The sequence below is a fragment of the Nuphar pumila genome, chromosome 15 (assembly GCF_984573655.1).
Source record: "Nuphar pumila chromosome 15, dmNupPumi1.hap1.1, whole genome shotgun sequence".
In the NCBI taxonomy this organism is placed as follows: Eukaryota; Viridiplantae; Streptophyta; class Magnoliopsida; order Nymphaeales; family Nymphaeaceae; genus Nuphar; species Nuphar pumila.
Window position 1 is genome coordinate 10,239,928 of NC_143263.1, and position 144,179 is coordinate 10,384,106.

The window sequence follows — 144,179 nt, forward strand, 5'->3', positions numbered from 1 at the left end:
TCAACACTTGTGTTTTTAGCATCATATATAATAATAAAACTGATTTTTTTCAAATGAAATGCAATCATATCATAGTGCAAATGGGATAAATCACCAATATAGTTGCATTGAAACACCACAATAAAATGCCCTTGTCGAATGCAAACACAAAGACCTCCTCAATATTAATATTGTTCGTGCACTTAGATTTCAAGCCAACTTAACCATACATTTTTGGGGAGAACATGTTCTTATGTTTACCTATTTTATAAATCGCCTTTCCTCCAAACCGTTATCCAAAAAAACTCTCTTCAAGGTTTTCTACAACAAAAAAAACTCAGTACAGTCATATGAAGGTATTTGAGTGTCTTTGAAATGCTCATAGTATGCATCATTTGCATAACTTTGATAGCAAGGTTTGAAAATGTATTTTCATTGGTTACCACCATGGTTAAGCCACATATAAAGCTCTTGACATTGAAAAACAAGATTTTTTTAGTAGAGATGTGCATTTTTATGAAAATCAATTTCATTTTCAATGTCAATGTGACAAGCGCAATATGAGAATAGTGTTATTTCCATGGGCATCTCTGAATCAGTTAAAACAGATCCAAATATGAAATTAATCCAAAACTTTATCCCAAAACTTGAGAATAAACACATATCGAATATTCCAAATCTTAAAAATCAGGAACACACTAGTGGGTAAAATATTCAGCATGGACATAGATGAGAGGGACAGGCGGGGGATCTCCAACAAGGGTGAGAGAGGGAGGTGATGAGGCTCCCTTCGGCCGGTGGTGGTCGATCTTCCTCTAACGATCTGATGTGGGCTCCAACAACATGCAGCGTGAGAGAGAAAGAGGGAGTAGGGTACTGATCAATCACAGAACACGTATTGAGCGATGACAAGGGGTTTCCTAGGGCGGGAACGTCCATGGTGATTTTGACCTTTCATTGCATGGACTGTCTAATCAAGTTAATCGAAGGTTTACGAGAGACTGGTTCAATGGGCCCAAGACAGGGAACAGTTGAACACATTTCTTATATATATATATATATATATTCACTAGAACACGAGAACTAATGTGTGAACCACGAATTTCATAGATTTTTGTTTTTTTCTCTTGAATCTAATTGTGCTAATGTGATTTACACACTTGGTTTTATAAGAACTTGTTCTTTAAACATTCCATTTTGATGCATAAATGCGATTTTTTTAAGACTTTAAAATCAATGACTCATAATCTTCATAAATATTCAAGCATTCAACAATCACATTTTTTTCTTTAAAAATATAAGATCCAATGGTTGATTCTTAGTAAATTCACCATGCTAAGCACATCCACATCGTTGGATTTACGAAAAAGTGCTAAAAATACTCATATTTCTAGTTCTCATATTCTAGTGACTATATATACGAGGAATGCGTAAAACAGGATGACACGGTGTTGACCGAATCAAAGTTGGTCGACCCTATGTCGAGCCTCTTAGGAACAATTCTTGAGCACTATTGAAACTAGAGTTGTCAATCGAAAAAGCGGGAGAAGGAAGTAAGGCACTTACAAAATTTTAAGAAGCAAAAAACACAGAGCAACTTAGAAGCGAACTAAAAATCGTCTCAGAAAAGAAAAGAGAAATGAACTAGAAGCGAACAAGAATTCAAAGGAAAATCAAGTAGAAATTGAAAGAGAAGCGAAAAATCATATAAATAAGACTTAAAGTCCCCCAAAAATATAACTCATAAACAATTAACCAAATATAAGTTATATAATTCAGAACTAGTCAACTAGAAATATAACGCAGAAACAGACAACCATAAATATAAGTATATAACTCATAAACAATCAACTAGAAATATAAATTATATAATTCATAAACAATCAAATCGATTATATATGAATTACACACACATATATATATATATTATAATAACTCAAATACAAAATATATAATATAATTAAAAAACATAAACTATAGCAAAAAGAGAAAGACCTGGAGAAACAAGAATAAGAAGAAAAAAACAGGAAGATGAAAAAAAGGCAGAAGAAAAAAAAAGAAAAAATAGGAAGAAGAAGAAAAAAGAAAGGAAGGAAAGTCGCTTTCCATTTAATTATGGCACCACTTTTCCCGCTTCCGAAATGCAGTCGTACAAGGCTTTCATGTAACCATGATTGAAAATCAAAATTTGTTGCTCTGCTTTTATAGCTTTTTCTTTAAATTTTTTAAATGTTTAATCATTTAGTTATGCAACCATTATTGGAACGTTTTAAAGCAACGTTACGATGTTTGCATTTTACATTTTTCACACCTTTGATTATAATTTCATTGAAATCATCCCATAAAAAAATAAATTTTTTATCTCTTTCTCTTTAACTGCATCTTCTTGCTCTCTTTAACACCTTTTTCTTTCGATTGAAACCCCTTCACCCTTGTCCCCCTCTCATCTCTCTTACGGATCTCCTGAGTCTCTGCTCACTACTACAATGAGGCGGTGATGAAGATCACCAGCCCTTTGGCTGGTCATGGCATTACGACACGGAGGTGGGTCTCTCTCTTTCTGGCGAATGACGGAAAAAAGAGAGGAGGCTTGCTTCAAGTCTCTTTTTCCTTATTTATCAATCTCTTTGTCTCTCTCCCTCTCTCTTTCTGAATGACCGAGAAGGGGGGAGAACTGAGGAGGAGGGTTGGGTCCTTCAAAAGTAAAACAAAAAACCCTGGTTTTGGGTAGGTTTTGATGGGCTTTTTGATTATCTAATGCACAATCTAAATGGGATATTTTGATTTTTTTATATGCTTCAAAAATCAGGAAAACCATAATTTTAGCTTGGTTTTTGTTTTTTTCAGAGTTTGTTTGGGGTTGTGAATGGTGATCGTATGATGGGGCTTTCCAAATATCTATTCAATTTGTGTTTATAACGTAGACGGTGGCTTCTCCTGCGTCGATCATTCCTTGGGCATTTACAGGCCTTGACTCGCATGTAACCACCATGATGACGATGACGATGATGTTTTTCATTTGTGTTTAAAAAAGAATTAAGTGTTGTATGCATTGTATTCTTTCCTCAACATACTCGGTATATATAGAGTTTACAAATTACCAAAAAAATAAAACTACAAGATAACTGGTCTATACCGAACTCTTAGAGATAAGACTTCTAATTAGCATAGATATTTAATTAGCATAACAAAAAAAACGTTGTAATAGGTCGGCCGACCTTGAGCCTTATCCTAATCTTAACCGCTCCATCCAACTATTCAAGTGTATATATATCCATAATCGTTTTATATCGACAAAAAAAAAAAATACATGTCGATCAGAGGTCGGTTGGCCGATGATGCACCAGTTAGAAGGATGAAGAAATGGGAAAATATATTAGTTAAAAGAGGTCAAGGAAGACTTGGATGGAGATGATAGGAAAGGATATGAATGCTTTGAACCTCACCGAGGATATGGCATTGAATATAAATGATTAGAGGAGAAGGATTCATGTGGAAGACCTAGAATGATTTTATTTGTTGGTTCATATTGCCGACCCTAATTGTTTTGGGATGAAGGCGTAGTTGTTGTTATTGTTGTACATGTCAACACATGACACATGTTAAAACAATTAATAAGATAATATTAAAATTTTTTTGGTAATTTTTAATATTTATTAAAAATAGCCTATTCAAGGGTGAATCTTATTGATTTTTTGGCGATACAATACATATAAGAAAATCGTGCAGGCTATGAATAGGTGTTTAGCACATAAAAAAATTAAAAAAGAGTTTGGGCCTGTTTGGGATCGGTAAATGGGATGGGTGTTTATGGAGTTTATGCATTTGAGGAAGTAGCATCTGCAAGCTACCACCTCTACCAAATCCATCCTTTAGTGTAAATACAAAGGAGAAACAGCCTCACTTCCCATCTCAAATGCATAAACTCCCATCCTAGCGCCAATTCAAACGGGACCACCATGGGCATTTGACCAAGATTTTGCCTCAAGAACACCAAATGGCGCATAAACACCCATCCCAGCACCGAGATTCCAAACAGAACCTTATTTACAAAAGCATACTTATAACATTTTACAATTCAAATCAATACCCAAATAATTTTAAACGTATATCTAACTTATTTTATGTGGGTAATCAAAAGCATACCTATGGTTAGTTCCTAAGTTGGCCTTTCTTATTTTCACACAAATTCATACACACACATATATATATATATTTATATGAATAAAGAGAAAAAAAATATTATTGGGGCTAAACTAGGCAAAGAGAAGCATATATAATGATGCAAAAACTGGTTAATTTTAAATTTATTAACTATTAACTATGGTTAAAAGGAGAATAATTGCCTGATGTATGAATTTGAATAAATGATTATATGATTTTGAGCAATAAGTGTTTTGAGGTACGTAGGAATAATCACTGTAGCATATTTGTAAGTACTCTAAGAAGAGGAATTAAGTGTTTAAAAAAGAATTAAAAACCAGGAAGGAAAACGCCCCGCAAATGAAAAAGGCCAAGAGGTTTTTCTTCTCCGTTGAATAGGGCATGTGGGCCCCACATAGAAATCGGAAGTTTTTTTCGTAGGATAAAAACTTTCCTGTGATATCAAACGCCCCTTGATTGTTCAAGAAAAAATAATTGATTACAGGAGTGACTGTGTTGATTTTTTTTTTAAATTACAGTACGTTACATGTATAAATTTCTTTTATGGTGAACTTTTACAGTGTGCTATTGAGTGACTATCGGCTGATTCGCTTTAATGGTTTTTAATTTTTTTTCATGTTTTTTAAAAAGGTTTAAATAAATTTGTAATATTTTTATTTTTATTATTGAATGACGTGTTGTCTGATAGCTAAAAATTTATTAATTCATTGGTTTGAATTTGAATTAGCTGATTCTGATCATTTTCAAAGAATCCCTATCAGGTCAGAGCCACCTCTAACAATATTACTGTCAAATTAACTTGGATGCCCGCACCCTAACACCACCATTTTCTTTGTTTTTCAGACATTCAGTTTTTGTGTTTTAGATGAGGTTCATCTAAGACATTGACTGAAAATTTTTGTGGAACCCATACTATAGTGTTTGGGCTGCCGTTCAAGCATCGAAGGCACTCCGTCGGAGGCCCGGCAATGTCATAGATAAGACTTTATATTAAATTATGTATTAAAAAAATGATAAAAATTTTGAGTTAAAATTTGGAGGGATCACAGAATGAGTATGAGAGACTAGGAATAAGATTCTTTAAAATACCATTATGTCTTGGAGAAAGACAGAATTTGTATCAGAGCTTAGGATAGATTTTTTTTGTTATGGTGCGACATCACAAGTTTCTTCAACTCAAGTATTTACAATTTTGGATATATTGTATTGATAATATTAAAGCAATGAGTCAGTGCTAAATGAAACTTGCTAAACTAGTTCTTTAGATTTTTTTTGTTTTATTTTTAAATTCTGACCATACAAATTTGATTTATATGATTGATTTTATTTGGATCAGCTATTGAATGTTCAATTCCGACACATGGGTGGGTTTTTATAATGTTTGAAAAATCAACGATCCAAAATCTTTGCAACTTTTTGAGGCTCCAAATATCATTTTTTCATCAAAAACATATGATCCTGGTGTGGATTCCTCATAAATCAATCATGCCCCAAAAAACTGTGAAAGACACCGAAAGAGCAGAAAAACTAGTTTAGCACATTTCATTTAGCAATAACCCATTTCTCTCTCTCTTTTCATATATATATAGTAAAGCGTTTGATGATACGTCGAACGAAGTGTTGTTGATCATGCACGATCAAACGGTGACTTCATCATTTTTTTTTGTGTGCTCACGGTTTTTAGCAGTGTTTTTGACCGTTGCTAAATCTCTGGGTAGAAAATAGCGAATTAGCGGCGGTCACTAATTCTTGTTTTTTCGAAAAAAAGAACACGCGATGTTACGCCGTGTGTTCAAACGAGTTCGAAGGAAAACTCTGTTCAAAGATATGACTTTTCATATATATATATATATATATATATATATATATATATATATATATATATATATATATAGAGAGAGAGAGAGAGAGAGAGAGAGAGAGAGAGAGAGAGTAATGGGTCCGTGCTAAACCAATTTGGTACTAAACCGCAAGATAAATAAGTTTTTTGGGCTTTTTTTATTTTATTTTTAAATTCTGACCGTTCAGATGCGATCTATGTACTTGATTTTAGAGGGATCAGCTCAAGTGTTTGATTCCAACACATTGGTGGGTTTTTATAAAGTTTAAAAAATCAACAGTCTAAAATCTTTGTAAATTTTGGAGGCTCCAAACATCACTTTTTTCATTGAAAACACATGATCCAGGTGTGGATTCTTAGTAAATCGACCATGCCCAACACATTTATGAGGCCGAAACCGCATAAAAGGTACCAGAGAAGCCTGAAACACCCCATTTAGCACGCGGTTTAGCACGGACCCATTTTCTTTTATATATATATATATATATATATATAGTGAGAGAGAGATGACTGATTAGACTGGATTTGGTTTGGAATATCCAACTTGCGTGCAATGAATCCTAATAAGACTAAACTTATTCCGACAATATTCTTTTATACCATCTGACCTGAACCCGACATCTAATGCCGATGTGGCATGGGGCTCATGCAAAAATCAGAGACTAAACTTATTGTATAGGATAGTTTTATATATTATATACATATATAATATATATTATACATATTTTATATATTATCAAGCTTTAAAAAAACACTTAAAAACAAGTTTTTCAGAAAACGAGGCAGTTTGTGATCGGCTCGTAACGAGCTTGGACTCGGCTTGGCTCTTGATGAGCTCACAGGCTGAGCCTGAACACCAAGCTCCATTATAACAGCCCTAGTTCCAACCATAGTGACAAAAGTTAAAAAACATCAAAATCTTGAGAGTCAAAAACTCTGGAGATTTTGAATTTTTTCATAAATCTCGCATTTTTTCTGGCAAAATCTTGGCAATAAAAAAAAATTTTATAGGAAAATATAAATAAAACACATTTAAAAATGAAAAGCTCACGATAAATATCTGCTAAAATGGTAAATATCGTGATATTTGTCACGGATTGAAAATCTCGTGAGAAATTGCCGTTTTAAACTTCCTGGCAATTTCTCGTGATATTATCGCGAGATTTTTTATAAATCTCGCGATATTTGTTACAGTTGTTCCAACACAGCCTTTGAGGATATTGAGATCCACTAACAATTCACAGGATTGACCATGCTCACAAAATCTGGGGATCCTGTCAACATACTTCATCAAGTAGGGAACAAATGGACAATAATAGAAGAAAAAAAGATACTTCTAATAATAGTCACGGACCATATGAGTATATGGTAATGGAAAGCAGTAGTATGGTTCCTCTGTGGCTGTCAATGTGTTGAGTTGGAATTTGTAGCAGAAGGGCAATAAGGAGAATGCTGGTCTTAATTCCATCTTGCCTCTGTTACTGAGCACCATAAGGTCTTTAACTAAATTACTTTTCTTTTCCAAGAAGACAAATCAGTTCTGCATCCGAATCAAACACAAAAGACGAGCCATGCTTCTGTTACTGAGACATCCTACTAAAAACATATGCAAATTTGCATAACATGTATATGCAGGTGGACAAATTGTGCCAGTCAAAGTTCCTGAACCAGCAAAGTGGAGCATTCATTTGCTGAATATATCAGTCGCAAAAAGTATACCTTTTTTGATAAGCAAGATGGGGGATAACCCGTGCCGGATTTGAACCAGAGCCCCCTTGGTTATGATAGAAATGATAAAACTAACTCCCCTTAAATGACAAAAGTCTGAAAACTGATAAAGATAAATAAATTACATTAACAGTAGCTAGTCCTTGTTCAATACTTTTGGAACTTTGATATATGGCTCATCATAGCTTGGAACAGATGATAACATTGCTTCTCTGTTGAGAAAACCAAATTGGAGAGTTCGTCAAATTAGCATAACGATGAATACTGCTTAAAATCTCATTAATGTACGACAAAATAGACAAATATTATCAAGGTAATATCCACTGCTCACCTGTTCGCAAAAATTTCAGCAGTATCTGGTCTTAAATTGTCAGAGACATCCATATCTGCACGAAAGATCTAATCACTGAATCATGCAGAAAAAGCACGAGACATATTGTGAACAAAAAGGCACAGAATAGTATCTTGATCATGAAATGGAGGAAACTAAAAGAATAAGTCGTGAATCAGGCTTCTCAATTTATGATGCTCCCCAGAAGCCCCATCTTGAAGCTGCCGAAGGATGTTTAGGTACATTAATGGAACTTGTAATAAGGAGTTGGTGTGTAAAATTCCCTTTATACCATCACTGGGGCACCAAAGATTGTTGCTTATTCAGATGCTAATTAGGCTAGAGAACAATACAGTTGCAGGTCCATATCGTGCTATTGTGTAAACCTTAGATCACATTTAGTTTCATGGAGCAATAACAAGTGATGCGCAGTCACAAGATCAAGCACTAAGAATGCATATATATTCATGGCATAAGAAATTGCAGAAATATCTTAGTTGAAACTTCTAACTCTTTTGCCAACCCAAGATACCCACTTTTATAATATGAAAACAAGAAGAGTGCAGTTGCAATTTTCATTAACCCAATTTAGCATAATAAGATGAAACAAAGTTAGATGAGCATTTTGTTTGAGAAAAAGTTCAAGAACAAGAGATAGAGACAATGTTCATTTTTGAGAAACATTAAGTAGCAGATTTATTTACCATGTCCTTAGCTACTTACAATATTGGCAGTAAAAAAAAGAAGAAAGAAAAAGAAAGAACTGTCCATAGTCATTATCCATGCACAGCTTGAGGGGGACTGTTAGGCATATATGTATTTTTGGTGGCCTACTGGCAATTTTGTAATACTGATGCATGCCCAGGGTTATTTCTTGAAACTCACCAAAAACTACCTAATATTCATTCCAAAAAATATAAATAATCCTGATGACCCCTACCGGCAAGTTGGTTTTGGGTCCTTATTGACGTTGTCCCAACCAAGGTTGTAAGTATCATATCGTTACCCATAACGATCGGGCTCCAAATAAGATACGTATCGTATAGTAAAAAGTCATAATTTTTTAATAAAAAATTTAAAAAAACATAACACATAAAACAATGATGAATTGCATAAAATACAACCATAAAATCACATATGAAGCATTTATGTCTCATTTCGTCATACACATCCTTCCAGGGCTGCACATACCTCATTTTTGCCTTTCATCTCTTTTTCTTGTCTTTTTTCTCTCAAACCAGTGAGTAATTGTTGGCATTGTCACTTCGTGACATCCGGCAAATTTCTTAACATGCATACCGCAACATTGAGATGTGTCTCGACTAAATGATGTTTCAATCGAGAGATACCACAAGAAAAAACATTATGGCAACAGTTGCACTCGATTTTCAATCGGTTTCCACTCATTACTTGAGTTCCCATTGACATGCCGGATGATCCGATGCCATCTTCTAAAAAAAACTCAATAAGAAATAAAGAATAAAGGTTTTTTACTTTAACCCACTTCTTTGAGTGAAAAAATTGTGAAAATACACTCTTACTTGAGCAAACCGCAAAATCTCTCTCTCTCTTGAGCACATATCTGTTAAAATGAGAAGACCTCCACGTTCACCTGTGCAGGAAAGAAGGAAACGAAAATTGAACAAGAGGCTGTAAAACACGTCAAATGGTTCCAGCGTGTTTTTCCATTGTATTAGAGATTGACTATATAACTAATACACAATTTTAGGGTACTAAACTACCCTTTAATAAAATACATAATTACAACAGACTCTCATCATTTGGATCTGGATCCGATCCAGTACAGAAATCGGGTCGGGTCATGCACAGACCCGACTTGGGTCCAAGAACCAGAAACGACTTCTTTTCGGTCTCCCTCAAGTTGTGCATGGTCCTGGACCATGAACAACTTGCCTTTTAGAAACCAGAATCTATCCTTTGTTAGTCCTTTGGTGAATATATCTGCAACTTGCTCTTCAGTTCGCACAAACATAGGCGCAATCTCCTTTTCTTCAACCTTTTTCCTGATGAAATGTTGATCTATCTCAATATACTTTGCTCGACTATGATAGATGTGGTTAAAGGACTTATTCATGGCACTTTGATTATCACACAACAGAAGTGATCGAACAATCGGTCTTGTCCTTGTTCTTGTGTGAATCCTTTGGCTACAAGTCTAGCTTTATACCTTTCAATGCTCCCATCTGGTTTATAATCATGTACACCCATCTTGACCCAACTACATTTCTATCTAGTGGTCTAGGCACAACTTCACATGTACCACATTCATGTAGAGCTTCCATCTCTTCATTCATTGCTTCGATCCATCTTTTAGAGTTTGCAGGTTGATGAAATGTGAGAGGCTCATCCTCTTTATTTATGGATGTTAGGAACAGTTGGAAATCCAATGAAATTTTTTTATAGCTTACCCACCTGTCAAGCGGATGTCGGGTTCGGGTGGATCTTCTGATGTCCAACATCTGTGGAGCCGAAGTAGAAGGACCAAAATCATTATCACAAGAATTGGATGAGAGCTCTTGCTCTTTCTCTCGTCGGGTGTATACAACACCCTTATACCATACTGGCTCCAAGTTTTGTGTGGTAACCTCTTCTGGTTGGGATACATTTGATAACTCCTGACATATCTCCTTTTGGCTGCAATATGTAGGACAATCTTCTCTAGGATTGGAGAAGAGTTCTGAATTTAACTATGGATCGTACACCTCAACACTGGGACTTGAATTACCAATATGAAAACTTGGATTAACGGGCTGATCGTCAAAGTTCATCTCGTCAAAAACGACATTCCTCGATATTTTGACGTGTTTGCTCAATGGATCATAACACCTATACCCCTTATAGTCTTCAGCATATCCCACAAACCTGCACTTCAATGCTTTGTCCTGAAACTTATTTCTCAATGAGTTGTCAACATGAACATAGCAAACACATCCAAATACACGTAATTCATGATATTCGGGGTGTATTCCAAATGGAGAGAAAAATGGTGACTTATTTTCTAAAATGGTCATGGGCAATCGATTTATCACATGGACGGTGGAGTGGAAAGCTCCTGTCCATAGAGTGATAGGTAAATTAGTCCCGTGCATCATGCTCATTGCACTCTCAACAATATGTCGATGCTTTCTCTCTGCAATTCCATTTTGTTAAGGTGTATGTGGGCAAGACACCCTTCTCTTTATCTCATTATGTTGAAGAAAACTAACAAAATCACTGGAAGATAACTCACCTCCTCCATCACATTGGAAATTGAGAATGTTGGTAGAGATATGATTTTTTACAAATGAATGAAAATTTTGAAACAATCCAAAAACTTCTGATTTGTGTTTCATGAAGAATATCCAAGTATAGCGTGAATAACTATCAATGAAAATGAGGTAATATCTGCTACCAGAAATAAAAGCAATTGGGGCAGGGCCCCAAACATCAGAACATATGATCTCAAAAGGCCTTGAAGCTCTCTTATTAATTGAATTGAAAGACAAAACATGACTTACATAAATGACAACTAGAACACTTTATTTCATTGGCTTCTGAACCCAGACTAGACTTAGGAATGAAATTGTTCGAAACAAGTTTTTCAATAAAATCACGACCACAATGACCCAAACGACTATGCCAAAGAGTTGGCTTATTACATTTAGAGATGGCAAACACATATTTAGGAGGGACAAAAGATGAATGTTGATGAGGCTTCAAGGGTGAATCAGCAGAATGAACAAAGAAGGTGAGATCTTCTTGGAAGATGTACATGTTGCCTCGTCTCTTTCCCTCAGCGAATGTCTCCCTCGTGCGAAGATCCTTGACATAAACAGAAGAGGGAGTAAATTCAACTGAGGCATTAACATCGTCAACAAGTTTTGAGACAGAAACAATATTCTTCTGGATATTAGGTGCATGAATGACATTTGAAAGATTAAAAGGGGACTTGGGCATGAGTATAATGGCATTTCCAATATGTGAGATGGAGTGATGAGAACCATCTCCTGTGACTATGCTACTCTTACCAACATAAGGAGTAAGATTCAAGAGTTTACCCGCATCACCTGAGACGTGTGTCGCTGCTCCGGAATCGACGTACCAAATGCCTTTATCATTTTGTTTCATATTTAAGCCTGCTAAGGCTGCCAATAACAACTCTTTTACTTCTCCATCCTTCTTAGCCTCTGCTTGTGGAGCTTTTCCCTTATTTTGAGGGTTGAACCAACAATTTGCCTTAATATGCCCTTTCTTATTGCATAAGAAGCAGGTAGGAATAGGCCTTTGTCCCTGTATATTGGGTGTTGGAAGTATACCACGACCACCAAAGACATTTCTCCCTTGTCCTCCCTTTCCTCGAAAAGAATTTCCTCCTCTGCCTCTACCATAAGTCAATCCTGTGGCCAACACATCTTGAGTTCCTGAATGAACATGGGTGTCCTCAGAGAACCCTTTCAGGGTCATTTCATACTGTAGTAGCTTTGCACGAAGATCTTCAAATTTTGGAAGCTCTGGGAGACAACAAAGATGTCGCCAGAACATGATAGTCCGACCACAATCTACTCAAGGTCTGCTGCACTTTGTCTTTATCACTGATGAAACATCCCACAATAGCCAGCTGATCTGTAATGCCTTTCATTTTATTCAGGTATTCCATAATAGACATCGAATCCTTCTTCAACATTTGAAATTCTCGCTTGAGAACACAATTCTTGCTTCAGAGATCTGCGAATATGTCTGAATTAATTTGTCCCACAGTTCTTTGGCTGAACAATCATTGGGAATGACAACAAGAACTTCCTGTGAGTGTTGAGGTGATGTATGCCACTAATGCTTGATCTCTTTTCATCCAAGCAACATAATATGGATTTTTGAGAAGAACAATGGATTGTGCCCCTTTATCGTCATCCATCTTTTCCTGCAAGGTATATTCTGGAGGGGTTGAGACTGATCCATCCAGATGATCAGAGAGATCCTGGCTCCTTATAAAAGGAACAATCTGCCTTTTCCAAGTCAAGAAGTTGGAATTATTCAGCTTTTCAGAGACCAATTGGCTAAGAAAGTTAGAGGAAAGGCCTGACTGTGGGAAGGATGAGTCCATTTGCAAAGATAGTGGAAAAGAAGAGCAACAAAAAAGGAAAAGGAAAAGTCTGAATCAAACAAAATTCAGTCACTCGAATATTCTGCCTTTTTTTTTTGCAAGGCAGATGTATTATATTAGGGTATGATCAGAAAGGTAACTAATTTAATAGTTTTCAAAACAAGACCTGAATATAAAAAATGAAATAGTGCCAATGTGAGAACATGAAACAGGATCTTGCAAACTGAGGCAACACAATATTTATCACAGAGTGTATAGTATTCAGACTTAAAAGGTTCAATAATAAATATCAAACACAAAAGTGGTTCCAGATCTGATAAATCATGAAACAAGGGTATTAATAATTCGAAAAACAGGAAATACCATAAGCATTAATCTCAATGACTGAATATATAGATCGAGGTATCCAAAAACCCCAAAACGAGTATCACCTCTGGGATCAGTTGACCGATTATGAGAGAATCAGATCTGAAGAAGATAAGAAGAACACGTTGACGTCAAAACGAGAAGAGAAGAAGATAAACAGAGAGGGGAGACGTTAGGGTTCTTACCTGAACCGAAAATAGAAAAGAAAAGAAGAGGTCGCACGCTGAGAGGGTTTTTACCAAATCCAAAAGAAAAGGAATTGAGGAAGGAGACGTACCCAGAGATTGGGTTCTTACCAGGGCCAAAAAAGAATAGAGAGAGAAAGGGAAGAAGACGCACACAGAGATCTCTATGGATAGAGATATTTTTTTTTACTTGAAGAACTCAGATTATCTCCTTGGTCATTCTTTCTGGAAAGCAATCTCAGGCCCAACTTTCAACACCACTCTGATACCATGTTAAAATGAGAAGACCTCCACGTTCACCTGTGCAGGAAAGAAGGAAACGAAAATTGAACAAGAGGCTGTAAAACACGTCAAATGGTTTCAGCGTGTTTTTCATTGTATTAGAGATTGACTATATAACTAATACACAATTTTAGGGTACTAAACTACCCTCTAATAAAATACATAATTACAACAGACTCTCATCATTTGGATCTGGATCCAATCCAGTACAGAAATTGGGTCGGGTCATGCACAAACCCGACTTGGGTCCAAGAACCAGAAACGACTTCTTTTCAATATCAATCCCCAAATCACTCGCACGACAACTAGGTGTTAGAAGAGTGTGAAGCCTAATTTGTACCTTCATATAAATTTTTAATTTTCACGGATCGAACTTCACGGTAAGTTGGCGGGGGGTTGCAGGGGGCAACGCCCCCCTGCCTGTAAGGTGGGGGTTTGGGGGGCGTGATCCTGAGATGAGAATTCATGAAGGGTAATTTTGTGATTTTACCAAAAATAGGTTGCCCTAGAATCCTTGTATTTAAAGAGGGTAATCCGTCTTTTATAAGGTGTGTTTGTATCTCAATCTTAATAGTGGATCTCAGTGTTGTTGTGGACGTAGGAAACTCTTGCCGAATCACATAAAATCCAGAAAGAAATAATGAAGAATTTGGTGTTGCAGTTGATAGTAATTCAATGTTGCGAAGGGGTCATACATTGGGCGTAAATAAATTGTTTGATCTTTCTCCCTTAACATGGCAACAAATCCATACTTACATTCTATTAAATCATGACTCTATACTACCATATCTTCATTTATTCAATTGTTTTTTATAATTTCTTTAAATAGGTTTCTAACGTTTGAACAAAATTTTGGACATATAGGCAACACTTAATATCGCTTTGGAGTCAGCGTTCAAGTGATCAACGTGAACTTGAGCTCATTCATAAGGCCAACTTTCAAACATGGTTTTAGGACCATGTAATAAACTACTGCCTTGTCTTCTAGTGCATTTTTTGTTATTACGTTCATGTAATAACATGTTTAGTCACTTTTGTAATGTAATAGATTCGTCAACTACGTGAAGGAGGTACCAACGATGACCTTCAACAAGAGTTAGTATGGATTGCACAGTATCCTCGAAAGGTTGCAAGGAGATACACGAGTTTTGTTGTAATGGATTCCGATTTCATACGAAACGATGAGAAGACAAAAAGAAATCCCAAAATAGTGGTATCGTTATCAGTGCCCAAACTTCAAGTTATTCAAGCGCAAGAGATAGAAACCCAACAATTGGTGGCATCATCTATTATGGATACATGAATTGTGTCTCTACACCCTGTAAATACCTGGAGCAAAATGTTAAACTTTCTTCAGCCAGGTATCTCTTAGCGATAGAACCTTTAAGCTGACTTCTGTTGCGCACATATGCTTTCAACTTATATAAGTACTTGAAATATATTTATAAATCAATTGTAATCAATGATAATGCATGATTAATTAATGAATCACAGTAATGTTGCATTTATAAAGTATTATTTTTTTACCTTTCGATGGGATACATCTATAGGTATTAAACTGGCCACCTAACCTAACCTCTCACGCTAGATGCATTGACAAATGCACTATGATATCAAAAAATGAGGTGGTGGGAGGGATCTTCTCTAGATTACACAATATCAAAACACTATGCTCTCTTCCAGTTGTTGTAGCTCATCCTTGTTCACAACCTTCGAACACAGTTCCTTGAAAAACTCACAGTACTCAATAAGCACTGCATTGACTTTCTTCGGTAATGTCCTTATTAGTGCCAAAGAAAAAAGTTGATGCATTAAAACATGGCAGTCATGATTTTTTAGGCCTAAAATCTTACGCTCTTTCATGCGTACACATTGAGACATGTTTGTTGAATAGTCATCTGAAACTTTTATACTCTTTAGCACTTTGCAGAATGTATTTTTCTCCCTCTTGCTCATAGAAAAGCATGTAATAGGTATGAAAACACTAGTAGAATTAGCATGCCTTCGTGGATGGAGTGCATGTCTTATGTTTATTGCCTGCAAATCGAGTCTAGCATTGAGATGATCTTTTGACTTCTTATCCATGTTCAATAACGTTCCAATTGAAAAGAAATATGTTCTTCCAAGAATATTCACCAAATCACCAAAGTGGACATTCAAAAGAGTTCACCAAAAATATCAAAATGAACACATAAAAGGCCATAAATGGGCTCACACACAAAACCCACTAAAAGAGGGTAAACACAAGGATAAAAAAACAATATTTTATTGATGTTGATCTATGCAAGAAGCGTAGAAAATGAAAGGGTTTTACCCCATATATATACACAATAGAGGAGCTCCAAGAGAGATGTTGGGGATACCCAACAACTCTTGATTTGACTAGTCAACAAGTGTTGACTAGTCCCAATATAAACAAAAAAAAACTAACCTAACTAAACTAACTAATCCTAATCCTAGTTACTATATATATATACATATGCATATAAGTGTGTATATTTACATTTTTAACACTTTTTTTCAAACTTATTGTTAGATAACTGAAAGTTTGCCTAAGAGAAAGTGAAATCTAGGGGCAGTGAGAGGTTTGGTGAAGAAATTAGTCAATTGATATTCTGAAGTAACATAGGAAAAATTGATAATGCTATGTAAATACTCCTCTCATAGATAGTGACAGTCCATCTCAATATATTTGGTTCGTTCGTGGAAGGTCCGATTGCTGAAAATGTAGATGAAACTTTTGTTGTCACAACATATTCGTGATGCTACTTTAATCTAAATGCCTATGTCCCAATAATCTTCTTAGCCAGACCACTTCCATAGTGGTTGTAGCCATGACTCAATATTCTACTTCAGTCGAGGAGAGAGAGACCTACTACTTCGTACATTACCTCAAGATCAACAAGTCACCTAAGAAAACATAAAAACCAGTAGTTGAGTGTCAGTTATTGGGATCACTTCCCCAGTCAACATCAATATAAGCAATTAAATTTAAAGAAGCGGATAAGAAAATGCCTTGATAAATGAAAAACTTGATATAACTAATAATGCGTAAAACTAGGCCTCCCATATAAACAAAGGTGGGAGCATGTTGAAACTGACTGTCTGTGTGAATTGCATGTGATATGTAAGGTCTTGTAATTGAAAGATAAGACAGTGTCCCTGTAATGCCCCAAAATTTCAACTTGTAATTATGAAAAATATTTAGCGAAATCTTTAAAAATTCAGAGTTTTTAAATTCAAAATTTAGCGGAAGCAGATTTTCTTTTAAAAGAAGAACAAGTTGACGCTTCTGGGCACATTAACACAAAAAAATTCAGCAAAATCATCTTTAGCAAAATGGTTAGTGAGCAAAAAGTATATTTTATTGATAAAATATCAGTCTATACAAAATTAGGGGTTTTCTTCCTCCGTGAGCAAAAGTACAAAAGCCAAAACAGGTAGTCAGGACGCTAGAGAGAGAGAGAGAGAGGTCTCGAACCATGTTGCATCATATCATCAATTATTTGAAAAACCTACTCGTCACCTGCACCCATAAAAACTGGTTAGTTTCGCGAAAAAACTGGTAGGAGCACAAAAGACGATGAAGAACAAAAAGCTAAAAATAAGCAGAATAAATAGTTATAATAGTACCATATCTAACCATGCATTCCATCAACTATCACAAGCAGTAAGTAAAGTAAAACAAGTAACTAAGCTCCAGAACAATTAATTATAGTAGCATCATCAAAGTGTACATCTAACTGTAGTGTGAGCAGGCTATATTTTGTTCTGATATTAACTGACCATGCAGGTACACACATTGCACGAAACGTATAAACAACCAAGATCAATCCAGGGGTCTATTATGCTATGTGATTTATGATACCCCAGATGACTAACTGAGTCCGCTCCTAAGGGGAAGACCAGTGACCAAGAGAGTAAATCCCCAAAGGCATAAATGGTCTATGGATGCATCCAACTTCTGCAGAAGTGCAAGGCAACTACCACCTAGGATAATTATGGTAACCCCTTTCCCCTAACTCTGATGACTGGAGAAGTCGAGTCATTTGCCCGTAGGGTGGTCGTTAATGACCTATCCATCAGAGTTTTTGTACCATCCATCCTCTCTCTTGATGAACCGTGTCGAACGGGTACGACGTGGTTTCTTAACCGCTGCTCCATTCTACATGCTCTGGTCCATTAGACCCACTCGAGCATCTTGCCTATGAAGGTGCATAGTCACCATTTTGTGAATTTCAACAATTGTGCCCATTGCACGCCATGAGGTTCATCAACCTCCCGTGCTACTCATCATAGTGTAATCTAACGTCACTGTCCAAAGACGTGACAAAGATGGTAGACAAGGGTTACTCAAAAGCACCCCCAATATGGAACAAGTCCAAGCATGTCTGCATTCTTGAGAAATCTAAGATCCATGTAGGACACATTTTCTCGAGATCAGAACATTGGTACTCAATTTTGCATTTTGTTGAAAAGAGCGAATATTGGTACACACGGTCACGTGCCTTACAAAGTTTTGCCCTGAAAGAATTGAAAAAGGGCAGAAACCTCTCATCCTGCATGACTGTTCAACACAAAAATAACTGAATGCAGAAACAAAATGACAATGCAGTGAGAGCTACAAGGCAGTGAACAAAGGCAGGAAAATAAATGTAAGCAGGAAAGTACTGAAAAGTAAAGCTTGGGCATATAAAGCGTGGCGGCAATAGAAAAAGAAAAGTGTAGAAAAGTAAAAGCAGGAAAAGAAAAGGCATTGGCACATAAAGCGCGGCAGCAACAGAAAAGAAAAGACAAAAAATAAAAGCCTAGGCACATAAAGCGCGGCGGCAACAGAAAGGAAAAGACATAAAAGTAAAAAGACAGAAAATGAAGGCCTGGGCACATAAAGTGCGACAACAGCAAAAAAAGGAAAGTGCAGAAAAATAAAGAGGACACGGATTGCGAACCGCGTCCTTGAGTTAAAAGACATACGTATATATTTTTATACGTATACATATATAATTGTCCTTTGCTTTCCAATTTTGATTATCTTTTCTTACTTTAGCTTTTGTTCGTTCATAGTCCTTTTTACGCAACTTTTCCCTACCTTGGGGGGTTGTGGTTCTGCATACGCTTGCAAGTGTAAGTAAGCACGGGCCACAGGGCGCGAGTGGGCTCCATTGCGAAATCTGCGAAAATACGATTATATTAGTATGTTCAACATAAAAAGGAACAAGAAAGAAAAAGGGGCAGCAGCAGGGAACAAACCGCTGCCGAACGGGGGAACAAAGAGGGCCCCTCAACTGCAGGCAAACCTAGGGCAGCAGGGCCCTTGCCCCTGTCTACTGAGAACCAGAGTGGGCAGAGGCCCTGCCCCCACCCGCGTGCTAAAAACGTCGAGGGTGGCAGGAGCCAAGCTTCTGCCGACCCGGCGGACAAGCAGAAAGTGGTAGGGGCCCGGCCCCTGCCGACCTGCAGGGAGGGAAGGAGGCAGCAGGGGCTTAGCCCCCTACCGACACTCAGAAAAAGAACAGACAGGGGCAGGGGCTCGGACCCTGACGTCCTGTCGGCAAAAGCAACATATAGCAGGGGCTCGGCCCCTGCCAGTGCCAACAAGCACAAGGGCTCGACCCCTGCCGAGGCCACGAAAGCCTAGGCGACAGGGGCTTGGGCCCTGCCAGGCCCGCACGGAGGTAGGGGGCCCCACCCCTACTCCTGACTTCCAGACAGAAGGACACAAAGGTAGGGGCCCTGCCTCCTGCCTGCCGGAAAAGACAGAAACAATTCGAGGCAGGGGGTGGGGGGGGGGGGGGGGGGCGCTCGACCCCCTGCCTGACGGAGAACGAAAACAGAGGCATGGGCTGAGGCCCTTGCCTGACGAAAAGGAAAAAACAGAGGCATGGGCTGAGGCCCTTGCCTGACGAAAAGGAAAAAACAGAGGTAGGGGCGGCATGGCTTAGCCCCTGTCGGCCCGCCTGAGCATGCAGACGGCAGAGCCTTGCCCTTGCCGTCTAGTCAGAAAGATCGCAGGCGGCAGGGGCTTGGCCCTTGCCGGTCTGCCTAACTCCAGAAAAGAAAGAAGAAAGGAAAAGGGAGAGGCTGGGCTCGGCCCCTGCCGGAGGAACCATAGGCGGCAGGGGATGGGTCCCTGCGGCCGGCCGAAAACTAACAGGGGATCGGCCCCCATCCGGTCCCAAAACACAGGGCAGGTGGCCACCCCGCCGCCTGCCAACAAAAGCTAAAGACGAGGAGGAAGAAGACAGACAAAGAGGACGAAGAAGAATAAGAAGAAGAAGAAGAAACTCGGGGGAGAGTTTACCTATAGTCCGGGGAGGTGAAGCCGGCGTCGGGGCTGCAGTAGCCGAAAACACAGACCAAGATAGAGAGGGCAACGCTGGGTGTTGTGTGAGGTTGTCAGAGAGGGGGAGAAGAAGTGGATGGTCGCCGACAAGATCGTCGGTGCACGGAGGTCACTGGCGGCTTCGATCGTCGGCTTCAGCAGAGAAGGGGACGGAGACGGGCGGGCAAGAGGAGAGAGAAAGGGGAGGTTTTTTTTGCCCTTGGCCTGTTCAGCCTGCATCTTTTAAAAGATGCAGATGAACGTTCCAGAACCCGGTTTGGGTCCGAGTTTGCCCTTGGCGTGTTCGACATGTGTCTGACACGTTTTTTTTAAAGTGGGCTTTACAATCCCGATAAGTTGTTTGTATGGTGCCAAGTTCTCAAGTGGTTCTCCATCATCAATTCTGATTTTGATATTAACAATTTCGAGAGTGTGAACCTTCTTATCATCTGAGATTTCAGACCTGACAACAATATCTAGAGCAAATTTAGATTGAGTAAATAGATACCCTTTAGAAGAACAAGTAACTTCAATACCAAAAAGATATTTTAAAAAACCCAAATCAGTCATTGCAAAATATATTTTGAAAAGTTTCTTAATGTATTCAACTCCCTTTTTGTCCCCTCTAGTGATAATCATGTCATCCACATAGAGGAGAATAATAATACCTTCATAAGAAATCTTAATAAACAGAGCTGTGTCAGTCAGGCAAGATCAAATCCAACATCAAGCATAACTTGACTAAACCGATCATATCAAGCCTTTGGTGCTTGCTTAAGACCATACAAGGCTTTATCTAAGTGAAAAGCCTTTCTTTTAGGAATAGTTATCCCAGGTGATGCTTCTATATAGACTTTTTCAACCAAATTCCCATTAAGAAATGCATTCTTAACATCCATCTGATATATTAGCCATATTCTCACAGAGGCTAGGACTACTAAGGTTCTAACAGTGGTCATCCTAGCGACTAGGACAAAAGTTTCTTCATACTCTTGAGAGTACTCCTTGGCGACTAATCTAACTTTGTATCGTTGAAGAGTCTCATTATATCTTATACACCCATCTACAACCTATAGGTTTCTTTCCTGTGAGATTATCTTAAATAGTTCAAGTATTTGCTCTTTCTAAAGCATCTAGCTCTACCCTCATGACTTCTACCAATTCAAAGTGTTCTTTTGCTTGATCATAGGTCAAGGGTTCTATATATGAATATATTAATGCAATATAGGCTTGGTATTTTGGTAAAAATGAGTCATAAGACACAAAATTTATAGGAGGTTTTGATACTCTAGATGATCTTCTAATTTGTGTCTCTATTTGGTTTTCATCAATATATCTTTCTAGTGCACATGGGGGTTCAAAATCACTATGTTTGGAATATTGTATACAATTTTGATTAGGTTGCTCTTCTCTAATCTCATTGTCACTAGATTGTTCTTCACTTACTATATCATCTCTAAGTTCTTGATGTTCATCAAGATCATCATTACAATTATCATACTTTGGAATTAGATCTAACAAAAATGGATACTCAGTTATTTCCTTAGACTTTTCACATTAAAAAACCTTTTTTTCTAAGAAAAACACATTTCTTGAAACATATAAATTTTTATTTCTAAAATCAAAACATCTATAACCTTTTTGATTATTTGCATACCCACAAAAAAACACAAAGAATAACACAGGGAGAAAGTTTATCATTTTTATCAGTAAAAATAAAACATTTATGCCCAAAAACTCTCAATCTAGAGTAATCAGGGATTTGTTTAAAAAGTTTTTTAATTGGTGACACATTTTTTAAAGAAGAGGATGGCATTCTGTTAATGAGATAAACTATAGTCAATGCGGCTTCAACCTAAAATTCTTTAGGTATTTGATTTATAATAAGCAAAGTTCTAGTTGTTTCTATAATATGCATATGCTTTCTTTCAGCTAAATCATTTTTTTTGTAGAGTATAAGGACAAGATTTTTTATGTGTAATACCCATTTAAAGATAGGTAGTCTTTAAATTCTCTTGACAAGAACTCTTCCCTTAAATCAATGCGAAAGATGGAAATATCATTTTAGAATTTATTTTTGACCAAATTGTGAAATATTTGAAAATGTAAAAAAACTTCAAATTTGTGTTTAAGAAAATATATCCAAGTATGTCTCGTAAAATCATCCACAAAAATCACATAAAACATAAACCACTCTTAGATATAACTAGTGTTGGGCCCCAAACATCCGAATGTATTAACTCAAGTAGTCGGGAAGAAACAAAGGTTCTTTCTTGAAATGATAATCTCTTCATTTTGTCAAAATACAATCTTCACATGTAAAATTTTCAAATTTATAAAAATGTTTCATTTTTTAAAAATATTGAATCTTAGATACATTAGGGTGGCCAAGCCATTTATGCCATAAACCCAAGTCTAATTTTTGAACATTACAACAAAATGTATTCTTACGTATTTCAAAAAAATTTATGTAGTACAAGCCTCCTTCTCTATGGGCTTCCCCAATTAACTTTCTTGATTAGTGACCCTGCACCCGACAACCACGAGATGAGAAGAAAACGTTACACCCATGGTCAGATAATTGAAAAACAAACAAAAGGTTTAAATTTAATTTAAAAATATATCTATTTTTTGGAATATAAAATCTTTTTAAATTTTGAAAAATATTTTCAAAATTTTCTATTCCTTTTATCTCAAGAGATGTCCCATCGACATTAAACACATTTGATTCACTTGAGTTATGACATTTGGATAACACATCACCATTTGGTGTCATATGAAAAGAGACACCTAAATCAAGAAGCCAAAGAGATTTACTGGGATCAGAGAAGCTGAAAGAAGAAACTGTAGCTCCAGTTGATGAAGATGTTCCTTTGAGTAGAAGTTGAAGAGCCTCCACTAGTATCAAGGACATGTTTCCAATAGATGGATCTTGTGTGATTTTTATATCACTTGACTCTTGTGGAGGTTCAACAGAGGCAACCTTCTTCTCATAAGGTTTTTTCAACTTAAGACAATAGGTTTTTACATGTCCTAGTTCTCGACAATAATAGCAAATAACTTTCTTCCCCTCATACTCATAGCCTTGTTTTCCATAATGTCCATCGTTTGACCTTCCATAATGTGGTGGTTTGTATATATGAACATAATTTCTCAGTCTAGATACGGCTAGAACCGAGCCATCTTGACTCTTTGAAATTCTCTTTTTAAGCATATTTTCTTCCATACTTAATTCCTCTATAGTATCTTCTATTAAGGGAACTTTCCCTAGATGAAGAAGAGCGGATTTGGTGGATTCAAAATTTGATCTTAATCTATTAATGAATTGATAAAAATGCTCTTCATCAATTTGTTTTTGGCGGTGTTCTGTCTTTGGGACAATTTCGTTTTGGCTCAAGAAGGGCAACTCTTTCCAAAATTCGGACAATCCATTATGGTATTCTCTAATACTTTTGTTTGCTTGAGTCATATTTTGTATTTTGTTTTGCAAATTGCATACATGTGCAATATCTTTAAGAGAATACATTTTCTTGAGATAGTCCCATGCATTATTTGCATGTTCGAATTTAGCAAGACTAGAGCACTTCCTAATATCAACACTACTAATAAGCCAAGACATAATTTTGACATGCCTCGTTCTCCATTTCTTCTCATATGTAGCCATTGCCTTGGTTTTTTCATCCACCGTAAGAGGTACTTCTTTCTCACATTCTACTTTAGTGAGGATTAGCTTGGGTTTTGTATCGGCCCTATCCACTAGTCTCCACAACCCTTTTTCCTATATAAGGTGCTTCATAATTGAAGCCCCATGTTACATAATTTGAGTCATTGAGCTTGATGAGTTTTATGGTGACATTTTCATTATCATCCATTTTTATAAGGGCAAAAAGAACCAAAAAGGGTAGAGAGAAAGAAGAGAAGAGAGAAATGAAGAGAGACAAAACCCAAAGAGAAGATCACGAGTAATCCACCACCAAGCAAGCACCACTGATCACGAGCACGAACATTGCTTCACCAAGTAAGCTCCACCAAACTATCACTTGGAGCACAATCACGATCTTACTAGTACTTGAATGAAGATTTGCAAAAAAAAAAAACTTCAACACTTCCAAATTTTGAGTAGCACGCTTCCTAATGTATCAAAAATAATTTCATTTTGATTACCAAACTCTGATACTATGAAAGGAAATGAGTTTTTTAAAGAATATTCATCAAATCACTAAAGTGGACACTCAAAAGAGTTCCACCAAAAAATATCAAAATGAACACATAAAAGGCCACAAATGGGCTCACACAAAACCCCCCAAAAGAGGGTCAACACAAGGATAAAAAAATAATATTTTATTGATGTTGATCTATACAAGATGCATAGAAAATGAAAGGGGTTTTACCCCATATATATATACACAATAGAGGAGCTCCAAGAGAGACCTTGGGGATACCCAACAACCCTAGATAGAGTTGTTGGGCGTCCCCAACGACTCTTGATTTGACTAGTCAACAAGTGTTGACTAGTCCCAATATAAACAAAAATAAAAAGCTAACCTAACTAAACTAGCTAATCATAATCCTAGTTACTAACCTAGTTACACACATATATATATATATATATATATATATATATATATATGTGTGTGTGTGTGTGTGTGTGTATGTATATTTACATTTTTAACACCAATGATGTTATCACATACGTTCGTCTCGATGTGCATGACATCCAAGTTATGACGAAGCAAATTATGCTCCCAATAAAGCAACTAAAAAATGCTCTTCTTCTACAAGTTCCAAGAGAGATTCAGTAGCATCAAAGATATATGCATCTGGTAGTTCCTATATCACCTCTATGTCTGAAAGAGGAGTTGGAGCTGTATTTATATAAATTGTGCCATCGAACGCGTGTTTATCCCGCCGATAACTATGATCCATGGGAAAGAACCCGTGATGCCCCATATAGCACATTTTCTTGCTGTTTTTTAGCTGCATAGAACACATGTCCTTATGGCATACTGGGCATGCTAACTTTCCTCTTGTACTCCATCCTGATAGACCTGCATATGCAGGAAAATCGTTGATGGTCCACATCAAAGCTGCATGCATCTGAAAGTGCCCATTATTTGAAGCATCATAAGTGCAGACATCATCGGTCCACAATGTCTTCAACACCTCAATAAGAGGTTGCAAAAACAAATCAATGCCATTCCCAGGAGATTTTGGCCCAAGAATAAGCAAAAGACAACATCATGTAAGATTGCTTCATACACATCCATGGAGACAAGTTGTATGCAATAACAACGATTGGCCATATGATGTGAGTGGTATTCAAAGTTTTGTAGGGATTGAAACCATCATTGGACAATCTCAATCTAACATTATGATTGTCAGCTGCAAAAGATAGATGAGCAAGATCAAAAGATTTCTACATATGAGTTTGTTGGATGCCTTAAACTGCCATCTTTAACGTGGCCTTCATCATGCCACCTCATTTGGGAAGCAATCTCCATTGACATAAACAACGTCTGCAGCCTTGGAATCAAAGAAAAATATTGTAAAGACTTCGCAGGCACATTGCTAACTTTCTTGCAACATGTCTCATCACCTTCACTCTCTTTCCATCTCGAAGTTCCACAAGATTTATTTTTCTTCTTTCTGTTTTTGTTTCTTTGATCTATCGATAGTGTGTTGAGTCGTTCCCCAACACTAGGGTGACTGAATATCCCTCTAATGGCCTCTACACAAATGAGAAAGTCAGCCTTCAAGAGGTCTTTAAAACCCAAAAAAATAAAAAACAAGTTTTGACACTTTTTAAAGTGTGCTGAAGGTGTATCGTATGATACACCCTATATCATATGATACACCCGGTATTGTACGATACTGTACGGTACGATATAGGGGTGTATTGTATGATACACCCGATATAGATACGATACACACTCGTATTGTTGTTTTCCATAGTAACGATATGATACTATCATAAATACAGTACACTACTTACAACATTGGTCTAAACCCTTTTCCCTTTCCCTTGCTTTTTATCACTTTAATGCTTAGATATCTCTCCAACTTCATGATTAAATCCTTCATATTTAGAGTTAATACACCAGTATGTATTGATTTTCAGGAAGTTTAAATTAGAGTTAACGAAAGCTTCTTAGATAGGTGGGAAGCTTGCTTTCTGGAAACTCGCTTCGGAAGCACAATACTCCTCGCTTCCGAAACTTGATGGGAATCTCGATTCTCTCATGTTTCTTATATGTTTTCCACACACTCCACATACCTATCGAGGCTTGGAAATGCTTGGGAGAGAAAGGTTTAGAATGGTTGACAAATCCTTTTAACTTGATTTGGCGAACAAATAAGATGCCTAATGAGTTGAGGAAGAGTACTTTGGTGCCTTTATATAAGAATAAGGGTGATATACAAGATTGCACAAATTATCGTGGTATAAAACTCATGAGTCATACTATGAAACTTTGGGAGAGGGTGATTGAGTCTAGGTTGAGGAAGGTTGTCATGATATCGGAGAATCAATTTGGTTTTATGCCTGGAAGATCAACTATGGAAGCTATACATCTTCTTAGACAACTTATTGAAAGATATAGAGAGAGGAACAAAGATTTGCATATGGTTTTTATTGATTTAGAGAAGGCATACGATAGAGTACCTAGGGACGTTCTCTGGTGGACAATGATGAAGAAAGGTGTTTCCCTAAAGTACATTAGTATAATTAAAGATATGTATGAAGGAGTAGTAACCAATGTCCGCACTTGTGGAGGGGTGACAACCAATTTTCCGATAACGGTGGGGTTACATCAAGGATCTGCTTTAAGCCCTTTCCTATTTGCGATAGTGATGGATGAGCTTACGAGATCAATTCAAGAAAATGTACAGTGGTGTATGTTGTTTGCTGATGATATTGTTTTGATTGATGAGTCTAGAGCTGGGGTTAATGCTAAGTTAGAATTATGGAGACAGACATTGGAAGCTAGAGGTTTTAAGTTGAGTAAGAGTAAGACTGAATATATGGAATGTCGGTTTAGTAAGCAACGAAGTAGTGATGGGAGTGTAGTGAAGCTTGGTGAGCAAGAAATACCGGTGAATGATTATTTCAAATATTTGGGATCCATCATTCAAAAGTATGGAGAAATTGATGGAGATGTAAATCATAGGATAAAGGTTGGGTGGATGAAATGGAAAAGTGCAACTGGAGTGTTGTGCGATCGTAGAATGCCATTGCGGTTGAAGGGAAAGTTTTATAGGACGACTATTAGACCCGCTTTACTATATGGTACGGAATGTTGGGCTGCCAAGAGACATCATATTCAAAAAATGAGTGTAGCTGAGATGCAGATGCTTAGATGGATGTGTGGTAATACAATAAAAGATAAGATTCAGAACGAGGAGATACGTAAGAAGGTAGGTGTTGCACCCATTGAAAATAAGATGCGAGAGAATCGTTTACGGTGGTTTGGACATATTCGGCGAAGGCCTAATGATGCTCCAGTTAGAAGGTTGGAGAAATGGGAAAATATATTAGTTAAAAGAGGTCGGGGTAGGCCTAGGAAGACTTGGATGGAGATGATAGGAAAGGATATGAATGCTTTGAACCTCACCGAGGACATGGCATTGGATAGAAATGATTGGAGGAAAAGGATTCTTGTGGAAGACCCAAAATGAATTTCTTTTTTGGTTCATATCGCTGACCCCAATTGTTTTGGGATGAAGGCGTAGTTGTTGTTGTTGTTGTTGTATGTGTTTCCTCTCACGCTTCTCACTCACTTCCATGTGCTTTCTCTAAACCTAAGTCACACAGACTCGGCTAGGGAGGCGCCGCACCCGAGTCGACACGCCCCGACACGGGTGCAGCTTCGGACACGGCCCAGACTCAATCAACGCCGAGTCGGACTCGGTCAACGAGTCGAGGCCAAGTTCGTTCTTGTTTTGAACTCGGTCAACATTGACTGATTCAAAAAATGTCTATTTGTAGGGTGAAAAAACTAAAAAACAATTTTTTTATATTTTTTATTTAAAAAAATATATAAAAAGAGGTTGTGTTGTGCACAACACAGACTGTGACTGTGCTGTGTCTTTGCACTTTTTTTTAAATATATATATATATATATATATATATATATATATATATATATAGCCGAGTCCCCGTGTCCAAAAATTTTAAAATCGCGCCGCACCCGTGTCGCACCCGCACCCATGTGACATAGCTCTAAACTGACCATCATCATTTTTAGATTTTGTTAAAAATTTAATTCTTACACTAAAAAATCATGAAATTTAAGAATAATCACTTTTATTTAAGTTTTTATTTGCATTCCATTTTGATTCCCATTCAATTCTTATGTTTTTTTTCCTCGCTTCCCGGTTCCTATACATTTTAAAATGCATCGCTTCCCATATCATTTCCCAGTTCCGCTTCCTAGTCTGGCAACCTTGGTTTGACCTTTAGCACATGATAACAAACTTTTCAAAATTATAGATGTGTGATAGACTACTTTGTAACAGGGCGAGCTAGTTAAACGACAGAATGACATCAATGGATCTTCTTCTTAATCGGATCAAGAACTGAATTGGTTATAACTCGTGTCCGACATGAGGGATATAAAAACAAATTCTTGTATCGTTAGAAAGGGACTTGATTCTGGTTAAACTGTAAAGAGTAATTCTTCGAGGAAACTCCCCCTTGAAGTGGAGCCAATAAAGAGGTCTGCATTCTCTTGAAAGAGAATCCTCTCTCGAATCTTTTTAGAAACTCAAATTCCTCTCTCAAGAATCGATCTGAAGACCCAAGAAGGCCAAATCAGGCAGCATTCCTCTACCTCTGATCGAAGGGATTCGAAGCCCCTTCCCAAGATTAGGGAATCAAAAGGCAAAACCCTAATAGGGCTATCAATGTGCAGTTTACTGTAAGAAACAATATAGAATGAGCAGTATCTGTTGAACTCGTTTATAGGGTACAACATGAATCCTGGATGGACCACAAAGAATATTAAAAAAGCCAGATAAGAAGGTTCCAAATTCCAATGTATTCAAACTTGGAAGGAGAATATGCATGTCATGACTTCTCTAACTCAAAAGAAAGACCTTGGAATTGGACCACTTCAAGGAACCTTGGCAAAAGCTGGTTTTAGAAAGATAACTATGGTAAGAAGCATGAGGTAATGCAAGATATCAAAGAAGACAAAGCAGACCTCTGATCATAGGGATTTTGAGATGATAACATAGCTTGTCTAGGGACATCCTTTTCCTTATTTGTGGTGGTTATCCAATATGTGTCAGTATTCCCCAGAATGAACTACAGAGAGAGAGAGAGAGAGAGAGAGAGAGAGAGAGCATCTACTTCTGTTCCTCTTAGTTCTAATGGCTACAAATGCGCTTAAAAGATCGGACAGCTAGATGAGATCCGAAGTCAGTAATAACAGTAACTTATTGCCTCTCTTATTCTTAGCTACCAAGTATGAATTTCCCTTCTGCAGTATCAGATCTTTTTAGCAGCACCTTTATTTATCGATGTAATAAATAAAGAACATATATATATATATATATATATATATATATATATATATATATATATATATATATATATATATGTATGTATGTATAGTTAGGTCACCATTAAGACCCCCCTAAAATCCTAGCAGTGACCTAATGAAAAAGGGGGCAGGATGATCCCTATCCTCTATATATATATATATATATATATATATATATATATATATATATATATATATATATATATCAATGCCGGTTGGGTTAAATGGAGACAAGCTAGTGGCGTGTTTTGTGATAAAACAGTACCTCTACGACTGAAAGGGAGTTTCTACAAGACTGCTATAAGACCAACACTATTATAGGGAGCTGAATGTTGGGCAACTAAAAAACAACAAGAATACAAAGTGCATGTTGCACAGATGCGTATGTTAAGATGGATGTCTGGGTTTACAAGAAATGATAAAATTAGAAATGAATATATTAGAATGTGCCTAGGAGTCAAACCAAAAACAGAGAAAATAAGTGAATGTCGTTTAAGATGGTATGGACATGTTGTGTAAAGACCTCCTCTGACACCTGCAAAAAAGATTGGCATAGTACAAATAGAAGCAGTTAGGAAAAAATGAAGACCAATGAAGACTTGGAAGGAGGCAGTTAGAGGTGACATGAAATATTGCAAAGTAACCGAAGTTTTAGCTCTAGAATCCTAGATAGACATGAATAGAGAAACATGACTCATAAAGCCGACCGATGTAGTTGGGATAAGGCTTGATGATATATATATGAGATTTTGTCAAGGTCAAATAAGAACAATTTCATTATTCCTCAACTTGTGTCAAATAACTTAGCATATTGCATATAGAAAGACATGAAATCACATATGTAGCCATTCAATTACTTGAGTCTTCTCCTTTGTATTTCCAGAGACTATGTCAACCATGAAATATCATAAAGAAAAAAAAAAATATTTCATTTGAAAACTTCTATTCATGGTTAGGACTTAATGGCATTTGGATAAATATTGCATGAAAATATGCAAGATATCAAAATGTTTATATAATTAGGAACTTAGCCAAGCACCAGCTCTAAGTGCAGGTTCAACACTTTCAAGATCAACAGCTTGAAGTTGCCCAAACCTGTAATAAAGAAAAAAACACGTACTGTTATACAACCATTAGAAATTGATATGCCACAAGACTTTATATGTGATTACATTTGGCATTGTTCCAAACAAGTTATAAGGCAAGGATTCATGTAACACAAAAATTACGTATTTAATCATAGCATAAATTTTCATTCAAACCAACAATATGAAAGAGAAAGTCCACCAAGAGGATAAAAGTAACAATTTTTTCTTTTCTTAGACTGCAGAAAGCTTTAGTAATAGCTACATATCAAGATAGAGGCCAATCCTAAAAAATTCAAGTCTAACCCCTCCATCTACTCCTATGACAAGTTTCTTTGTGTTCTTTTTTTTAATTATTTTAATTACCACAATATAACAACCACAACCCATCCCTAAAATCCTTCTTGTTAGGCATTTGCAATAATGTACATATGAGATTGATCCGAATGCGTGGTTACCAAATTATTGTATTTGGACCCAAAAATAGGGTCCATTCTCTCATTCAAATTAGCCTCTGTTTGTACTTATTGGTTCTACCAAATCTGAATTTGAATCCATGTCAACTATATTCAGACTGTCAGATTTTATATATTTGCACTCCAGATCAACACCACATTATACTCTTTTGCTTTTGGGACTATGAAAAAAAAACAGAACTATCATATAACTTTTAACTGATGTATTTCCTTACTCAGACCCCACCATTATTTAAAGTCTATTACCTATGAGATCAGAAGTTAGATCCAAAAAACATAAAGCAGGTTGCTTCTTGACTGCTATAAGGAATGAAAAAAATAGGCAGTAATCTAGGCATAGAGAACATATGAAATTGTTCAAAGAGAAATATCAGATGTAATATCCGGAAATTTTCAATGTTACATAAATCCTAAAAATCAAGCCTTTATGAATCCTGAAAATCAAGCCTTTATGAATCCCGAACCAGTCCGGATATGATTCGAAGTCTAAAAATCCTGATTTGAATAATTATTGGATCCAAACACTGATCTGAACTTGTATTTGAACTTTTGGCGGATCCAGATATTATCCAAACTGATATTTTTCAGTGGAACTGGATATTTATCCAGGTCCAATATTTCAGGGACATATTAGTAAATAATTAAATTGTCAGGGAAAAAAGGTAATTTGCCATCCTAGTGACATATTCAAGTAAATTCTCAAACCACAAAAGGGTAAAAAAGTAATTTTCATATTAGGGGTATTTCAGGGAATAAAAAATTTTGTTAGAGGTAAAATGGTAATAATATATTATATATTATATATATAATAATAATATAATATAATATATTATTATTATATATATTATATTATTATTATTAGTTTTTCTTTATTTTTTGATTTCAATATCTAGTTTGGATTGAACTCGATATTATAAAATAGTCAAGTTCCAACTAGGAACTTGACTAGATTATAGACGTTGGACTCTAGTCCAACGGCTATAATTAGAGCAGTTGGACTAGAGTCCAACGACTCTCAAGAGAGAGCTCAAAGTGAGCTCTCCTATTTCTCTCCTTTTTTGTATAAATAGGAGTGATCCCCTTCGACATTGTTATCAATGCTTCTTAAGCATTTTTGTGATAAATAAAGATTCATTATTTTATTGTGTTCTTCTTTTTATACCCTTTTATGGGTTTTGTTTGAAGTGTCATTAATAGACACTCTTTTGAGAGATTCCTGTGCTTTTGTAGAAGACCACCATTTCATTACAGTTTAATCCTAAAGGTTACCAAAAGATCTGGAAGTATTTGTCTTCTTTCATTCTCTTACTTTAACACTATGTCACACGGACTCGGCTCCAAGGTCGCCGCACCCTCGTCGACACGCACCGACACGGGTGCGGACACGGGTGCGGCTCGGACTCGGTCAACCCGACCCTGGGTGTGGTCAACGCACCCAAGGTCATTTTGGTCCATTTTTTGGAAATTTTTTTTTTTGAATTTTTTTTTTAAAAATTTTCTGGGCTCCCATCACAACTAAAAAAACCTGTACACTTTCAAGTTTTAAGTACAGAATGGGCACAACTCAAGTTTTTGTGGTTTTTTCCTGTATGAAGAAAGTGAATTATTACAGTGTATGAAGAAAGTGCCCAAAAGTGAATTATTCCTGTACGAAGAAAGTGTACAGAATGCCTTCACAACTCATCACCTGTCTCCTAATGGGCACAACTTTGACCGAGTCTTATATATATATATATATATATATATATATATATATATATATATATATATATATTTTAATATATATATAGCTGAGTTCCCGTGTCCAAAATTTTTGAAATTGCGCCGCACCCGTGTCGCACCCGCACCCGCACCCGCACCCATGTGACATAGCTTTAACATGGAATATGCAATTTACACTTGAAAAACAAAAGGACTAGGAGATTGAACCACATAAAGCAGCTTGTTATTATTTATAACTAGATTTTTCAGCAGCACTATAAATTTTCCCATGCTCCCTCAAATCCTCAATTTCCTTTTACAGTAAAAGTCCTACATCATGGCAAGATTTTGCATGTTTTTAGCAAATTATATGTTGAACATTGACAGCATAACTCAGATTATGGTATTCTTATCCCGGTCATAGATCCTCACAGTTTTTCTGTATATAACACTCACTATCCAAAGTAATGTTAAATGAAATTTGCAATAAATTTCCCCTTGAACTATTCATTGTTGCACAAAATCACAATATAGTATAGAAAAAGGAAAATAGTTACATCTTAAAGATAGCATAGACCCTGTTTGGATCACTTTATAAATAGGTTACTTCTATTTTTATTTTTTAATAAGCTTTTATAAATTTGATGAGAAATCATCCCCTTTTCCAAAAAAAAAAAGCATGGAGGGACCTACTTTTTTCTTTTATAACTGCTTATTTTCTTCCATCCCACCACTGCCGTCATCAACAGCACCACTTCTCCAGCATCATCATCACCACCACCACCACCACTACTCATACTAATCTCTTTTCTTTTCATTTTAGTTTAAATAATTGATGATCCAAACATTCACCTAATTAAAAATAAAGGCAAAATTCTTCTTTATAAAATGTGCTTTAATTTATGCATGTAAAAAATAAATAAAAACAGGGCCTAAAATATGTACAAAGCTAGGTTAAACCATGACAAGTCAAGTAGCACAAGTTTGTCATAAAGGCAATTCCTTGTCCCTTTACATTTCATCAGCTGCACATTCAAAACACACACACACAGGAACATGAAGCCAGAGGAATGTTTTAGAAAACCAAATCAAAAGAGTGACCAACCAATTAATACAGTGATAAATTTAAAATAAAACACATGAATCCTCATCAATAAGTACCAGTCTACAACTTGTTGAATTTTGGGAGCGAATTCTTTAACCTGGACCATGCAAAGAGAAACAGAAAAAAGTAAGAAAAAATTAACAACTTAGACAAATCTACTGGGTTATAAAAAACAAAGACAAAGAAACCAATTTTCTCTTACTGACAAAAACATAAGTTCCTTTCCTTCCCATAGCAGCAGGCACTCAATAGTTTCAAAACATAGTACCAAGACACACTTGAATGAGAAAACTGAAAGATCTGGAGTGCAGCCAATTTGTTGGTTTCATCATTCTGCTTTACATAGTTTTGCCCAGAGTTACCGGAAGCTTCTTAGGTACGTGGGAAGCTCACTTCCCGGAAACTCGCTTCGAAAGCGCGATACTCCTCACTTCCGAAACTTCATGGGAAGCTCGATTCTCCCACGCTTCTTCTATGCTTCTCATACACATGGTCTATGAATACTATATACTTTTCTCACGTTTTTTTCCTCTTTTTCATGTATTTTCTCTCACGCTTTCACTCACTTTCCATGTACTTTCTTTAAATTGGTAACCATCATTGTTAGATTTTAACAAAAAATTAACTCTTTTACAGAAAAATCATGAAATATAAGAATGATAAATTTTATTTTAGTTTTTATTTGTTTCTTGTTTGATTCCATATTGTTTCATTTTTTATTCATATTTCGCTTTTAAATTGAAACTTTGCTTTCCGCTTCGTATAAATTTTAAAATGCCTAGCTTCTAGCTTCGGCTTCCCGTATTGTTTCCCGCTTCCACTTCCTAGTTTGGCAACCTTGGTTTTGCCTACAAACCACAGAGCTTATTTCTAGATATAGTTCTGTTCAGAGGTCCACTAGTAGAACTGGAAATGGTTCAAATGGCAAGCCCAGCAAGTGTGATATAGGTATTTCCAATTCCAAACGCGTTCAGAGCTCTCTGTTACTCTGCTTGTCCATTGCCATTCTTCGATGTGAGATTGTCATCAGAAACCACAGTTCACTTAAACAGAAACTCTATGGATGTACAGCTTTCAGTTTCTTAACTAGAGAAACTTAGTTTGAGATCTTTCTACATCAGTCTCACAGGTGTAAACTAATGCTTGCATTTCAAAACCAATTTCCTTCAGTCATATGTCAGGCAGTTATATGTCATGAAATAGGATTGTGAACACGAACCATACTCATAGCTGTCGCGGATATTCTTTGAAAATATCGTTATTTTATTGTGACATTTTCAAATGACAATATTATACACCCAAAAAAGGAAAATATTTTCAAATCATCACCTATTTTGAAAATATCTTTTTTTATCTTGATATTAACGTGATAGAAACCATTTGAGGAATTCTCCTCTGTTGGCTTGTGGAATATGATAAACATGGAATTTGCTGAGACCATGGTGGTGAACTTAATCGAGTGCACCAATTCAAGGGAAACCAACGACTACCATCTTCTAATTTGGGCAACCAAAACCAAAAGAGAAGGGAAAGAAGAGGGGAATCGGATGAATAAGGGCGTTACCTCTTCTGGGGTGAGCGTAATTCGGGCGCTTTCCGCCAGTTTAGGGACGTCTGGAGGCTGAATTGAGGACATCGCGACGAACCTCGCCGGACGATTGGAAATTTGCCAGAGGAAAGGTCGCACGGGATTGAATGAGAAGAGGCGGAGCGTCTGCAAGGCGGCCATGGAGCTCGAAGAAGATGAACAATTCAACAAACGGATGGTGGGCGTGCCCGCTTACGGTTACGGGCGACTCCGTGTAGAATCGGTAAGACTATAGAGTTGGGACGGAGTAACTGGGTCGGGTTGATCTGATTAACGGACATAAACGGCTCGGATTCGGATATGGTCCATACCTATTACCAAACACTGCAAGAACGGATCGGGCATGATTGCACTCGGATTAGGATTCAGATCCAGTAAATAAGTGCTCTTAGGTAGGGATGTCAATGGTGTGGAAATGGGTTAGATATCTAATCCAATCTGAATTTTTGTTTTTCTTTTTCTTTTTTTCACCAAAGACTAGGGATGGCAGTGGACCAGGGGAAAGCGGAGCCCCACCCCACCTCGCTCAGTTTGGACCGGGGTTGAAGGGCATGAAACGGGGATGGAGGCAGGGATGAAGGTTAAAATCCATCCCCATGCGGGGATGGAGGCAGGGATGGCTTTATGCTTTCCCCCGCCCCGTCCCGTCCCGCTCCATCCCCAATCCTTCTAAGGGATGACACTAAACCAAGAAGAAATGGGCCCCGCCTTGCCCCCGTTTGGACCGGGGGTGGAGGCAGGGGTGGAGGTTAAAATCCATCTCTGTGCGGGGATGGAGGTTCGGATTTTGAGCCGGGACGGGGGTGGAGACCTTGTCCCCCGACCCCACCCCGGTCCATTGTCATCCCTACCAAAGACTGAGAAACCAACTTCGGTGTAAGAGACCTGGCCGGGCTGGTCTTATGCCTGAGAACAGGTGCAGAACCAAGGATTGGCAGGCAGGGACCAGCCAAAAACATATATTTTAAGGCTTATGTGGGGCCAGAATATATACATTTATATGGGTCCTGGACCATAAAAATAAACAAAAAGATAATATTTTGAGAAGGAAAGAGATAACCGTCTATCAAGTTACCCAATTTACCTTCTTCATTTCCTTTTTTTCGATATTTGCACGGAGAAACCACCCACAGGATCAGAGACCTAGCCATGCTGGCTCTGTCTGCCATACTTATGGTTGCTGTCCTGACAGCTTAAAACTCCTTGGGCTTACGCCCTGCTCTCATAGAATGGCCATGCAAGGCTTAATGTTCATGAAATTTGAACTTAGATCGCCTGCCTAGCAGCCTAAGCCCCATCCCACTGAGCCAAACTCCTTTGGGACACCTTCGTTTCCTAAAACTAGCAGCCTACAAAAATTAAGTTGCCTAATTTATTTACCTTTTCATTGTTGCCGTGTCCATGTATCACGTACCAAGTATTTGAGTTGGAGAAGAGGGTAAGCATGAACGGCTAAGGCTCATCTTGCCTTCTGTGGAAGCTTGAAAGCCACTAAGCTATGCAGTGGTGTAATTGACAACACATTTTTCAGGTTTGTCTAACACTTTCATGAAAATTTTTATCTTTTCTGTCATATTTTAATCAAAATAAGATCAAAATAAGGAATGCCATGTTCTAAAAAATAAAAAATTCATTCGAACATCATGGTGGCATGATTACACTTGGTGTAATAATGGATGCCCAACCGTCGGATACTCCTAGAGCATCTGATTTTGCGTGAAATCATGCAAATAGGGGCTTTAGCAGCGGTTTCTGACCACAGCTAAGACCCTTATTTTGTGCAAAATAAAGGAGCACCGGTGATCGCACGCACAATCAGTGGCGCTCCTTCGTCCATTGTAACAGTGGACGAAAAAACTGTCCACTGTTATATATATATATATATATATATATATATATATATATATATATATATATATATATATATATATTGCTGGCCCTTCCTATGTAAATTTTCTGGTTCTGCCACTGCTTGCGAAACCTGTGGTCGCTTCTCCAGCGGCGTAAAACCATAGTGCACCCCTCACACCCAGGGAGTCGCCTTGCTTTGGCTTAATGTGCAAAGGTCTGATACCTGTGGGATTTGAACTCAGATCACCCGTCTAGTATGCCAAACCCCTTTGGGACCAGAATCAGTTTAGTTGGATTATGTAAAGAAAAGAGTTTCTGATTAACAATCAAGTCCGGATTACATTTGGGGTTTTACATCCAAACCAAGTCCGAACTGAATTTGATTATGAGGGATATCCAAGTTAGATTATATAAGTGTGTATTCTATTAGTACTACTCTTTTTCATCTGAACTTGGCATTGAATCCGATTAGCTAGAAGCCGATTAAGTTGGATTCAGTGAACTCCACATTCAAACCAAATCCGACCCATTTACATCCCTAGCTCTTTAAATATGTATGTATTTAGGAGTTTGGGTACGATAAATTTAGGCTCTGTTTGAGAGCTGTAGTTGGAAGCTGTGATGGGGGATGCACCAAATCCTAAGCATTTCCGTTGATTGGAGTCACCATTTTGGGAGGGGAGATGGAGATGGGACTGGTGTTTGGAGGGGAGATGGTTGGGGTCCACTGATTTCATCACCGATCTCAAACAGAGCCTTAGTGGAATTGGAATCCGGTTTCACTAAATCCTTGGACCATTTTTCAGCCCTGAAGAAGGCTTTTGTGGAGTTGGATTCCAATTCCACAATATTCCCCAAATCCAAACACACTTTCAATGTAGTGAAGTTGGAAACAATTTCCAGTAAATTCCTGCTTGTGCTGTAAATTGTCGCAATGATTTGTGGACACGATGACATGTGATGCGAATTCGACTCGTAAGTTCAATTTTTTTTTTCAGAAAATAGTTATGAGTGTATGAATTTTTTAATTTTTTAATCAATAAAAAACTATTTTTAGATATTTTAGTAAAAAAATGCATGTTTTACTAAGAAATTATTAAAAATATTATTAAAAAGCTATAAAAAGAATAAGCGTACATACTAGGAGACTAAAAAGGTGGGATTTATTTGATAGTAGCAGGGTATCTGTCCAAAATGAATGTAAGTGAAACAACTTTCAATCCAGTGGTGGTTGTATCACACACACTCGGTGTGGGCAAAGAGTTTCATGCGGGAATTAAAAAAGCTTGCGATTCCAGTAGCTGGATGAAAAGAAATAGAGATAGGTACAGGCCTAACTGTTAGAGAGAGAAAGAGCATGAAATTCATATACGTGATAATACATTACAACATTGTCCTACTGGATCAGAGTTAACTAGGTTCTGTTTGGGAGCTGGTGTTGGTAGGGATGTCAGTGCAGGGGGGAGGGGGGAGCCATGCAGGGATGGACTCTTATCCCTCCCCCCCCCCCCTCCCCGCTCCATCCCTGTCCTGATCCCCACCCCGCCCTGCCCCGCTCCGCTCCATCTTGTCCTCAATCCTTTTTTAAGAATGACAGTGGACTGAGGAAAAATGAGGCCCGCCCCGCCTCGTTCCGTTTGGACTGAGGATGGAGGACATAAAACAAGGATGGAGGTTGAAATCAAAACCCGTACAAGGATGAAGGCGGGGATGAACGGTAGGATTTTGAGACGGGGCAGGGGTGGAGACCTTGTCCCCCGGTCCACTGCCATCTCTAGGTGTTGGAGATGAGATGAGAGTGGATCCAGAAGAAAATGAAAGGTGAGGTGGGAGTTGTCAATTATATCCTTGTGAGAATGTAGTTGAAAATGATTCCTCTCCACTCCCTTTTTGACTCTCAAGACCATTCTCATCTCCCAAAACAGGGTTCCCAATATGAGTAGCTAGTGGACATATATAGTTGCAATGCCGCTGTAGGGCCCTTTTTCAGCCTCATCTGGAAGAACAGGCAGTAAGTCATTATGAACACTATTCACATAAAGGCATCTGAAGGCATTGCTAAGTTCTAGACATAAAAAACAACCCACAGACCAAGTACTAAATTATAGAAATTGCTGTTGCACAATTTTTATACCTTTCACATTTTCTTCACAGTGCTTGACAACAGACAGAATGCTTGAATAGCGACCATGCATGAACATGTATGCCCATAGCAGAAGCTTAAGTGGGATACTGAGATCAACAATGTCCATACTAGAAGGAATATTTTCAGTTCCTGGCAATTGATGGAGCCTGTGCTGATCGATCGAGACGCTATTCTGTACAGGTTGATGGTAAAGGGAGATATTTTCCACAATAGCTATCACAGTGGAAGTCATAAGGCAGGTAAACGAGCCAAATGAACCAAACAGAGAGTGTTACTAAGTCAAGCTCATGAAAAGCCCAATCTCAATTAGCCGAGCATGAGCTAGCGAATATACTTTGTCAGTTGAAAATAATAGAATTTGGACCCTAAACCTACTAAGCCAAGCTCAAACTTGCTCATTTACAAAATAAATAATTGTTTCAAACTTGTAAGCAATAAGATTTGAACTCTAATCATTTGCAAGCCAAACACTTCAACCATCTTCACTTTATAGTATAAAATATATTTATTATTAATTAATAGGCTTATACCATCTAAACACTGGTTGTTCATGCTTGAGCTTTTACAAGTTCGAATGAGCTCTATATGAGCAGAATCATGAGCGGCTCATCTCGTTTCCCAGCCCTAGTTGTAAGAAGATCTAATTTTAGTGTCAGCAGTTCCTTTCAGTTCAAGTTCGTGAACTGGGTCATCCATAGATTCCAAAGTTCACTCTCTTGTATATCAACATAAAGCTGCACCACGTTATTGTCTGAGCTATTTTCCACTTGACGAGTTTGGCCCATCTGAACTTCATCAGAAGATGGTGTGATGAAAGCCAAAGCTGGAAATAATAGAGAGATACCAAGCAACAGATGCATGCTTACCAATTCCAGCACTGTTGTTCGCCAACTTTGGGTTCTTCGCGTGTCAAGCTTCTTGTCAATTTAGCATTTTTAACATCCAACAGTAATTTTTTATTTTCTGACACTAGCAAAATACTTCTTGGTCTAATAACACAAAAAAGTTTCGTCCTCATCTTGATTAAAAACCTCTGGTCACCAGCATGCACTTTAATTAACGATCTAAGGTCACATCAAATTTGAGCTTAGTTTTATAGACTCATTTTGAACTAACAACGTGCATGTTAGGTTCTTTTGGAACAAGCTCTCAAGTATCATTGACTTCTAAGGCAGTGATTTCTTCATTTTTATAGTTGTTTTTAACTTAGGAGGGGCACGTACGCTCCCAGGTATCATTGACTTCTAAGGCTGTGATTTATTCATTTATAGTTGTTTTTCACTTATGAGGGGGCAAGAGCGGCTTTTAGAGACCTTGGTTCCTTAGGAATATAAATAGTTTGCCCATTAGCCAAGGGATATTTTGGATTAGGCTTAAATATCTCATGAATGCTATGTGTCACAGAATAATTTTGATTTTTACTAAAAAAAAATCATCTCTTTTTTGGAAAAACTAACCCCCTTCATTTCGAAAACCCGAATCATGCTCTTCTCCAAAAGCCAGTTTTTCACTAAACAAAACCTATAGATCACATCTTTAATGTTAAATGTGAGAAAAAATACTAAATACTATGCTTTTTGGAAGGGCCTAACGGGGCAGAACCATCCATTACTCATTTTAAGAATAAGTTATGAAATTTTTTAAATGTATTCATATTTGTATGTCTTTATTTATTTATTTATCATAAAAAGGATTAGTATAAATATGATTCATCTAGGTATGACAATATAGCTGGGGTGTTAAATATCTAGTTATATATAATGGACGGCCGCTTATATTCAATCCCCATTGCACATTTCTCATCAAAACTATGAAATTTGAGAGGGTGGGCCCCCATACACTTCCTTCCAAAGAGATGCATGTGCCAAGGATCAGGTGCTACACAAGTTCACTTTTTTTCTGCTGCACCTAATCGCCTATCAACTTTGGGATACAGCCTGTCAGTGTGGGGCACAACATTAAATTAAATGATGGGTGATGAGTTGCAGACAACAGAATTAAAGTGGAGGCATTGTTGGTGTGGATCACATTGCACCTCATCTCAATCTCAATTGGTTTACTCAAAGTCACTCCATGAATATTGGGTATGATTAGCTTTTTTTTGTGTGGTTTGTTTTTTGTATTTAGATGTCTCTCGTGCATATGTGCATATGGTATCAATAAGTTAAAATAAGCAATATTTGATTTTTGAGTCTCTGAAATAAGGTGTGTGCATAGGTATTTTTGATGATTCAAAAATCAACTGCAATAAATGCACTAAATTTTAGTGCCATAGAAAAAGTCATTTTTTTGTAAAAAAAACACAGCTCCAATAAATTCACTATGCTGAACACATCTATCTGTAAGGTCAAATTGAGTTAAAACAACTTTTACTTATGGGTTTTATAAAAAAAAACAAAAAAACTTGCACTTACGGGTTTCAACTCATTGATACACATCTGCACTACAGACATCTTTTTTTTCTTTCTTTCATAGAATTGCACTTTCCATGGTATTTTCTTAAAATATCACATAGTTTTGTTTTACGTGTCCTGTCGTGTCCTGTGTGGCCCAATGATCTGTATCTACCTGACATTAAACCTTCTGCACCGTCCATATCCGTCATTCAACTGCACCAAACAAACTTTCCAGCTTTTCCTTTTCCACATCTTCTTCCCTTGGCACCATTTGTTTATCTTCTTTCACATGGTTCCTTCACACACAAAGGACAGTAACAGAAGAAAGGTTCGTCGCAGAGCAAGATTTGATTTGCCTCATTTCTTCGGCTAATAATAGGCGCTCCCACCCTTCTCTTCCTTTGTCAATTGAAGGCTTCTCGATGTCTGCCGAATGCGAGACTGTTGCTAAGGATGCCTCCCCCTCTGCTGCTGCTAGAAGGTACGGTACTCTCTCTGTCTCTGAGGATGGTTTTGGAGAGATGCAATTGATGATGATTATGTGCAGGTTAGAAGGGAAGGTGGCGATCGTGACGGGAGGGGCGAGCGGGATCGGGCGGAGGACGGCGGAGCTCTTTCACCGGCACGGCGCGAGGGTGGTGATCGTGGACGTTCAGGACGAGCTGGGGCGGTCGGTCTGCGAGGCGCAGGGCGACCCGGACGGCTTCCTCTACGCCCACTGCGACGTCACCGTGGAGGCCGACGTCGCCGCCGCCGTCGACCTCGCCCTCGCTCGCTTCGGCCGCCTTGACGTCATGGTCAACAACGCCGGCGTCTCCGGCGCCTCCGGCGCCGAGGCCGGATCCCTTGACATCCGCCGCTCCGATCTAGACGGCTTCCGGCGGGTCTTCGCCGTGAACGTCGACGGCGTCTTCCTGGGGATGAAGCACGCTGCGCGCGCCATGGTCCCCCGCCGGAGCGGCAGCATCGTGTCTATCGCCAGCGTCGCCGCGACCCTCGCCGGGATGGGCCCGCACGCCTACGTCGCGTCGAAGCACGCCGTGCTGGGGCTCACGCGCAGCGCGGCAGCCGACCTCGGCCGTCACGGCGTCCGCGTGAACTGCGTCTCGCCCTACGCCGTGGGGACACCGCTGGCTGTCCCCTTCTCGGAGGGCGGGGAGGGCTCCCCACTCGATGACTTCCACCGCTACGTGGGGCAGTTCGCCAACCTGCAAGGGGTGGACCTCACCGTCGACGACGTCGCCCAGGCCGTGCTCTATCTCGCCGGCGACGAGTCTAAGTACGTGAGCGGGCTCAACCTCAACGTGGACGGTGGCTTCTCCTGCGTCAATCATTCCTTCGGCCTCTACAAGCCTTGACTCCTCACGATGATCATGATGGTGTCGATGATCGATGTTGTGTTTTCCATCAACGTCCAATATGGAATTCAATTCATGGTCATTGTGTTTCCACAAATGGGTGTGTTCTCCAATGGATTCTTTCTCAGTGCGATTTGTGAATTTTCACCAAAGAGAAACCCATGAGTGCGCATTTTTTGCCGTAGTAGTGAGAGCTAATGTTTGATAGCGTCTTAAGAAATTATTCGGAATCTCATGAGAATGAGAAAATCGATCTGATTGGCATTGCTTAACCAAACATAAGAAAATGAGTGGAGAATCAAAATCACAAAGGGCCTCTTGTGGTTGTGATTCAATTTGGAGTAACATGTAACCTAACAAACCAAACTTACCCCAGGTGTACTCCCTGGTAGAAAAGAAAAACAGAGCAGGATGTAATTAGGGCCAAACTAACCGAGCCCAACCTTGTTCAGGTTCAGCTTTTTTATAACTCAGTTGGAGCTTTTCTCATGCTCGTAGGTAAATGAGCCCAGCCGAATTCGAGTCCACTGAGTTGAGCACCCTTTGTTCGTGCTTGACTCCTTTTTTTGTTAACGAGTCGCTCGTAGTTTAGTTTGCTAGTTACATGAACCTAACACGAACAAATTCATAGCGAGCTGAACCAAGTCAAACTACAAGCTGTTCAACTTGTTTTCCAACCCTAAATGGAGTTGCATGATAAGACCCATAAATCTATCATATACAATACCACAAGCAACTCTAAGCATAATGACATTTCAAATCTAATATACTTATACAACCCCAATACCCGATTTGGCATAAACTAAAAAAATGACCCAATTAGCAAAACTGATCTTTGCTTAAACTTAGAATAGCGCATAATATTTCAAAACATATTTTTGAAATCCCCCTAAGCATGGGACTTGTTTAAAAACCATCTCTCACCCACATAAACCATTGGAAGAACACTCTATGTACCCAAACTTGATCCTAGTATGTGCATAGAGAGATCCTACCTTGATTGCTTATGGGGCCAGAGGGTCATGCCCAACTCATTGAGGAGCCATGTGTCAACATAGGGGCCCATAGGGGGTGTGGAGGTGGCCAAGGGTATAATAGTCTTTTGCACTCTTTCTACGCCAAGTGGCGATTCTTAAATGCATATAGATTCTTTAAGCGAGACCCATGACATTTGAAATTTTGGGTAATGATCTACATTAAATTAATTATAAAATTAGAATAATTAAAGAAGTTACTAGAAGGTTTTGAGAGTTGGTAATTCTCTTTTTTTTTCAAAACGGTAAGTTTTGAGGTTTTAATCAGGTAAGTTAACTAAGAGATAAATAAATTAAGTAATTAATTATTAGAGGGTTCTAGAGGAGGGTGAACCCCACCTTGTTGCAGAGGTAAGTTTCTTAATTACCTAGAAAAAAACAAACAAAAAAGTTTTAAATGTGGTAATAGGTGGGTCGACATCCTTAGTGGAGCCCACATGGATAGAGATAGAAGGTGGTTTTATTGAATGCTCCCTCCTTAGTGGAGGGCCCACCATAGACAAGTGGTTTGAGAAATAACCCAAAGCAGGTTATATGTTCTCCCCCCGAACAGGGCAGTTAGCTACATCTCATGTTCGGGGGTCCCAAAGAGCACCACGTATGTAAGCATGTGCGTCTTGTATTCCCATGTTTGTCAGCATTAATTAGCATTGGAGTTTGATGCGATTGCAAAGACTTAAGTACCCTCTCCTCCATTGGTGCCAAAAAAAATGACGATTCTTGAAAAGAAGTGATTGTAAAGACTTAAGTGCCCCAAAGATGATTATTTAAGACCCAGTCTCTGCACTGCAGGATTATCTGAGAAAGAAATCTCCCCTGGAGGAGGCCATGAACATCAACCCTCTCTCTCTCTCCCTTCTCTTTCTGCTTCTATGCACATCCAACAGAAGATCTTACATTGCTCCATCAAGCACCGACTGACCTGCACATTGACTGTTGTGGAGTCTGATTCAGAGTTTTTACCCTTACAGGAGGAGGGTTTGAGGGCTCCTCCCAGCGTGGGTAGCATTATTCAAATAAATGAGTTGTAGATCCTGATTCAGAGTTTTTACCCTTACAGAAGGAGGGTTTGGGGGCTCCTCCCAGCGTGGGTAGCATCATTCAACTTGATTCGTTATGGAGCCTGATTCAGAGTTTTTGCCCTTACAGGAGAGGGGTCTGGGGGCTCCTCCCAACGTGGGTAGCATCATTCAACTTGAAGAGTTGTGGAGTCTGATTTAGAGTTTTTACCCTTACAGAAAGGGGAGTCTGAGGGCTCCTCTCAGCGTGGGTAGCATCATTCAACTTGATGAGTTGTGGAGTCTGATTCAGAGTTTTTGCTCTTATAGGAGGAGGGTTTGGGTGCTCCTCTTAGCGTGGATAGCATCGTTCAACTTGATTCATTGTGGAGCTTGATTTAGAGTTTTTGCTCTTATAGGAGGAGGGTTTGGGGGCTCCTCCCTGCGTGGGTAGCATCATTCAACTTGATTCGTTGTGGAGCCTGATTTAGAGTTTTTGCCCTTACAAGAGGGGGTCCGGGGGCTCCCCCCGGCACGGGTCCCGGGTGTCGTGGTAAAAAATGCACAAGGTATCGTGGTGAGAAAGACATATTTTTGTTCCAAGCAAGGTTGGAAGAAATCAATGGAAAATTCAACAAGGAGCATGCCATAATCAAGATGTGGATGTCAAGCGAGAATGGTGTTGTGCAACTCAAATAACACAAAATAATAGGGGTCTGGTTTTTAGTTAAAATGAGGAATGAAATGACAATAGAAATCACTAAAAAATTACAGAAATAAACTAGACTCAATAACAAAGACACCACTTTTTACAGATTTGGAATATGACCTCCGGTTAGGCAGATATGGTCCTGACAAGTTTGTCCTAATTCGGGTAGCGATTTACAGTGATTTGTTTACTGAATAACACTACAAATCGCTATAGTGATTTGCGGAAGACACTACAAATCACTATAGCGTTAAGCGATTTGTAGTGTCTTCCGCAAATCACTATAACGTTTCGTTGAAGACCCAAAAATACTATAAATTGTTGTAGGAAAGCCCGATAATACTACAAATCGTTATTGGAAGGCCCAAAAAACATTTTCTCATGCTTCCGAACCCCCCTCCTGTAAGGGCAAAAACTCTAAATCAGGCACAAAAGTAGAGAGAGAAGAGAGAGAGAGAGTGAGAGGGTTGATGTTCATGGCTTTCTCAAGGGAGAACTCTTTACCTCCCTTGATTTCTTCTCAAGAGAGAGAGAGGGGGTTTTACAGTGTTTTACGGAGAAGGAAGAAGAAGAAGATGGCGATGGAGCAATGTAGGATCGTCTGTTGGATGTGCACAAAAGTAGAGAGAGAAGAGAGAGTGAGTGAGAGGGTTGATGCTCATGGCCTTCTCTAGGGAGAACTCTTTGCCTCCCTTGATTTCTTCTCTAGAGAGAGAGAGAGGGGGTTTTTACAGTGTTTTACGGAGAAAGAAGAAGAAGACTTTGAAGAGTCAACATCATCTTTGACTTTCTGGATGGAGGACATGTTTGTCCTTTTTTTGAACGGAGAAAGAAGAAGAAGACTTTGAAGAGTCAACATCATCCTTGACTTTCTGGATGGAGGACATGTTTGTCCTTTTTCTGAACTGTTTGTTTTTTTCTTTTTTGAATGAAGGCCATTTTTGTCATTTTCTCAAACCATCACTTTATGAAAAGAATAGCAAGAAAGGGTACTTAAGTCTTTGCAACAACACCAGAGTCCGATGCAAAGTTATGTCAACATACACGGGAATACGAGCCCCATGTGCTTATATACGCGGTGCTCATTCAAAGCCTCGAACACAGACGTGGGATTCAGTGAATCATCGGGGGTGAACATACACCACCCTCTCTAAATAACCTCTCCACAAAAAAGGGAAACCCCCCTTTGATGCATCCTTAGTAGGGCCCACATTAGAGAGAAGGAGGTGGGTTAGGAAACCAACTCTCCTAAAAAAAAGGACCCTTTTCTTCTTTTCCTCTCTTTTCATCTTTTATGGAGGAAACCTCCTGAATGCCCCCCATTCTCTCTTTTGTTTTCTTCCTTCTACCATCTCTCCCTTCTCCTTCACCAAGCTTAAGCTAAAAAGTTCATAGAGACTGGAATGTAGCAGCCCTTGGGAGATGAAGGTTTTCACATTACTGTACGCACCAAATTCCAAACGTCCTGCATATTAGAGACCAAGATTTTTGAGCAACAGAGCAAGAAATGAACAAGTGAGGGGCCAACTCTTCCTGAATGCCATTGGCTAAAGAGTATTCCAGTTGTTGCAGCCGATCTTGATATAGGGGTTTTCCTTCACAGGCTAAAAGAAGAGTTAACGCTGCTCTTGGATGATGGTTTGTACACCAAATCCATTGTGAATATGAAAGAGCTGGATGCTTGAATTGTATGGGGAGCACATTTCATTCAAAGGACAAGGACAGCACATTCTTTAATGCAATCACATTGCACGTAATCCATGATAAGAGAAGCGTAGGGGGTTTGCAGCAATAAACTAGGGAGACAGGCAGTTTTCACGGGACGGCAGATCAGGTGCAATAACATTGCACACTTTAGTGTGCCACCCCTACCTGATCTGCCCTCTTCTGTTGGACCCACAGCTTAGAGGTTGTACCCTAGAGATGGAGGGTTGTACCCTAGAGATGGAGGGCAGTCAGATGCAGCTGCACACTCAAAGCACCCGATTTGCCATTGTTTTTGCGGTCTTAATTCCTGTGCTTTTTAAGTAGTTGGTGCTCTCTAACATAATGATTTCAGCGTCTTAAATGTTTTTAGTTACAAAAATCCTGCAAAAAGATCACATCCTTTGACATAGGATGTGTTCCATCCTATGTAAATCTTAGCCGTCCAAGCATCTAGATAGTAGAGTCCACATCGAAGCAATTCTAACCGTTGATCGGAGGGCAAATGAATGTAGGATGAAATGTCAAATGATGAGATCCGTAGATTGAGGTTTCTTGGATTTTTGTGCACGCACTTTTAGGAATAAAACATGGGCACTTGTGATATCATGTTAACGCAAACAATGAACGAAATCTGAACAATGCTGTCAGTATCGGAATCGGACCTGTATAGTTTGGCCAGAGATTCAGGTGAATCGTCCGATACTGATTCTCAAGTGAATCGTTTTGAATCGGCCAAATAATAAAAAAAAATATTAGATGTCAATCAAAAAGTGACACGTGTTAAAGCAATTAAAATAAATTTAAGCTAATATTTACATTTTATTAAAAAAACTGTTTCAGGTCATTATCTATGGATTTTCTGGCAATAAGCCGGTACGCACCGATACTGACAACACTGGATCTGAGGGGCAAACATGAAAGCAAACAGCTGACAGCTGGTGTGCCTTGTCTACTAAGTTTAATTTGGGACCACGAAGAGAGAAGGACGTGATTGATTAGATCACCACAAGAGAACTCTCATTGATCGCATGGTCCCAAGCGGTGTGATACCTTTCTCTTACGATGCACGCTCGACCGGGTTGGGCAGGTTAACTAACGTCCTATTTACGCTCCATCAGTAAACTACAAACATTTATAATGATATATTACCCTTCTCTCTCTCTCTATATATATATATATATATATATATATATAAAAGATAACTAAAATATGTAAACTGGGCAAACATGTGTTGAAAATGCTCATATTTTTAGTTCTCATGTTCACTCATATATATATATATATATATATATATATATATATAGAGAGAGAGAGAGGAATATGACAATTGAAATATGAGAACTAGAAATATGGGTATTTTCAACACTTTTTTTGAGCAAATCCAATCATGTGGATGTGCTTGGCACGGTGAATTTGCTAGGAATCAACCATTGAATCATGTATTTTTGATGAAAAAATGTTATTTTTGAATGCTTGAATATTTATGAAGATTATGAGTCATTGATTTTAAAACCTTAAAAAAATTAAGTTTATGCATCAAAATCTGATGATTCAAGAGTGAGTTCTTATAAAACCAAGCATGTAGATCGCATCTTCTTAGATTCAAGAGAAAAGAACAAAAAATCCATGAAAATAAGTTCTCATATTCTAGTGATTATATATATATATATATATATGGTCCTCCAACAAAACGGTCCACTGACCTGTCCACACTTCAAAAAAATTGTATTTATATATGCTTTTTAATAAATTTGACCACACGTGATGTTCCCCGTTGAAAACCTAGAAATAGATTCTTAAATCAAATTTTTTAGTGTAGATGTCATTTTGTACCCTATTAAATTTCAGAGAGAACACAAAACCTATTAAAATAATTAAGCACATAGTTTACATATGCATAGTTAAAATTTAAAAATAAAAAATAAAAAGCTTGAAAACCCCATTTAGTATATTTTCATCATGATATGTGTGTCCTAGTTGGAACTCATGGACGGAGGTTGTTTTGACCAAATTTGACCCATAGATGTGTTAAGCATATTAAAATACTAGTAAGCATAGTAGGAATAGATCTTTGAGTCACATTTTTCAATATAAATATTCAATTTTTTAAGGGTTAGAAATTCAGTATATTTTAAGCCATTGATTTTCAACTCACGAAAAAGCTGACATATACATAGAAAAAACAACATCAAGGACTTCTACCATATGTATATCACATCTGAAGGGTCTGATGTGAAAAAAAAATAAAAAATTAAAATATTTAAAGTTTTCCACAGAAGATTCTTAAAAAAAATTAAAGGTCGATTTGCTTTTTTGGCCTACCATAAGCGAATGAGTGTTTTCAGAATTGTTTTCAAATTAAAAGTGCAGCTGAGCCTATCACTTTTTTGGCCTACCATAAAGGAACAAGTGTTCTAAATTTGTTTTTAGTAAATCTGACCTTGCAAATGTATTCGGCATGATCGATTTGCTAAGAAAAAAAACACTTGAATCGTGTTTTTTCGATAAAAAACATAGTTTTTTAAACTTTGAATAATTTTAAAAAATTTAGACCACTGATTTTTAAACCTTATAAAAACTTGTATGTTGAAATAGAATGATCCAAGAGTTTATTCATATAAAATCAAGCATTTAGAACCCATGAGATTTAAGGAAAGCATGGAAAAATCCTTCAAAAGCCGGGTAGGCGGTAAGCCTTAAAAAAATGATAGGCAGCCTGCCACATAGCTGCTGTAAACATAAAGTTTATATATTTAGTTGAACACATGGTACGGCTGTTGTGATTGCGATGTGTAAGCTTGCTTGTCGTGATTTAAAATTCAATGACTTTTGACATAACAAAACTTCTCAATTCATTAGATCATAATTTTGCACTAAAACAATAAGATTCAAGGTGTTATTCATAACAAGCTGACCATGACAAACACATTTACACTTTTTCTCACAGTGCACCCACTTTGTTTTTGAAAGGCAAGCTAGGGTTAGGTGTTATTCATAACAAGCTGACCATGACAAACACATTTACTCTTTTTCTCATAATGCACCCACTTTGTTTTTGAAAGGCAAGCTGGGGTTAGGCAGGCTCCTACAAGTTTTCATTTAGATTAGAAATATATTACACTATGTGATTTCCCTTGAAGGGATCCGGTCAGGGGTATGGTCCTTCCAAGATTTATGAACTCCCCTTTTGCCAATTTTCATAGGTTGTTGCAGCAATAAACTAGGGAGACAAGCAGTTTTCACGAGACGGCAGATCAACTGCAATAACATTGCACACTTTAGTGTGCCACCCCACCTGATTTGCCCTCTATCTTCTGATGGACCCACAACTTAGAGGTTGTACCCTAGAGATGGAGGGTAGTAAGATCAAAGTATCTGATTTGTCATTGTTTTTGCGGTCTTAATTTATGCTAGGGCTATTCTGATAAAAACATTTTAGGTAGTGAGTAGTTGAGAGGAGCGAATGCAGGCCAATCATTTTTTACCAAGAACTGAATTCAGATATATGTTTCTATGATTTTAATTTTGTAATACTTTCTTCATTTGAAATCAAAATATTTTGAATAAGTCATGTTATCCGCATTTTTAATTTAGTATAATCATTGTTGTATAGAATGTAACCCGCCCAAGGTTTTGATCAAAAGCTAAAAAAGTTTTTGTTGATGGTTAAAAAAGAAAAGTTTTAAATTTTATGCATTACAAGATAACAAAGTTAGGTATAAATTGTTGAACTTTGTAATTTATGCTTAAGATGTATGTGTGATGATTGGTATTATATTTTTATAGTTAATCTTGAAAGTTATTGGACTCATCTGAATCTAACATGAGTGTATTACATATCTAATATCTTATGTAGCATATAATAAGATTTATAAAAATACTTTAAGCATCCTACAACTAGGACATGACAACAAGAGCAAAATTTCTTAAGACCATTTAGTATTTCTTTGAGAGTCTTAAAAGTAGTATTTATGTTGTTTTTTTATTGACTAATAAAAACTATTCACAGATTTATTTATACGAACTTCGTACTGTATATGCGAATTTAGTCAACTATTTACAAAGTTAGGTATCAATAATAGAAGTTCAAGGATATGTTTATGTGAACTTTGTACCATATATGGAAATTTAGTGAAATATTTAAAAAGTTTTAAGAGGTTACATTAACAGGAAGTTCACAAATTTGTTTATGCAAGCTTTGTACTATATATACAAATTTAGTGGAATATTTGCGAAATTAAGGTTCAGTGACAGGAAATTCGCAGATTTAGTTATGTGAATTTCATATTGTATATATAAATTTAGTCAAACATTTGAGAAGTTAGGTTGTTGTAAAAAAAGTTCACAAATTTGTTTATGCGAACTTCATACTATTTATGCGAATTTAGTGAAATATTTGTGAAATTTTGAGATGTTAAAGTAACAAAAAATTTGTATATTTATTTATGCGAACTTCATACTATTTTGAAAATTTAGTAAAATATTTGTGAAATTTTGAGAGGTTACAGTAACAAAAAGTTCACAAATTTGTTTATGCAAACTTCATACTATTATGCAAATTTAGTAGAATATTTATAAAATTTCAAGAAGTTTCGTTCACAGAAAGTTCACAGATCTTGTTATGCGAACTTCATATGGTATATGCGAATTTAGCTGACTATTTGCAAAGTTAGGTTTCAGTAACAAAAAGTTCATAGATTTACAATAGATACACAATTCAAATTCAAAAAAATTCAAATTAAAAAATAGTTACAACAAATATGCAATTCAAAATTCAAACTGTAACATATAATATTCAAATTCACCCGTGTAATACAATTCATAAAAGTATATACAATCATTTACAATTCAAAGTTAATCTATTGCATTCAAACTAGGTATATACAATTCAAACTAGTTAAATTGTATTAAACAAAGGTTCAATTACAATTGCATTTATAATTATTTACAAAATATTGTTTACTTAATTAAAATGATTTATAAAAAAAGAGAGTCAATGATGTGGTTGCATCAGACCCGCTTGTAGCTCTTCGATGACCTTATTATTGTTGGCAATAAGGTCAACTTAAGTCCATATAATGGACTCCTTTGCTTGATGCAATTCCTTCATCATACAATTTTCAGTCAATGCAAGAGCCAATTCACCTTTTGCTCCACTTGCAGTCTTTTTGTACTTCAGACTTCTTGTCCTAAGTTCCTCCTCCGCTTTAATGTCCCTCTTTGCGAAGAGACTACTTGCAAGCTGTAGGATGTTAACAACTACATCATCGTCATCGTAGGCACATACTATGAATGACAAACAAATGTCTTTGTCGTTGTTATGCTAGTCTTCAAGTTCAAAGAGAAATATCATGGGGTTATTTTGTCTAATCCTTTATTGTCATCGACATAGTTCTACTAACTGGGTGAGGACGACATGGTGGTTGATGAAAAAAGCCAAACTATCGGATCACACGACTGGCCATTTAACGCTTAACTTTATTCATATTGTATAACTAAATGTCTCTCAAAGTGATGTCCTTTCACTTGCATAACCACGTCCTAGTTTTCCTTCTCCTTCACATCTTCATAGGAGAACCACTTTGCCTACAAAATGGAGTTTCATTCATGGTTAATCATATATCACATTATTTATAAAAACATAAAAAAATATTTCAAGAATAATTATATGTGCGCTAGTCAGTCAGGGCAATGATGCAGCGAAATGGACTCTTCTCATGTGAGGACTCAATACTCTTCTATCATTCCCCTCATCTTCATTGCATAATGAACTTTATATTGTAGTACGTGAAAATTAAAAAAGATAGTCACATTTTAGGAGCCTTCCAATGAATATGTGCTCCCATATCCATCCAAACTTGCAAGAAAATAAAATAGCCTATCAGAAACTCAAATCACTAAAAAAATAAACAAACAAATAATGTTCCTTATTCATATTTATAATACATGATATACAACATATAAACAACCAAACTGGAGGGAAGAGGCATACAAATCGTTAAGAAACTAGTTAGACAAATGAACACTCACACACAAATGATTTCATCAATGAAAAACGTAATAGGCTAGTAAACATGAAAAGATAACTTGAAAACCATGTAGTTCTTTTACAAAATAACTAACTCATGCCAATGTTTTAAAAAAATAACTGATTTAAGTCGTTTTAAAAAAATAACTACTTCATCCATTAAACATGTGCTTACCGAAAAAACTCACTGTCGATGATTCTAAAAAGCTCGACGATGAACTATCATCGATAACTTGTCAAAAAAGTCACCGGTAATAGTGGTCAAAAATTGTAATCAAGGGGAAGCATGTTGAGGACCACTGGTTGGAGACCATAAAAAAACCTTAATTTATGTAAAAATAACACCGAGTTGCAGACAATCATTTTTTAAAAAATCAAAAGGTCGCATTTAATGATCGTATAAAACTTTACAAAAAAAAATCACATTTTATTCATCCCAGTATTTACAATATTTCTAAAAATTTGCAAATATGTCAAAAATTTTGTATACAAAAAACATATTCACAATAACCTTAGTTGTAAAGTTAGTACCTAATTTGTGATAGTCATTTAAGAGTGCGAACTTCACATCATGTCATATACAGAGATCACCCTATATTTGTGAATCTCCTTGATGATCAGTTACTTAAAGATAATTGCACGATTCTATGTAAACTTCATACTATATATGTAAATGTAAAAGAATATTGTGACGTTTCGATAGTTTCAGTTACAGAAAGTTCACATATTTGATTATGTAAACTTCATACCATATATACAAAGTTACTTTGCAAAGTTTCGAGAAGTTTTAGTTACAGAAAGTTCACATATATTGTTATGCAAACTTCATATTATATATGCGAATTTAGTGAAACATTTGCGAAATTTTGAAAGGTTTTAGTTATAAAAAATTTGTAGATATAGTTGTATGAACTTCTTCAAGCCCACAAAAAAAATCATGCAAATCTATATTTTAATGAGAGTTTGTGATCCTTAGATAGTGTACGGATATATCACGTAAACTTCAAGAGATTCGCTTGTGTGAAGGGTGAAATCATCCTTTTAAAGTTGAACATTTATGAATTGGGATATCAGACAAATTTAAAAAATTATAAGATATTTCTAAAAACATGACATTTTTTTATGTGCAGTATGGTTATTTTCCCTATTTATAATTGACCAACTTTGAAATCTTAAGAAAACCATAACTCTTATCTCCCAAGGCTCTAGATCCTTCCTTCTCTACACAATTATCACCACGATTCTGTAAAACCCCCCTCCAACAAAGTCGCCGGAAGGGATAAGCATAAAAAAAATGGTTTCCCAATTGGGAAAACTGTTTCGAGGATTCGAAAAGGTGCCACAAGAAACCTCTTTCCAAAAGTTGAAGTAGTAAAACTATGTGTAGCCATAGAGTCAAACAATCCATGTGCTACATTGAATTAATCACGTAATAGGCTTATTATTTGATTCATTTATACTCGTATAAAATTCTATCACATGTTAGCGATTACGCCACTCAATTACTCAAAATATCTTATTTTATTTCATTTCTCATCCAAGCACACATAAATAAAATATTACTAAGCAAACAAGAAGAACACAAAGCAAAATAATGGATAATCGAACTAGACTAAATAAAGCTAAGTATATCTAAATTCATCGTCATGTTACTCTTCGATCTATCTGAAGCTTGGTTATCTTCTTGAACTCTTTTGCGTTGGTTGAAGGTGGGTCAGAAGAGAAGCATTCGAGTCATATTGGGGTAAAGCAAGAGTGTAGGTAGGTGAAGTAGGATCAACCGTAAGATCTTCATCCTCGCTTTTCTCTCACAAATTTTTTGATGTTGCTCGTTCTTGAACTAGTCCTGAGCTGCTTCTATTCGCTTATGTAGCAAACATACTCTCTCTACGGCCTAAATTATCGCTCTCCTGATTTCTTCAACAAGAAACTCCTCGATCAAATTTAAAACTCTTCGATTAGTCAAACTCATGGCATCCGCTTAGATGACTCAGGACATATGTTGTCCCCTTACACTAGTCATACAAGACCTTCTTCGAGACACAAAGTTTGTGCTAAGGGATGCTCTTCTTGCGACTCCTCCTCAAGTCGCTATCCAATCCCTCATTATTTGTCCACGTACACTATAAGAAAATACGTTGTTAGGGACAAAATTTAGCGACGGATTAACGAGCGAAAAAAATCTGTCGCTATAATGAATGAAGTTTACGAAAATAGCGACGGAATAGCTCCCGTCGCAAAATTCGTCGCTACGTAGCAACGAATTTTGTGACATAGTGTTTCGTCGTGACTGACAAAACATTTGGCGACGGCCTTTGCGACGGAAAATCTTTCGTCGCTACGTAGCGACGGACTGGGCGACAGAATATGTTCTGTCGCTAGTTTCATAAATTTCATTTACATCGGCTTAGCGACGGATTAAATCTGTCGCTAAGCCGTCGTTAATTTTCGAATAACCCTAATCCCAAACATCTTTTCCTTTTCTTCTTTCGCTGCTCCCGCTCCCGCCGTTCGCCAGTTTCGGCCATTCACTCGCTCCCGTCGTTCGCCCGCTCCCACCGTTTGCCCACTCCCACCGTTCGCCGTTCGCTAGTCTCACTCCCGCCATTCGTCGGTCCCACCGTCAACAGTCCCCGCTGTTCGCCGCCGTTCGGAGAGAGGTAAACGAGCCCCCCCCCCCCCCCCCCCCGTCGTGTTTTCTGGCAGAGGGTCGACCCCTTGCTTTTTCCGACAGAGGGTCGACCCCTTGCCGGAACAGACAAGGGTCGACCCTCTGCTTGCTCAGGCAGGGGGGCGACCCCCTGCTGTTCTGGCAAGGGGTCGACTCACTGGCGGAAAGGCTGGGGGTCGACCCCCTGCCGGAACAGGCTGGGGGTCAGTTAACCCCCTATGTTCCGTAAGGGGGTTAACCCCCTATGTTCCGTAAGGGGTCAACCCCCTGCCGAAACAACAGGGGAGTCGACCCCCTGCCGGAACAACCGTTTTTTTTTTTTTTTTGGTGACTTCATTTTAAAACAACGTTTTTTTGTGCAGATTTCTCAACGAAACTAGCTTGTGCTCAGTCACCTATGGTAAGTAAGTGGCAAAAACAATGTAAATCGGGTAAATACCCGTGGTGAGTAAGTGATGCAAGCTTATTACATGTTATTTAATTTATTAGATGTAACACTTTATTGTTCACACACTCACTTAGTTGTTGATAGTTAGGGTTGCTTTGTTGGAGTTCAGAGATCATGTTGAGCATGATTTTAATGTATGAATATGAAAGTGTTCTTATTTTTGGAGTACGGAGTCCATGCTAGGCATGGTAGTAGTTAGTGAAATATTGATGTATGTTTGCTGCAGGTATATGTTTGCCATTTGTTTGATATGAATGATTACGATGTATTGCAATGTTTGATGTAATTGTATCTATGCTTGCATATAGTTACTTTCAATTTGATTATGACTTCTATGTGAAATTGTATAATGAAAGCATGCTTCAAATGATTGTATCGTGTCATTAATAGTTTGCACATGAAAATATTAAGTTATTAATGTATGCATCAAAATTCTTGTTATTGTATGACATCATATATTGCATGATAAATTTGATATTTTCTTCATCGTAGCATTCTGATTATTCTCTTTTAATTCATTATGTTATTATTCGTAACATCATAAGAAAATGACTGCAAACCGTGAATGGATGTACCGTAGGATAGTGGACAATGAGTTATCGCATGAATATATAGATGGTGTTGAAAGTTTTATTGAATTTACAATGACAAGTGTCAGTACAGTGGATCCCACAGGTCAGATTAGGTGTCCCTGCAAGATTTGTAAGAATAATCGATTTGTAAAACCTCATAGCGTTAGACATCACCTATACAGGAAGGGTTTTGTGAGTGATTATTAGAACTGGATGTTTCATGGAGAAGAATTTAGAAACGATTTTGATGTATGGGTAAATGTGTTGCACGATAATCCATATACGGATTTGATATTTGATGCTGTAGGAACAGAACTGGGTTCTGCTATGAGTTCTAGTGATGTAAGAACTGCCGTAGATGAAGAATCACCAAACGATGCAGCTAGTAGATTTTATGATTTACTTAAAGATGCTGATGAGCCACTTTGGAACGGTTGCGAGAGTCACATTATCTTGTCTGCAGTTCTTCAACTAATGAATTTGAAGTCCGAGTATAATTTGAGTCAATCATGTTTTGATCGTTTGTGCATGATTGTGAAGAGTATGTTGCCCAAAGATGAGAAATTGCCACAAAATTTCTATCGTGCGAAAGTTATGATCAACGCTCTAGGTATGTGTTACAAAAAGATTGATGCTTGTCCAAATCACTGCATGTTGTATTTCAAGGAGCATGAAAACAACATATCATGCCCGTCATGTGGGCATCCTCGGTTCAAGCCAAAGACAAGAGGCAATGGTAGCACGAGATCAAATGAAATTTCATACAAGTTGCTCTGCTACTTTCCTATCACCCCTAGATTGCAGCGATTGTATATGTTTTCAAGGACAGCTAAAAACATGAAATGACATGCAAATAAAGTTCGACACGATGAAAACAAGATCACGCATCTTGTTGACGTTGAAGCTTGGGAGCACTTTGATCGTACTCATCAGAACTTCGCAATGGAAGTGCAAAATGTTAGACTCGGTCTATGTACAGATGAATTTAATCCATTTGGGGGTAAATCAACTCCATACTCATGCTGGACAGTATTTGTAACTCCATACAACCTTCCACTAAGCTTGTGTATGAAACGTCCAAATCTTTTCTTGTATCTGTTGATCCCTGGTCCGACCTTACTTGGCCAAAATCTTGATGTATATTTAAGGTCATTGATTGATGAACTAAAAGTACTGTGTGATGACGGTGTTACCATGTATGATGCCCACAAAAAATAAAATTTCAACATGAAGACTGTTGTTCTATGGACAATCAATTGTCAAGCAAGTCTTAATTTTCTATAGCGAAAAAGTATTTATTGCATTGTAAGAAGCTGGTATATGACACTAGGCGGTAATATTAATCTAACATGACTTCGCGGTCACATAAGGTGGATTAAAAGTAGATTCTTTTGGGAAGATGTGAAAGCATATTATGAAAAATTTAGCCTCTCTCGTTAAGTCAAATTCGAGGGGCATGAAAACCAGCTGAGAGGAAGAATCAAATGTAGCTCCCAATCTATGTGCAATTATATTATCAAAATAGTAAACATGACCTTATCAACATACTTAATTTAAAACAGGTAAATGTGATATTTCAATGGGGAGATAAGCTTAAACTAACAGAAGACTATATTGTTTAAAACAATCGTAATCAATCAATCAGACAAATTTAAGTGCTTGGATATAATTATTGAAAAAGACATCTCAGTTGAAACTTCATGATTTATTCGTCACATTAAGTGCATTAATTTTAAACAAAAATATAACTTTTTGCAGAATTCAAACAGTAGCTTGGAACCCCTTGGGGTAAGGGGTAAGCCCACGAAATTTTATGCTGTGAGGAGAGGGAACATAAGTCCGGCAGGCAAAACCAGCAAACAACGATTACCTTTCTTGCTTTCTTTTGCTCGATTGCTTTGCTCCTTAACTTTTTTTGCTTGCTTTCTTTGTTGTTTATACTTTAAAAAACGAATGTGTTGTTAGCACCTCTATTGGATTAGTCATAATGGGCTTTTACATGCTTGCACGTAAGTTCAAAGAAAAAAAAAAAAACAGTGGCTTAGAAGGGAGGCCGAGTTTGCTGCTCGAGTCCATAACTGCACTTGTAATGGGCTTTTACATGCTTGCGCGCGCGCGTGCACACACACACACACACACATATATATATATATATATATATATATATATATATATATAGAGAGAGAGAGAGAGAGAGAGAGAGTAATGGGTCCATGCTAGCTAAATAGATTTTTTGGCCTTTTTCATTTTATTTTTAAATTCTGACAGTACAGATGTGATCTATGTACTTGATTTTAGAGGGATCAGCTCCTGAAGAGTTTGATTCCAACACATTTGTGGGTTTTTATAAAGTTCAAAAAATCAACGGTCCAAAATCTTTGTAAAATTTTGAGGCTCTAAACATTATTTTTTCATCGAAAACACATGATCCAGCTGTAGATTCTTAGTAAATCGACCATGCCCAACACATTTATGGGGTCCGGAACCACATAAAAAGCACAGGAGAAGCCTTAAAAACCCCTTTAGCATGCGGTTTAGCATCAAATTTGTTTAGCATGGACCCATTTTCACACACACATATATATATACACTTACTGGTCTAAGAGACGATGGAAGAATCTGTTATAGGTTTTCTATTTCAATCTCTGTCACAGGAACATGCGGCATAGGGCCTCATGCCTAGGAACACGACACGTGAACATGCCACCTGACATGCTATGACAAAGTATAATATTATTGTAATAACAATAATAATATTAATATTTTTCAAAAATAAATACATTACTATATATTAAATAAAATACCTTTTATCAATTAAAAATAAAAACTATGTCGTTAAATATTTACTACTAACGAAGTTATGGAATTATTGAGTAAAAATTACCTTTATTTATTTATTTATTGTTTTTTTAGGTCTGAATCTACAATTATGATCTACATGGTCTGTTTAGTAGTAAAATGGCTTTTGAATCACATGATTGGGACATGTTGGTAGGTTTTCCAAGAGCTTCAAAAATCAATAGCTAGCCCCAATGTACAAAATTTGATGGATAAAAAAAATAACGTTCTTATGCTAGAAAATCACAATCCACGGTCCGATCTGCAACAAAAAAATATAGTTGAAAACATTATGGTCAGATTGAGTTTATACATTCACCTCAACAGTTCCCTACCTTCATTGGTACCAAATATTTACCCTTATAACCTCGCATAGCCGTGTCGAGTCGGCATCATGTGACATCTCTTTTTAAAGACAGACCCCTACCAGATAACTCTTAAGCCCCATGTGGCAGAGGGATTTGAACCTGGGCCTTCAGCTTGGCACAGGACCCCGCTTACCACCTGGGTGGTACATCTCTTTCAATTATCAACCATGAAATTGACCCCTTGACTCTCTCTCTCTCTCTCAAAAAACAAAAGAAATTGGTCCCTTGACGAGACTCCATTTGGCTTTGATCAGCGCCCTTGGCTTCTTCACTAGCCTTTCTCTTCGTAGAGTCTCTAACAACTATTTGACCTCTTGCTGCACACCTTTTGGCCACACTCTGTGGTTCAAAATTTAAAGCCAAGGACACAACTTAACGTTGAAAGATTGATCAAACAGTTTGTTGGTACTTCATTAGTGACATTCAAACGTCACACTTCACTTGGTTTGTCCATTTTCTTGCTTGTTTTCTTTGCAGAGAAAGGCTAAACCATATGTCCTTATCAATTAATCAACCAAGTTGCAGAACGTCACACATTTGCATCACTTCACACATACACTTGCACTTTTGACACTGCTCCTTTCGTCGTTGTGCCACCATGATAGACTTGTTCTATTCATGCACTGAGAGGAACTTTGTGGTAATAGTCCAGTGACCATTATTTCCCCTGCATATGTGTATCTGTATATAGAAAAATTCTACAGTTGTTTTTGTTATAAGTCGATAGTATTTGGTGTGTTCTCCGCTTGTCTGGTAGGAGCAGCTAGTGCATGTCACCTTGTGTTGAGGCTTTGCAAGTTTGAATCCCAATGCTACCGTTGTATCAGTGGTAGGGTCTGCCTAACCACAGCTAGACTATCAAAAAACGTATAAAGAGTTGTTTTTTCTTCTAATGATGAAAAATCCACTAGGATCGAGCCCTATAAAGCCCCACCCGACCAGGCCCAAAGTGCTGCTCCATATTTGTCAATGGGGCTGGGAAACAAACTGAGCAGCTCGCAGCTCAGCTCGGTTAGGTTCGGCTTGCCTGAAGCTTGTTCATGTTCGTCAAATGAGCTGGGGCAAGAAGAGCTGCTCGCAGCTTGTGTAATTTAAATAAGTTGAGTATGAACAATAGGTGTTCATCTTGGTGTATATATATATATATATATATATAAGGGCGGAGCCACATTGGGGCCAGGGTGGGCATGTGCCCACCCTCACTCATTTGGGTGGATAGCAGGTGTGCACATTGGGGCTAGGGTGGGGCATGCCCACCCTGACTCTATGTAAGATCGGGTCAGGGTGGGCACACTTAGACCCGACCCATGCCCTTCCCCTTCCACATCCTCGACCCCGACTCGCCTCTCTCTCTCTCTCAACTTTGCCGGATTGGTTCTATCCATCTGGCGGCCTTTCTGGCCCATGGCCCTATCCTTGGTGGTTGAGACGCTGAGTCTCCTTCTTCTTCTTCTTCTTTTCAAGCCTTTTTTTTTCAAAAGGCTTGATAGGGTTTAATTTCAGGATTTTGTTTTTTTTTTCAATTAGCATAATGTATTGTTAGGGTTTATGTTTTTTATGTAGTTTTTTATTGAAAATACTACGAATATTTAGTTATGTTTTTGAGTTTTTTTTTTCAATTAGCATTAGGCATAAGTAATGAATGCTTGATTTTGGTTATAATATTAGGGATTTTTTCAATTAGCTTAAATCTATGATTTTATTTATGAGTTTAGGTATTGATTTGGGGTTTTCCAAATGACATGAATATGCATGTAATTAGGGTTTTAGGGTCTTTTTATGCTATTTTCTTTTCAATTATCATTAATTATGATTCCATTAATGAATGCTTAGGTTTCATTATCAAACCCCTCACTATATGATTTTTGTTAGGATTTAAGTTTTTTTTTGGTTTGTCAAATGACATAAATATTTAATTTGGAGTTTTGTTTTGTTTTAATTAGCATATTTATGAATGGTGTTTGTTAGGATTTAGGGTTTGGATGTGTTGTTTTTAGAATGACATAAATGGTTAATTTATAGTTCTAAGGTTTGTTTTGTGTTTTTTAATTAATCAATATTAAATGTTTTTATTAATTAACAAAAATGCATAAATTTTTATGTTTCTTGGATTTAGGGTTTTTCGATGTTTTTTTAGGCATGAATCCATGCATATTGCATGATTTTATCTCAGTTAAAATATTACAAGATTTTTTTATCAACTAGCCTAAATGCATAATTATGATGTTTGTAGAAATTAGGGTTTTCATTTGATTTTCTAGAATTACATAAATATTTAATTATGGTTTTCAGTATTTTTTGTATTTTTTAAAGTACTATTTGGCATGAATCTACGAATATTGTGTGATTTGATTTTTGTTAGAATATTAGGTTTTTTTTTATCGATTAACATAAATGCATAATCTATAATGTTTGTATGAATCAGGATTTTGATTTGTTTTTTTTTTAGAATGACATAAATGTTTAGTTGCTGTTTTAGTTTTTTTTTTGTGTTTTTTCTAATTACCATTAGGCATAAATCCATGAATATTACTTAATTTGATTTTGGTCAGAATATTAGGTTTTTTTATTAGTTAGCATAAATACATAATTTATGGAGCTTGTAGGATTAAAGATTTGATTTGTTTTTTTAATATTGTGAATTAGTATAGTTTATTAGTAATCATTTTTCTTTTTTACTTTGCATTCATGCCCACCCTAGTTTAGAATCCTAGCTTTTATATATATATATATATATATATATATATATATATATATATATATATATATATATATATATATATATATATATATATATATATATATATATATATATATATATATATATGTCAACCAAGGTGCTTTTGGATGGGTGGTTAGTCCTTACCTCCGTGGTGGAGTCTGAAGTTTGAATCCCATGTTGACAGCCACACTAAATGTGGCATTTCTTTTTGGACGAGCCAGCTCGGGTTCGGCTCGCTTAGACACGAGCTCTGGGTCTAATGGTAAATGAGCCGAGCCTATTCGGTTCATTTATCAGCCCTACTTGTTGCTGGTATGATTTCAGGGGAAGCCAAACTCATGATGCACATGAGGGACCTCTGGACATCTCAATGCGTACCTTAACCAACTGGATGATCCTGTGAGAGCACGCTAAATTAAGACATGGATTGAGTATTATGAGAAAACTCAGTATCTTGCCAAAACAAAGTTAAATCAAATGAGCTGCCTTTGAGTTTTCTTTTTATAGGCAAGCTGGGGTTAAGCAGACTCCACCGGTTATACAACCATATCATTGGGATTTGAACTTGCAACGTCCCAACACAAGGTGACATGCACTCACTGCTTCTACCCGATAACTGGAGCCCCGTTGGTGCCTTTGATCTTTTACTAAGAGTTGGCTAAGTCCAACGGGGCTTCGCTTGTCTGGTATGAGCAGTTAGTGTTTGTCACCTTGTGTTGGGAGGTTGCAAGTTTAAAACCCAACGGTATGATTGTATAACTGGTGGGGGTCGGACTAACCCCAGCTTGCCTATAAAAAAAAGTTGGCTAAGACAATTTCCAATTTTAAGATTTAATCCAACTTGGTTGAGATGAATGTTGTCAGTATCGGTGGCCAACAATTCAGGTGAATCGGCTAATAAGTGAATCGTTCTGAATCTGAACTAAAAAATAATTAAAAAATATTTCATGTCAATCAAAACATGACGTGTTAAAGACATTAAAATAATATTAAAAAATAATTTTAAATGTTTTTTACATTTATTAAAAAATAGCCGATTCTGGTTAGTATCGTATCGATTTTCTGCCTATAATATATGCATCGGACGATATGCACCTATACTGACAACATTGGTTCAGACTACAAAGTTGACTGGCCACAAGTTTTTCCAAATCTTCTTGTTCGTTAGCAAAATCCAGGCAAAAGGACTGAGCCAACTTGGCCTTTCAAGACCTAGCCGGGCCAACCAACTTCATATACCATTGGAGTTTGAAACCAAGTCCAGCTGAGCCCAAACGATGCCTGCTCCTCTTTTACGTTTTCAAAAAGCTACAAGTCTATAAGTTATGTCACAAACTTAGATGTATCGTAGGCCTTATTTAGTTGAATATGGACCATTCAATCAGATCGGCACCAATTGTCCAATATGCGTTTTTAGTTGATGATCGAACCATATTTTCCTTTGGCTACTTTTTGATAAATTTACTGAAATAAATAAATAATTTTGACTTTGATTGACCCTTTTCAATTGGTGCTATATTTTGGGTACACCACCAAATATTAATGAGATCCTACCCATTTCCCCGAGGGATGCATTGTTGGCATGAGTGTGGGCTATGGCACATGCACGCAGTTGTGGCCACTGAGTCATGTTTGTGGGACTTATGTCCCTCCTGTTTAAGAGTTATTTTTTTTTTATATATTTATATGGAGAAACCACCTATAGGGTTGGAGACCTAGCCGCGCTAACTTTGCCTTTGATTCAACCAAGTCAATGAAATGTCTGTTATCCTTGTAATTTAGAACATGCAAACTTCCATCAAAGTTTTTCACTGGAGCGATTCGTGATCAAGAGAACTCCAACTCCTAGTAGTCTATACGAAATTGATTCTTATTCTACAGAGATTTTAGAACATATCTCCTAGGCCAACGCATCCCATGCCATGCTTCAGAGCTTGGATAAGGAGGAACACCCATGAGATTTGAACTTATACCACCTGCCTAGCAGCCTAGGTCTCATCTCACTAGTAAAACTTATCTTTGGTAGAATTTTTTCTCAACTGTTTTTTCAAAAAGGGTTCTATCTCTTCCATGGATAGAGCCGAATACGATAGAAATAAGGAAGGAGATTCCATTTCTACAGCTAGATATATGGAGGAGACGCTAACAGTTAGCAAGATGAAAAAGAATCAAGAGGAGAAATCCTAACTAACTGAAACAGTCCCTCTCTGGGATAGATCTGATCTGCCACTTGTCGATCACCAGTCCAACCACACTCAAAAGTGTCTCGTTAGTTTCCCTAGTACGGGCTCGCATCAATTGCGCCAACATGCATTATATCCTTAATTCCTGATAAGGAAATAGAATCTTATCAATAATCAACTCATGATGAGGTATCATTTGGATGCCAAAACACTACATGGTAACACAACAAGAGAGTAGCTGCTGCAGAAGAATAAATCTGCAGGAACCATAGAAGAAGAGCAGAAGGAACACATAAAAATTACAGATAAAACTCATCTGTAAACACACTCAGGTAGAAGAAACGCTCAGCAGAAAGTAGTCGTGTACCCCCAACCGAAACGCAGGGACTGATGATTCTGCAATAAGACTAGAAAACAGAGTAAGAGAAAAGGTAGTAGAATACAGCATGGCACAACACAGCCTCCACACCCAAACTAGAGATCTTCAGTGGCCAGAGTAGCTCGCCAACTGTATTTAATTTTCAAGCAAGATAAAATTAAACCTTATCTAAATTCATTCCAAAAATGTATTTATCCAAATTTGACTCCCAAAACCTTAGATGCCATTTATCCATGAGATGAACGGCAACCCAAACACAGCCATTTTTCCTTGTTTTGCAGCTGTTCTTTTTTTGTACTTTAGATGCAGTTCATTTAGAAGATGAATGACTGAAAATTTTTGTGGGACCCATCTGAGAGGCAAACTATCCAACCATAGTCTTTGGGTTGCCGTTCATCAATGTGATGATCGGCATCCTAAGCATCTCTGAGGAAATATGTGAGAGGCGTCTCTGACCTGATCCGTACAAAGTGCAAACTCAACTTTAAAGTCCCACTTAGATCAAATTTACAAGTAATTACATGATATCTTTTTTCTGGTTGCAAACCAAAAACGTTCAACGAGTCACAAAGGCTAGCAACTTTGTGTGGCCAACACAGTTACACAGCCCCAGCAACTTTATAAAGAACATATGAATGACTTGCAAAGGCTTGGTGATGCATGTTCATCTTTGTCAAAAGACAAAGTTTAATAAGAATGACAGAGCTTTCAGTCTCACCTCAACATCAGTCGTTCTGTTGTACAGCTTGTCAGAGTGAGGCCCAGCAACAGATGGATGGTGATCAGGTAGAGTGGCGATGTGCCCTCCTAGATAATAAACCCCGGTGGGCATCCGATGCAGGAGCAGAGTGGCGCCCAGCTGGGTTCATTGGATCATTTGGATCTATCTATTTTTTAGTTTGGATATTTGTAATAGATGTTCAGATGATTGTATCTGATTTACATTTTCAAATAGGTTTCATCTTTTTAGAAGGTTATCATAATAAGTAGTTTTGTTTGATTAGAATTAGAAAAAATCTTCATTTTTTGAAGGACGAGAGATTTAGATGTCCAATCAAAGTAGGATATGAGATAATTTCAAGTTTTACTGTTTTTCAGTTAAATTCTAGTTTTCTTGCATTTTTCTTGATAACTTAGCTTCTAGCTGCGTTTGGATATCAAATCTGTAAGCTTTTTCTCTAAAAAAAAACTCTGTAAGTTTCCTAGAATTACATTCTTCTTGACTCCTACATCAGTATATCTTCATCCTACCCTGCAAAGGTCACCTACCTGCAGGCAAGCCATTCGACCATTGGTTGGGCAGGCCACACTCATTCGATTCTCCACCTTAGCATTTCTAGAAAGGAAAAAGGAAAAACAAAAAAAGAATGGTTGTGGACTTCTTTCGTATGCAGCTAGGGCTGAAAAAAAAGCTGAGCTGCTCATGGCTCGACTCATGTTCGATTCGTAATGTGCTTGTTCAAACTCATAAAATAGGTTTGGCAGGCTGAATATGAACAATAAGTACTCGGCTCGAATCATGCAGGGTGCTCAAGTACTAAAAAATATATTTTAGACATATTTGTACATCATATGCGCGTGTGAAACATAAGATTCAACTATATGGTGGTCCATGGTGGAGTTGTTTAAGGAAATACCATAGGTAATTGAGTTGGCTAAAAGTGGATACATGGAAAATATATTGCAGAAAAGCAGTGGGCTGCACGATTAAAAGATGTTCCAAGAGTGAGCCATGACTCAACTAATGCATCATCGACTAAGGACCCCATATGATTTACTGAAGCTTGATCTTACGAATCACAAGTTTGACTTAACATAGCTACTTATAGAGAGCTACATATAGGGCTGGTAAATGAGCCTAACCGGTCAAGAAGTGTTTAAGCTTGGTTCATTCTCGTGGTGACTGGTGAGACAAGCTGTGTTCGAGCTCATAATGAGTCCAAGTTAAACAAGCCAAGTTCAAACTGACTTTTTATAAAAAAAAATACATTGTTTTAGAGCCTAGAGAAATAGAATTACCAAAAGATGCATTGTTTTAGCTAGAAGCAATAAGATGTTATGACTAAATAGTTGAATATTACAAGTTCCAAATGGCCTTTGAGAACCATCAACATAATGGTTCATGCCATCTCCCTCACGGTCCCAAAGTTGGGTTCCATATCACACGAAACTTAAATTTAAACACTAAATCAAAGAATAATAAGCATCTAATAAACTCAATTCCAAACTAATATACATTATATCATCATCATTGATACAAAGAAAGTTTATGTTTTCTATACAAGATATACAATTAATCTTTTAGTATGATTTTTTTTTCTTCCTATACTTCTGTGTCATGCCTTATATCACACTAATGCCAACTGCTTCATTTAGCTATGAATCAATGGCTCCCACATACAACCAACCACCCTAAAAAAAACCTCCTTAAGAATCACTCTTTTTAGAGTGCAGCCTCCTTGAAATCAAAACATAAACTCAGATTGATCTTTTATTCAACACGATAAGACCACTATGGAGTGAACCATTTGTTTTCACTTTTAATTATCAATAACATGTCAAGCAAACAGATTTTGTATAAATGACATCAATTTAAAAATGACAAAGAGGTCATTCACAATTTTCATTGATATATAGATCTTTTCATTTGCTCTACACTCGGAAATATAAAGGAATAAATTGGTACAGACCAAATTTGCCTTTAAGATTTAACTCTGAAACCTTGCACCATTCATAACCACCGTTGATTTGATTATCTCCGTCGTTCATCCATATCCCTACCAACCAAAAAACAGAAAAAAACAAATAAACCAAAGGCAAAAAAAGAACGGGCCGGATCTCAACCAAACTATGGAACAGATTCTTCTTCTTCTTTTTCTTCTTCTTCTTCATCACCACCAACCGAATTCACACAGAAACTCTGCTCGAACTCATCACCATCTCTGCTGCTTCATCATCCTCTCGAAGTCTTCGAAGCCGACGAAGCCGTCGCCGTCGGAGTCCACGCTCCTGATGATCCTCCGGCAGTCCTCAAGGGTGCACTCGTCGCCGAGAGCCACCAGCACGCATCGGAGCTCCTCGGCGGAGATCCGGCCGTCGCCATCGACGTCGAAGATCCGGAAGGCGTCCATGAGCTCGGACCCCTCGGCCGGTCCGGCGGCGACCCGGCCGAGCTCGCCGAACTCCTCCACCGTGATGCATCCGTCGCCATCGGCGTCGGCGAGGCTGGCCATGAGCGCCACATCCTCCGGCGGCGAGGATCCTAGCCGGCGGAGGACGTCCTCGAGCTCCGCCGTGGCGATCTTCCCGTCCCCGTCCTTGTCGAGGATCCGGAACACCTCCGCGAAGTCGCAGTGGACCTCCTCCGACGGGTATTCCGACCACCCTTCGGATTCGCGAGATGGGTACCTCGAGAACCCCGGTATAACGCTCTTGGGAGTTTCCTTGAGCTCCACGGAAGAGGAAGACGAGCTAAACGACGATGGGTTCGAGCGGGAGACGGAGGGAGACCGGGATTTCGACGTCGATCGAAAGAGAGAAGGTATCTTCTTTGTGAGCTTCATCTTCACTTCCCTCTTACAGCATGTGGGGAAGCCAATGAGAGAATGTTACAGAGAGAGAGAGCAAAGGAAGGTGGGAAGAAGGAGGGAGCGGAGGGGGTTTAAGATCAGGTCAGGGGAGGGGCCAAATAAATGGTGGTGGGTGCAGTTTCCCAAGTAGGAGAGTGGAGTGAAGGTTCCAGGAAGCTTCCCTACTCTGCTAAAACGTTCTTAACTTAGGTTCGTTTACCTTAAATTATTCCATGGTTTGTTTCTTCCTATATTAGTATAAAAAGAATAGTGGGTGACGTGAAGGTCTCTTTCTGTAGGGGAGCTTCCTGGAAGGTAGGGCGCCCCCCCCCACTCTCGCTTTTGTTGTTTCCCCGTATTCGGTTTTGACAGTTTCTTCTTGACTTTTTTAGAAAATTGCATTCAACTGGCTTTCTTGAGAGATTTACTTATGAACTGCTGGTTTTAGAATATTTACATAATAGTGTCTGTAGTGTAGTGTATAGGGCTGTTAAATAAGCTGAACGAACCGGCCCGAAGAGGGGTTGGCGTAGTGGAGTGGGGGCCTAGGTTCATCAAGGTTCGATTCTCATGAGCTTCAGCTCTCTGTGCAAGCCAATGTGTAGCATAGGCCTCAGAGGCAGAGGTCTTAGCTTCAGAGTTTTAGGTTGTCAGCATGATGAGTGTGTGTATGAGAGACTGAAGCAAGCAGTGCAACTAGGTCTTCATCCCTGCTGCTGTTTTCTGGGATTGTAAATTAAAAAAAAAAATGAATGATTGAAGTGTTCAAGCTCAGCTCATTCTTGTGGTGAGCCCAGCCGAGTTCAAGCTTATAATGAGTTAAGTTAAATGAGAAGAGTTCAAGCTTGCTTTGCTTGTTCATGTAAAAAAAATATATTGTTTTAGGGCTGGAAGAAATAGGATTACAAAAAATACATGGCGGAGGAATCGATCGATGGTATTTCGTCCTTTTAAAACTATAGCAACTGAAGATCGAAAAGCACCAAATTTGATAATAAGACAAAGACAAAGTAAGAGCATGATATTGGAGACGTTGCAACATATGTTGAGGATGCCTTTGTTGAAAAATTTGTATAAAATAGATCTAAAATATATTTCTTACAACCAAGCTTTTACAAGTCAAGCGGATCAGAGCCGAGCATCTATTGTTCATATTCAGCTTGTGGAGCCTCTTTTATGAGTTTGAACGAGCTCCAACAACTTGTTTGTCAGCCCTATGTATGCATGCAATACGAGTACAAACAATTGTTTGTGTATAGCCAAGGATGTAAATGGATTTGGTAGCCAAAGTTGGATCCTGATTAATAATTAGATTTGGACTTGGTATTGAGTTTTGCATTTGAATCTAAGTCCAAAACTTGTTAGTTGGATCTGGATTTAGTTTTAGAAGATCACCATTTGACTATGAATTAATTTGAATCCAGATCTGATTATGCTAGTTACAATTAGGATGGACTTGCTAATGCCTAGATCCGAACCAAGTTGGAGCCATTTTTATCCCTATGCATGACAATGGTCATGACATAAACCCATCACCGGATTTATGAAGAAATCTATCAAACTATCTGCTACATAGCGGTGTCAACTAATCGGGTTTGGTTTGGACCCAGGTAGAACCAGACTTGTACCAGATTTTTGGGTATGGTATCCGGTCCGGACCGAGTCTAATAGGGTCTACTATAAGAGAAATCATACCCGAACATGATAAGAACTACATGAACCAGACCCGGACCATACTTGGTAAAATAATATTTTTTATCACTTTTACATTGAAAAATTGTGGGTCTTGATCGGAACTCCGGTCAGGCCTGGGTCTGGTATAAAATTTCACAAACTATACCCGGGTCTTAATCAGGTCTTTTTAATTTTCACCATACCCGGACCCTATATATAGGGTTTGGTCCTGGTAAATCCAACCCGTTGACACCCTACTGACACCCTACTGCTACAGACCCGGACCATACTTGGTAAAAGAATATTTTTTATCATTTTTACATTGAAAAATTGTGGGTCTTAATCGGAACTCGGGTCAGGCCTGGGTCTGGTATAAAATTTCACAAACTATACCCGGGTCTTAATCAGGTCTTTTTATTTTTCACCATACCCGGACCCTATATATAGGGTTTGGTCCTGGTAAATCCAACCCGTTGACACCCTACTGCTACAGTTATCTAAAAATGTTTAACTTCATCTAGAAAAGCAATGAAAAAACTAAAAATAAAGGAAGATTTAAATAAACTGGATTTATCTCATCTCAAATTCTGATTTGACAACTAGATCTCTTCTCCTTTTAAAGCAGAAAATTTCTCAAATCTAATGAAAACAAACTACCTTCTAAAAAGATAAAATCTAATCTAAAATGTGTGGATCTCATATAATTAATGATCCAAATACAAAAATATCTAAAATAACAAATAAAGTTTCAAAATATAAATAAATACAAATGAACTCTTATAGACATGGGTCTTGGCTCCTGCATCATGTTCTTATAGTGTTTGTCTTTTAGTTTGCATCTAGAGATGCAAACAGGTTGAATGCAGGCTGGATCACGTTATCTTCAATTAAAGTTCAAGCAATAGGCCCAGATTCAGATATGGATTCAAACTAAATTGAATGAAATAGAGTTGAATCTGAAATAAAATGTTGTATGGTAATATCAAATCTTATTGGAGACATGTATAGGTCTTATAAGCTAAAAGTACAAATGTATTGGATTTGACCTGAATCAGAACATATATCTATTGATCCAAATCCAAAAAAGTAAAAGGCACACAAAAGTCTAGATCTGATGCGAGCAATACACATTTGAATCTTAATTTAAAATCCGTATTCGAAAATAAGATATTGGGATTGAGGTTGGAGGTCTGACTCAACACAATCCATTTGCATCCCATAGGTATCACAGAGAAATTAATGATTGAATGTCAACCAATTTTTAAGTAATCATATTGTTAGTAATCTTGCAGGAAAGCTAGTGGTTTCAAAATATTTGAAGGTCTTTGGATTCCTGGATAGCCCCGGTACCAGGAGTTAGGGCTATGACTTCCTATCTTGGAAGCTCAAATAAATGATCTCTAGTTGAATGATCCAATATATAAAGGGCTCGGGTCAGGAACTGTCTTTATTTGGTTGGATCTATCTGATGGGAGACAAGATGCCCATTCATGTACCCAGGACAACATGGTGCTGCATTGAGGGGGCCCAAACAAACAAGCATTGCACGTTAGGAGTGTCTTCTATTAAAGGAGGTGCACAAAGTCAGGTTGGGCCTGATTTTATTATATTCAAATTTATAAGAATATTAAAAATGTTCATATATTTTCCTGACTTTCTTATCCTTTTAGTTATACAGCATACATCAACCTAAAGTTGTCAAAAAAGTAAAAATGTGGTCATTCTCAATTGCATGTGACAATGTCCTTTTTGTTGGGTTTTTACCATAGCCCAATGTCCTTTAGAGGTTATATGTTTCAACCAAAAGATGTAAAAAACAAGCAAAGCATGTGACTGTTATGACTTATGTTTATACGGCTGATAGGTACCTATAGTGCGTTACGATTATTTGAAAAAAAATCATGCAAAGACAAGAAGTTGAAATGCAATTTCATGCTTAGTAGTGTTGGGATCAAGTGCAATGACATTGAAGAAATGCAATGTGTCGTTGTCACCTGATCACCATCCATTTATTGTTGGGCCTCACTCTGATAGCCTGTACAACAGATGATAGAGGGTGGTCAGGTGCAGCGATATTAGGGATGCACAACGAGCAGAGTTACCTTGGGCTCGACTTGTTTAAGCTCGGCTTGACCTCGTTCAAAAAAATAAATGAGTTGAGCTTTAACAGCGGTTCAGGCTCGGTACATGTAAACGAACTGAGCTTGAACAAACAGTTCAACTCGAATAAGCTTGGTAAGCCTGATTAAGCTCGACTCATATAGTTATATATGTATCCATTTTGTTCATAACATGGTCACAAAGAGGGGTTTTAACTCATTAGCTTCTTTTCTTTTAAAGAAACTTTTGACACAGATTTCAAAAACTTTTAAAATCATTTTAAATTAAAAGTGTTCAGCTCGAGCCAATACCAAACAATGGTTGGTCAAGCTAGGCTCCTAATCTCACCATCTTATTCCATTTCAAAAAACTTTTGACACAAATTTCAAAAACTTTAAAAAACCGAGCCGAGCCGAGCCAAGCTTTGCTTGAACTCTAATTGAGCCATCCTGGGCAATGATTGTTCAAGCTCAGCTCAAGCTCTAGCACGAGCAGAGCTTGAACAACCAGATTTTCTGGTTGAGCAGATTGCATTTGTGTAATGTGATTGCAAGTATATTGAGAATTTAAAGGCTTACCCATAAGAAGATTAAGGAGCAATCACACGATAAGAGAGTGATTCTTATCACAAGTATTGTGAGAGGCGAACGCCTCAGTACCTGAAGCGTACGCCTCAAAGGCGAAATGCAAGCGCAAAAAACTGAGGCATTGTAGGGAGGCGTTTGCAGGCTCAAAGCACATACTTCACATGGGTGAAGCACACGCCTCACGTCGAGGCGCGCTTCGCTTCTAAGGCATACGCGCTCAAACCCTTGTTGCTCAAACTCCTGTCGATCAACGATCAAGAACTATCGAAACCCGTCGATCAAACCCCATCGCTCAAACCCTTGGCGGCCAAAACCTATGTTATCCTACGGCCTGACGATCTTCCTTCAGGTATGGGAGTCGTCCTTATCCGTGATTGAGGGTTTTGAGAAATGTGGTAAAAATATCAGGTGGATATAGGGGAAGGTAAGAGGGATTTGAGAAAGATGGTTCACATGCAACTAGGTTTGATAAGGGTGACGGTGGTATGGTGATGAAGGATCAATAGTGGGCAGAGAGGGTGCAACGAGAAACTTGGAAAAAATGGGTCTCTCTCTCTCTCTCTCTCTCTCTCTCTCTCTCTCTCTCTCTCTCTCTCTCTCTCTCTCTCTGTCTCTCTGGCGGGTGTCTCCGATAATGGTGGTTCGTGGAGGAAGTCTGGCATGAGCCTCCGACAGTAGATCTCTCTCTCCGACGAGAGATGATCTCTGGCAGAGGTCTTTCTCAGGCGATGGTGGCTTCGGCCTGGAGAGAGAGAGAGAGAGAGAGAGAGAGAGCAGCGGGCATGCCATTCTTTCATTTTCTTGCGCTATCCCTCATTACCGTTAAGTTTTCCTTTGTACTGTTGGGCAACACTGCCTCGCCCGATCGCTTTCTCAAGTGGGGTGTAAGTGGGTCAGATCCTACAGAAGCTACTTCCAGCAAATATAATACTTAAAATATGCATATTCTACATGTGAGTCCGTACTCAAATCCGAGTAGGAAGTGTCGATATCAAATTCAAATTCGGATCTGATCTGATATTTCTTCAGAAAGACCATACTTGGATCTGATAAAGATTACATAAACCAAACCAGATAAAAAAATATTTTTTTATATTGAAAATTATGGATGAAACTCGAGATGGATCTAATTTTGGTATAAAATATTATAAACTATATTGGACTTCATGGGTCTGACCCGAATAGTTAATCAGACTCCTTTCTTTGTTACCAAACCTTGACCTTATCAAATTCAGTACGGGTCCAAATCAGGTCATACCCAACCCATAGCATGGTCAAAATAGTAAGAATCAACTAATTGACTATTGAATTGTGATTTTTCAAAGTAAAATACGATTTTATAAGGGTTGAAACTTTGTTACATTATAAGATGTTGCTTTAACCTTTGTAAAAACTTACGTAAATGTTGGAATAACAAGATTCAAACACTGATTTCTATCATAGTCTAATTTTGTACAATAGTTGAGCACTTAACTTATTTTATATTAATTGTGTATTTGAACTCTATTATTACAATAAAAATTTTGTGGATATAAGGTATTTTTAGAACAGGTCAATTTGAAGATGGCTCCACCTGTATTCAATATGATTTCATGATTATAGATATAACTTGTTTTATCTTGCACTAAGAGTCTAACTTAATTATGGTTTATCAGTAGTTTTTATTTTTATTAATATTATATATTTTATTATTTTGATCACGAAGGTTACGCTTCGACGCCTTGAGGCTTAGGCATGGCTTCATAACAGGCTAACGTCTCTCTTTGCGCATTTAACAACCTTGCTCATCACTCTCTCGTTCAAACGAGAGATTCTCGTTAGCTTCAAATCTCATGTTCAACCGATCATGAGATTTGTCAAATGATTCGAACTCACATCCCACGGGCTCCACTCTGTAAAAAGGTGAATTACCTCAACGTTCTTTTCTTCTTTGCCTCAAGGTGAGCGTGGGTTGGGGATAAAGCAACAACCCACTACTCCACCTGCATCCAGCTCGCCGGAGAAGTGGAGGGCACACCAGAGGTAAGGACACGTCGGAGAAGTGGAGAGCACGCCACAGCTGGAGGGCCGGAAGCAAGCTCCACTACCCTCCGGTTAACCCTGATTCAGTATATATTTTTTTTGTTTGGGGGCAAAGCTGTAGCCCACCACTCCACCTGCATCGGGCATGCCAGAGAAGTGGGGGGAACGACGGAGAAGTAGAGGGCACGCCGGAGGCAAGCTCCACTACCCTCCGTTCAACCCTCAAGAGATCTCCACCACACCTCTGTGCCCTCCCTGTGATGGAAGAGGGGCCCATACCATAAAGCCCCTTTAGTTTTTTTTTTTGTTGTTTTGCAGCCATCCGAATGAATGGCAACATGGATAGAGCTCACCAGAGTATTGTCTCCAGCGAGCCACCATGCATCTTCCATGACCGAAATAGGGCCTCACACCAGAGAGCACTTGTTTCAGTTTTTTTTTTTTTGAGATTCCATTCCTCACGTTAAACAAACATGAGAATTGTTATCACTTGAGATTCCAAATCAAGTGATTTTGAGTCTCATGAGATTCCAATTCTCATGTGATTCATTTTCATATTAAAAAAAAGCAGCCAAATGTACCCTAAAGGTACTAGTTCTAAGACTCCAAAATGCTCCAACCTTTTTAGTTGTTTCATGTGCGTGTAGGTCTTTTTACATTTCCTATTTTTTCATGTGACTTAAGGGCGTGTTTGATTCACTGGACAAACACTACATGCCAGAAGGCATTTGTCCAGGACCTGTCGAGGTGAGATTTATGAGTTCCACCATGTCCCATTGAAAACAAATAGGCAGAATGTTGTTTGTCCCATCTGTGATATGCACCCCACACCACGTATCAGACATAGGACGTGTGTCGTAAGGGCTACTTTGTCCCCGCGGCAGTAGGTGTCCCGCGATTCAAACATGTCCTAAGAGTTGAAGTTTTTTCTTAAATAATTAAAAAAAATCATGGCTTTGGTTTGAATGTCTCATTACAGATGTGCCATGTTGACTGTAAAATATAAGATATGACATTACTTGCTAATCATGGATAACTTATCCTTAACTTGCAATATAATTGGATTAGTTACACAACTCTATATCTTCATGGATACATAATCAAATAAAAAATAACTTCATGCAAGACATTCAAATATTGCAAGGCATTCAAATCATTCAAACACGTTACAATACATTCAAATCATAACTCTATACGTATCAAAGATACATAATCAAAGAATAAAAAACGTCATGCAATACAATCAAACATTGCAATACCTTCAAATCATTGCAATACATTTCAATACATTCAAATAATTCAAATCATTCACATCAAATATTGCAATACATTAAATATAAAATATGACATTACTTGCTAATCATTGATAAATCTACTCAACTCGGATAATACCCCCCATATAAGTTTGTCTAACATATCATGAAATGCTAGAGGTATCAACCGTTGCATAATGACATGACAATCATGGCTCTTCAACCCATATAATTATTCATCGTCTATCTTCACAGCTCGAACAATATTAGAGACGTATCCATCTGAAAATCTCAATTGTCTCAACGATTGACATACCTGCTTTATTTGATCTGGTCCAAGCACGTACCTTACCTTTGATTTCAGTATTTTGCCATTTTACTCTTTGAGTTCAAATTCTGGTCTTTTATATATTACTTTTAATATCATACGGGCCTTCGGATTATCCTTAGTTTTCTCTTTGACATTCATTACCGTATTGAACACATTATCAAACACATTTTTCTCCACATGCATTGCATCCAAATTATGTCGTATCAATAAGGTCGGTCAATATGGTAGTTCCCAAAATATAGATTTTTTTGTTCAATTGTGATCCTTTCCAAATCCAAGGAAGGGCATCAGACTATGAGCATCTGTCAATTCATATGGGAAGTATCGCAATCTTCTTAAAATCTCTATGTCAGACAACGTTGTAGGTGGACCTTTCATTTTAGTTGTGCATGCTCGAAACACATTCCTTTATCGTCGGAACGGATGGTCGTTAGGTAGAAATCGACTGTGACAATCAAACCAACACGACTTCCTTCCATGATTTAATATAAAAGATTTTATATCCTCCATGCAGTACAGACATGTCAACCTCCCATGTGTGCTTCAACCAGATAACATACCATATGCAGGAAAGTCACTGATTGTCCATAGAACAACCACCTTCATATTAAAGTTTTATTTTTTGTAGGCATCGTACGTGAGAACACCGTCATCCCATAATATTTTTAGTTCATCAATCAAGGGTCTTAAATATACATCAAGATTTTGGCCCGGAGAGGTCGGACTAGGGATCAATAGAGATAAGAAAAGATTTTGACGCTTCATACATAAGCTTGGAGGAAGGTTATATGAGATGACAAATACTGCCTAACACGAGTATGGAGTTGATCGACCCCCCAATGGATTAAATCTATCTGTACATAAACCGAGCCTAACATTTCTCACTTCCATTGCAAAGGTCTGATGAGTATGATCAAAGTGCTTCCAAGCTTCCGCGTCAACAAGATGCGTGATCCTTTCTTCATTATGTCAAACTTTATTTGCATGTCATCTCATGTGTTTAGCTGTTCTCGAAAACATATACAATCGTTGCAATCTAGAGGGAAGTAGCGAAGCGACTTGTATGCCACTTCTTTTGACCTCGTGCTACCATTGCCTCTTGTCTTTGCCTCGAACCGAGGATGCCCACATGACGCGCATGATCTGCTATTTTCCTGATAATTGAAATACAACATGCAGTGATTTGGATAAGCATCTATCTTTTGGCACCCCATACCTAGAGCGTTGACTATAACCTTCACACAATATAAATTTTATGACAATTTCTCATCTTTGGGAAATATACTCTTCACAATAGAACACAGACGGTCAAAACATGATTGACTCAAATTAAACTTGGACTTCAGATTCAGTAATTGAAGAACTGCAAACAAGATAGTGCGACTCTCCCAACCATTCCAAAGTGGCTCATCATCATTTTTAAGTAAATCATAAAATCTACTAGTTTCATCATTTGCTGCTTCTTCCTCTACCCCAGTTGGTACATCACTAGGACCCATAGCAGAACCCAGTTATGGTCCTGCGACATCAAATATCAAATCCATATATGGATTATCGTGCACCACATCCACCCGTGCATCAAAATTGTTCTTAAATTCTTCACCATGAAACATCCAATTCTCATAATCACTCATAAAACCCTTCCTGTATAGGTGATGTCTAATACCATGAGGTTCTACAAATCGATTGTTCTTACACATCGTGCAGGAGCACCTAATCCGACCTATGGGATCCACTGTACTGACACTTACCGTTGCAAATTCAATAAAATTATCAACACCATCCATATATTCAAACGATACCTTATTGTCAACTATCCTACGGTACATTCATTCACGATTTGCAACCATTTTGTCCTATAATGTTATGGATATTATCCTAACCAGTTAAAAGAGATTCATCAGAATGCTATGATGAAGAAAATATCAAATTTATCATGCATTCGTGGTAGATGTAATGATTTGATATATCTCACACACACACATGCACATATATATATATATATATAATGTCATTCAATCACAAGAACTATGATGCATGCATTGATAACTTAATATTTTCATGTGCAAAACCATTCATTTGAAGCATGTTTGAAGCATTGATAACTTATCATTCATTTTCATGTGCAAACTCATTCATAACACGATATATTCATTTGAAGCATGTTTTCATGATACAATTTCACATAGAAGTCATAATCAAATTGAAAGTAACTTCATGCAAGCATGGATACAATCACATCAAACATTACAATACATTCAAATCATTCATATCAAAATAATGTCAAACATGTACCTGCTGCAAACACACTCCAATATCCTGCTAACTACTACCATAACTAGCATGGAATCCGAACTCCAAAAATAAGAACACTTCTATTTTCATACATTAAAATCATGCTCAGCATGATCTCCGGACTCCATCAAAGCAGTCTTAGATATCCACAACTAAGTGAGTGTGTGAACAGAAAAATGTTGCATCTAAGAAATTAAATAACTTGTGATGCACATGCATCACTTACTCACCACGGGTATTTACCCAATTTGCATTGCTTTTGTCACTTACTTACCACGGGTCGCAGGGCACAAGCGAGACTCATTGCAGAATCTGCAGAAGACACTGTGTTAAAATAAAGTTTATTACCGATGACAAGGAGGGTGACGCCCCCTATCGAAAATGAGCCCGGACAGGGAGACACAGCCCTCTGCTGAAAGTGAGACAGGCAGGGGCGTTGCCCCTGCCAGCAGTAAGGTCAAGGCAGAGAGCGAAACCCTCTGCCAAAACATTCACAGGAGGCAGGAGGTGGCCCCCTCGAAGGGAAGCATCAGAAAGCAGGGACTGAGCCCTCTGTCGGGAATCAATCATTGAGGTAGGGGGTCTCGCCCCCAGCCGAGGCAAAATTTTCCAACAGGGGGATTCTCCCCCTGTCGAGAAAATAGACAAGGGGCATGGGGGCTTCGCCCTCTGTCGAAATTATCGAGGACAGGGAAGGCTAAGCCACCCCCTGTAAGGGAAAACAAAAATGTAGGGGGCTTCTCCCTCTGCCGATCATTCTCCGACAGGGAGACAGAGCCCCACTGCAGAAGAAGTCAAGAGGATATGGGGAGCCCTATCGACATTCAAAAGAATAGGGGTGAAGCCCCCTGTTCTGCCAGAGATCAGAGCAAGGGAAGGGCCTGGCAGAGGCAATCAGGGCCTCTGCCAGGCCCTGCCGACTACAGAGGGATGGGGAGGGCCCAACAGAGGCTGTCGGGCCTCTACTGGTCCTCCGACAACCATAGGGGGAAGGGAGAGACTCCAACATAGGGGAAAGGGGGAGGGTTACCTACGGGCGGGCTGGGGTCGTCGTGGGCTGGGGTCATCGGCCCTCCGGCAACCAAAGGGGGAGCAACGAGAGCGAGAACGAGAGAGGGAAACAAAAGAGGAGGTTGTCGAACGAGGCTCATCGAAAAACACAGAGGGGGAGCAAAGAGAGAGAGAATGGGAGGGGAAAGAGAGAGAAGGTCATCGGGCAGTGGGTGGGTGACAGAAGGTCGACGAGCTGCGGTCGGGCGAGCGACGAGAGGTCAGGTGGGCAACGAGAGATCGATGGGCAACGAGAGATCGACGGGCATCAATTGGTCGACAGATGAAAGAGAAAAAGAAAAGGAGCTCGCATTAGGGATTTACGGGGAAAATTAGCGACAAAATAATTTTGTCGCTACTTGGTGACGGAGTAGCGACGAAAAATTTCTGCCGATGATCCATCGCTTAAGTGCGATGGAACATGAGATAAAAATTTTCCGTCGCTAAGTAGCGACGGAAGTTTTCCGTCGCTAATTATACAAATGTTAGCGACGGATAATTTTCTCTAGCTAATCCGTCGCAAATTGGCGATGGATTATTTTCGTCACAAACGTCCATTGCTAATTAAAGTTTTTCTTGTAGTGTTCAGAGATTGATAGAAAAAAATCAATTGTTCAGAGAGAAAATTTCGTTCAGCAAATTCTTTTTTTATGTATATATCAGTCAAATTAAGACAAGAATAATAATGAAATTATAACTAGAAGATGACAAGGATGAAAGAGAAACCGTGATAAAACAAATGCATAGACCACAAGCCGCATGTGATGGTTGGTAATGAACGTGCTGATGAAGTTCTTAATATTTGAACTATTCTGCCTTCAGTAATCTTCTTTTTTTTATTAATCTGGTGATCAAGCATCTGTGATTAACAATGATTGGTCTCTTTGATTTATGGGCAAATCGAGGCAAAATGTTGGGTAAGATTTTAAATTTTTTAATTGCTGGTATATGTCTGCCGCAGCCTTCTCCGCAGAAAATAAGATTAGTTCACATGAAGATCTAAAATTTATAATACATATATTCCCAAAGGTGTGAATCGATAATTGTAACCAAGTTAGACAATATAGATAAACCATAGAAAAATTTAATAAGAAAAAAAAAGTCACCGTTTTAACAATCATGTTCAACAAGGCAGAATCCTAATGAAATCTGGTTCATTTGTGTTTTCTGAAGCACCTCCAAGTTCATTGCATTTTCTAAGTATCCACACCATATTATTAAGGGATAAGAATTTCTTCTCTAGGCTATCTTTTATTTTATTTGGGGATTGCTTTTAATTTAACTGAACCGCAGTGATAAAAAATGGTTATTTTTAATTTTACTTTATTTCTCCGTGAACAAAAATCCACAATGAAGAGTTGCTTCATTTGTTTGGAAAATTATCGTTAAAGCTGCCTGATAATGCCGTATCGCTCATAGTCAGCAAAACTCAGTCTAAAACATGTTCAGTAAAACTTTGAATTCCAAAATAAAAAAGCTCCATCTTTTTTCTATTAACTTTCAAAACACAAAAAATTTAAAGTTAGAAAGAATAGTTTTCAACACCACCCCAAATAAAAAAGAAAAGAAACTCTATTATGGATCCCAATTTACAAATTTATCCATGAGTGCAGCTCCCCCCCCCCTGCCCAAAGGGAAATAGTTTCCCATTTGGCTATGGCCTTGTGCAAAGACACATACCTCAGGTATCGAACTCTTGATCCCATTCAACTTAAAAGCCTTAATTAAGTAGACTCAGTTAGCCAGGCGCCGGAGCCCTTGTGGGCTCCTACACCCTGACTTGATCTTCAAGAAAGACAAACATCTGTGCGTTTCTTTTTGTTACCTATTTCTAATATAATAAAAATCCAATTAAACTCATTTATATTATTTTCCCGATTTTAGCTCGTGTTCTTTACTTTTTTATTTATCTGAAATTTTTAATTCAAACATTTTTAATCTTGCATTTCATTCTTTAAACCATTCCACGTATTGCTGTGGTATAGCTCATTAGGATAAGTTTACATAGTAGGCAGATTATGTGGGAAAGGTGACATAATATACCTCAAACATAAAAAAAAAAATATTAGCTTTTCCAGTTCTTCGCTTTAAGTGGGGATAAACAAAAATCCAGAAATTATTCGATTTTTTGTGGCATTAAAACATACTACTGTATAATAATAAAAAAAGTATACTACTGTATGAAAAATCAAAGATCTCTTGGATTTTGAAGTTTCGAGGAACTTGGAAGTCCTGGAATTTAACTTAAAGGAATCCAAATGGATCACTAATATGTCTTCATAGGCCTCTTGGTGACCAATGCACTGAAATGAAAATTCAAAGAAACGTAAAGAAGAAGCAAATAGAAGAACTGGGTGACTTTTTGGGTCACATAGGCCAAAGTTTGGATGACTTTCAAGTCACAATCACGAAAGCTGCACGTTGCGTCTCTCTAGAATATTCTCTTCCTTTCTTTTTTCTTTTTTTTTAATTGAAGAAGAAACATGGGGCCTAAGAAATATCAACTGGTTTTGAGAGTTTCTGTGGATCCATTATAGACCAATCAAACTTCTCGGATCCAACCCGATCATGTGAGTCAGATAAGAGCTGGACAGATAAGATCTAGTAGAACCCAGTTCTGGGTAATAGTCATACATGACCATGATGCATATCTAATAAATTTTATACCTAAAATGGTTAATTAGATCCTGCATCATTTTGGAAGAATCAAGCCCTTGGGTTCTCATTCAAATCACAATTTGATTAGGTTAGATTTGGATCTAATGCCCATAAAGGTAACTTAAGTTGGGTCTGGACTTGGAGCCAACCTTTTACTAGGGATAACAAGGTTGGAGAATAGAATACTTTACACCACCAATCATGGGAATAGGTCAGCCAAGATGGTGAGAAAAATGCTAATCTCTTTGGGTTTTTTGCTTTTAGAAAAAGACTTTGAATGTTATCTTGACTAAAAGGGTCTGGGAAAACGACCTTATTGGGGTTGCCCAGCTCACCTATAAGAAGTTTCCTATCTCTTAGATCGTATTTTTTTAAACGTAAAAATATGCTTTTTTGAAGTTTGAAAATTTGGTACATTGTAAACCATTGATTTTTCAAGCCTCCTAAAATTTGACATATACTCAGGAAAACATGATCCAAAGATTAATTTTTACTACACTTAACATGTACATCATATCTGAAGGGTCAGATGTGCAAAACAACTGAAAAAAAAATAAAAGTATTGCATTTTTTCATTAAGGGGTTCCTTACCGCATAGATGTGTTCAGCATAGACACAATGGCTGGAATTGACGCTTGGATCATAGTTTTTGAGGGAAAAAAGTAAGAAACCCCCTAGTTGGAACTCACATGGGTAGTTGTTTTGACCAAATCTGACCGCATAGATGTGTTCAACATAGACACAATGGCAGGAATTGACACTTGGATCATAGTTTTTGATGTAAAAATATGTTTTTTTGGCTTTAAAATATTGGTATATTGTAGGCCGTTGATTTTTTGACCCCCGTGAAATCTAACACATATGTCGGGAAAACATGAAACTTAACAAGTAGAGCATATCTGAAGGTTCAAATGTGAAAACAACTTAAAAAATAAAAATATTACTTTTTTTTTCACTAAAGGTAATATAGGTAGGGTAGTAGCAAACATTATATATATATATATATATATATATATATATATATATATATATATATATATATATATATATATATATATATATATATATATATATATATATATATATATATATATATTTCTCGTGACCATGATAAACATGTTTCTCATAAATTTCTCTTGTATATCTCAATTTAACTTCTGAATCTACAATTTATCTTATGAGTAATACATAGAACAAGATGACATGGGGTTGACCAATTCAGATTCGGTCAACCATAGGTTGGGCTTGCTAGGGTCAAGTTTGCCATGCTTTTGTAGCTTAAAAAATTTGAAAAAAAGAGAGAAAAGAGGGTTTCGACTGAATCCCCTTCGAAATAACCATATTGTTTGGATGATCTAATCCTTCATAAACTCAGCTTTTCCTTAATACCTAATCATTTAGTCACACAACCATCCTTGAAATATTGTAAAGCAACATCACATTGTTAGCATTTAACCTTTTCCACACATTTTATTATAATTTCATCGAAATCATCCCACACAAAAGATTTTATCCGGGGTTAGTGGCCAATAATAGCCACGCTCAAGGAGTGCTAAGGTCCGCTCCTGACCAGGATGGTCGGCCCATAGTGTATAATGGCACTCCTTGAGTAGCTCTCGACGAAGGCTTTCCCATCGTGGTACAAAGATGCGTCCCCCTTTTGTTACGAGGAGGCCATCCTGTAGCCAAAATCGTCGAGTCTTCCCTGCATGCGCCAGAAAAACAAGGTGTTGTGCGGTCGGATCCTGCTGTGTACCCTCGCGGATGCGGCTCAGCAATGCACCCTCCAAATGAACTTCAGAAGACTCCGCGCGCGCAACTGCCGGTTCAGCCATACGGCTCGGGGCATCCACCACAACATTGGTCTTTCCAACCTTGTACTCCAAGGCAAAGTCGAACTCAGCCAAAAACATCTACCATCGAGCTTGTTTAGGCGTCAACTTTTTTTGTGTCTGAAAATAGCTCGTGGCCACAATGTCCGTCTTGACGACGATCTCGACACCCAAAAGGTAGTGCCACCAGGTCCTGAGGCAATACACAATGGCGGTCATCTCACGTTCGTGCACTGTGTAACACCTCTCTGTATCCTTCAGCTTGCGACTCTCATATGCGATCGGATGACCATCTTGCATAATAACTCCGCCAATGACAAAGTCTGAGGCATCAATGTGGACTTCAAAGGGTCTCGAATGATCAGGCAGTCGCAGCATTGGCTCTCTCACTAAGGCTTTCTTCAAGCCATCGAAGGCATCTTAGCACGCTCCTGTCCAGAGCCATACCTGATTCTTCTTTAACAAATCTGTGAGGGGCGCAACAATGAGGGAATAACTTTCGATGAAATGCCGATAATAGTTTGCCAAACCGAGGAATGATCGTAATTCTGGCACTTTGCTTGGCGGAACCCATTCTTTGATGGCCCTTATATTCTGCCCATCCATACGCAGCACACCATGCCCCACAACGTGGCCAAGGAAGTTGATCTCCTCCTGCCCGAAGAGACACTTTTCTCGCTTGACACAGAGGTCATTCTCCTTCAACACCTGAAACATCGTTCGCAAGTGCTCGACATGTTCCTCCATATTGCTGCTGTAGATCATGATATCATTCAGGTAGACTACCACAAACTTGTCTTAGTAAGGGTAGAAGATCTGGTTCATTAAAGTCGCTATCATGGCTGGAGCATTTGTCAACCCGTGTGGCATTACTAGAAATTTATAAGCATCATAGCGTGTGACGCAAGTTGTTTTCGGCTCATCACCTTCGGCAATCCTCACCTGCCAATAACCCGATCGCAGATCTAGTTTGGAAAAGATACGGGCACTGTTTAGCTGATCGAACAAGTCCGTTATCAATGGCAATGGGTACTTGTTCTTCACCGTGACTTTGTTCAAGACACGGTAATCCACACACAATCGTTTAGAGCCATCATGTTTCATCTGGAAAAGGATCGAGGCACCAAATGGGGCTTTTGATGAACGAACAATGCCTGCGTCCAACATCTCGTCTAGCTGCCTGCGCAGCTCCTTCAGCTCAGCTGTCCCCATACGGTATGGAATCATTGCAGAGGGCTTCACTCCCGGGGTCAACTCAATCTTGTGGTCGACCTCGCGTCTTGGCGGAAGACGCTTTGGCAATTCCGGGGGCATCACCCCCCAAAACTCCTCCAATAGTGAGGCTAGGGTCGGCGGCACTGCTGCTTCTACCTTCCCTTCATCTGCACGCACTGCAACTAAGAATGTCTGCTCCCCATGCTTGACACCCTTCTTCAGTTGCATTGCCAATAACACGGAAGACTTTCCTTTCTGCGTAAGACATTGCACTGTGTGTGACAGGTCTGACCCCATGATCGTCAACGTGTTAAACTTTGGCAGCATCATAACATTCTGGCTTTGCCTAAACTCCATACCTAGAATCACCTTGAAATCGTTCAGGGGCACCACAGAGAAGTTGGCTTTGCCGACCCAACTCCCCACTTGAGTAGCCACATCTCTTGTTTCACGAAGGATGGGCTTGGTCTCAGAGTTTACTGTTTTGATAGTCCTCTACTTTGGCCCAGTTTTCAAGCCCAACCGCTCTACCTCTTCCCGCGAGACAAAGTTGTGTGTGGTCCCCGAGTCTACCAATGTTGAAGTAGACTTTCCATTCATAATGATTTTTACGTACATAAGTTCCTTACTGACCTGCACGTTCTTAGCTGCGCAACTCCTAGCTGCGTTAATCGATCGCATGACCCCCATCCTTGGTTGCATGGTCTTAGTGTCACTACATTCAGTATCGCTGCATTTTTTCTCGTGCAGCATTGGCTTGCCCGTCGTCCTTTACAAGGCACTTTGGGCACTGCCTGGCGATATGTCTATCGCCACAGAACCAACATGTCACAACCGCACCCTTGTTGTTGTTATGCTTTGTGAAGTTCTGTTGCTTTTCGGATTGATGGCGTGTCGACGTCTCACCTTTATCATTGCGCTGCTCATCCTTCTTGCCTCCGTGGTCAGGCTTCTTCCCAACTTTGGTTAATAGGGTGAAAGGCTTGTGCTGAGTGTCAACTAAGTGCTCAGCCGCCACATATGCATCTTCCAAAATACGAGGGTTGCTCCTTTCCACTTCAGACTATGCCCATGTCTGAAGTCCCACAATGAACCAGCTGAGCATGTCGTCTTCTGACATGTTAGGTATCTCCAGCATAAGCTTCTGAAACGTTCTGACATAGTCTTGCAACAAACCAGTATGTTTGAGCTTACGAACCATCCGATAAGCCTGTCTGTGCGCATTTCTTGGCACGAAGTAGTTGCACAACTCCATTTTGAAGTCATCAAAAGTGTCTATTACACATTGACCCCTCTCCATGTCATTGCGCTTCCGCCTCCACCAAGCGATAGCATCCTCATCAAGTAAGGCCACTGCAACCTTTATCCTTAGATCTTCGAGGGTCACATTCTGGATATCCAAGTAGTCTTCTACTTGGAACAAGAAGTTCTCAATGGCCTTGTTGTCACGATAACCATTGAATTTTGTGGGTCTTGGTACATCAATCTTTGATGGTCTCTCACCATTTCTGCCATTTAGGGTCACCGTCCGCTGCAACGTATGATTCTTCAACTGAAGCTCCCCTACTTCAGTCTGCATGTCGGACACTGTAATCGTCAACGAAGTGACCTACCCCTTTAATAAGTTTACTTGCTCCTGCAAGCTCGCCACCACATCATTCAGTCCAATGAATGATTCACATGCGCGTGAAATCACTTCATCATGCGAAGTCACCTCTTCCACCAACTTGTTAACAGTTGCAGCCAACTCTTCTTGGGCCCGAGGTGAACCCATCTCCTCAGCTTCAACAACTGCCTTGCCTTTGGTGTTGCGCAAGTTTTAATAAGGCACCATGATGTCTTACTCACAAATCGCAGTCTGTCGGCGTGTCTGTCGATACCGACTCCGGAATCCCTTCCCCAGTATGAGAACGGACTCTGGTACCACTTGTCACAAGCCTATTTTTTTCAATGGGCCAGCGCGGTGCGACGGTTCTTACTCACCGCCGCAAGCCTACTCGTCAGCTCGTTTGCCGATCGCGAAAGCTTGTAATTAGAGTGCAAGAGAGCAAGAGAGAATAGAAGGACAGAAATTGCAATAACAAGAAACAATTACAACGAAGGTGAACAAAAAAAAGCTCAACGCATTTACTTCATTCACAATTTTTGAGCTATCTTTTCGAGGTATTGATTCACCTGAACCGGGCAACTTACATCAGACTCAACAAAAGCAAAACAAATTCTATAGGTAAGAAAACAACAACCATCATGAACTTATTTTTTTGTTTTTATTATTATTTTAGACGACAACTAATGAAGCAAGAAAACCACTGCCTTGAGTGGCTCACATCTGAAAGCTACGGTGGTGTTGGGTTCGGTGCCTTCATCTCAGCACCTTCACAATCATCAACTTAATTCTTTATTAGACACAAATGAAAAACACATCATCATCATCATCTTGGTCGTCAACAACATCATCATCAACCAACAGCGTGGTTGCATGTGAGTCAAGGCCTGTAGATGCCGAAGGAATGATTGACACAGGAGAAGCCACCGTCCACGTTGAGGTTGAGACCGCTCACGTACTTGGACTCGTCGCTGGCGAGGTAGAGCACGGCCTGGGCGACGTCGTCGACGGTCAGGTCCACCCCCTGCAGGTTGGCGAACTGCCCCACGTAGCGGTGGAAGTCGTCGAGTGGGGAGCCCTCCCCGCCCCCCGACAAGGGGAGGGTCATCGGTGTGCCCACGAAGTAGGGAGAGACGCAGTTCACTCGGACGCCGTGGCGGCCGAGATCGCCAGCCGCGCTGCGAGTGAGCCCCAGCACGGCGTGCTTGGACGCGATGTAGGCGTGCGAGGTGCCCCCAGCGAGGGTCGAGGCGACGCTGGCGATCGACACGATGCTGCCGCTCCGGCGGGGGACCATGGCGCGCGCCGCGTACTTCGTCCCCAGGAATACGCCGTCGACGTTCACGGCAAAGACCTGCCGGAAGGTGTCGAGGTCAGAGCGTCGGATGTCCTGGGGTCCGAGCGGGCCGCTGATGCCGGCGTTGTTGACCATGACGTCGAGGCGGCCAAAGCGGGCCAGGGCGAGGTCGACGGCGGCGGCGACGTCGGCCTCCACGGTGACGTCGCAGTGGGCGTAGAGGAAGCCGTCCGGGTCGCCCCGCGCCTCGCAGATCGACCGCCCCAGCTCGTCCTGCACGTCCACGACCACCACCTTAGCACCGTGCCCGTGGAGGAGCTCCGCTGTGCTCAGCCCTAACCCGCTTGCCCCTCCCGTCACGATGGCCACCTTCCCTTCCAACCTGCACAATGAGGGAACGAATGAGGTGGGTAACTCAGCAAAACCCATATAATTGATTCTATAATTAATGGGTTTAAAGAGAGAGAGAACCGTACCTTCTAGCAGAGGGGTAGGCATCCTTAGCAACACTCTCGCCTTCGGTGGCCATCGAAAACCTTAAATCGATAGGCGGAGGAGGAGGATGGGGGGTCTCTAAACTGAAGAAATGAGGCAGGTCTTACTCTGAAACGCTTTCTTTCTTCTGTGGTATCGTTGCTTGATATATATAACTCGACCACTGGAGGATGAAAGAAGTGACAGGAAAGACTTTGATTTGACAATTCAATCTCTTTTCCTTCTAATTAAAACAATCTACTTGAACAAACTTTTAAAAAGATAAAATGATCTACCGAAGTGGTATCCCATGTGGTAAGCGGGTCCGGTGTCAAGCTGAAGGCCCTGGTTCGAATCCCTCTAACACATGGGGCTTTAAGAGATATCTGGTAGCCGTCTGCCTAACCTTAGCTTGTCTTTCAAGAAAAAAAAACTATTTTATTTGGTTGGATATCTTCTCATGAGAGACACGATATCCATTCATGTGCCCAGGACAACAAGGTGCTGTATTGAGATTACCAAACAAACAATCGAAAAATGACTACTGTAAGGCAAAAATTGTATGTTTTGAAAATGGTCTACAATTTACCAAATTCATAGAATAAACAATATCGTGGTTATCATTTTTTTATTGCGGGTTTTACGCTTTGCATGTGCAAATTTTAAATTTTAGCGCAACATGATGCTAAAATAATACACTGATGTCAACAAAATCGCATAGAAGGTTGTAATAATACAAAAAGGTTCACAAAATTTCAAACTATTTGCAAAACTCGCGCGATCACCAGCGAAACTCATAAAATTTGCAAAAGTCAGATAATTACAAAATTGTTGGCGAGTATCACATGAAGTATTGTGAAATTATGGAAAAATGTGAAAGTCTGATATTGCAAAATTTCTTATTTGAATATCACCTGTAAAATTTTTGTTTTATATAAAATGACACATTTAGTTTTTTTTTTCTTTTTCTTGTATCTGAAAAGAGCAATAACCCCAATCCGCCTGTCTTTAGAACACTAATCCTTCAGGCCATTCTCATGAAAGTTGTTCGATCTACCTCGTGCAAAGTTGTGGTATCCTTCTTCTCCACTTCTCGGGTTAGCTATTAAGGTGAGTTTCGTACTATGTATATTTTGTTGTTTTAACTTTTTTTTTACAAAGTAGTTTTCTCTTCTTTTTGTTTGGTTGTTGTTGTAGACTTATTATCTATGTTTCATTGTTAGGGATGTTACCTTATATAAATATGTAATTTTAGTTACAGTATTTACCATTTAGGATTTACAATCTTTAGAGATTTTTGCTTGTTGCTCTCAGCTTATTATGCTTATGTATGTTTCATTATTTAAGATTTATGATCTTTAAGAATTTTTGAATGTATTTGTTAACTTTTATTTTTTAATGCACTTGTTAATTTTGCTGGAAAGCTAGCGGTTTCAAAATATTTGAAGGTCTTTGGATTCCTGGATAGCCCCGGTACCAGGAGTTAGGGATACGACTTCCTATCCCTGTAGCTCAAATACATGATTTCTGTTGAATGATCCAATATATAAAAGGCTCGGGTCAGGAACTGTATTCGGTTGGATCCATCTAGATGGGAGACAAGATTTCCATTCATGTGCCCAGGACAACATGGTGCTGCATTGAGGGCCCCAAACAAACAAGCATTGCATGTTAGGAGTGTCTTCTATTGAAGGAGGTGCACAAAGTCAGGTTGGGCCTGATTTTATTATATTCAAATTTATAAGATTATTAAAATGTTCATATATTTTCTTGACTTTTAGTTATACAGCATACATCAACCTAAAATTGTCAAAAAAAGTAAAAATGTGATCATGCAACTCAATTGCATGTGGCAACTGTTCAACTTTATGATGTCCTTTTGTTGGGTTTTTACTATAGCCCAATGTCCTTTAGAGGTTATCTGTTTCAACCAAAAGATGTAAAAACCAAGCAAAGCATGTGATCTGTTATGACTTATATTCATCCTTAGTAGTGTTGGGATCAGCTGCAATCACATTGTACAAATGCAATGTGTCGTTGTCACTCTAATATACTGTACAACGCGACATTAGGGATGCACAACGAACTTGTTTAAGCTCGGCTTGACCTCGTTCAAAAAAATAAATGAGTCCAGTTTGAACAACGGTTCAAGGTACATGTAAACTAGCTGAGCTTGAACAAACAGTTAAACTCGAATAAGCTTGTTAAGCCTGATAAAGCTCGACTAGTATAGTTATATGCGTATCTATTTTGTTCATAACATGATCACACAGGGTTTTTACTTTAATGGATAATTCTTGATTTTCTTTGAAAGTTGTGTGAGTTCAAATCTCATTATCTTCTTCTCTTTTAGAATAAACTTTTGACACGGATTTCAAAAACTTTTTAAAGTGTTCAGCTCCCGCCAATTCCAAGCAGTTCAAGCTTGACTCGTAATCTCACCATCTTCTCTCATTTCAAAAGAACTTTTGGCACAAATTTCAAAAACTTTAAAAACCTTTTTAAATTAAAAGTGTTCAGCTTGAACCGAACCTAACCCAGCCAAGCCAAGCAAGCTTTGCTTGAACCGGAATTGAGCTGATCTTGGGACATGATTGTTCAAGCTCAGATCAAGCTCTAGCACTAGCAGAGCTTGAATAACCAGATTTTCTGGTTGAGCCAAGCCAAGCCTGCCTAAGCTTGGCTCAAACCCGTCTCGTGTGCATCCTAAGTGGCACATTGCATTTGTGCAATGTGATTGCAAGTATATTGAGAATTTAAAGACTTTCAAGTACAAGAAAAACGTGGATTGGCGACGGACGATATTCGACGCTAATCTATCACTAAAATGTTTAGCGACAGATTGACAACGGTTTAGCGTCATATATTGTCTGTCGCAATTTTTTGTTCGCTAATGAGCGACAAAACTTATTTGTCGCTACTTTCATTGCTAATTTAGGTCGGATTAGCAAATATTGTCATATTCCATCGCGAGTCCGTCTCTAAATAAGTATTGATTTGGTTTTGCGGTGGATTATATTCTGTCATTAATTTTGCCCTATAATAGCGACAGAATTAGTCATGGAATATAATCTATCGTAAAACATCGAAAATTCATCGCTGAATATTAACGACGGATTATATCTATCGCTAATTTTGTCATAAAATTTAAAAAAAAATGCATATAGGCGTGCGCCTCATACGCCTTGAGGCGCACGCCTCGAGCCGAGGTGCGCCTCATGCTGAGGCATATACGTCTTGAATTTTTTAGTCAAATGTGGGGTCAAAGTCCTTATTTGACCAAAAATTAAGGTTTTTTTACGTAGTTTTAACTAAGCTGCTTGTAAAAAATCAAGTCTGATCTATAAGGCACAGGGTCTCAAACATAAGCCAAAAAAAATTTCGGGGACGCTGCTGGGGGAGAGCCCCCAAACCCTCCTTATTGCAATGCCAAAAACTCTAAATCATGCTCCACAACTCATCTGTCAAACAATCTGATGGTAAAAATGTATGCTTAAGGAAATAAGCAAATGCAAAAGCACGACGAAAGGAGGGCAGCAACCCCAAATCAATAATAACAATTAATATAAAGAAAAAAAGTCTTTACTAGTCTCATTTTCATACTTCCTCCAACATGTACTATGTCCCCTTTTTTTTATTATTATTGTTTAAGGTCTAAAAGTGACCTGCACAAACCATCTCAGGCAACATTTCTTGATTATCTCTCTCTTCTTCACTTTTTCATTTTGAAAAGCAAAAGAAACTTTGTATCAAAATGAATTGGACAGATTGAATGAAGGTTATCAAGATCTGTAATATAACCATCTTTCACACAAGACAGGAAATTTTTGATCTGGTTAGTCGACATACCATATGTTTTTCAGTCCCCTACATTCTCTTTTTAAATATTTTTTTTTATCAGCCTTTTGTTGCAAAATCTGGGTCCTGACTACAATGACAGAGATGTTAAAAAGGTAAATTCAAAGCATAGCAGTTCACAGTAAAAGTTCGAAAAAGAAGTGTTGATCAACTGATTGTGTTGCAATGGTTTGAGCAACGGGTATTGAAAGCAATGGCGCGGACACTCACCCCCTTTGGAGAATGATGAAGTATCTTGGTGAAACATGTTCCATTGAGATTGATTCTTCTGTAACACACATAATCACAGTAGATCTAGGAACGGAAAAGTCTCGTTGGGCATTGCAGCAAAAGAAGTTGAAGTTTAGTGGAAACTTTTAATTGCTCAAACCTAGTGTCTTGATAAAGCAGTAAGCTCTCGGGAGCTGACAAATCAGGTCTATCCCTTTAATCTTTGTACTTGTTTAGGTTTGCCAAATGATCTTTGTACATCAAAAATAATTACATAAAAAACAATTTACCTTTTGATAAAGGAAAAGACTATCACATACTTGCAGAATGTGCTTTGCCCAACATTTACCAAGTTCTCTTCCTTTTTTAATGTCTTTTGAACCATTAATAGCCTCTACATATAAGAATCCCATCCATATCCCATACACACACAGTCCTTTTCTGATCCACCAAACCATTCATCTTCATACACATGCATGCACAAGCACAACAATTTTAAGTGCATAACTTTTGTGATTAATAAAGCACACAAGCAAAAGAAAGTTTTCAACGTCGAAGCATTAATAGACTCCAAATCAGCATACTAGTACCTCACATGTTTGAACTGAAAGAGTGGTTTTTTTTTTTTGCTAAATGGTCCATTAAACTTCAAGTGGACCAAACACGTTCTTGTATCCATCAAATTACAATGACAAAGGTTGTTCCCCTGGATCAACCCAAATTCATAGCCACAAAAAAATAAAAAGGAACTTGTTAATATGGTATATGTGATTGGTGACAATATCAAACACATGGAAAGCAAAAATTTGGAAGCATGCAGGAAAATTCAGCAGAAGTAACAGTAAGCCATTTGACTAGTTGAGCAACCATCTTGGATTTTGAATTGAACAATACCTTCTATGCAGCTTTGCAAGAGGTGATACCTCAATTTGATAGTCCAGCACAAATGTTGGTTGCATGAGTGTTGGTTCTACAATTGTCTCAAACACCTAGACAAAGAAAATCTATAAATTGGCAAAGATGGATATTTGGTATATAACTTGAACTATAATAGAGTAGATTACTAAGGAATTCAATATTTCATAGGAACAAACAAAAAGTCAATTTTTTACCTCATTAAGAACATGACCCATAGATGTGCACATCTCAATGGAAATTCTATCATTTTTATCTAAATACGGATTGTTATCATAGTAACGAAGCCGCTATGTGATATGCAACAAATAAATGCAACTCTAGAAAAAGATATGCTTGCAGGGAAACATTGTTCAGGAAGCATAGAGGGAAAGTGAGTTGCCTTTGGTGTGGCCCGATCGACAACAATTGTTGAACTTTTCAATTCATCAGTTTTAGCCATCAGAGTATCCACTGAATCTATAACACCCAGAACAAAATTTTAAACCTCAAGAAGCCACACGATATCCCATCAGTTGTTCCAGCATCACCATATGCCTATGAACCAAAAAGAAAATAAAAAGGAAGAACCAACAAAGAAAAGCTTAAAACCAACAAAACCCCACAACCCAGTTCAAGAAAACCAATAACTAAGCATCCAAGAGAGAGAGAGAGAGAGAGAGATTTTCAAAACCCAAAAAAATCGACAACTCACTTCCCACTAGCAATAATCACCTCAAAAAACACCAGAAAGAACTAAAATCTTCAACACACACTGAACCAGCAAGTAAAAATTGATCCCCAAATCAAAAGACAAAAAGAAAAATAAACACACACAAGAGACCAACCAACTTGGACAGTGAGTCTTCTCCCCCGAAAGTTTGAGGCCCAAAGCAGGAACGTGAATATTTTCTGTCGATCAAAATGACGCCCCCTCATTTATGAATGGCAAATATGTGGCAGCCAGAGACACTAAAGAGACATTGCAAAACCACTCTTTACGAAAAAGAAGAGTGGTTTTGCCCCGTCCATGAGGTGGGAAAAAGGTGAAAACCGGGAATCTGAGGGAGGGTCTAGCAGGGGCTGCCAACCCTACGACAATCCAGAAAGAGGCACGATAGAGGTCATTGGCCTTCTGTCGGCCTTCCGACAACAAAACAGAGGAGAGGGGGACAAGAAATGAGAGGAGCCAGAAGGGTTACCTGAGGGATGCAGGGCATAGCCGGTGATCGGGAGGAGAGGGGGATGGCACTGAGGTCATAACCGCACACGAGCCGCTGCCTTCGGGGGTTTGCCAGAAATGCAGAAGAGACGTGAAACGAGAAACAAGGCGTGCGCCCGAGAGAGAGAGACTTTTGCGCCCTAGATGGGCAGTTTTATATCGAATAGTTGTAGAATTAACGACAAAAAATTTCGTCGCTAATTTGTGATGAAAATTTTCTATTGCTGATTCGTCGCGAAGTCGTGACGAAAAAAATTCGTCACTAATTAGTGACGAATTTTGTGACGGAATTTTCCATCGCTAATTCTGGTTTTTAAGAATGAATAATTTTCTTTAGCTAATCCATTGCAAATTTATGACAAAAATAATTAATTGCAACTTTTCGTCGCTAATTAAAGTTTTTTTTGTAGTGTCCACAAAAGGAGGTTAAGGAGGTCTCGACTCTCATTCAAATGATTATCTTTAGCGTCAAATCTAATGTTCAACCGACCTTGAGATTTGAACAGTGAACTCATTCCACCTGTGAGATTATTTCGAATCTCATGAGTTAGGGTGTATTTTCGAATCAAATGATTCTAACTCACATCCCACGGGCTCCACTCTGCAAAAAGGTGAATTACCTCAACGTTCTTTTCTTTTTTGCCTCAAGGTGAGCGTGGGTTGGGGGTAAAGCAACAGCCCACTACTCCACCTGCATCCAGCTCGCCGGAGAAGTGGAGGGCACACCAGAGGTAAGGACACGTCGGAGAAGTGAAGGGCACGCCACAGCTGGAGGGCCGGAAGCAAGCTCCACTACCCTCCGTTTAACCCTGATAGAGTATTGTTTTTTTGTTTGGGGGCAAAGCTGCAGCCCACCACTCCACCTGCATCGGGCGTGCCGGAGAATTGCCGGAAACGACGGAGAAGTAGAGGGCACGCCGGAGGCAAGCTCCACTACCCTCCGTTCAACCCTCAAGCGATCTCCACCACACCTCCGTGCCCTCCCTGTGATGGAAGAGGGGGCCATACCATAGAGCTCCTTTAGTTTTTTTTTATGATTTTTTTTTTGTTGTTGTTGTTTTGCTGCCATCCGAATGAATGGCAGCGTGGATGGAGCTCACCGGAGTATTGTCTCCGGCGAGCCACGATGCATCTTCCATGACCGAAATAGGGCCTCACACCAGAGAGAACCTATTTCAGTTTGCCTCACACCAGAGAGCACTTGTTTCATTTTTTTTTTTTTTTTTGAGTTTCCATTCCTCACGTTAAACAAACATGAGAATTGTTATCACTTGAGATTCCAAATCAAGTGATTTTGAATCTCATGAGATTCCAATTCTCATGTGATTCATTTTCATATTAAAAAAAAAGCAGCCAAACGTACCCTAGAGGTACTAGTTCTAAGACTCCATTATTAAAGACTTTGAATGTTATCTTGACTAAAGGGTCTGGGAAAACGACCTTATTGGGGTTGCCCAGCTCACCTATAAGAAGTTTCCTATCTCTTAGATCGTATTTTTTTAAACGTAAAAATATGCTTTTTTGAAGTTTGAAAATTTGGTGCATTGTAAACCATTGATTTTTCAAGCCTCCTAAAATTTGACATAGACTCAGGAAAACATGATCCAAAGTTTAATTTTTACTAAACTTAACATGTACATCATATCTGAAGGGTCAGATGTGCAAAACAACTGAAAAAAAAATAAAAGTATTGCATTTTTTCATTAAGGGGTTCCTTACCGCATAGATGTGTTCAGCATAGACACAATGGCTGGAATTGACGCTTGGATCATAGTTTTTGAGGGAAAAAAGTAAGAAACCCCCTAGTTGGAACTCATAAGGGGAAGTTGTTTTGACCAAATCTGACCGCATAGATGTGTTCAACATAGACACAATGGCAGGAATTGACCCTTGGATCATAGTTTTTGATGTAAAAATATGTTTTTTTGGATTTAAAATATTGGTATATTGTAGGCCGTTGATTTTTTGACCCTCGTAAAATCTAACACATACGTCAGGAAAACATGAAACTTAACAAGTAGAGCATATCTGAAGGTTCAAATGTGAAAAAAACTTAAAAAATAAAAATATTACTTTTTTTCACTAAAAGCTTCATAATATAGGTAGGGTAGTAGCAAACATATATATATATATATATATATATATATATATATATATATATATATATATATATGCATAATGTTTCTAGTGACCATAATAAACATGTTTCTCATAAATTTCTCTTGTATATCTCAATTTAACTTCTCAATCTACAATTTATCTTATGAGTAATACATAGAACAAGATGACATGGGGTTGACCAATTCAGATTCGGTCAACCATAGGTTGGGCTTGCTAGGGTCAATTTTGACATGCTTTTGTAGCTTAAAAAAATTGAAAAAAAAAAGAAAGAAATGAGGATTTCGACTGAATCCCCTTCGAAATAACGATATTGTTTGGATGATCTAATCCTTCATAAACTCAACTTTTCCTTAATACCTAATCATTTAGTCACACAACCATCCTTGAAATATTTTAAAGCAACATCACATTGTTAGCATTTAACCTTTTCCACACCTTTTATTATAATTTCATAGAAATCATCCCACACAAAAGATTTTATTTGTTTCTCTTAACTACATCTTCTTGCTCTCTTTCACACCTTTCTCTTTCGACTAAAATTGCTTCACCCTTGTCCCCCTCCTGCCTCTCTTACAAATCTTCGGAGTTCCCTTTGCTCACTACTACAACAAGGCAGTAAAGGAGATCTCTAGCCCTCTAGCTGGCCGTGGCATTACAACGATAGAGGTGGGTCTCTCTCTCTCTCTCTCTGCTTCCTTAAGCGGACCGCTGCCTGCAGTTTCATTGATCTCTTACTGGTCCAGGACTTTCATGCTCATGCCCTTATTTATATCAGGAGGTTCCTGAACATCAAAGTCTATAGATCGTTGCTTCCTCCGGGATGGTCTGGTTGCCCGAATTTGCGCTCTGAGCGAAGGGCCTTTCACCTCGTTCTCGGGTACTGGCTTGGTTAATCTTGCATGACAAGGTCCAAGCTCACTTTACCTTAAAGAGGTGAGGCTTCCAGCTTTCGATCTGGTGTGTGCTTTGTCATGCTGCTGAAGAATCCTAGTTCAACCTCCTCTGATCTTGTTCTACCTTTGTGGAGATCTTTTGTAGGACTTGGAGGCACCCAGAGGTCCTGGTTGTGGAAAAGTCCTTTGCGCTAGACCTCATCTTGGGTCTGGTCTGTCTTCGGTGCAGTAAGCAGTGGTGGTTAATCTGGAGTTCGTGGTTGTTTACCACTTGGTGGTTCGTTCAGATGGCGTGCAACAATGCCCTTTTTCGGGAATTTTTGATCAGCATTAATCATCTTGCGCAAAAAAATTTAGTGGATGTTTACGCGATTCTGCATATTCATCTTCTTGATCAAACGTATCCTCCTGATGTCGCTTTGCTCCCTCCGAACCTTATTGGTTTTACGGCTCCTGCGTGAGCCGCTTGTTTTTCGTTTGTTTTGCTCCTGCTTGTTTCTATTTTATTTTTGTTTTTCTGCTTTTGTTCTCTTTGGGTTCAACTTTGTTGACCCTTTTTGTGGCTATGTTGAAATCCTATTTTCTCTCTCTCTCTCTCTCTCTCTCTCTCTCTCTCTCTCTCTCTGAACACGAAAAAAGGGAGGAGGCTTTCTTGAGTCTCTTTCCCTTTCTTTATCAATCTCTCTTACCCTCTCCCTCTCTCTTTTGGAGCACAGAGAAGGGGTGAGGACTGAGGAGGTGGGTTAGGTCTTTTAAAAGTAAAAAAATAACCCTAGTTTTGGGTAAGTTTTAATGGGATTTTTTATTATCTAGTGTAGAATCTAAATGGGATATTCTGATCTTTTAATATGCTTCAAAAATCAGAAAAACCCCTACTATTTGCTAGGTTTTGGGTGTTTTCAAAGTTTATTTGGGGTTGTAAATGGTGATGTTATGATAGGGCTTTTCAAATATCTATTCATTGTGTTTGTAAGATTAATGCATGATAAGTTAGAAATTTAGAACTTTTTTTTTGCATAGTTTGTAAAACTTATGTATATATATATATGGTGGTGTTGTACCACCATAACTTACCATGGTACACTTGATTTACATAGAACTATGCTCCAAATGTGAAATCTAACCATTGAATGATGTTTAATATTTTCTATTTACTATTTTCATGTATTAAAGTTGATTCAAATATGATTTTTATACCATTTCTAAACCACTCCTATTTTCATGAATTGTGAGCAGTTGATTTTTCACCATCTCAAAAATGAATCTTATGGTGTATTAGACATGATAAAATCTTCTAACATATTAAATACACCATACCAAACACATGCTTATGGTTAAATTTACCATTTGATGGCTCGATCTATACAAACAAAAGTGTGTACCACCATAAGGTATCATGGTACAAAACCACTATACTTCATACACCCCCATGACTTATTTTAGAAAATTTTCTTGAATCCATGTCGAGTGTCTGAATCACCTATGCATATCCTCTCATGTCGCATATCCATATCCTTCCCTATTCTACCTGCTCCAACCAGCACACAATATTTTCTGTTTGTAAAGTTGTCTGCAGGCAACTTTTTGCTATGGAAGTCTCAATTGACTCCATTATTAAAGAGTTACAATTTAATGGGGTACATAGATAGGTCAAACTCGTGCTCAAATGAATTTCTTTACACTGAAATTGGAAAGGCACCTCAAAAAAGTCCTGCTTTTATAGAATGACAAAGGATGGATCAACTTTTATTAAGTTGGATCATTTGTAGCCTCTCAAACACTGTCCACAGTCAAATAGTTGGCTTGTCTTTCGCTTACGATGTCTAGAAAGCTCTAAAGACCATGTATGCTGCACATGCAAGGGTACACACTTAACAATTGAAAGCTCAATTACAAAACTTGAAAAAGAGAGCGAACAATATCTCCAAATATTTTCATAAAGCTAGGGGTATTGCTCATCAACTCGCCATGGCATCTAAACCTATCGATGATGATGACTTACTTATGCATATCTTAGTTGGGCTACCAATGAGTGAATATGATTCTTTAAAAAAAGTGATCAATACTTAAAAACAACTTGTTTTTGTCGAAGAACTATTAGGCATGTTATTGATCCAAGAAGATGAAACTTAATCTATACCCATGGCCAATCTTACCTACAAACAACCTTACTACAATCAAATCCAAGGGTCACACAGTAATCAAGAAAAGTTCAACAATAAGAGAAAAAGTGGGGGCAAATATCAAAATAGATCCAGAGGTAGTAGAGGAACCAGAAACTCATCTAATTTGATGATGTCATTCATGTGAAAACGTTGATCGTATTGATGCACATTGTCGTACCGTGTGTTAAGCTTACAGAAAATCTAGTTATGGTGCTCTTCAATGCAAGTTTTTTAAGATCTAAAAAGAATTGGTGTCACCCAATCAGAGGACAATAGTGGGTGGTACCCTGATTTGGGAGGCACTCAACATGTCACAGTAGATCTCAATAATCGCTCATTGCAATCTTAATATCAAGGGATTGACTACGTCAAAATCGATAATGGCTCAAGTTTACAAATTGCAAATATTGGCAGTTCAGTTTCCAATGCTTCTAATTCAAATTTTGCATTGAATGAAATATTACATGTTTCATCAATTCCATGTAACCTTCTTTCAATTCATAGATTCACCAAAGATAATTGGTGTATCTTTTCTAAAAGCAATTTTTCAATAAAACTCGCGTGTAAACTGTACACCAAATAATAAAAATAAATCAGCTTACACTAGTGGTAAGACCAGGTCGAACTGAAGGAACGAAAATAGGCAATGCACAATTCACTTGAATCATTCACTTTATTAATATATCAAAAATAACAGAACTACAATGCTTACATGAACACAAATACAAATACTAAAATCCTAATCTAAACTCTGAGACTCTGATGTCAACTGAAGAAGCCAAAGGATCGATCTTCACTACTCGCCCACCTCAGTATGCATTCGAACCTGCAAAATAATGTTAGTACCTAATTTATATAAACACTAAAGAAAGAAAGAAATTAAATAAAGAAAAATTTAATAAAATAACAAATAACTAAATATCTAACTAACTAAAACAGTAAAAATGCAATTAATAAAATATAATTAAACTAATTCTAATACTAATAAAAATACAACTACACAATAAAAGCTAATGAATCAAACAATTAAACAAATACTTGAATAATTAACTAAATTAATCTAAACTAATTTTCTAACTTCTGTCAAAACAATAGAATCTAATCTAAATATAAATAATCAGAAAAATAACAAAATTATTAAAATAAAACCAAATTCAAATATAAATTACTAAACTACCCTAACTACTAGTCAAGCACGACACTTCAGAACAGCTTTTGGAAAATCGAAGCTTTGAAAATGTAAACGGGGTTAGATGGCCATGAAATTTTATAGAGATATTCTAGAAACACTTAGGAAACATACCCAATTTATAGAGTTGCGGTAGGCCAGCGACAACCAGCATAAAAACTTAGTCGCACCCTATGAATATGAACCAATATGAGAATTTCATTGGGGTGTTCTCTACTAAGCGACGCGTTGTACTCTATAGGCCCGGAGGCAATGATAAATGAGCGAGGGTTGCTAGATCGTCGCCCAGAAGCGACGCGTCACAGCGGTGCCCGAGTGTGGTGTCAAATAGGCAAGGGTTCCCTCACTTTGTTGGACGGGTGAGGGTAAATAAGATAGTTCAAGACCATAAAATTAGGTTAGCCACTTGGAACATAGGGTCTTTAACTGGTAAGTTGGTAGAGTTAGTAGATGTTATGTGTAGGAGAAATATGGATATTTTATGTCTACAAGAGACCAGATGGGTAGGTGAGAAAGCAAAAGTGATAGAACCTTGGGGATATAAGATTTGGTATACAGGAATAAATAGGAATAGGAATGGAGTAGAGATTGTTATTAGTCGTGAGTTTATAGATAATGTAGTTGAGGTCCGCAAGAAGGGTGATAGGATTTTATTTATTAAATTAGTATTAGGTACGAATATTATTAATATTATTAGTGTTCATGCACCTCAAGTAGGTTTAGATGATTTCATTAAGCGTCAATTTTGGGAAGATTTAAATGGAGTAGTACAAGGGATATCTTATGGAGAAAAGCTTTTCATCGGCAGTGACATTAATAGACATGTAAGCATTAGTAGGGATGGATTTGAGAGTATACATGGAGGCTATGGTATAGGAGAAATAAATGAAAGTGGAGAAAGGATTTTAGATTTTGGTTTGTCCTATGATATGATCTTAGCAAACACTTGGTTTAAAAAGAGGGAGTCTCACCTAATAACATTTAAAAATGGGGTTAATACGAGTCAGATAGATTTTTTCCTACTTAAAAAGAGAGATAGAGGTTGTTGCATCGATTGTATGGTTATAATGGGAGAAAGTGTAGCTACACAACATAGAGTCTTAATTTTAGATCTTAGAATTAGAAAATGTCGCAAAAGAGATAGACATAGGATAGATCCTAGAATTAAGTGGTGGGAACTGAAATTAACTAAACAAGGAATGTTTGTAGAGCAGGTAGTTAAAAAAGTTGATTGGTGTCTCAAGGAGGATTCAGAATCAATGTGGAATAAGATAGAAGGTGACATAAGAAAGGTGGCTAAGAAGGTATTGGGTGAGTCTAAAGGCGGTGCACCGCTAGGTAAGGATACATCATGATGGAACGAGGATGTCAAATTAGCTATCAAGGTTAAAAGAGAGTGTTATAGAAATCTAAGTAAGAGTCGTGATAATGAGAATTTAGAGAAGTATATGATAGCAAAGAAGGAAGCTAAAAAAGTAGTTTGAAACGTGAGGGATAAGGTATATAAGAAGGTTTATGATAAGTTGGATACCAAAGAGGGCAAGAAGGATATTTATAGGCTTGCAAAGATGAGAGATAGGAAATCGAGGGATCTGGGTATGGTTAGATCTATCAAAGATGAAACGCAATGGGTTTTAGTCAAAGATGAGGAGATTAAGGAGAGACGGAAAGATTATTTTGATAAGCTATTTAATGAAAGTCATGCTCAGAATCTTGGAGACTTCTCCATTCCTTTTCATGAGATGAATCATGACTTCATGCGCAAGATTCAAAACAAAGAAATTGCAGAGGCTTTGAAGAAAATGAAATAAAGAAGGGCGGTTGGCCCAGATGGTATACCTATCGAGGCTTAGAAATGCTTGGGTGAGAAAGGTTTAGAATGGTTGACAAATCTTTTTAACAAGATTTGGCGGACAAATAAGATGCCTAATGAGTGGAGAAAGAGTACTTTGGTGCCTCTATATAAGAATAAGGGTGATATACAAGATTGCACAAACTATCGTGGTATAAAACTCATGAGTCATACTATGAAACTTTGAGAGAGGGTGATTGAGTATAGGTTGAGGAAGGTTGTCATGATATCGGAGAATCAATTTGGTTTTATGCCTGGAAGATCAACTATGGAAGCTATACATCTTCTTAGACAACTTATTGTGAGATATAGAGAGGGGAACAAAGATTTGCATATGGTTTTTTTTTATTTGGAGAAGGCATACGATAGAGTACCTAGAGATGCTCTCTGGTGAACAATGATGAAGAAAGGTGTTTCTCTCAAGTACATTAGTATAATTAAAGATATGTACGAAGAAGTAGTAACCAATATCCGCACTTGTGGAGGGGTGACAACCAATTTTCCTATAACGGTTGAGTTACATCAAGGATCTACATTAAGCCCTTTCCTATTTGCTATAGTGATGGATGAACTTACGAGGTCAATTCAAGAAAATGTGTTGTGGTATATGTTGTTTGTTGATGATATTGTTTTGATTGATGAGTCTAGAGTTGGGGTTAATGCTAAGTTAGAATTATTGAGACAGACGTTGGAAGCAATAGGTTTTAAGTTGAGTAAGAGTAAGACATAATATATGGAATGTCGGTTTAGTAATCAACAAAGTAGTGATGGGAATGTAGTGAAGCTTGGTGAGCAAGAAATACCGGTGGATGACTGTTTCAAATATTTGGGATCTATCATTCAAAAGTATGGAGAAATTGATGGATATGTAAATCATAGGATAAAGGTTGGGTGGATGAAATGGAAAAGTGCAACTGGAGTGTTGTGCGATCGTAGAATGCCATTGCGGTTGAAGGAAAAGTTTTATAGGATGACAATTAGGCCTGCTTTACTATATGGTACGGAATGTTGGGCTGCCAAGAGACATCATATTAAAAAAATAAGTGTAGTTGAGATGTGTATGCTTAGATGGATGTGTGGAAATACAATAAAAGATAAGATTCGAAATAAGGAGATACGTAAGAAGGTAGGCATTGCATCCATTGAAAATAAGATGAGAGAGAATCATTTATGATGGTTTGGACATATTTGGTGAAGGCTTAATGATGCTCCAGTTAGAAGGATGGAGAAATGGGAAAATATATTAGTTAAAAGAGGTCGGAGCAGGCCTAAGAAGACTTGGATGAAGATGATAGGAAAGGATATGAATGCTTTGAACCTCACCGAGGACATGGCATTGGATAGAAATGATTGGAGGAGAAGGATTCATGTGGAAGACCCAGATTGATTTTCTTTTTTGGTTCATATCGTTGACCCCAATTGTTTTGGGATGAAGGCGTTGTTGTTGTTGTTGTCGTTGTATAGAATTGCTCATTGACCGCAATCAAGCAAAAACAGTAATTTCTACAAAACCAGTTTTTGAAATCAATTTAATTACCTGACCAAATCAGCATGAAAAAATCTGAAATTTGGCAAAGACACAATAGACATGTTGATGAACTCAGTGTAAAAATTTCAGGTCAAAACTCTTTGAAAATATCATGAAATGATGACCTTAAGTTGACTAAAATTCAGCTTCTCCAGAAATTCAATTTTCACTAGTTTTACTAGCTAATTAACTAATTAATAGAAACAAAATAATTAATTACAACTAAAATAAAGAATGACTAAATTAAAGTCTAACTCACAACAAGAATTGCATAAATTAATTAAACAATAAAAACAATAATCAATTACTTCACTAATTGTGCTAACTACAAGGAGACTAATGCTAATTAACAATCTATTTAATATGAATAAACTAACCATAGAGCTAAACTAAAACAAATTAAACTAACAAGAGTTGACTACTACTACTGAACTAATCATGAAAGAAATGTAAATGACCTAATTGAAATCTAATTACCATACATGCAATTAAAAGAACTTAAATAAATAGAAGGATTGCTACTCAACTAACTCTAATTAACTAACTAATTAATTACTAAACATGTATTATCTAACTAACATTAAGCTATGCATTATATTGAAACAATGAAAGTAGCTAACCTAATACACTTAATCGAAACTACAGCTACTTTAACTTGAAATTCAAAAAAGATTTTAAAAATAAGCTAACCTACTTAAAACAACTTAAAGCTAAATTAAGTTCACTAACCTTAATTAGGGCACCAGGGGCAATTTTTGAATTGATTTGATTTAATTTCTCTCGCCCCTTAGTGGACCCCACTGAGAACTAAATACACTTGACAAAAATAAAAAAAATGCTTAACTAAGTAAGTAAAGAAAGTTAATAAATTATATTGAGTAAAACTTAATTACTATAAATAAATTCAAGCAACAAGAAAGGGAAGCATTTAAAAACAAGATTTGAGAAACATGTAACTAATTAAAGCTATTCTTAATTTACTTACCAAAGAGAATGACCTAGTCTAATTAGACAAAGCAATTCAAAAAATTGGAAACTATCTTAAGAATTTAATCCAAAACTTAAGGGAAGAAACATCTAACTTACTTAATTTACCCCACTACACGATTTTGAAAATCCTAATGCAAAGTCAATTCTTGCTAAAAAATGAAATGCAAAGATAACCCTAATTTCCAATTTAAGCCTAGCAAACTTAACACTTACCAAAATCAAAACAATGGAATGAAGTTGGGAAATTGACCTAAGACTCTAAAATAAGAAATCCCTTAAGACTTGAAGAAGGAAATCAACTATTTACCTAATTAGTGCACCACACGATTTTGACTAAGAATCTAATCACTAGACCCTAATTAAAACACATCAAGTAAAATATAGAAATTATGCTAATCAACGCAAAATGAAAATCTGACCTAAGAATTAAAATGGAAATTACACTAAGACCTATGAAAGAAATACCAATTACTTACCTAAAGTAGTACTAGCCGATTTTTACACCCTATTTCAAAGTCAATGCTTACTAAAGACAAAATGAAAAATTCGTATACCCACCATACTAATCAATGACTCAATGACTTGACAAAAAAAATTAATTTAATGACGTAATTGCTAAAAAAAACTGTTGACCTAAGTCTAAATTAATGCCACAACAAAAAAAAAATTAAAACAACTATACCAGACTAATAAAAAATACCGACTATATGCTAACATACTAACTATATTTAATCTAATTATATAATAATCAAATAAATCTAAGTACCTACCGTTAATTTACTGTTAAAACACTACACACAAAAAAAATATCAAAATTACAACTATACAACTTAATGTTAAATGGAATTGAATCAAGACTCACCTAATGATTAACCTAGTTAGATTAACCCTAGCCGGATAATGCTATAAAACTGATGGTTAATAGTCGGATCTAGTTGCAGCTAGATCACGACCAGACCTCAACCATTTTACAAAAATCCTGATTTGATTAATTTGAAAACAAAATTACAATTTTGAAAGATAATCCTATGTACATGATTCAGTCGGCAGCATCTTTTAAAGGTTGAAATCAGTATGCTTGGTTCAATCGACTAATTTAAAAATGATGAAATCAGTTCTTGCTCACGTAAGAACAAGATGTCATAATGATTTAAAATAATAATCACAATTAGATTTTGACTCACATAGACTGACTCACACAGACCCACGACTGGACTTAAGACACGACCCTTGACACACTTTTAACTAAAAAAAAAAGGGAAGAAAGACTTATCGCTCGGCTAGTCCGATGAATTGGGCGAGAACACGAGTGCTTTTTGATGCAAACCAACACCTCACACAACCTTGGTATTGTTGCTGCACCTCTAATGGCTGCTGCTACGAAGTAGGACCTGAGGTACGAAGAGGAATACGCATGGTGAAAGCAAAGGCGGAAGACCGATTGAAGAGAGAACACAATCGATCTTCATGTGTGGTAGACAGTGCACCGAATTTGAGTTGAAGGTGATAACTTGTATGGCTGCAACTTGCAAAAAAATACAACAACAATATCAAGGTAAAAAATGTTAAAGAATAATGAAAATGAAGCCAAGAAAAGAAAAGAAAAACAAGGTGGGCATTGGGAATGAGAAATGGCTACAAAGTGAAGGATAGAGTATGAAATTAGGGAGAAAGAAAGGAGTTAAAAATGGACAATAGAAAGAGAGAGAGGAAGGGAGGGGAGGAGAATCAGCTCTACAACCAAAGGACCCTCTGCTAGGGTTTTTTCAAAATATTTAAACCTATTACAAAGTTTTGATATTTCAAAAAGAGGTTTAAAATAAAAATATTTGCTAGGTGCCACTTTTTGAGGGAGTTTCTTGCAATTTTTTCTATTTTGGACTTTGGATCATGTGTGGATTGGATTAACTTAGTTTAAGAACCGATCCATGATTCAAAAGTAGTCACTTTGGTCGGATCTGAATCCCCCTTGCCTCAAAAACTGCTCGAGAAACTTAAAAATGCTCCATCTTTCTTATTTTAATTTGGATACGAATGAAATTTGAACCATGGCTCCCTTGCACCTAATTCCTCATAAACATGAGTTTTTATCCTTGAAAATGTATATAAATACATGAATTATTAATAAAACTTATATGCATTTCATGCATCATCAATAATAATGTGTTTCTTGAATTTCATAATGAGCAATGTAATGTTAAGGACTCAAAAATGAGGAAAACAATACTATAGAGTACAAATGATAGAGGTCTCTATCGTCTTGACATTAATAAGGTGACTCACACCAGCGAAATTAATGAGGCAATAACATATGTTGGAGAAAAACCTTCGATGGATCAATGGCACAGAAGGTTGGGGCACTCCTTGTTCAAATTAGTTCTCTCTATTCTTAATAAATATGGCCTTCCTAGCTATGAAAAAGGCTTGAATAAAATTTGTGAGCCATGCCAGAAGGGAATGAGTCATTCTTTGCTCTTTTAATCATTGTCTCACAAAGTTGATAGACCACTTGATCTCATTTTTTCTGATCTTTGGGGACCAACCCCGGTTCTTAGCATAAAGAGACACCATTATTATGTTAATTTTGTGAATGTGCTTTCCAGATACACTTGGATTTTTATTATTTCTCTTAAATCTCAAGTACTTGATGTTTTTCGAAGCTTTCAAAAGTTAGTTGAAAACCAATTTAGAACAAAAATCAAGTCACTCCAAAGTGATTGAGGAGGTGAATATAGGCCACTATTTATTTATTTGAAGCCGTATTGATCATAAGATTACTTTCCCACACACACACGAACAAAATGGGTGTGTAGAGCGTAAATAACAACACATAGTTGAGACTAGTCTTACTTTACTTGCTCAATCTCGGTTACTGTAACAATATTGAGACGATGCTTTTCTGGCAACTGTGTATTTGATATACCATCTTCCTTCTATCACCCAGATGAAGTCTCCATTTCAAATTTTAAATAAGACACCTCCGGATTACAATTTTTAAAAGCTTTGGCGGTGCATGTTACCCATATCTTCGCCCTTTTAACAGTCGCAAGCTCCAATTCTAAAGTAGTCAGAATCTGTTTATGGGTTATAGTGACCAACATAAAGGCTATCTTTGTTGGAACCTTGAAAATGAAAACATGATTGTGAGTCACAATGTCGTGTTTGGCGAAAGTGATTTTTTATTCAAACATATATTGAACACTCATGATAAACCCAAGGCCTTGACCGATGTTTATGCTTGTAGGTCCGCCATGATGATGTTAAAGATTGTTCTGTAGGTGATGTTTTGCCTACACATGACTCACTTACACCAGCTACTCATACACATCACGAGACAACGCCGGATGAGGGTCTTCTCAGTGTGACACACGATGACTCATTCAAATAGTGTATATCGATAGTCGATCGTAAGTATTTCATTGTCACTTATCCAATATTTATCTTATAAATAATGTATATTGATAGTTCATTATTAATGTGTATCAATTCATGTGCAGTGTTAGGTTCAAGCAGCAAGAAGTAATACGAGAAATTAGGAAGTCACTACTGCAGCATCTTTCAGGATCGGTCGCTCAATGAAAAGAGTACCCGACGGAGATGTTGGACAGATTAATGTCCTCATTCGTGGTATGTAATTGTTTATCATAAATAATGTATTTCATATTTAATTTTTTGTTATACTCATGTCTACAAACTTTCTGAAAGTATTTGTATGCTTCTCATCGCTTTGCGACTGTGAACGAGGAGAAAAACGCGAGGGTAGTGTGGCAGAAGATGGCTGCCGATCGATTTGCCGACATGCTGCATAATATGAAGACTGTACAAAAAAAGCAACTGGTGGGATAGATGATCAACTGCAGTGGAAGGGCCATGGGCCTTCTACTATCAAGAGAGATTATTGGGAGGGCATGTGCGACAAGTGGGCGAGCAATGAATTTCAAAATCGCTCAGCAAAGGCTGCACAAAATCTAGCGAAGATGCCCGATGCCCATCTACACACAGGTGAATCTAGGACTTTTGGGAGCCACCAGAAGAAAATGGTAACTCATCAATATATATATATATATATATATATATATATATATATATATATATATATATATATATATATATTGTCAAATTTGTAAGTATTTTTGCATACTTATTTATCATTTTTTTATCATTTAACATTGCAGGAAGCAAAAAAAGGAGACATTGTGCCTTACAAGGATGTGTTTATTGAAACACATAAACGTAAGAGCATAAGAGATTTTGTATCAGAGAAGGCGAGAGCGACATCAGTATATATTTATTGTATTAATAAATATTGTAATATGCAAGTTACTGTGAATTACGTTATCATAAACATTGTAATTTTTAATTATTAATTCAAATTCTAATCATTACTTTGTAGGAGTCATACGAGCAGCAAATGGTACAACGATATGGCGATGACTCCACTCAGCATCTGCCTTTTGATCCTGCAGCATAGGTGACTGCAACCGGTTAACCCAAAAAGGGTCGTGTGTTCGGGTTTGGGAGTAACATGAACACCACAGTAGTCATTGCCTCTTGATGCCATGGCTCTCAGAGTTCTTTCGCCAGCATCAACTCTCAACGTCCGATTGACCCTGCTATATCTTGGGATGGTGTCTGTCAGCGTCTTAAGGACAAAATGTAGTACTTTTTAAATGAATTCATTCCCAACATTATCCGTAATGAGTTGTGTAACTTTTTTCAGGACTGGAGAACTTAGTTTGCATTCAATATGAGCTTTGGTGCTCGTCAGGTATAAAGATTCATGTCATTTGTTTCATGTCGTTAGATTTCAATCTAGTATATGCATGATTGAATACATATATACATGATTGCCTCACTATGAATTTTTTTGACGCCTTATAACACATATATGCATAATTGATTCCCTATATAATTTTTATGACACCCTTATAACACATATACGCATGATTGAATTACTATGAAAGTTTTTTTACAACCTTACAACACATATATGCATGATTTCATCACTATAAATTTTTCTTAGTGCTTTATAACACATATATGCATGATTTAATAACTATAAAAGTTTTTTGACAACCTTAGAACACATACAAGCATGCTTTCATCACGCAGAATGTACGGCTCCCCCGTACACCCCACTGAGCATCACGCAGTGCTTAGTGGAGACCCTGAAACATGCATTGTAGCTACAGTGCGTGTTTGGGGGGTGCACACGCAACACCCTCTCACATCACTTGGTCTCCCATAAATTGTGAGCACCAAGCCATGTAGATAGTCTTTTCAATAATGAGAAACCCTTCCCAAAGAGAGGAAAAACTCTGGGTGGGGTCCATGACCACCCTACCTTACATTTCTCACCTCCGAAAGCGTGTGCTGATTGGGTTTGATCCGGGGTCTTCAACTCAATACCTTCACAACCACCTTACCCTGTGGTGGTAACCATATAGATATGGATAGTCACCCAATACGACACTGCAAAAGTTCACCATGAAAGAAATTTACACGTAACATACTATAAAAGATAAAACATCAACAATAGTGACTAGTGCACCAATAATCAATTATTTTTTTCTTGAACAATAAAGTGGCGTTTGATAGCACAGTAAAGTTTTTCTCCTAAAAAAAGACTTCTGGTTCTGTGTGCCACCAACCCCCACCGCCGGATAAAGTTCTCTCTCATGGAGTCAAACGCCCACTCAAAGAAAAACCTATCTTGCCCCCACCGAGCTTATTGACCTAAAACTCATAGTTCTCTCGAGTTCGGTTCCACTCATTCATACCCCCTACCGTACTATCCCTTTTGAATCTTATGATGCAAGTTGCTTTGATCAAATCTGACCTCTTAGAATCTTATAATGCAAGTTGCTTTGATCAAATCTGACATTATAGAATTTTAATGATGCAAGTTGCTTTGATCAAATCTGACTTTAAACATTTGGCCTATTTAATAAGAATTGATACTTGAATTATATTTATTTTTGCAATAAAAATATAATTTTTTAAATTTTATGTTTTGTCGATCACTGATTTTTTTTAATCGTCAAAAGTTTCGAATTGGGATTTTGGCGATTTGAATGTCAATCTTCTATGGCATCCGATTAGATCAAAACAACCTGCATTAATGAAATCCCCATGAAGGTACGAAGATAGACGATAGAGATGAAACAGGGGATGAGTGGAAACCATTTGGAGTTCTCTCACCCACCATGAAGTACACCCAGCTTCCACTTTAAAACGAAGGCTGATGTCTGATCAACCCGGTGAATTATTCAATTAAATACAACAATCATGAACTTAATTTTTTGTTTTTATTATTATTTTAGACGACAACTGATGAAGCAAGAAAACCCTTACCCTGCCTTGAATGGCTCGCATCTGAAAGCTACGGTGGTGTTGGATTCGGTGCCTTCATCTCAGCACCTTCACAATCATCAACTTAATTCTTTGTTAGACACAAATGAAAAACACATCATCATCATCATCATCAACAACCTACAGCGTGGTTGCATGTGAGTCAAGGCCTGTAGATGCCGAAGGAATGATTGACGCAGGAGAAGCCACCGTCCACGTTGAGGTTGAGACCGCTCACGTACTTGGACTCGTCGCTGGCGAGGTAGAGCACGGCCTGGGCGACGTCGTCGACGGTCAGGTCCACCCCCTGCAGGTTGGCGAACTGCCCCACGTAGCGGTGGAAGTCGTCGAGTGGGGAGCCCTCCCCGCTCTCCGACAAGGGGAGGGTCATCGGTGTGCCCACGGCGTAGGGAGAGACGCAGTTCACGCGGACGCCGTGGCGGCCGAGATCGCCGGCCGCGCTGCGAGTGAGCCCCAGCACGGCGTGCTTGGACGCGATGTAGGCGTGTGGGGCGACCCCGGCGAGGGTCGAGGCGACGCTGGCGATAGACACGATGCTGCCGTTCCGGCGGGGGACCATGGCGCGCGCCGCGTGCTTCGTCCCCAGGAAGACGCCGTCGACGTTCACGGCGAAGACCCGCCGGAAGGTGTCGAGGTCAGAGCGGCGGATGTCCTGGGGTCCGAGTGGGCCGCTGATGCCGGCGTTGTTGACCATGACGTCGAGGAGGCCGAAGCGGGCGAGGGCGAGGTCGACGGCGGCGGCGACGTCGGCCTCCACGGCGACGTCGCAGTGGGTGTAGAGGAAGCCGTCCGGGTCGCCCCGCGCCTCGCAGATCGACCGCCCCAGCTCGTCCTGCACGTCCACGACCACCACCTTAGCACCGTGCCGGTGGAGGAGCTCCGCCGTGCTCAGCCCTAACCCGCTTGCCCCTCCAGTCACGATCGCCACCTTCCCTTCCAACCTGCACAATGAGGGAACGAATGAGGTGGGTAACTCAGCAAAACCCATATAATTGATTCTATAATTAATGGGTTTAAAGAGAGAGAGAACCGTACCTTCTAGCAGAGGGGTAGGCATCCTTAGCAACACTCTCGCCTTCGGTGGCCATCGAAAACCTTAAATCAATAGGCGGAGGAGGAGGATGGGGGGTCTCTAAACTGAAGAAATGAGGCAGGTCTTACTCTGAAACGCTTTCTTTCTTCTGTGGTATCGTTGCTTGATATATATAACTCGACCACTGGAGGATGAAAGAAGTGACTGGAAAGACTTTGATTTGACAATTAAATCTCTTTTCCTTCTAATTAAAACAATTTACTTGAACAAACTTTTAAAAAGATAAAATCTATCATTACCTAGCTCAAATAAATGATCTCTGTTTATCATCTACCGAGGTGGTATCCCATGTGGTAAGCCGGTTCCCCGGTGAACCTGAAGGCCTGGTTCGAATCCCTCTGCCACACGGGGCTCTAAGAGATATCTGTTAGCCGTTTGCCTAACCTTAGCTTGCCTTTAAAAAAAAAAAGAACCGTCTTTATTTGGTGGGATCTCATTTTATGAGAGACACAATATCCATTCATGTGCCCATAACAACATGGTGCCGTATTGAGATTACCAAACAAACAATTGAAAAATGACAGTACTTAAGGCAAAAATTGTAAGTTTTGAAACAATTTACTAAAATTCGTTGAATAAACAATATCACAAGTTATCATTTTTTCTTGTGGGTTTTAGCCCTCGCAAGTGCAAATTTTTAATTTTCGCAGGGCATGATGCAAAATTAATACACTCATAGAACTCGTCAACAAAATCGCATCGAAGGTTGTGATAATACAAAAAAAATTGCAAAATTTCAAACAATTTGCGAAACTCATGACGAGTTTTGCATGATTACCAGCGAAAGTCATAAAATTTGCAAAAGTTCGATAATTACAAAATTGCTGGCGAGTATCGCATAAAGTATTGTGAAATTATGAAAAAATGTAAAAGTCTGATATTGCAAATTTTCTTATTTGAATATCACATGTATCATAAAATTTTGTTTCATATAAATGACACATTTAGGTTTCTTTTCTTTTTCTTGTATATGAAAAGAGTGATAACCCCAATCTTTCTGCCTCTAAAACACTAACCCTTTTGGCCATTCTCGTGAAAGTTGTTTGGTCTACCTCATGCAAGGTTGTGGTATCCTTCTTCTCTACTTCTCGTGTTAGCTCTTAAGGTGATTTTCATACTATGTATATTTTGTTGTTTTTCTTTTTCTTTACAAGGTAGTTTTCTCTTCTTTTTGTTTGGATGTTTTTGTGGACTTATTATCTATGTTTCATTGTTGTGGATGTTACCTTATGTAAATATGTAATTTTTTGTCACCGAATTTACCATTTATGGTTTACAATCTTTAGAGATTTTTGCATGTAATATAGTTTCTTCTTCTTTTTGTTTGGTTGTTGTTGTGGGCTTATTATGTTTATGTATGTTTCATTATTTAAGGTTTATGATCTTTAGAGATTTTTTAATGCACTTATTTAATTTTATTTTTAAATCATACGTAGCTAGTGATGTCTAAATGCAGACAAGCAAATAAGTCAATGACCAGTCACCTAATATAATTATGGTGGTTGAGATTAAAGAGGACCAGTCAAAATATAATAAAGTGCTACTAGTTTTCAAAGAAACATTTTTTGTCAATGAAGTATATTACAAGTTTTTTTAGATGTGTTTTAATTGTTTTGATTGTATGTGAATTCTTTTAAAAATAGCATGAGTGTATTTATCTATTTGATGCAACACCTAGAAATATTCATACTTAGACTTAGTTGATTTTACAATAAAAAAATGGTAGAAGGATACGCTTTGTTGAAGACTATTTACATGACCCTGTACTTCTATGTAAGTCTATAAAGAAATATTTCTATTATTTTCTTATTTGTAATAGATATTAATCGATAAACATTAAAATTCATAACAAATGCTTGAAACTCATGCTTATGCTTAAACCCCAACCGCATGTCATATCTGTTCTATGAATATGACAAGGCATACACTTACATAACATAAAATTCAAACTACACTATACCTTAAAATCAATTTATGTTGCAGATCTTGATTCCTGACAACTATGGCAATTATCAATGGGTTCTTTGGGAGATAATATGAAAGCGAAAATGTTAAAGTTGTACAATTTGATGGAGACTACAAATCTTGCTTATAGTAATGTCATAAAGATGGTATGCAATGTTATTATTTATCCAATATTTGTGTTTCTTTTGTTCAACAAGTACTCATTTAGTTTAATATTTTGTTGCAAGTTCATTTGTTTTATGGATGGATTGGTTACCATATTTACATAGAATGGTTTGCCACTGTTGTGCAAGACATTCCTAAGCAATCAAATTAGTAATTAATTTTGTATATGTTTGTTAACTCAGTTTGTACATGTTTATTTATTTGGTATACGAAGGTTCACGTATAATTGTAGAATATATGTCCTTTTGTATATGCAATACTTAGGATTAGGTGAACCATTAAATTTTACATAGGTACACCATACTATGTGTTCATATTTTATTTTGTTTTTTTTTGTAAAATTTGTCACACATTTACTAAGTGACATTTTTTCAGGCTAATGTAACTATAGTTAGGCATCAAATGATAAAGCTCTATAAACGTGAAAAAAAGGATCGTTTGTGAGGAATGAAAAAAAAAGAGGGCTGAGCTTGAGGCAATAAAAACTGATGAAGAATCTAAGTTTGAGGATGCCCATGAGGATATAAAAACGACATCAGATAATGAGATGCTGATTGACGATGAGAGTATACAAGAGCTTAGGGCAGTCATGGGTGACATAACAAAGCAATGAGCCAATGGCCATCTTTTTTATGTTTTTGTAGTTGGTTAGGGTATCTCCAATTTGATTTTGAGTTTGTTAGTCGGTTGGTAATTAGAAATAAAATTGTCATACATACAAAAATGTAACATGAATTAGTTGAATCACATAATGATACTATATATTCAGCAGTTAATTTTTTTCTGATTAGATTATCTTTTGCTTTTGGCCGTGGTCGTCATACTCATCCATTTAAGTGGATTTTTCTAATATGCTCTACTAAGAGTCACATGGGATACTAAATCATCTGCCAAAACTAGATGGCTAATTGACAAACTTAGTCATTAGTTTGTCCAAAGGTCACTCCTTGCGAGGTCTCTCAAGTGCACAACCACATCCTCACGATCCTCATCTACTACATCTATGTAGGGGCATCTTATTACCTAAAATGTACCAAACATCATGAATGACTCCAACAAAAGAATGCATACCTCCAACAACAGAATGAATCACCTACAATAATTTATTTGAAGAAAACTTACATGTGCTTCGGTGATGTGTAATTATGCTATGCAAGATACCCTATTAATATTAGGACCCAACCCCCCATCTTCGATCATTTCTATCATCATTGTTATATGCTTGTCTCTACATTGTAGCATGTAAAAATTAAGAAAAAGGATTATGTTTCAAGGGTCTTCCAATAAATATATTTTTCTATATCCAAACCTGCAATGATCAATACAAGAATTAATATCATATCAATAATTTATAGATAAAAAATTTGAATAAATTTTAAATCAGAAACATGAAAGAATGAATACCTCTAAGAAAACCAAAATGCCTACAATATTTTTTCTGCTAATCTTGCATTCAGACAAACCTGCATACATGTGTGTAAGAACGACAGCTCCTCGTGCATATTCATCGATAAAAGTTAATAGTTGCAACAATTCCAAGTACGATCTATGGATCGTCTTCTCACCCGAATCGATGAATAAGCATGCACTAAAAAAGTAGAGCAAGAATGTTCTAATGTCATTCTGTGGATTCTTTTCACCCTTCCCTCCAAAATTCGGTACCAACTTTCCACCAGAACTCTTTTTCACTAGAACTCTTTGTCAATGTGAGGTCATAGTGGTTTCTTAACCATGATAACTTGACCGCAACACTATCATGTGCCTCATCATCTACATCTATGAGGACACGGCCCAAATCCTTAAATGACCCCAAACAATGTCCAATCACTGACTTTCCATGGAACTTCAATCTGATAATTCATGTTATGTCCTTCAACATAACTGTCATCTCAATGTATTTAAAAATAAATGTGTTTGAAGACAAAACCCTAAATTGTACAATAGAATCTATGAGACTGTGGTTGATGTTCCATGGGGTAATCTTCAAGAATATTTTAAAATGCATCTGATCTAGCAAATCCACCTGGGACTCCGTCAGTGCTAGAAACCATGAGTGTGCTTTTTCCTATAAGAATCAGTGCTTGCAGATTTATAAAGGCTGATGTGGCTACAAGTACATATGCACATATCAGTAATTATAACATTTTCAATAATTGAAATGCAAGTATATAAACACAAAAATAAAGATATGGCTGCATATATATATATATATATATATATATATATATATATATATATATATATATATATATATAAACACAAAAAATTTTGTTTATGCTTTTGAAAGTTGACTAGAAGATGTTTTAAACCTTATGTTCATGAATGTGGAAAAATACCTGTCCCTCAACACCAGGCTGTTGTTGCGACCTCCTACTCGAAACATGCACTCTCACAGAAGAAGGAAGATAAAGAACTTTTTGTGCACTATGTAGCATCACATTGCTCTCCTCTACCTCCAGACCCTCACTATGCTATACCTTTGGGCTTATAATTACATATTTTGCTTGAGAACCCTCTATAATTGCCCGAACCCTAGCTTCATTGTCCTCCACATCTGGGTGACTACTCTCCAAATCGGAGACATCCTAAAGAACCGTTTCCGTCTCACCGCTACCACTAAAAATGGTAATGTCTCCATCTTGTTCAAGCTGGGTATCGAGGTTGGCAATAACCTCACAATGAGACAATGACTTAAATTGTTTTACCAATGAATCTCCTTATCCATCATTCGATGCTTCTGGGATGTGAGACACATATTTGGTCGCAATATCATTAACTTTTTTTTTGTAGATTTAGCAGTACTTGTGGGCCATTCTAAAAAATTTAGCAGCTTATTAGTTAGAACTGCATATGTATGCTTGGATGAGCGTAGATTTCTACATTGCAGATCATTGAGGCTGTATTTTTGGTAGAGAAGATCTAATAACCAATTTTTTGTGCTAAAGCAGGATTCCTTGCTATGGGAGTGGCAAGCCTATTGTATGTGTCAAGATATGTCGTATTAAACACCACACAATAGTCAAATACTACTAGTCCTTCAGGCTGGTTCTGCTTAATGTTATTTGTTTTATTTGTGCTCACAGGTGTAACTTGCATGTTTTCTCTTCTTTAGTGGCATCTCGTAATAAAAAACTTAATTTCTATGATAATAACAATAAACTTGATAATATACATGAAAAATAGATACCTATACATGCAAAAACAAAAGAAAAAATTTGGTTGGCCTTACTGATAACAATTGGATAATATACATACAACAAACTTTGTTGCAATGTCATAATAAAAAATGATAACAATAAGAAAAATATGTTTTTATCAGAAAAAATAGCATTGGAAAACTATTTCACCAAAAACCTAGTCATTGTTAAGCTTATCAGAAAAAATTTCATTTAAGGGATGTAGATGAAGTTGATGTCGATGGTTTTAACAGAATATTCACATGAGATTCATCGAAAAACTTGCTGGAGGAGGGCCAAAATTTGAGGATTTTCAATGCTGGTGAATCGCTGCCAATGAACTGTTGTTGATGAGGGATTTTTGCAAAGTTGCTGCCCGATAAAATATATATTCGCCTGGATATTGTCATAATGTCGTCGAAAGGATTGAGGACCACCAGTTGTGCACCACAAGAACACTAGGTATTGCAAAAATATGACATTTAGATGGAAAAAGGGGTTGAAAAAAAAAAGATCATTTATATAAGACAAAATTCTGCAAGAAAAGTAATTTCACAATATCGAACTTTTGTACTTTTTCATAATTTGTTCATACTTAATGCGATAATCATAAAAAAAAACATAATTATCAGACTTTTACAAATTTTATGACAAATTGTTTAGAACTTTGCAAATTCTTTTGTAATATCGTGACTTCTGATTTGATTTTGTTGACGAGTTTCGTCAGTGTGTTATTTTAGCATCATGACATGCAAAAATCGAAAATTCGTACCCAAAACTGACAATAAAAAAAATTGGTAAGCTGCGATATTGTTTATTCGGCAAATTTGGTAAATTGTGGAGCATCTTAGAAAACATTCCATTGTTACCTTACGGTATGATCATTTTCCGGCAAACAAGCATTGCACGTTAGGAGTGTCTTCAGCTGAAGGAGGTGCACAAAGTCAGGTTGGGTTTGATTTTATTATATTCAAACTTCATAAGAATAATAAAATGTTCCTATATTTTCTTGACTTTCTTATCGTTTAGTTATATGGCATACATCAACCTAAAGTTGTCAAAAGAGTAAAGAATGTGGTCTTTCTTTCTTGAATCAAGATGTTGTCTCGTTAGGAATTCTCCTTCTGTACATTTTCATTCTGATTTTTTGCATTTTGCAGGCACAGTTATTAGCCAAAGAGGATGATGGTTCTGTCGGTGCTCCAAGCAGAAGCCCGGGTAATGAATCTCAAAGCAGCTTTCAAATGAATGGTGATGATTTAATAGACAATGATGAGACAGCTTTCAAACGAATGGCTTACAATGTACCAAATTTTCAAACCTCAAAAAAGTACATTTTAAGGTTGAAAAAAAAATACCATCTAAGAGACAGAAAACTTCTTATAGGTGAGCTGGGCAACCCCAACAGGGTCGTTTTCCCAGACCCTTTAGTCAAGATAACATTCAAAGTCCTTTTCTAAAAGCAAAAAACCCAAAGAGATGAGAAACTTCTTATGGGCCTAGCATTTTTCTCACCATCTTGCAGACCTATTCGCATGATTGGTGGTGTAAATTATACTATTCTCCAAGCTTGTTATCCCTAGTAAAAGGTTGGCTCCAAGTCCAGACCCAACTTAAGTTACCTTCGTGGGCATTAGATCCAAATCTAACCTAATCAAATTGTGATTTGAATGAGAACCTAAGGACTTGATTCATTCAAAATGATGCAGGATCTAATTAACCTTTTTAGGTATAAAATTTATTAGATATGCATCATGGTCAGGTATGACTATTACCGAGACCTGGATCCTACTAGATCTTACCTGTCCAGCGCTTATCTGACTCACATGATCTGGTTGGATCCGAGAAGTTTGATTGGTCTATAATGGATCCACAGAAACTCTCAAAACCAATTGATATTTCCTAGGCTCCATGTTTCTTCCTCAATTAAAAAAAAGGAAAGGAAGAGAATATTCTAGAGAGAGACAACGTGCAGCTTTCGTGCTTGTGACTTGAAAGTGATCCAAACTTAGGCCTATGTGACCCAAAAGTCACCCAGTTCTTCTATTTTCTGTAGCTTTATGTTTCTTTGAATTTTCATCTCAGTGCATTGGTCACCAAGAGGTTCATGAAGACATATTTGTGATCCATTTGGATTCCTTCAAGTTAAATTCCAGGACTTCCAAGTTCCTCGAAACTTCAAAATCCAAGAGATCTTTGATTTTTCATACGGTAGTTTATTTTTTTATAATTATACAGTAGTATGTTTTAATGCCTCAAAAAATCGAATAATTTCTGGATTTTTGTATATCCCCACTTAAAGTGAAGAACTGGAAAGTTAATAATTCTACACTGCAGATCATTGAGGCTGTATTTTTGGTGGAGAAGATCTAATAACCATTTTTTTGCGCTAAAGCAGGATTCCTCGCTATGGGAGTGGCAAGCCTATTGTATGTGTCAAGATATGTCGTATTAAACACCACACAATAGTCAAATACTACTGGTCCTTCAGGCTGATTCTGCTTAATGTTATTTGTTTTCTTTGTGCTCACAGGTGTAACTTGCATGTTTTCTCTTCTTTAGTGTCATCTCGTAATAAAAAACTTAATTTCTATGATAATAACAGTAAACTTGATAATATACATGAAAAATAGATACCTATACATGCAAAAACAAAAGAAAAAACTTGGCTGGCCTTACTGATAACAATCGGATAATATACATACAACAAACTTTGTTGCAATGTCATAATAAAAAATGATAACAATAAGAAAAATATGTTTTTATCAGAAAAATAGCAGTGGAAAACTATTTCACCAAAAACCTAGTCATTGTTAAGCTTATCAGAAAAAATCTCAATTAAGGGATGTAGATGAAGTTGATGTCGATGGTTTTAACAGAATATTCACAGGAGATTCATCGAAAAACTTGCTGAAGGAGGGCCAAAATTTGAGGATTTTCAATGCTGGTGAATCGCTGCCAATGAACTATCGTTGATGAGGGATTTTTGCAAAGTTGCTGCCCGACAAAATATTCGCCTGCATATTGTCATAATGTCGTCGAAAGGATTAAGGACCAACAGTTGCGCACCACAAGAACACTAGGTATTGCAAAAATATGACATTTAGATGGAAAAAGGGGTTGAGAAAAAAAGATCATTTATATAAGACAAAGTTCTGCAAGAAAAGTAATTTCACAATACTGAACTTTTGTACTTTTTCATAATTTGTTCATACTTAATGCGATAATCATAAAAAAAATCATAATTATCAGACTTTTACAAATTTTATGATTTCATTGGTGATCACGAGAAACTCATCAGCGGATCTCGAAAATTGTTTAGAACTTTGCAAATTCTTTTGTAATATCGTGACTTCTGATTTGATTTTGTTGACGAGTTTCATCAGTGTATTATTTTAGCATCATGACATGCAAAAATCGAAAATTCGTACCCGTGAGCGGTAAAACTGACAATAAAAAAAAATTGGTAACATGCGATATTGTTCATTCGGCAAATTTGGTAAATTGTGGAGCATCTTAGAAAACATGCCATTGTTACCTTACGGTACGATCATTTTCCGACAAACAAGCATTGCACGTTAGGAGTGTCTCCAGCTGAAGGAGGTGCACAAAGTCAGGTTGGGTTTGATTTTATTATATTCAAACTTCATAAGAATAATAAAATGTTCCTATATTTTCTTCACTTTCTTATCGTTTAGTTATATGGCATACATCAACCTAAAGCTGTCAAAAGAGTAAAGAATGTGGTCTTTCTTTCTTGAATCAAGATGTTGTCTCGTTAGGAATTCTCCTTCTGTACATTTTCATTCTGATTTTTTGCATTTTGCAGGCACAGTTATTAGCCCAAGAGGATGATGGTTCTGTCGGTGCTCCAAGTAGAAGCCCGGGTAATGAATCTCAAAGCAGCTTTCAAATGAATGGTGACTTGTCATGGGCGGCTCTTCAAACCCGAGTTTACCATTTGGTGGCTAGATCCATATGAACAAAAGTGTGTGCCACCATAAGGTATCATGGTACAAAACCACTATACTTCATCCCCCCCTCACCCGATGTCTTATTTTTGAAAATTTTCTCGAATCCGTGTTGAGTGTTCAAATAGCGTATCCATATCCTCCCTTGTTGTGTATCCATATATATCCTTCCCTATTCTACCTGCCCCAACTAGCCTACACTATTTTTTGTCCGTAAAGTTGTTCGCAGATAATTTATTGTGATGAAAGTCTCAACTGACTCCATTACTAAAGAGTTATAATTTAATAGGGTACATTGACAGGTCAAACTTGTGCCTAGATGAATTTCTTCCAACTGAAATTGGAAAGACACCTCAAAAAATTTTTGATTTCATAAAATAACAAAGGATGGATAAACTTTTATTAAGTTGGATCCTTTCTTCCCTCTCGAACAGTGTCCACAACCAAATAGTTGGCTTGTCTTCCTCTTACTATGTCTAGAAAGCTCTAAAGACCATGTATGTTGCCCATTCAAGGGCACACATTTAACAATTAAAAGCTTAATTATAGAACTTGAAAAAGATAGCAGACAATACTCAAAAAAATGGTGATCAATACTCAACAAGAATATGTTTCTGTCGAAGAACTATCAGGCATGTTATTGATACAAGAAGTTGATTTGCAAGAAGATGATGAAATTGAATCTATATCCATGGCCAATCTTACCTACAAACAACCTAATTACATTCAAACCCAAGGGTCATGCGGTAATCAAGGAAAGTTCAAGAATAAGAGAAAAAGTGTGGTGGTAGAGGAACCGAAAACTCATCGAATTTGGTGATGCCATTCATGTAGAAACGCTGCTCATATTGATGCACATTGTCATACCGTGTTAAGCTTGCAAGGAATCTAGTCATGATGCTCTTTAATGCAAGTCCTTTAAGCTCCAAAGAATCAGTGTCACCCAATCAGGTGGACAATAGTGGGTGGTATCTTGATTCGGGAGCCACTCACCATGTCACAACAGATCTCAATAATCTCTCATTGCAACCTACTGACCACGTCAAAATCGATAATGGCTCAAGTTTACAAATTGCAAATATTGGCGGTTCAGTTTTCAATGCTTCTAATTCCAATTTTGCATTAAATAAAATATTACATGTTTCATCAATTACATGTAACCTTCTTTTAGTTCATAGATTCACAAAAGATAATAATATGTTTCTTGAATTTCAGAATGACTTATGTTATGTGAAGGACTCCCAAACGAGGAAAACAGTCTTTCATAGTACAAATAATAGAGGTCTCTATCATCTTAACATTAATAAGGTGACTCACACTAGCAAAGTTCATGAGGCAGCATCATATGTTAGAGAAAAACCTTCGATTGATCTATGGCATAGAAGGTTGGGGCACCTCTTGTTCAAATTTGTTCTCCATATTCTTAATAAATATGGCCTTCCTAGCTATGAGTGAATAAAATTTGTGAGGCATGTAAGATGGGCAAGAGTCATTCTTTGCCCTTTGAATCATCATCTCACAAAGTTGGTAGTTGGTAGACCGCTTCATCTCATTTTTTCGGATGTTTGGAGACCAACCCCTGTTCTTAGCATAAAGGAACAACATTATTATGTTAATTTTGTGGATGTGTTTTCCAAATACACTTGGATTTTTATTATTTCTTGTAAATCTCCAGCACTTGATGTTTTTTAAAGCTTCTGAAAGTTGGTTAAAAACCAATTTGGAACAAAAATCAAGTCACTCCAAATTGTTGGGGGAGGTGAATATAGGCCTCTATCTACTTATTTGAAGTCGTGTGGTATTGATCATCAAATTACTTGCCCATACACACACGAATAAAATGGGTGTGTAAAGCGTAAACACCAATACATAGTCGAGACTGGTCTCACTTTACTTTCTCAATCTGTGTTACTGCAACAATATTGGGGTTATGCTTTCCTGGCAACTGTGTATTTGATAAATCGTCTTAATTCTTTTGTCACCCAGATGAAGTCTCCATTTCAAATTTTAAATAAGACACTTTTGGATTACAAAATTTAAAAAAGCTTTGGCTGTACATGTTACCCATGTCTTTGCCCTTTTAGCAGTCACAAGCTCCAATTCTGAAGTAGTCTGAATGTGTTTATGGGTTATAGTTACCAACATAAAGGCTATCTTTGTTGGAACTTTGAAAATGAAAAAAATGATTGTGAGTCACAATGATGTGTTTGACGAAAGTGATTTTTCATTCAAACATATACTGAACATTGATGATAAACTCAAGGCCTTGACCGATGTCAATCCCATACCCATTCCCTTAATTGTTTTTCTTAGTAGTACCCAGCCTACCTCACCGACTAATCCACCCATACCTGACCTTGTCATGCCCTCCAATACATTGGGTTCACAACCTTCATCTTTGGAGCCTTACCTCGATACTTCCCCAGCTTCTCCCACAACACCATTACCTCCCCTGCCATCTACTCACTCCCATCAAATGGTCACAAGATCCCAAACGAGCTCTCTCAAACCAAAAATATTCTTGTCTACATGATACCCGATCCCCATGGTTTTTCTTACTAAACTCCATATTGATATTGAACCTACTTGTTACTCCCGTTTCCATAAATCCATTCATTGAAGACGTGTTATGGAAGACAAGTTTCATGCCTTACTTCGCAACCACACTTGGAGTTTAGTTCCTCCCTCCACTAAGTACAATGTGGTTGGATTTAAGTAGATCTTCAAAATCAAGTGTCGATCTGATGATACCCTTGAGCGATACAAGGCTCGGTTGGTAACTAAAGGCTATACACAAGAGGAAGGGATTGACTACTTTGACACATTTAGTTTCGTTATAAAACCTCTCCACTGCCCACATTGTTCTCTCCACTGCAATTTCCCTTGGATGGACTATTAGACAACTGGATGTCCATAATAAATTCTTGCATGGGGTACTCTCTGAAGATGTTTGTATGATTGTGCCCTAAGGATTTACCAATTTATGGTTTTCACATCATATCTGTAAATTTTTAAAAAGCCATGTATGGGCTAAAACAAGCTCCACGTGCCTAGTTTCAGCAATTGATCAAATTTCTTCTGAGCATTGGGATTATTGGCTCTATGGTTGATACTTTCCTTTTTCTGTGTCACACCTCTAATAATATCATTTATATGCTCATTTATGTTGATGATATAATCATTATGGGGATTCTGCCTCTCAAATGAACAGTGTGCAGTGGGTGATAAGTTTTTACTTAAAGACCTCGGTCCTCTCTATTATTTTTTGGGTATTGAGGCCACCTTCACTCGAAAGGGCTTATATGATTGACCTACTCCAGCAGACCAATATGCTAGGTATTAAGCTAGTCATGACTCCTCTACCTGTCGCCTCCAATATTTCCAAAACCGATGGACCACCTTTATCTGATCCTACTTCGTCAGGTTGTTGGAGCCCTCCAATATCTCACACTTACTAGGAGTGATCTTGCCTTTGTTGTCAACAAGGCTTGTCGGTACATGTATTGCCCCAAAACCATACATTGGGTCATGGTTAAATGGATCCTCCACTACATCAAACATACACTGCATCCATCATTGCATGGATATTCATTTGTGTTGGCATTTTTAGATTTTTGTGTTTTCAGATGCAGATTGAGTAGGAAATATTGATGACCGAAAATTCACTGGTGGTTTCATAGTCTACCTAGGCCACTCCTTAATTTCCTGGTCTGCTCGTAAGCAAAGCACAATCTCTCAGTCCAAAACTGAAGCTAAGTACCACTCCTTGGCCAATGCTGCTGCTAAAATTCTATGGATCATTTATTTACTTAGGGAGCTGCACATCTCATCCTCCTCCACACCAACCCTATGGTGTTATAATATTGGTATTGCTTATCTATCGACTAATCCAGTTCATCATAATCAGACCAAGCACATAGAAATTGATGTTCATTTTATTCGAGATCATATCTCCAAGAAGCATATACAAGTGCACTATATTTCCATTGTGGGCCGGATTGTAGATCTGATGACAAAAACCACTCTTCACTACAAGGTTTGATGTTCTTAGTGACAAGTTGAAAGTCCGCACACGTTCCTTAAGCTTGAGGGGGGCGGGCTGTTAGAGTGTGTTCGGATAGGGTGGACAGCGCTGGGAGAGATCCACAATCCTGTATATCAACTCTAAAGGGATAGAGATTGGCCAACATAGTTCCAGCTATGCAGATTCTCAACTAAATGACCCTACACCTAAGGAACAAAAAAATAAAAGTTGTTATGAATATCCTTGCATCTAAGGAGAAGCAAATGGAAATTGAAGAAGGAGGTGAGGATAAGATTCCTATATTTAAGGAAAATAAAAAAAGGATGTAATTAAGTGTGTAACACATTGAATATAAGTAAAGCAACCTCTCTTCATAATCAGAAAGAGAGAGAGAGAGATATTGTGAGCAGTAAATGACTCTTCTAAGAGTCGAACCACGTTATTCCTTGTATATAGTGTCTTATTTTCTCTCTTCTTCTTAGTAGTTTTAATATCTTATTAGCTTTGATTTATAGAACAATAAGAAATATATTAAAAATTATCGTGGCTTCTACGAAATAGGATGTCAGTTTGACCTGAAAAAGTATCAACCAGTCCTCGAGTCAATACCCAACTCAATGTCATTGTGGTGAAGAGCGTGCCATTGCTGAAAAAGGGTATCACAAAATACCTGAGCAGGAGATCAAGAAAGTGATATTGTGGTGATCTAATCAATCACGTCATACAGCCTTTGAGTGGTGGCTTCACTTTTTCTCCAAGGAATCGTCTACATCACTTGGTCTCTCATCAATTGTGAGCACCAAGCCATGAGCCCATGATTGTGGTGACTTAAAGCTTTTCAAACCAGCTTATATCTCACATGGGTCCTACAGAAATTCCCAGAGCCGTTCATGTTTTAGATAAACAGCATCTAGAGCACAAAAAATGGCTGAAAAACAAGCAAAAATTGCAGTGTTTGGGTTGCTGTTCATCTCATGCTAATGTAAGAGGTTCCTCTGACCTGATCCACTGTCATTTTGATAACGAGACAGGATCAGGGAGTGCCTTAGATACTGTTAACCATGGTTGGATAGTTTACTTCTCAGATGGATTCCACAAAAATTTTCAGTGCCATTCTTGTTCTAGATGAGCGTCAAGCAAAAAAATGAATGGCAGAAAAACAAAAAACATGATAGGTGTTTGGGTGCGGTTCATCTCATGGATGAACGTGATCCAAGGCACTTCTAACAATAAAATTGTTAGAGATGGCTCTGACCTGATACGGTTTCTTTGAAAATGATTATGAGAATCGGCTAATTCAAAATCGAACTTGAATCATTCAATTTTTAGCGAGCAGATGCGATTCAGCGAGTTTTCGTTGTTTATCTCTTGGTTCATGTGTCAGAGCCGGATCTGTTAAAATCAATTTTGGATTCTTTTTGTAATATTTTTAGAATTGGTTTAAATGGCTCATTAGAATATGTTTTTAGCTATTGGCGGGTGTATGCGAGTTTTTGGTATATTTTAATTTTTTTTTTAATGTCTTTTGGATCTAGGCTCAGCTGGACCCTCCCCTCCCCCTAGGGCAGGTTTGGATTCAGCTTGTCTCCCTTTGGATCCTCCACCAGTTGGGACCAAGCACCCACCCATTGGGTCTTTGTGTGACAGCTTGTATATTCAAGGGGAGAGCGACATTGTCTGGCTTCTTTCTATTGTTGTTAAAAGAAGTAGGTGGTGAGTAGGGTTAGCTTAGGTTAGTTTTGTATAATACATTAAGTGTTAGTTGGTTAGGCATTATTAGAAAAGTAAAAAAATAGATAGTTAAATGGTTGGATGTTGGGTATGTCTTTGCCTCTTTTCTATTTAAACAATACATGTAACCTACTAAGTAGTATAAAACTTATAAATGAAATCAAATATTTTTTAGAAGTCTTTTTATCTTTGTGTTCCTTGTGAGATATGCTAAAGATAGAGAGAGAATCTTTTTTGAAGAAGTAGAGAGAGAGAGAGAGAGAGAGAGAGAGAGAGTCTATGAATTGTACACTTAAACCTATACCAAAATGTCCTCACCCTCAAGTGCTATAATGTTTGCGCGTGTATCGTGACTGATCTATACCAGAGCTAGTTCGCTGCAGAACCCCTCGTCAGACTCCATCCTGTCCTGTGCTACCAATTTGTTGTGTAGTCGACATTACAATCGACGTATGACTATTTTTAGCATTGATCATGTTACGATCAACATTGTGTATGCTGCGTGTTCTAACCCTATCCACTATAGGTTCAGACCATCGTCACGAAGATAACACGTAAATAATAAAAAATAAAAATATCAAAAAAAAATTTAAACCCTCATAAAAACATGAAAAAAATTTAAAACCATTAAACAAGATCATCCTTCTAAAAAATCAAATTTGAGTTGATTTGGTATGAATTGGTTGTTTCAGGCCAATTCGCAACAAAGGTTCAAACCCATGTGAAAACACAAGAATTATGAGATCACAAAAGTTTACCGTGAAAGGACTTTACATATGTAACATACTGCAGATGAAAAAATGCCAACCATGTAGATATAATCTTTTGGATAATGAGGAATCCTTGCCCGAGAGAGGGAAAACCCTGGGTGGGGGCCATGACCACCCTACCTTACATTTTTCTTGAACAATGAATTATTTTTTATAGTATGTTAAAATTTACACGTAACATACTATAATAGATAAACATCAACAATAGTCACTAGTGCACCAATAATCAATTATTTTTTTCTTGAACAATAACGTGGCGTTTGATAAAAGACTTCTGGTTTCTATGTGCCACCAACCCCCACCCTCGGATAAAGTTCTCTCCCTTGGATTGGAGTCAAATGCCCCCCTCAAAGAAAAACCTATCTTGCCCCGCCTAGCTTATGGACCTAAAACTCATACTTCTCTCGAGTTCTTCCACTCATTCATATCCCCATCTTCCTACCCTTTTGAATCTTATGATGCAAGTTGCTTTGATAAAATCTGACCTTATAGAATCTTAATGATGCAAGTTGCTTTGATCAAATCTGACCTTATAAATGAATTTTGCCTATTTAATAAGAATTGACATTTGAATTATATTTATTTTTTCAATAAAAATATGATTTTTAAAATTTTAAAATTTTGTGTTTTGACAATCATTGATTTTTTAATCGCCAAAAGTACCAGCACACAATTAGGATTTTGGCGATTGGAATATCAATCTTCACTAAATGAATGATGTAGATCACATCTATGGCATCCCATTCGATCAAAACAACCTGCATTAATGAAATCCCCATGAAGGCACTAAGATAGAAGATAGAGATTAAACAAGGGATGAGTGGAACCCATTCGGAGTTCTCTCACCCACCAAGAAGTACACCCAGCTTCCACTTTAAAACGAAGACTGATGTCTGATCAACTCGGTGAATTATTCAATTAAATACAACAATCATGAACTTAATTTTTTATTTTTATTGTTTTTTTAGATGACAACTGAAGCAATAAAACCCTCAGGGGTCAAAGATTTAAATAACGTGTTTTACACAGAGTGTTGCTAACTATGGTGCAATGCAACTTTCTTGTTCATAAAATACACTATAGGGCATGGAATTGGTTGCATTTCAATATCAATAATTCAATTAATATTAGGTGGGTTTGTTCTATTCAAGGATAAATATATGCAAAAATGTGATGTACATTCTTATGGTGATGATCGATGATGCTACACTACGACAGATCAGCAAGATGATCATGATGCAGTACCATAGATTAACAAGATGTTATCCTACATTATTTGCTTCCAAAGGTCATTGGGCATGAAGGACATGCACACCTAACTTTCAAGGTAGTGCTAATGTCAATTATTTAATGTGAGAGATACCGACTCATGGACAAAAAAGTTATGAGCTGGACAAACTTGAATATAGAAGCCAACATTGGCTTTGTTTTTGTACCGATATTATCCTAAACTTTAAATCATTCTGAACAAATATCATGAATGAAAATGAAGCAATGACCACTCTGCCGAATGTAAAATCAAGGCCCCCAATGATGTACACATATCACTTTGCTTCCAAAGGTCATTGGGCGTGAAGGACATGTACACATGTCACTTTCAAGGTAGTGCTAATATCAATTATTTAATGAGAGAGAGAGATTGACTCGTGGACAAAAAAATTATGAGCTGGACAAACATGTAGGGGGGACAAACTATAGAAGCCAAGATTGGCTTGTTTTGGTACTGATATTATTCTAAACTTTAAATCATTGGTGAACAAATATCACGAACCAAAATGAAGCAATGGCCACTCTGTTGAATGCGAAATCAAGGCCCCCAATGATGTAACATCACACTAATAGGTGGTACAAAGATCTTTGCTGGCATGTAATCTTGCAGTAACTTACCACTTCACTATACATATGTGGCAGCGATTCATTGTGAGCTTGATTTATAGATTTCATTTGGGTTCAAGGTATTACTATTCAAACAAATCACACCATTACACATAATCTACAGAACCAGTTAGTTGATCAAAACTTACTCCATCACTATGTACACATTTTCTGTCTTCAAAGGCTTCATAAAATTGCACAAGATTCGTATGTCCTGTCAAAGCACCTAGAATTTTCACCTCCCTCCTTACATCCTCTATGGCAATTGCTGTGGTCATCTGCCAGGAAAATACTAATGTTAGGTAAGGCTGCAAAGACAGAAGGTTTCTTATCAACAAACATCTCAACTCCCTGCCCTGAACTGACAGTCATAAAGAAAGAATCCAGTGATCATAATAATATGCAACCATCTCGTTCCATAATTCATGAAACATATTTTCAGATCTTCCAAATTCAATCTGAATTTGTATGAAGGTTTACTCGCTTTGTATTCGAAAACGGGTTAGTCCGCACGAACAAATTACATATCTATCTCCTACGACACTCCATACATGTGTAATGCTCGTGCAACCAATCTATCTCCAAAATCACATCAGATCATATCCATAATGATCAGGTTGACATAGGTTATGCCCCCACAATCAATACTTCTACATCAGATAAGTACTCATGAGCGATGGTCCTACCCAAGGTTGCCAAACTAGGAAGCGAAAACAGGAAACGATACGGGAAGCGAAAGCGAGAAGCGAAGCATTTTAAATTTTATAGGAGGCGAGAAGCGAAGTATAAATTTAAAAGAAAAATATTAAAAAAAATGAAGCAATATAGTAATTGAATAGGAATCAAACAAGAAAAAAACAAAAAATAAAATAAATTTGTTTATTCTTATACTTCATGATTTTTTCGGTAAAAGAGTTAAATTTTTGTTAAAATCTAACAATGATGGTTACTAATTTAAAGAAAGTACATGAAAAGTGAGTGAAAGCGTGAGAGAAAATACATGAAAAACATGAAAAGAAACGTGAGAAAAGCATATAGGAAGAATAGACCATGTGTGTGGAAAGCATAGAAGAAAGCGTGGAGGAATCGAGATTCCCATGAAGTTTCAGAAGTGAAGAGTATCGCGCTTCCGAAGTGAGTTTTCAGGAAGCAAGCTTTCCACCTACCTAAGAATCTTTCGGTAACTCTGGTCCTACCGCTCGAAGGTGTAACTATCTCTAAAACATAGCCTAGAGTAATAGACGATAAATTTAACAAGAAAGCAAAACATGTAGCAACAAAAGAATGTGTTGCTCCTGTATCGAACATAAAGTATGTCAACAAAGGCCTCTAAAGTGAAAGATAAGTCACTGTCTGCAAAAGACCAAACAATCCCACACAGGATTTACAGGCAACCAGTCCAACTCGAGGATCTAAGAGCTTGGTGTCTTGACAAAATCTTGCAAAGCCAGAGGCAAGTGAAATGTGGAGAATCAATACTCGAGTTGACTTAGGGGGATACCTCTGCAACTCGAGACCCAACCCGACTTGTGGCCTGAGTGGAATATTTTACACATCGAGCAGATTAATCAAAAACCAATCAGTTACACTTCTCAAATGTTGTGTCAAAAAGATAGTTATTTCAGGTTGATTGCCATTATCTAAGTAATACCATCAACAAGACTCGAAACTCTTTGCCTACAATGACCACCAAAAAAGAGTACAGGAAGTCACAATCTTTTTTCCAACTACTTGTGAAAGCTACTCTAAGCTAACAAAATCTTTTGGAACCAAAACAACAAAGATGGTCGCCACCCAAGTGAACAAAATCCTCCTATTCAACCAAGCGGTCTGAGTTTCAATCCCATGCTTGGTTATTTAAGGGGCGTCTGATTGCACAGGAAAGTTTTTCTCTTGAAAAAAAGATTTCTGGTTTCTGTGTGCCACCAACCCCCACCTTCGGATAAAGTTCTCTCTCATGGTGTCAAACTACCACATCTTCATACCCCTCTTAAATCTTATGATGCAAGTTGCTTTGTTCAAATCTGACCTTATAAATGGATTTGGCATATTTAATAAGAATTTACTATTTTATATTTTTTTTTTAATAAAAATATGTTTTTTTTAATTTTTAAATTTTTAAATTTTGCATTTTGTCAATTGTTGATTTTTTAATTATCAAAAGTTCCAGCACACAATTTGGATTTCGGTGATTTGAATGTCAATCTTCACAAAATGAATGATGTAGATCACATCTATAGCATCCGATTTGATCAAAATTGTATTAATGAAATCCCCATGAAGGTACGAAGATAGAAGATAGAGATGAAACTAGGGATGAGTGGAACCCATTCAGAGTTCTCTTACCCACCAAGAGGTACACCCAGCTTTCACTTTAAAATGAAGGTTGATGTCTGATCAACTTGGTGAATTATTCAATTAAATACAACTATCGCATGTATATTTATTCAATAGGTCAGTGCGGTGTGACGGTCCTTCCTTACCGTCGCAAGCCTTTCAGTCACTTGCTTGTCGTTGCAGAAACTTTGATAGTTAAGAGTGCAAGAAAGCGATAGAATAGAGAGAGAGAGAGAGAAAAATTGCAATCACTCAGAAGCAATCACAACGAGAGTGAACAAAAGAAATTTCAACGCATATGCATTCATTCACAATTTTGCCCGCAGGCACATCAGATCTATGCGCTAACCCTTTAGGGTATTGATCAACCTAAACCAAAGTACAAGGGTGTCTCAGAAAAAGTTACAAGTGACTCGACACTTGACATCAAGACTCAACCAAAGCAAAATAGACTCTAAACACAATTGTACAAAGTAGGTCATAGGAAAACAGGCTCCCCCCTTCAAATTATGTGTTGCCCTCGGCACCATCTGCTTCGTGGTAGGCCCTAACTTTGGTCAGATAGCAGTTCTTCATCCAGAATGTTAGCTCCCACGTCGGCTCCGTTGTCTCCTCCCACTACACCAAATACTTCTTCGCTTCACCCAAAGTAGTTGACCTTGTGTAAAGGATCTTGCTGAGATGCTTCTCGGTCTGTTGTGTTGTTGGGGCCCTCTGTAGGATAGGAGTGTGTTATGACACGCTACATTCCAGATCCCCCTCGTCCTCATAAAAAGGTTTCAGGTTGCACACGTGAAACGCCAGTTGTACCTTGAAGTCTGGGGGCAGGTCCAGCTTGTACGCTAGGTTGCTCACTTTCTTGGTGATGGTGAATGGTCCCTCGTACTTCCTAATCAGTCTGCTATGCCGTCCACAGAAGATGGTTGTGTGATCCAAGTAAAGTTTCACCAACACCAGGTCCTTAACAGGGAACCCAGTAGGTCAACGATGCTTGTTCACCCACTTCTTCATCTTCTTAGACCCTTTGTGTAGAAACACCTTCGCTAGCTCGATCTGCTCATGCCAATCTTGAATAAACTAATAGGCAAAGGATGGCCTTCCCTTTTTCTGTGCAGCTAAAGTGTGCAGGGTCAGCAGTTGTTGTTTTGTAGCTATCTCAAACGAGCTGTAGCCTGAAGACTCACTCTTCTGAATATTATAGCAGAATTGGGCCACGTCTAGGAGCTTCACTCAGTCCTTCTGATTGGCATTAACAAAGTGTATGAGGTACTACTCCAATAGAGCGTTGATGTGCTTTGTCTACCCATCAGTCTATGGGTGGAAACTTGTTAAAAATAATAGATCGAAGTCGAGTAGCCGAAATACTTCACACCAGAATTTGCCCGTGAAGCGAGCATCATGGTCGCTCACAATGCTTCTTGGTACAACTAAGTGCTTCACAACATGCTTGATGAACAGCTTCGCAGTCTTCTCTGCAGGGCACACTGTGGAAGCTGCAATGAAGGTGGCGTATTTAGAGAAACGATCCACCACCACCACCACCACTAGGATGGAGCTGAAGTCATCTACCTTTAGTAAGCTAATAATGAAGTTCATGAAAATGCTTTCCCAAGGACATTTTGAAATAGGTAGAGGCTCAAGGAGGCCAGGAGTCTTTTGGTTGGACCCTTGTCTTGCCGGCAGATGAGACACGTTTGCATATACTCCTCCATATTGTCTTTCATCTACGACCAATCGTAACCGCACTCAAGGAGTGCTAAGGTCCGCTCCTGACCTGGATGATTAGCCCATAAAGTATCATAGCACTTCTTAAGCAATTCGTGGTGAAGGTTTCCCCATCGTGACACGAAGACACATCTCCCTTTAGTCATGAGGAGGACATCCCATAGCTAGAATTGTCAAGTCTTTTCCGCTTGCACCAGAGAGACAAGGTGTTGCACTGTCATGTCCTCTTGCATTTCTTCGCGGATGTGGTCCAACAATGCGCCTTCTAAGCAAACTTCAAAAGGTTTTGCCCGCATAGCTACCGGTTCTGTTTTGCGACTCAGGGCGTCAGCAATAACATTATTCTTTCCCACCTTATACTCTAAAGCAAAGTCAAACTCAGCTAGAAACATTTGCCATCGAGCTTGCTTGGGTGTCAACTTCTTCTGCATCTGGAAATAGTTCATGGCAATGTTGTTCGTCTTGATGACGAACTAGGCACCCAGAAGATAGTGCCGCCAGCTTCTGAGGTAGTGCATGATGGCCGTCATCTCACGCTCATGCACAGTGTAGTGCCTCTCCACATCCTTTAGTTTCTGACTCTTGTAAACAATCAAATAACCCTCTTGCATAATAACTCCACCGATGAAGAAGTATGAAGCGTCTATGTGGACTTTAAAGGGTCTTGAGTGGTCTGGAAATTGCAACACTGGTTCCCTCACCAGGGTCTTTTTTAAGCCATCGAAGGCATCTTGGTAGGCTCCAGTCCAGAGCCATACCCGATTCTTCTTTAGCAAATTCGTGAGGGGTGCAGCAATGAGGGAGTAACCTTTGATGAATCGCCAATAATAATTGGCCAAGCCAAGGAATGACCGTAACTTTGGCACCATGGTCGGCAGATTCTATTCCTAGATGGCTCTTATCTTCTACCCGTCCATGCGCAGTAAACCACGCCTCATAACGTGGTCAAGGAAGTTGATCTCCTACTGGCCAAAGAGACACTTCTCTCGCTTGACATAGAGGTCATTTTCATTCTACACTTGAAACATTATTCGTAAGTGCCTGACATGTTCCTCCATGTTGCTGTTGTAGATCACAATGTCGTCGAGATAGACTACCACAAACTTGTCTAAGTAAGGGTAGAAGATCTTATTCATCAATATCGTGAATGTGGCTAGAGCATTCATAACCCGAATGGCATCACTAGAAATTCATAGGTACCATAGCGAGTAATGCAAGTCATCTTAGGCTCATCACCGTCAACAATCCTCACTTGCTAGTTACCTGATCACAGATCTAGCTTTGAAAAGACACAGGCTCTGCCTAGCTGGTCGAACAAGTTCACTATCAGTAGCAACAGATACTTGTTCTTCACTGTGCCCTTGTTTAATGCATGGTAATCCATACATAACCGTTTGGAACCATCATGCTTCATCTAAAAGAGCACAAGGGCGCCAAAAGGTGCTTTAGAAGAATGAATAATGTCTACTACCAACATCTTGTCTAGCTGCCTACACAACTCCTTTAATTCAGTCGGCCCTATGCGATAAGCAACCATGGTAGGGAGCTATGCTCCAAGGGTCAACTCCATCTTGTGGTCGACCCCGTGTCTCGGTGGCAGACGCTTTGGCAGTTCTAGGGGCATCACTTTTCGAAATTCAACCAATAGTGGGGTAAGGGTCGGCGGCACTACTGCTTTCACTTTCTCTTCTTTGGTGTGAACGACAACTAGGAATGTCTACTCTCCCCGCTTGACACCCTTCTTCAATTGCATAGCTGATGACATTGAAGACTTGCCTCCAAGAGTAAGGCATTGCACCGTGTGTGAAGAGTTTGGCCCCATGATTGTCAACGAGTTAACCTTCGGCAGCAGCATCACATTCTGACTACAAAAAAACTCCATGCCTAAAATTATTTGAAAGTCATCCAAGGACACCACTGAAATGTTGACTTTGCCAGGCCAACTCTCAATTTGGATAGCTACGTCTCTTGCTTAACCAAGGATGAGCTTGGTCTCAGAGTTCACCGTCTTGAGAGTCCTCTGCTTTAGCTCGAGCTTCAAGCCCAACCGCTCTGCCTCTTTCCATGAGACGAAGTTATGTGTGGCCCCGGAGTCTACTATTGCCATAATAGACTTCACATTCATAATGACTTCGAGATACATGAGTTCTTTGCTAACCGGCATGCTCTCAGCTGCATAGCTTCTAACTGCGTTGATGGTCTGCATGGCTCTCACCTTGGGCTGCACGACCTCAACATCACTACTATATGCCTGCACTATATTGGTTTGCTTGTTATGCCTCACGAGACACTTTGGACATTGCCTAACGATGTGCCCATTGTCATAGAACTAACGAGTCACAACCGGCCCTTTATTGCCATTATTATTGTGCTTTTTATAATTCTGCCTCTTGTCAAAATAGTGTTGGGTTGATGCCTCACCCTTATTGTCACGCTGATCTTCCTTCTTGCCTCCGTAGTTCAGCTTCTTTCCAACCTTAGTCGATGGAGTGAAGGACTTGTGTTGTGTATCCACTAGTCGCTCGGCCGTCACATACGCATTTTCCAAAGTCTCAGGATTGCTCATTTCTACTTCAAATTGTGCCCAAGGTTTAGTCCCGCAATAAACCAGTTGAGTCTGTCTTCATCCGGCATATTGGGTATGTTTAGCATGAGCTTCTGGAACATTTTGATGTAGTTTATCAAGGCTCTAGTGTGCTTCAACTCTAACACCATCCAATAAGCTTGTCGGTGTACATTCTGCGATATAAAGTAGCTTTATAGCTCAGTTTTGAAGGCTTCAAAGGTATCAATTACGCAGTGCCCTCTTTTCATGTCGCTACATTTTTTTCTCTACCGGACTATGACATCTCTGTCAAGTAGAGTTGCTATTGCCTTCACCCTGAGGTCCTCGTCCAATACATTCTGAACGTCCAAGTAGTCTTCCACCTGAAACAGAAAGTTTTCTATGGCCTTGCTATCCCTAAAACCATTAAATTTGGTTGACCTTGGTACATTTATCTTTGATGGCCTATCGTCATTTTTGTCATTTAGGGTCACTGTCTGTTGTAGAGTGTGGTTCTTCAACTGAAGCTTCCTTACTTCAGTCTGCAGGGTGGTCACTATCGTAGTCAGCGAAGTAACATGTCCCATCAACAAGTTTACCTGCTTTCGCAGGCTCGTCACCTTGTTGTTCAGTCATCTGAATGACTCAACTGTGCATGAAATTGCTTCCTTATGCGAAGTCACATTCATCACCAGTTTGTTGACAGACTCATCCATCTGCTCATCACCCTGAGGTGAACTCATATTCTCGGTCTCGACAATTGCTTTTCTTTTGGTGCTACATAAATTATATCGGGGCGCTATGATGTCTTTCTCACAAATCGCGGCATGTCGGTGTGTCTCTCGGCATTGACTCCTGAGTCTCTTCCTCAACTTGAGAACATGCTCTAATACCGCTTGTAACGTGCTTATTTTTTCAATAGGCCAGTGTAGCGCGACAGTCCTTCTTTACTGTCGCAAGCCTTTCGATCGATCGTTTGTCTGTCGTTGTAGAAGCTTTGATAGTTGAAAGTGCAAGAAAGAGATAGAATAGAGAGGAAGAAAAATTATAATCACTTGAAATCAATCACAATGAAGGTGAACAAAAGAAAGCTCAACCTATTTATTCACAATTTTGCCTACAAACACATTACACTTCAGATCTATAGACTAACCCTTCAGGATATTTATCAACCTGAACCAAAGTACAAAAGTGATCCAAAGAAAATTACAAGTAATTCGACACTTGACATAAAGACTTGGCCAAAGCAAAACAGACGCTTGATACAACTCTACAAAGTAAATACAAATGAAAAACACATCATCGTGGTCGTGTTAGTCAAGGCCTGCAGAAGCCGAAGGAATGATTGACGCAGGAGAAGCCACCGTCCACGTTGAGGTTGAGACCGCTCACGTACTTGGACTCGTCGCTGGCGAGGTAGAGCACGGCCTGGGCGACGTCGTCGACGGTCAGGTCCACCCCCTGCAGGTTGGCGAACTGCCCCACGTAGCGGTGGAAGTCGTCGAGTGGGGAGCCCTCCCCGCCCTCCGACAAGGGGAGGGCCATCGGTGTGCCCACGAAGTAGGGAGAGACGCAGTTCACGCGGACGCCGTGGCGGCCGAGATCGCCGGCCGCGCTGCGAGTGAGCCCCAGCACGGCGTGCTTGGACGCGATGTAGGGGTGTGGGGCGACCCCGGCGAGGGTCGAGGCGACGCTGGCGATAGACACGATGCTGCCGTTCCGGCGGGGGACCATGGCGCGCGCCGCGTGCTTCGTCCCCAGGAAGACGCCGTCGACGTTCACGGCGAAGACCCGCCGGAAGCTGTCGAGGTCAGAGCGGCGGATGTCCTGGGGTCCGAGCGGGCCGCTGATGCCGGCGTTGTTGACCATGACGTCGAGGCGGCCGAAGCGGGCGAGGGCGAGGTCGACGGCGGCGGCGACGTCGGCCTCCACGGTGACGTCGCAGTGGGCGTAGAGGAAGCCGTCCGGGTCGCCCTGCGCCTCGCAGATCGACCGCCCCAGCTCGTCCTGCACGTCCACGACCACCACCTTAGCACCGTGCCGGTGGAGGAGCTCCGCTGTGCTCAACCCTAACCCGCTTGCCCCTCCCGTCACGATCGCCACCTTCCCTTCCAACCTGCACAATGAGGGAACGACGCAGGTGGGTAACTCAGCAAAACCCATATAATTGAGAATGATACTAATAATTAATGGGTTTAAAGAGAGAGAACCGTACCTTCTAGCAGAGGGGTAGGCATCCTTAGCAACAGTCTCGCCTTCGGTGGCCATCGAAAACCTTCAATCAATTGGCGGAGGAGGAGGATGGAGCGTCTCTAAACTGAAGAAATGAAGCAGGTCTTACTTTGAAACGCTTTCTTTCTTCTGTGGTATCGTTTCTTGATATATAACTGGACAACTGGGGATGAAAGAAGTCACGCGAACGTCTCTGATTTTGACAATTGAACCTCTTTTCCCTTCTAATTAAAAAAATCTACCGGAAGAAACTTTTGAAAAGATAAAATTTATCATTACCTTGCTCAAATAAATGATCTCTGTTGAATGATCCCCCGAGGTTGTTTTCCATGTGGTAAGCGGGGTCTTGTGTCAAGCTGAAGGCCCAGGTTCGAATCCCTCTGCCACATGCGGATTAAGGAGATATCTGGTGGCAGTCTGCTCAACCTTAGCTTACCTTTAAAAAAAAGAACTGTTTTTATTTGGTTGGATCTCTTCCTATGAGAGACACCATATCCATTCATGTGCTCAGGATAACATGGTGTTGTATTGAGATTACCCAACAAATAATCGAAAAATGACTGTATTGTAAGGTAAAAATTGTTGCAGGTTATCAATTTTTCTTGTTGATTTTACCCCTCACAAGTGAGAATTTTCAATTTTCGCATGGTATGATGCTGAAATAATATACTAATGGAACTCGTCAACAAAATCACATCACAAAAAAAAGGTAAAAGTCTGATATTGCAAAATTTCTTATTCAAATATCACCAATATCATAAAATTTAGTTCCATATAAATGACACATTTAGTTTTTTTTTCATTTTCTTGTTTGCATCTGGAAAGAGTGATAACCCCAATCCTCCTGCCTCTAGAACCCTAACCCTTCTAACCATTCTCGTGAAAGTTGTTTGGTCCACATCGTGCAAGGTTGCGGTATCATTTTCCTTCAGTTCTCGGATTAGCTATTAAGGTGAGTTCCATACTATATATATATATATATATTGTTTTTATTTACAAGGTAGTTTTCTCTTCTTTTTGTTTGATTGTTAATGTGGACTTATTATCTATATTTCATTATCGTAGATGTTACCCTATGTATACATGTAATTTTCGTCACCAGATTTACCATTTAGGGTTTACGATCTTTAGAGATTTTTGCATGTAATATAGTTTCTTCTTCTTTTTGTTTGGTTGTTGTTGTGGACTTATTATGTTTCATTATTTAAGGTTTATGATCTTTTGAGATTTTTTAATGCACTTACTGAATTTTATTTTTAAATCATAGGTAGCTAGCAATGTCAAAATGCAGAGCAGGCAAATGAGTCAATGACCAGTCACCCAACACAATTATGGTGGTTGAGACTAAAGCGGACCAGCCAAAATATAATGAAGTGCTACTAGTTTTCAAAAAAACTTTTTTGTCAGTGAAGTGAGTATATTTTGATCGTATGTGAATTCTTTTAAAAATAACATGAGTATATTTACCTATTTGATGTAGCACCTAGAAATATTCATACTTAGACTTAGTTGTTTTTACAATAAAAGAATGGTAGAAGGATACACTTTGCCGAAGACCATTTACATGACCTCGTACCTCTATGTGAGTCTATAAAGCAATATTTTTGTTATTTTCTTCTTTATAATAGAAATTAATTGATAAACATTAAAATTCATAACAAATGCTCGAAACTCATGCTTATGCTTGAAGCCCAACTATGTGTCGTATCTGTTCTATGAATATGGCAAGGTATACACTTACATAACATAAAATTCAAACTACACAATAACCTTAAAATCAATTTATATTGCAAATCTTGATTCTTGTCAACTGTGGCAATTATCATTGGGTTCTTTGGGAGATGAATATGGAAGTGAAGGAGTTAAAGTAGTATAATTTGATTGAAACTATAGATCTTGCTGACAGTAATGCCATAGAGATGATGTGTAATGTTATTACCCATCCAATATTGTGCTTATTTTCTTCAAGCACTCATTCAGTTAAATATTGTGTTGTAGGTTCATTTTTTTTATGGATGGATTGGTTATGATATTTATATAGAATGGTCTGCTACTGTTGTGCAAGACACTCCTAAGCAATTAAACTAGTAATTAATTTTGTATATGTTTGTTAACTCAGTTTGTACATGTTTGTTCACGTGGTATATGAACATTACATCTATAATTGTATAATGTATGTCCTTTTGTATATGCAATACTTAGGATAGGATTAGGTGAATCATTAAATTTCACATAGGTACACCATGTTGTGTTCATGTTTTGTTTTGTTTTTTTGTAATATTTGTCACACACTTATTGAGTGACCATTTTTCAGGCTAATTTAACTACAATTAGGCATCAAATGATAAAACTCTATAAACTTGAAAGAAAGATCGTCTGTAAGGAATAAAAGAAAATGAGGGTTGAGTTTGAGGCAATAAAAGATGATGAAGAATATAAGTTAGAGGATCCCTAGCCCTTGAGGATATAGAGACGACATCGTATAATGAGATGTCGGATGACGATAAGAGTTTATAATAGCTCTGGGTAGTCATGAGTGATATAACGAAGCAATGAGCCAATTACCATCTTTTTTATGTTTTTGTAGTTGGATATTTGATTTTGAGTTTGTTAGTTTGTTTGTAATTTAGAAATAAAATTATCATACATGCAAAAATGTAACATGAATTAGTTGAATCACATAATGATACCATCTATTATGCAGTTAATTTTTTTTCTGATTAGATTATCTTTTGCTTTTGGTTGTGGTCGTTAGACTCATCCATTTAAGTGGATTTTTCTAATAAGCTCTACTAAGAGTCACATGGGACACTAAATCATCTGCCAAAACTAGATGGCTAATTGGCAAACTTAGTCATTAGTTTGTTCAAAGATCACTCCTTGCGATGTCTCTCAAGTGCGCAACCACATCTTCATGATCCTCATCTAATACGTCTATGTAGAAGCATCTTATTACCTAAAAAGTAATAAACATCATAAACAACACCAACAAAAGAATGAATACCTCCAACAAAAGAATGCATACCTCCAACAACAGAATGAATACCTCTAATAATTTATTTGAAAAAAACTTACATGCGCTTTGATGATGTTGTGTAATTGTGTTATGC

The 144,179-nt window shown here is 38.1% G+C and overlaps 5 protein-coding genes and 1 pseudogene across 6 annotated transcripts; 1 reads left to right on the plus strand and 5 right to left on the minus strand.

Moving 5' to 3' along the window:
* Window positions 1–7,627: 7,627 nt before the first annotated feature.
* Window positions 7,628–36,052, minus strand: LOC149814447 (glutamyl-tRNA(Gln) amidotransferase subunit C). Its single transcript, XM_089988478.1, has 5 exons — window positions 35,772–36,052; window positions 34,264–34,304; window positions 30,880–30,935; window positions 8,043–8,097; window positions 7,628–7,923 (listed from the first exon to the last, which is right to left on the minus strand). The coding sequence occupies exons 1-5, from the start codon at window positions 35,934–35,936 to the stop codon at window positions 7,848–7,850; spliced, it is 393 nt and encodes a 130-aa protein (XP_089844604.1). The 5' UTR covers window positions 35,937–36,052; the 3' UTR covers window positions 7,628–7,847.
* Window positions 36,053–42,350: 6,298 nt separating this feature from the next.
* Window positions 42,351–43,730, plus strand: LOC149814448 (zerumbone synthase-like). The gene is made up of 2 exons (XM_089989350.1): window positions 42,351–42,669; window positions 42,736–43,730. The coding sequence occupies exons 1-2, from the start codon at window positions 42,611–42,613 to the stop codon at window positions 43,544–43,546; spliced, it is 870 nt and encodes a 289-aa protein (XP_089845476.1). The 5' UTR covers window positions 42,351–42,610; the 3' UTR covers window positions 43,547–43,730.
* A 25,064-nt stretch (window positions 43,731–68,794) lies between these two features.
* LOC149814449 (uncharacterized) lies at window positions 68,795–69,989 on the minus strand (annotated as a pseudogene). The gene has a single exon (XR_016427881.1). The product of XR_016427881.1 is annotated as an uncharacterized LOC149814449 (transcript).
* A 19,057-nt stretch (window positions 69,990–89,046) lies between these two features.
* On the minus strand, window positions 89,047–90,231 carry LOC149814450 (zerumbone synthase-like). Its single transcript, XM_089989339.1, has 2 exons — window positions 90,169–90,231; window positions 89,047–90,074 (listed from the first exon to the last, which is right to left on the minus strand). The coding sequence occupies exons 1-2, from the start codon at window positions 90,219–90,221 to the stop codon at window positions 89,276–89,278; spliced, it is 852 nt and encodes a 283-aa protein (XP_089845465.1). The 5' UTR covers window positions 90,222–90,231; the 3' UTR covers window positions 89,047–89,275.
* Window positions 90,232–113,273: 23,042 nt separating this feature from the next.
* Window positions 113,274–114,629, minus strand: LOC149814451 (zerumbone synthase-like). The gene is made up of 2 exons (XM_089989340.1): window positions 114,496–114,629; window positions 113,274–114,401 (listed from the first exon to the last, which is right to left on the minus strand). Exons 1-2 carry the CDS (start codon window positions 114,546–114,548, stop codon window positions 113,603–113,605), a joined length of 852 nt encoding a protein of 283 aa, XP_089845466.1. The 5' UTR covers window positions 114,549–114,629; the 3' UTR covers window positions 113,274–113,602.
* A 25,415-nt stretch (window positions 114,630–140,044) lies between these two features.
* LOC149814452 (zerumbone synthase-like) lies at window positions 140,045–141,215 on the minus strand. Its single transcript, XM_089989341.1, has 2 exons — window positions 141,053–141,215; window positions 140,045–140,953 (listed from the first exon to the last, which is right to left on the minus strand). Exons 1-2 carry the CDS (start codon window positions 141,103–141,105, stop codon window positions 140,155–140,157), a joined length of 852 nt encoding a protein of 283 aa, XP_089845467.1. The 5' UTR covers window positions 141,106–141,215; the 3' UTR covers window positions 140,045–140,154.
* Window positions 141,216–144,179: the final 2,964 nt, after the last annotated feature.

Coding starts and splice junctions, on each gene's coding strand:
- LOC149814452 (XM_089989341.1), bottom strand. CDS start 141,105: ATGGCCACCGAAGGCGAGACTGTTGCTAAGGATGCCTACCCCTCTGCT. Junction 140,954..141,052: donor GCCTACCCCTCTGCTAGAAG/GTACGGTTCTCT, acceptor CTCATTGTGCAG/GTTGGAAGGGAAGGTGGCGA.
- LOC149814451 (XM_089989340.1), bottom strand. CDS start 114,548: ATGGCCACCGAAGGCGAGAGTGTTGCTAAGGATGCCTACCCCTCTGCT. Junction 114,402..114,495: donor GCCTACCCCTCTGCTAGAAG/GTACGGTTCTCT, acceptor CTCATTGTGCAG/GTTGGAAGGGAAGGTGGCGA.
- LOC149814450 (XM_089989339.1), bottom strand. CDS start 90,221: ATGGCCACCGAAGGCGAGAGTGTTGCTAAGGATGCCTACCCCTCTGCT. Junction 90,075..90,168: donor GCCTACCCCTCTGCTAGAAG/GTACGGTTCTCT, acceptor CTCATTGTGCAG/GTTGGAAGGGAAGGTGGCCA.
- LOC149814447 (XM_089988478.1), bottom strand. CDS start 35,936: ATGGCCGCCTTGCAGACGCTCCGCCTCTTCTCATTCAATCCCGTGCGA. Junction 8,098..30,879: donor TGAACCTGCACTTAGAGCTG/GTGCTTGGCTAA, acceptor TCTTTCGTGCAG/ATATGGATGTCTCTGACAAT. Junction 7,924..8,042: donor GCTGAAATTTTTGCGAACAG/GTGAGCAGTGGA, acceptor TTTTCTCAACAG/AGAAGCAATGTTATCATCTG.
- LOC149814448 (XM_089989350.1), top strand. CDS start 42,611: ATGTCTGCCGAATGCGAGACTGTTGCTAAGGATGCCTCCCCCTCTGCT. Junction 42,670..42,735: donor CCCTCTGCTGCTGCTAGAAG/GTACGGTACTCT, acceptor GATTATGTGCAG/GTTAGAAGGGAAGGTGGCGA.